Source organism: Polypterus senegalus, chromosome 11 (genome assembly GCF_016835505.1).
Source record: "Polypterus senegalus isolate Bchr_013 chromosome 11, ASM1683550v1, whole genome shotgun sequence".
In the NCBI taxonomy this organism is placed as follows: Eukaryota; Metazoa; Chordata; class Cladistia; order Polypteriformes; family Polypteridae; genus Polypterus; species Polypterus senegalus.
The window spans coordinates 20686715-20830893 of NC_053164.1; the positions used below are offsets into that span (position 1 = coordinate 20686715).

At 42.5% G+C, this 144179-nt stretch overlaps 2 long non-coding RNA genes across 2 annotated transcripts; both read left to right on the top strand.

Annotated features, from left to right (window-relative positions):
- Positions 1-5028: 5028 nt before the first annotated feature.
- On the top strand, positions 5029-34481 carry LOC120538722. The gene is made up of 3 exons (XR_005635504.1): positions 5029-5379; positions 15751-15838; positions 34271-34481. It is a non-coding gene; the product is annotated as an uncharacterized LOC120538722 (long non-coding RNA).
- A 13601-nt stretch (positions 34482-48082) lies between these two features.
- On the top strand, positions 48083-73081 carry LOC120538723. The gene is made up of 3 exons (XR_005635505.1): positions 48083-48189; positions 54852-55036; positions 72318-73081. It is a non-coding gene; the product is annotated as an uncharacterized LOC120538723 (long non-coding RNA).
- The last annotated feature ends 71098 nt before the right edge of the window (positions 73082-144179 follow it).

Consider the following 144179-nt stretch of genomic DNA (forward strand, 5'->3'; position numbering starts at 1 on the left):
AAAGAATTTGATTTGTTTGGATATAAATTCAGTACAATTCTCGTCAGCTAATAGAAGCGGGTTGAGGCCATCTGCGGGTGAGTGTATGGGGCTTAGTAATTTCAGCTCCAAGATCATAGGTGCATGGTCCGAAATAACAATAGCATCGTATTTACAAGATTTAATCTTAGGCAAGAAGTTATTATCTATAAAGAAGTAATCAATCCTTGAGTAGCAATGATGTACTGGTGAGTAGAAAGAATATGTTCTTGAATTTGGGTTTAAAACCTCCAGGGATCTGATAAGTTGTGATCAGTTATAAACTTTGTAATTATCTTTGCGGTGTTAGTTGCGTTCCCCTGTGGAGGAAGTCTATCTAAAAGTGGATTTAAAACACAATTAAAGTCCCCAGCCATTATAACTTTATGAGTGTTCAGATTGGGAATGGATGCAAATAAATTTTGTATAAATTCCTTATCATCAACATTAGGTGCATAAACATTTATCAAAATCATTTTACAGTTAGATAAGTCTCCCATGACCATTACATATCTCCCTTCAGGATCCAATACTACATCTGATGCTACAAATGGTACTGTTCTATGTATGAGAATTCCCACCCTCTAGTTTTCTTTGTAAAACTAGAATGGAACATTTGGCCAGTCCAGTCTTTTGCAGCGGAACTGATCCTTGCTTAGTAAGTGGGTTTCCTGTAAAAATACTATTTTAGCATTTAGACCTGTTAGGTGAGAAAGTACTTTCTTTCTCTTTAATTCGTGATTCAGGCCTTTAACATTCCAGCTTACGAAGTTAACTGTCCCATCATGGAGACACTGATTCTGAGTTTTTGATGTCATTTTATAGTCTTAACTGGAAGTGAGATAGTTTAGGTCTTAATTTCCTATTTCCCCAAGAGTTGTTGCCATGCAGCTTATTATTACGTTGATAGTTATAATTATAAAGATTGAGATGATAGATTAGGTATAGATCAAGCCTGCTCTCTTTCTCTTCCCCTTAACCCCCACCCCCTTTTTGCCTCCCCAAGTGAGGCTAAAACCCACTTCACGCAGTCCCAGTCCTCTGACATACCCAGAGACAGAGCACGTCCAAAGCACAACAAGCCCCATGCAGTGGGCTTTAGGTTAAAAGATAGAGATATCTGTTACCAATATAGTCTTTAAAAGAAAAAAAAAATTTTGCAAAAAATATATATATATATATATATAGTCTTCAGCAATTTTAGTGCATTAAGATGATACACCCAGATAATAAACCCAGGTGATGGTGTTAAAGATGTGTCCAAAATAAGCATAACAAGTCTTAATGCAGTAATAGCAATAACAGTAAACCAAGGGTATGATATTGAACAGTCTTGTTTAGGGTACACATGAAATAATTAGAAAAGAAAAAGAAAAAAAAAGGAGGAAAAGGTAATTAAGCACAATAAAACATAAACAGATAGCGCCTAGTAATACTAAGTAATAATAAGAATATATGAGAATATATGCTGATAAAAACCCCGTATTTTAAAACAAATAGATCAGACAGTAGATTATTAATCCTAGCTTTATCATTTACCGCCATGACTCACTATTATGTATCAGAATAGTCCCGGGATCAGCTTTCTTAATTCATTTTCTGCTTCTTCCTTGCTAGCGAAGACATAGAATTGACCCTGCCATTCCACTTTCAGTTTTGCCGGATACAGGAGGCTGTATTTGACACTGGCTTGCCGTGGCCGCTGTTTAATATTATAGAAGGCTGCGCGTTTAGTAGCTGTTGCTGGAGAGAAGTCAGGGAAGATACGAATGTGGTTATTTTCGATCACCTCTAGCTTAAATGATGATCGTTCAAAACGAACTATAAAAGATCTTGGTCGAGGTCTGATGGTGTTTGATCGCGTCGCGTAAGCGCTGCTATCTCAGATTCTGCTTTAAAGTCGTCCCCGATTTATTTTAGAAAAAAGTTCAGCTGCGAATTTCACAGGGTTTGAACTTTCTCGATTCTCCAGCAGACCTTCAATTCTGACATTATACCTTCTACTCCCATCTTCTAAAGCAGATCTTCTAAAGCAGCCAGTCTGTCTCCAAGTTTCTCTCCGAGTTTTTTGCATTCGGAACTGACATTTACTGCTCTTTCCTTGGCACTGGTAGCTAAATGTTCGGCCATTTCAATCCGATTCGTGAATGTCTCCTTGAAATCCTCGAATTGATCAGTAAGCTTGCTCAGTTTAATCGACTTTTCCTGAATGCGCTCTTCAATTTTACCCAGCACCTGTCGAAGCTCAAGTTGCACCTCTTGACGCAGACATTCACTGGCCTGTTTCAATTCTTGTTTCAGTCTCTCAAGTGCCTTTGCTGTTGCTTTCTCATTAGCCTTCTCGCTTTTCTTTATGTCTTGCGTGAGCTCAGCGAGCAGCACCTTCAGTTCAGATAGCTCAATTGTGCCTTCTTGTACCGTAGATGAAGCAGCAGACTTTGCTGTAGCCGGTGTCCCCGCTGCTCAATCCTCATGTAATTGAAGCCATTTCTCCTTCTAACATGGTGTGTAGTATGACCACCAAAAAGTTCAATTTTGGTCTCGTCTGCCCAGACCACCTTCTCTCAGTATTTCATAGGCTGTCCAAATGTGTAGCAAACTTTAAATGAGCTTCAGCATGCCTTTCCTGCAGTAATGGGAGTTTTCTGTGGTGGACACACATAGAGGCCATGCCATGCCTGTGAAGTACATTGTCTGTTGTTTTCTCTGTAACAGTTGCACCTGCTGCCTCCCAAGTCTTTCTTGGAGCCCTTTCCGAGTGGTCCTTGGCTCTTGGGCTACTCTTCTGACTGTCCTGACTCCCTAATCAGATCTCCTGTGCATGGCTGGTTTATGGTATAGTGATGTTCTTTCCACTAGCAGATAACGACCCCTGTGGTGCTTACTGAAAGATTCAGAAGTTTTGAAATATGTCTGTAACCAGTCCCATTGATCTGGTGTGCAACAATAAGGTTGTGAAGGTTATGGGAGAGATCTTTGCTTTTACCTATCATGAGATGTTTGTTGTGTGACACCTTGGTAGCAAAGCACCTTTTCATAGTCCAGTTTGTATAATTTGGAAGTGGAATTACTTTCTAACCACTTATGAAATTCAGCTGATCCCTTGCTTTTCCTTGCCTTGGTGAATTGTGTCATTCCACTTTTACACATACCTTTATTTATGGCCTTTAATGCCGTGAATTCTTTATATTTGTGGATTGCTTGAGTTAATACCAATGTCTGTTGAGAATTTCATTTGAATAGCCTCATTGGAAATATAAGTCCTGAAATTAATGTTGATGTGTTCAATATTTATTTCCCCCACTGTACGACCAATTTGTGCTGTCACCAAATATTATCTGTTTTAAACTATCTGGGAAGTTTACTTTTCAAGTGAATAGTTGGTTTAGTAATAGTTGTAGTATAATGGCACATACAGAATGCAGTGATGTTCTTACTTGCATATCCTATCAGCAGACATCCATCCATCCATTTTCTAACCCGCTGAATCCGAATACAGGGTCACGGGGGTCTGCTGGAGCCAATCCCAGCCAACACAGGGCACAAGGCAGGAACCAATCCTGGGCAGGGTGCCAACCCACCGCAGGACACACACAAACACACCCACCACACACTAGGGCCAATTTAGAATCGCCAATCCACCTAACCTGCATGTCTTTGGATTGTGGGAGGAAACCCACGCAGACACAGGGAGAACCCGGGAAGCGAACCCGGGTCTCCTAACTGCGAGGCAGCAGCGCTACCACTGCGCCACCGTGCCGCCTCTATATCTATATATAGTTATGTTATATATATATTATAATATATACAGATATATATATATATATATATATATATATATATATATATTGTTATGTTATATATATTATATTATATACAGGAATATATATATATATATATATATATATATATGCCTAGCAGTTAGGAGACCGGTTACTTCCGGGTCCTCCCTAGTAGAGTTTGCATGTTCTCCCCGTGTCTGTGTGGGTTTCCTCCCACAATCCAAAGACATGCAGGTTAGGTGGATTGGCGATTCTAAAATTGGCCCTAGTGTGTGCTTGGTGTGTGGGTGTGTGTCCTGTGGTGGGTTGGCACCCTGCCCAGGATTGGTTCCTGCCTTGTGCCCTGTGTTGGCTGGGATTGGCTCCAGCAGAGCCCCGTGACCCTGTATTCGGATTCAGCGGGTTAGAAAATGGATGGATGGATATATATATATATATATATATATTATATTATATACAGGTATATATAATATATACATATTATATTATATACAGGTATATATAATATATACATATTATATATATAGGGCGGCACAGTGGGCAGCGCTGCGCCCTCGCAGTTAGGAGACTTGGGTTCACTTCCCAGGTCCTCCCTGCGTGGAGTCTGCATGTTCTCACCGTGTCTGTGTGGGTTTCCTCCCACAGTCCAAAGACATGCAGGTCAGGTGGGTTGGTGATTCTAAATTGGCCCTGGTGTGTGTGTGGGTGTGTGTGTGGGTGTCCTGCGGTAGGTTGGCACCCTGCCCGGGATTGGATTCCTGCCTTGTGCCCTGTGTTGGATGGGATTGGCTCCAGCAGACCCCCGTGACCCTATGTTCGGATTCAGCGGGTTGCTCGATGGATATTATATATATATATATATATATATATATAGATTATATTTAAGTAGTACAGTGTTCATGTTGAAATGTATTCCTTAATGTTCAGCTGAATAGTTAGGTGCTTGTCTAATAAAACAAATGTAATTTATCTTTAATCGTATCACGACTTGTACATCATGCTTATCTGCTTTGTAACACAGAAAGAATTTATGCAAATCTTTCCCCTCTGAATGTTTACAAATGATATCTTTAAGCTTTACCTGATACAGAATTGAGACTGTAAAGAAGCATTCATACAAGGGCTACTCTTGAAAGTTATCAAAGTATTGGCTGGGAAAGCTCAGCCCAGTTTTCACTTTGGTGTTTTTTGCAAACACTTTTTTTTTTTTTTTTGTTCCGCCTGAAAGTGATACTTTTAGCGCTAGAGGCCTGATCTTTCTGTAAGTAGTGAGTGTGGGTTTTGTCTGTAGAGGTCTCTGATCGACACCATTTCTATCTGTAAATGGGTGTTGAATTCTTCATTTCATCCATCGTGAAACCTTATCCTGAGACAGCAAACGTCTTCTAAGTTCATCTGTCCTTTTCTCCCCCCTACAGCTGAAATTTTGAGTCATGTCTTTGTTTTCCAGTGCCAGAACTACAACGGTTCTTTACATCCCTAAAGCAGGTTGCAGCTTGTAAAGAATGCTTGAAAACCTGTGCTCAAGTTTACATTTTTTCCCAAAGCCATTTCAAGATGCCTGCCTTTTTAAAAACCAGTAAGTCTATTTTTTAATCCTATGTGACTTTGTGTGTGTTTGGTGGTGGGTTTCAGCTCTGTTGCAAAGTGTAGCAGTTCAGTTTAAATGTCAGACTGTGCTATTAATAAATTTATATTTATTTTGTGAGTGCCCCCCCCCACTACCACCTACATACATATTATAAATGCAAAAAAAAAACAAATACCGGGGCACTTTTGCTTATTTAAAGTACAAATACAACTGTTTAAGTAAACTACACTGTGTGCACAATTATTAGGCAAGTTGTATTTTTGAGGATTAATTTTAATATGGAACAAACACAGTGCTATCAGTCAATCCAAAATGTTAATAAACCTGAAACCTGAATGTTTCACAACGGAAATGTGAGTGTGAACATCATCAGGGGAATACATATGTAGCATTAAATTATTAGGCAACTATTAGTGTGCAGATTTATTATACAACTAAAGGAAAAATGAAAATTTTCCCATCTCACTTGTTTATTTTCATCTGTTATAGTGAGAATAATAAACAAACACCTCAAAATTTACAAATAAACATCTCTGACATTTCAAAAAAAATCAATCAATGACCAATATAGCCACCCTTCTTTCCAATAACAGTCATAAGCCTTTCCATTCATGGAGTCTGTCAGTTTCTTGATCTGTTGACGATCAGCTTTTTGTGGAGCAGTGACTACAGCCTCCCAGACACTCTTCAGAGAGGTGGATTGTTTTTCTCCCCCGTAAATCTAGCGTTTAAGAAGTGCCCACAAGTTCTCGATAGGGTTTAGGTCAGATGAGGAAGGGGGGCCATGTCATTATTCCTTCATCTTTAAGGCCTTTACTGGCTGGCCACGCAGTGGAGAACTTCGATGCAAGTGATGGAGCATTGGCCTGCATAAAAATCATGGTCTTTTTCCTGTATCACTGTTTGAAGAAAGTGTCTTGAAAAACTGGCAGTAGGTTTGGGAGTTGATTTTGAGTTCATCTTCAATGCAAAAAGGTCCATCTAGCTCATCTTTAAAAATACCAGCTCATACCAGTACCCCACCTCCACGTTGGAGTGGAGCTCTGTGCCCATTACTGATCCACAGGTCCATCCATCTGGTCCATCAAGAGTCACTCTCATCTCATCGGTCCATAAAACCTTTGAAAAAAATCTGTCTTCAGATATTTCTTGGGCCCAGTTTTGACGTTTCAACTTATGTTTCTTGTTCAGTGGTGGTTGGGTTTCAGCCCTCCTTACCTTGGCCATGTCTTTGAGCACTAAACACCTTGTACTTCTGGGCACTCCAGGTAGGTTGCAGCTCTGGAATATGAAAGTACTGGAGGATAATGGGTTCCTGGTAGCTTCACGTTTGATTCTTCTCAAATCTTTGGCAGCTAATTTGCATCTTTTGATCTCAACACGTTTCTTGCGACCCTGTTGACTATTTGCAACAAAATGTTTGATGGTTCTGTGATCACACACCGATATCTTAGCAATTCCAAAAGTGCTGCATCCCTCTGAAAGACTTTTTAAAATTTTTGACTTTTCAGAGTCAGTTAAATCTCTTTTTTGGCCCATTTTGCCTGATGAAAACTAGCTGCCTAATAATTGTGCACACCTTGATATAGGGTGTTGATCTCCTTAGGCCACACCCTCCCTCATTACACAAATACACATCACCTGACGTGCTTAAATCCAATAAGCATTCAAGTTAATACAGCTTGGAGTTGGAATATACGCATTAAAAAATGATGATATGGTCAAAATACTCACTTGCCTAATAATTGTGCACACAGTGTATAAAGCATATGTGACATCAGCTAAGCAGAATCACAAGCTGAGTATAATAGTTTCAAGCAAACTGTGTGTTAAATGTTCAGATTAGTTTAAAGTTTAATGATTGGATCAAAGTGATTACAAAGTGTTCTCAATAAAAAATAAAAAAACAAAAGCATCAGTAGACATTAATACCTGTAGTGAACAGAAATCGGCCCAGTCTCAGGTGGAGCAGATGAGCTGTCAAACAGACGAAACGATTCTTCTGCCCTTGTCTGGGTGCAAGTGGCCCCGTTTGATGCCTCAGCACAACTTCCTTTTGGTTCTTCATAGTCAGACTGTGTTCCTTGCCACAGACATTAAACTCATGGGAGCAGTTGATTGGGTTATGATGCCGTGATGCTTTCAGTTCCATTGAATAATAGTTTTGAAGAAACAGAAGTATGATGGGCACCAGCAGTTATTTGCCATTATACAGCCCATTGCAACATGGAAATGCAGGCACACAGACACTCACCTTTTCATTAAGGTGGATTTTAACTTGTTTAGAGGACTTGTTTAATGATGGTTTTTAGCTTCCTGGATGCTTCCGGTTTTGTTGGATTTATTTATTTAGTGGAGACTTGCACCGCATTTTTTTGGGGGGTTTGAGAGACATTACCCTGTTTTAAATAAACACCCTAAGAACTGCACCAAACTCGCCAGTCACTATTTTCTAACCTTCAATCCAAGCAATGCATAGCTCATTGGAAAATAGCAATTTGAGGATCAATGAGATTTCTCTCCATTTTTCTGAAGGTGCTGCCCATGTAGTGTTGTTTTGCCCCAAACCGGATTATAAAGATCAGCTGGAACAGAATACTTTTACTAATATCTAAAGATGTTAACAAATGACATGGTGTGAACCACCGGTGTGCGTACAGCCGCCGTGACCCAAGACAGATGGGCAGAGACACAAGTGCGGCGCACACAATACTTTTATTTGCAGTGGGGTGACACTTTTTTATTGCTCTCCAGAGCACAGCACAATACAACACACCAAGGTGCAATTCACAGTCCTTTTCCCTCTCTTGACCTCTCTCTCCGTCCTTCTGCTCCCACCTCCTCCCGACTCTGGCTTTCTGAACGGAGTGAGGTGGCTCCTGGGAGTGCTCCATGTGGCTCATCAATGTTACGTGGAATCACTCCCAGCTGTGTAGCTCCCCCTGGCAGCCCCCACAGAACCCAACAGAGTTGCACCAAGCTCCAACTCCCAGCATGCCCTGCGGGAATCTGTGGTGTCACAGCCACCCAGAAGGGCTGCCCTCTAGTGTTCCAGGGGTGGTAATGTCCTGAATAAACTCTCTCTCTCTCTCTCTCTCTCCTCTCTCTCATTGGTCCTTCCTCGATCGAGGCATCCTGGCCGGGTAAGGGCCTCAGCCGTCCGCCACACATGGGTACAACCGTTTGCCTTTTAATGACAGAATGTCCACTGTTTTGTTCCTCTACACCCTTATGCTTCTTTTTTTCACTATGTACTGCCATTTGTATTTGTTGATCTTCTACTTTTTAGTCGTTTTACTAAAAAAAAAAATATATATACACACTCACCTAAAGGATTATTAGGACCACCATACTAATACGGTGTTTGACCCCCTTTCGCCTTCAGAACTGCCTTAATTCTACGTGGCATTGATTCAACAAGGTGCTGAAAGCATTCTTTAGAAATGTTGGCCCATATTGATAGGATAGCATCTTGCAGTTGATGGAGATTTGTGGGATGCACATCCAGGGCACGAAGCTCCCGTTCCACCACATCCCAAAGATGCTCTATTGGGTTGAGATCTGGTGACTGTGGGGGCCATTTTAGTACAGTGAACTCATTATCATGTTCAAGAAACCAATTTGAAATGATTCAAGCTTTGTGACATGGTGCATTATCCTGCTGGAAGTAGCCATCAGAGGATGGGTACATGGTGGTCATGAAGGGATGGACATGGTCAGAAACAATGCTCAGGTAGCCCGTGGCATTTAAATGATGGCCAATTGGCACTAAGGGGCCTAAAGTGTGCCAAGAAAACATCCCCCACACCATTACACCACCACCACCAGCCTGCACAGTGGTAACAAGGCATGATGGATCCATGTTCTCATTCTGTTTACACCAAATTCTGACACTACCATTTGAATGTCTCAACAGAAATCGAGACTCATCAGACCAGGCGACATTTTTCCAGTCTTCAACTGTCCAATTTTGGTGAGCTCGTGCAAATTGTAGCCTCTTTTTCCTATTTGTAGTGGAGATGAGTGGTACCCGGTGGGGTCTTCTGCTGTTGTAGCCCATCCGCCTCAAGGTTGTGCGTGTTGTGGCTTCACAAATGCTTTGCTGCATACCTCGGTTGTAACGAGTGGTTATTTCAGTCAAAGTTGCTCTTCTATCAGCTTGAATCAGTCGGCCCATTCTCCTCTGACCTCTAGCATCAACAAGGCATGTTCGCCCACAGGACTGCCACATACTGGATGTTTTTCCCTTTTCACTCCATTCTTTGTAAACCCTAGAAATGGTTGTGCGTGAAAATCCCAGTAACTGAGCAGATTGTGAAATACTCAGACCGGCCCGTCTGGCACCAACAACCATGCCACACTCAGAATTGCTTAAATCACCTTTCTTTCCCAATTTGACATTCAGTTTGGAGTTCAGGAGATTGTCTTGACCAGGACCACACCCCTAAATGCATTGAAGCAACTGCCATGTGATTGGTTGATTAGATAATTGAATTAATGAGAAATTGAACAGGTCTTCCTAATAATCCTTTAGGTGAGTGTATATGTGAGTGTATATATATATAAAAGTTAGATATTCCAAGTTCTGTAGATGGTGATAGTCTAGTAGTGGTGTCAAGGTTCCACATTTTAATTGTCTAAGTAAGAGGTTTTGAACTCCGGGCCTGGAGGGCCTCGATGGCTGCAGGTTTTCATTCTCACCCTTTTCCTAATCAGTGACCAGTTTGCACTGCTATTTAACTCCTTTTCCCTTCATTTTAATAGCCTTGTTTTTTGGGATTGCATCCTCTGAATTTATTCCTTTCTTCATTAAATGACAGGCAAACAGAAATGAGACATTAAACAAGCTAACAGATTTTCCAACTGAACTGGGATTTCAAACTCCAACCAATTTCACTCCAATCAATCTCTTAATAAGAAGCCGATTCTTACTGTTAGTTAAACCCGTTATTTAATTCCATGGCTTGTTGCTGCTCTCATTCTGCTACAGCAGACATTTCCAAAATGGTTGATTTTTCTGCTTTTATTAAGAACACCATCAAGATGTTTTGGTGACCTGAGAGATCAGCCTGACCGAGACCATCACCTTTCTTTATTTTCAGATACTGTGTGATGGGCACAGGTGAGCTGGTCATGTGGCAACTCGTTTTGAGTCTCGTAATTTGGCTGCAAATTTAAGGATAAAGAGAGAATTAAGGAGCCAGAGTCAAGCTGATTAGCAGCAAAAACTGTTTTTCTCCCACATTATTTTAAAAATCGCCGTACTGGTGTGGAAGGCAGCTTCACTGCTGGATGTAAGGGCTTGAGAAGTGGCAGGCTATGGGTTTGCTGTCCTCTCCTTTCAGGGAGTCTTTATCCACCATGCCACTCTTAATGATATCACAGAGTTCTGATGGGTCACTGGGTCTCCTCTCCTGGCAGCCCAGTAAGCCAATCCCCAAGTTCTAAGTTTGATGCACCGTGTAGGTTCAAAATGGGAGGTGGTCAGTCAGTTCAAATTGACTGTAATGGAAGATGGTATAACTGGAAGGCTGCTCTTTTCTTCATTAACTGAAGTTAAAATTGCATTGTTTCAACTATTAAACTTTTATCTGGCTAAACAGGAGAAATACATTGTTTGGAGTTACATTTATTTCTTTTTCTAGACACCTTGTTTGTGAGTACATATGCAGTAGGGACAGAGACTGTGATCCATCTGTCCAGATACCCAGTTCAGATTTGCCAAAAGCTGGTGACTGTATGGAAAATTGTAATAATATATTTATTCCCAGTGTCTTCCCAGTATCTTAATTTTTTTTAGTTTACATTTTGAAAACTCACATTTACTCAAAGCAGACTTTTCAAGAAAAATTCTTTAAGATTTAATAACAACACATGCTGCTAGCGGCTCTGGGAGAGGAGCAGTGTGTTGTATGTTGGTCAGACATATAAAAGAGAGTTTTGCTGTACTCTGCTCTTATGACAGTGAATTTGAAACAGCCCAAGCGTGTTAAGTTCAGGGTGTATTCCTATATAAACGCACACACATGCAGTCAATTATATGAAGACAATTTAGATTTGCCAGTTTTTAAACATCCTTGTAGATCTGGATTGATGTGTATTGCTGTATCAGGTTAACGTAACAAACAGTAATCTTTATCCAGGTTCACATATATGGGCATATGTGATAATGACAAGATGGGCATTGTGGAAGAGTGACTAGGCCTCACAGCCTGTTGCAAGTTTGCTGGTTCACTTCTTAAATCTGAACAAGTCACGTTGCTTGCCAGTCCTTCAGACTGCTGCATGAAAGACTGAATTTTAATTAATAAAGAAAGCTCAGAGCAGACTATACTTTCTGAGAAGGTTGGCATCCTTCAACATCTGCAGTAAGATGCTGCAGATGTTCTACCAGACGGTTGTGGCGAGTGCCCTCTTTTACGCGGTGGTGTGCTTGGGTGGCAGCATAAAGAAGATGGACGTCTCACGCCTGGACAAACTGGTGAGGAAGGCAGGCTGTATTGTAGGAGTAAAGTTGGACAGTTTAACATCTGTGGCAGAGCGACGGGCATTAAGTAAACTCCTGTCAATCATGAAGAATCCACAGCATCCACTGAACAGTGTCATCTGCAGGCAGAGGAGTAGCTTCAGCGACAGACTTTTGTCACTGTCCTATCTATCTATCTATCTATCTATCTATCTATCTATCTATCTATCTATCTATCTATCTATCTATCTATCTATCTATCTATCTATCTATCTATCTATCTATCTATCTATCTATCTATCTATCTATCTATCTATCTATCTATCTAATACATTGAAATTCTTACTTGCATGTTCAGCCAATGTATGACATGTCCCCCTCTCTCTGACACAGTGAGAAAAAACTCAAATAGTGAATGAAAAGTACAAAGCACACTTGTGGGAAGAGCACTGAGAAAATTTCAAATAATAAAGCCGTGGCACTATTCATCCACGAGTATTCACACCATTCTGTACGCTTTATTAGTGTACACTTTTCTTTATTTAACTATAATAACAATGTAGTAAGGTGTGTTCAGTACACTGTATCAAAACTGACTCCTGTAAATGCAGTAATAATGTGCAGGACTCCTGTCATTTTAGGTTTTGTACATTTACTGTATACTACTGCATCATATGTGAACTATTCCATAGGAGAAGGGCAGAGTGAAAGAATTTCCCTCTAAGGGGAAAGGAGAATTTTCAGAGGCTCCAAATAAATAAATATCCATCCCGCTATATCCTAACTGCAGGGTCACGAGGGTCTGCCGGAGCCAATCCCAGCCAACACAGGGCGCAAGGCAGGAAACAGACCCCGGGCAGGGTGCCAGCCCACCGCAGATAGATAAATATAATAAACCCAAATAAAAAAATACACAAAAACTAGATTAGATAACGAAGATATGTTGCTGTAAATAACAGGCGTATAAGCTACTCTTATATACAGAGTTTAACTCCTTACTACATATTAAGCTAAAGATAGTAGAGTTAGTCCTGCGGCAGGTTGGCACCCTGCCCAGGATTGGTTCCTGCCTTGTGCCCTGTGTTGGCTGGGATTGGCTCCGGCTGACCCCCGTGACCCTATTCGGATTCAGTGGGTTAGAAAATGGATGGGTGGATGGATAGTAGAGTTATCTCTTGTGGTTTGTGGGGGTTAGGGGCACAGGAGCCATGCAAATGAAAAATCTGCAAATACTTTTCATAGAATCCCACCTCAACTCCTCATACTATATTGTTGACCACAAGCCTTACCAATTAAATGGAGGAGATTTTTATTTTGTAGACAATACAGATATAACACCAATAAAGTAAAACGATGTGTAGTTACGGTACCATACTGTATATCAATTCATAAGCTTCAACGTGTTCAGAACTCTGCTGCCCGTATTATCACCAGGACCCCTTCTATTCACCACATCACCCCTGTTCTCCAGCAGCTCCATTGGCTTCCGGTCAAATATCGCATTCATTTTAAAATACTTCTGTATACATTTAAGGCTATTCATGATCTCTCTCCTCCATATCTCTCTGATTTGGTACAGATCATCATCCCATCTCGGTGTCTCAGATCCTCTTCTTCTCTTTCTCTCTCTGTCCCTGTCCCCCGTCTTGCCACTATGGGGAGCAGGCCTTTCAGTTGCTCTGCTCCTCGACTTTGGAATTCCCTACCTCCTGAAATAAGAAACATCACCTCTTTCTCTCTTTTTAAGTCTAGACTAAAAACTCACCTATTCAAAATAGCTTATCCCACATAACTTTCTTCATTTTCCTATCTTGGAACTGTTTTATGTTTTATGTTTTTATGATCTTGTAAATGACCTGCTCTTTTGCCTGCTTTTTATTTTCTTACTTTAATTATTATTTTTTACTGTGTACAGTGTCCTTGAGTGTTCTGAAAGGCGCTTTCAAATAAAATGTATTATTATTATTATTATTATTATTATTATTATTATTATTATTATATATTGGAGTACAGCACAACAGTGATATACAGAGTTTTCATGCCTGAAGCAAACCGCTTCATGGAATTTTATTCTTTTTTTATTTTTGTTTTTTTAATATACCTTACTGTTGGCTTCTTAATGGAATGTGCCACCCAAAAATGTTTTTTTTTTAAATGTCACTAAATGCTTGTAGTGGTGGCCAACAAAATATCTTAATGTAATTTTTTTTTTTGTAGAAAAGTGTTTGAATATTCAAGATGTACCAAGAGCATATCTGATAGTAACTCTGGACAATGGCAAACAATATGAAAAACGCCCATGGGGGGAAGAATTCTCGTGTACCTTATATTGTATAACCTACATGTCTGATATCCATTCCTTTTTTCAAAATATCCAGTAGGTGTGCTTCCTAGGAAGAAAAAAATGTCATTCTCTCAGTGCTGTGCATTTAACTTGAAGATCTGCCTCTCCCACTCATTCATTGGTCAAGAGTCCTGTCTAGTGCATCTTTCCTGTTTACTACTCACAAAATAAGTATTTAATTATTGAGAACTAACCTGCAGACAGGCAGATCCACAAATTCTAAACTCACAAATAGGAAGGGCTGAATTCACTTTTTTCCTCAAGCAGAAGTTAAAGAAAACTTCTCACCTGGTTAAAGATCAGAGAGCGTCCAAGTGAGGCAGCATAGAAGCATGTTGCCTTTGGTTTGAAGGAGCCCCGATAGCGTTTCTTCACACACTTCTGTTAAATAATTGGTTGTCTGAAAGTCCTCAGTGCTAGTGCATCAGAGAGAGAGGATGTGCAGCGTTGTTCATAATGGCCCTCAGTGTTGTCTTCATTCTCTCCTCCATAACTGAGATTGCTTTCTTAATCAGCTTGTTGTTTCGGTGTTGTGTTCAATTGCATGTTATTCTTTCAGTTTATTTTACTTTGTATTGATGGAGAAAAACGGTTGCCATATTAGCAGTTATTAGAAGTTGTATGTGTTTGTAGCTGTTGTAAGAGATATGCAGTAATTTAAAATTTTATTTTACTCATGTCAATATTGAACACCTCCGAGTCATTTGCTGTATCCACCATGTTGTGTTGAATTACAAGGTGCAGTCAATGCTGGTAGCTCCTAGAAACTTGTATTTAAATTTTAAATACATATGAAAATATGTGTTTAGGTAAATGTGTGTCCCCCAGATGTTGGAGTTTCTCCCATTCTAACCATCTTGCATACAGGAAATCGACAGTACAGGGGTGTTGCTGTTGTGGCCTTGTGGAGTCAAAGTTCTCGCTTGCATTCTGGTTGCTGCATTTTTAATCCTGTCTGAGGAATGGCTTCTGCCAGTCTGGAAGCATAACAAACATGGGTTTCTGTGCTCCATAAGTCCAAATTATAAAAGGTTTGCAGCTTACATGCAAAGCATTTATTGACCTTGCAGAATACTGTAAGAAAGAAGCAAAGAATTGAGACACTACAGGTGCCGGTCATAAAATTAGAATATCATGACAGCGTTGATTTATTTCAGTAATTCCATTCAAAAAGCGATACTTGTATATTAGATTCATTCATTACACACAGACTGATGGATTTCAAATGTTTGTTTCTTTTAATTTTGATGATTATAACTGACAACTAATGAAAGTCCCAAATTCAGTATCTCAGAAATTAGAATATTGTGAAAAGGTTCAATATTGAAGACACCTGGTGCCACACTCTAATCAGCTAATTAACTCAAAAGCCTTTAAATGGTCTCTCAGTCGAGTTTTGTAGGCTACACAATCATGTGGAAGACTGCTGACTTGACAGTTGTCCAAAAGACGACCATGATGTTCTGATTTTATGACCAGCACCTGTAGATGTCCTGACAAATTCATCAGAATGCTGGTGTGGCTGAATAATGATAAATCTTGTCCCCAGGTTGCCCACAGCCTTGGCATTTTGTACCCAGACATAGTCCAGTCCTAATCAGAATGGCTAGGACAATGAGGAAACACAAGCTAGCAAGGTTGGTGAATCAAAAGTGTGTTGTGCATTTATTTAAAACAAGGCAGTGCCTGTGCCCGAAAACAGAGTGGTGCAAGTCTTCACTAAATAAACTAATGAAACAAAGAAGGTAGAAGCCATCATTAAATAATTTACAACCCACCTTGACAAATGTCTGTGTGTCTGTCATTCCTAAGGATGGCACGTCACAAACTTTTACTTATCAATGCATTTTTATTACTACATGCATTACAAAATACATTCCAGTAGATGATGTACTGCATGCGTTATTAATGCTGAGGTCTACATTAATTAGATTTCAACCCGTCTTGGACAGGTAGCACAGCTAGTGCAAGAGTTAAACCAGTCCGACATTGGGTTTCCTTTCATTCTATCTGTCTGAGCCCAGTGCTTCCCCTGCTCACCCTTCAGGTCTTCTCAACTGAGCTGAGATACTGGCAACCAGAGTCCCTGCTCTGAATCTAGTCAGCTGGTCACCGCTGGGACACTTGGAGCCAAACCTCCAACATCCTGCTAACCTGTCCTAGGCCTAGCGGGACCCTCTGTATTACTCAGCAGGAGCGACCCGACACTGGAGCACCATTCCTCTCCACCGACCGCTCTAACATAACTAGATTTCCTGATTCTTTCAATTCTTTCTCCATTCCTTGTGTTTTTTTCTTTGATCTTTCTTTCTTATTCTCTCCTTCCTACTCTGTTCAGACACAGGAGCTTTGCTTAACAACCCAAGAAAGTGTCATTGAGGAACGGCGGAGCTTACAGTGCCTGTAATGCTAACAAGCATTCGGCTCATTTCCCCCTTGATCACCCCATGGCCGCACATCTTCACAGCAGGACGCCCCTGGCTCTGAGCCTGAGTTGCACTGCACTGCCATGAACCCCAAACTCACTTTACCATAATCCTCAAATCACCAAGAATGGCTTCCAGTTATTAGGACTGGATCTTCGCATTCTGCAAGTTTGCCATTTCCGTTGTTTTCCACCACCTTACCAGCCTAAGATGCGTGACAATTGAGAAGAGACTTAACCCTCAGGCTTGATTAGTTATCGAGTACCATATTGTCCCAATAAACAGAAAGTGTTCAGACACCTTGGCTTTGTCACATTTTATGCTATGGCCTGGCGCTAAAACTGTGTAGATTCATTTTTTTCCCCTCTCATGAAACGACCCTCAATACCCCAGAATTACAAAGCAAAACATCATGTTAGAGGTTTTTGCAGATGTATTCAAAATAAAAAAATCCCATTGATATCCCATTTTGACAAATATTCAGACCCTTTACTCTACTGTTTTAAAGCCCCATTACCAGCAATTCCATCCAGGAGTCTTCATAGGTTTGATGTGACAAGCTTCACTCACCTCGGTCTGGGGATTCTCTGCAGATCCTGTCAAGTTCTGTTAGGTTGGTGGACAGCTATTTTCAGGATTTCCAGAGAAGTTCAGTTAGGTTCAAGTCCAGGCTCTGGCTGGACCACTGAATGACATTCACAGAGTTGTCCCTAAGCCACACCTGTGTCTGCTTTGTTTAGTGTTTGGAGTCATTGTCCTGTCAGAAGGGGAACCTTTGGCACAATCTGAGGTCCAGAGGGCTTTGGAGGAGGTTTTCGTTAAGGAGATTTAGGGGTGGGCAACATCTATCTTGGAGGGTTGCAGTGGCTGTAGGTTTTTGTCCCAACCCAGTTGCTTATTAGAAACCAATCCTTGCCAATCTGAGAGCTCATTTAATTTTATGGCTTGTCAGTCTTCTATGTTAGATTCTTATATCATGTCACATTTTTCTCTTAAGTGTTTTATTATACTAAATAGTGTTTGAAGAATCCACACAGGTGTAAATGGAAACAAGTTAGATGGAGAACTGCTGGCTTCTTTGTCACTTGCATCTCATTGCTAATAAGGAGCCATTAAAAACACTGAATGCAGCTGTTTGAGACTGAAATTAGCAACTGATGCTCTGTAAGAAAGGTCAGAGCTGACTATACTTTCTTAGAAGGTTGGTGTCCTTCAACATCTGCAATAAGATGCTGCAGATGTTCTACCAGACCAGGGGTCCTCAATCTCAGTCCTGGAGAGCCGCAGTGGCTGCAGGTTTTTGTTCTGACCTGGTTGCTTAATTAGAAAGCAATTCTTGCCAATAAAGCACTAACAAGCTATGAAATTAAATGAACTCTGCTATGTCAGGTCATTCTCTTATCCTAGATTTTCTTTCCCTTTCTATCATGCAAATGATTTGAAGGCTAAAATGGACGAGTAATTCTCAGTCCTTCACTTTTTTCTCTTCATTTTTCTTCCAAGTATTTAATTAAACCCAATAGTGCAGATAAATACACACAGGCGTAAATGTAAATAAGCTAAATGGAGAAATGCTGCTCTCTCTTGTCATTTGCATGTTATTGATAATAAGGAGCAATTCAAATAGCTGTTTAAGACAAAATTAAGCAATAAGGGCTCAAAATCACTAAAGTGAAGCAGAAGTGTTACTTTAGCAATAAGTGCTTTTTATTAAGCAACTGGGTTGGAGCAAAAACCTGCAGCCACTGCGGCTCTCCAGGACCGTGATTGAGGACCCCTGTACCAGACAGTTGTGGCGAGTGCCCTCTTCTACGCGGTGGTGTGCTGGGGAGGCAGCGTAAAGATGAAAGACGTCTCACGCCTGAACAAACTTGTTAAGAAGGCAGGCTCTATTGTAGAAGTAAAGTTGGACAGTTTAATATCTGTGGCAGAGCGACGGGCACTAAGCAAACTCCTGTCAATCATGAAGAATCCACAGCATCCACTGAACAGGATCATCTCCAGACAGAGGAGTAGCTTCAGTGACAGGAAGCAGTGACAGACTGAGCAGATTGTTATCTATCTAATCTATCTTATCTATCTATGATGGAGAACCTTAACAAGCAAGACCACTAAAATGAAGCAGGAAAACATCACTTGAGCATTGAATGCATTAATTGACTTCACATTAAGAAACTGGGTTGGAGCAAAGCCCTGCAGTGACTGCAGCCCTCCAGGACCAACACTGCCCAGCCCCGCACACTTTCTGCATTCAATTTTCCCTTAACCCCAACTAGTCTCCCAATCCCAGAGACATTGCATGATAGCATGAATATTCCACATCTCTCTGCAAAGCCCATGAGGTCAATATTCAAAACAGAAATATTCAGAAATGAAAGAGGAGACAGGGCATTAGTGGGGTCCAAATGCTGCAATCACATGTTCTTTTAAATATGAGAGATGGGAAACTCACACTTTAGGTGGTTGATGTTCTGGTCGGTACACTCAACAGCAGTGGTCTAGTTTTTATTACAACCTGGCACAAGACCCAAATGGTTATGTTTTCTTGACCGTTACAGTTACAGCCACCGTTGCAGAGCTGACCATCCGGCTCACCACTGGGCACGGCTTGCTGAATGCGACCCCCCAAATGCATGGATTGCCGTTACATAAACATAGGAAAGCCTCAGATATTTTCAGCAGTGAAGTGGTTAAGTATGAGAACTGAGTTGGAATTTGGAAGAGGTGGGATTTGGACGGGATGGCGCTTTTTCAATTGACTTGTGGGTAGTGCAGACCCGGAGCACTTGACTAAATTTAGAACTGTAACGCAATAACATTACATAGCTAAACGTTAACACCAGCAAGACCAAGGAGCTGGTGGTGGATTTTAGGAGGCCCAGGCCCCTCATGGACCCTGTGATCATCAGAGTGGCAGAGTGACGGGCACTAAGCAAACTCCTGTCAATCATGAAGAATCCACTGCATCCACTTAACAGTGTCATCTCCAGACAGAGGAGTAGCTTCAGTGACAGACTTTTGTCACCGTCCTGCTCCACTGACAGACTGAGGAGATCGTTCCTCCCCCACACTATGCGACTCTTCAATTCCACCCGGGGGAGTAAATGCGAACATTAATTTTATTTTAATTCTTTTCATTTTTATTACTATTTAATTTAATATTGTTTCTTTGTATCAGTATACTACTGCTGGATTATGTGAATTTCCCCTTGGGATTAATAAAGTATCTATCTATCTATCTATCTATCTATCTATCTATCTATCTATCTATCTATCTATCATATAGTGCCTTTCATATCTATCTATCTATCTATCTATCTATCTATCTATCTATCTATCTATCTATCTATCTATCTATCTATCTATCATATAGTGCCTTTCATATCTATCTATCTATCTATCTATCTATCTATCTGTCTAAACAATACATCATTTACATACAAAAAGACACACATCAGAGGAGAACACTGAGCAATTCTGAGTCACGCCAATCGGGGCATTACACTTTTATAACTGGAAATTGACAACAAGCTCCAGTCAGCAGCATTTCAGAAGAAATTACAGTAAAACTTTGGATGGACTTTTTGAATGGATTTAGGGTATTTTGAGGGGGCTGAATTCAAAAATCCCATTACTTTTGCTGAATTGGTTCGAGTTTTTGCGATAATAGACCCTCCATGAAAATCATGCATTCCCCCAATGTGACTTGTGTGTGATAACACAATAGCTCCAATAGCTTTTGGTCTGTCTTTTGACTCTTTAACAGTGTCTTAGGTAGTAATGAAATATCCCGTATAATTATTTTGTATTTCAATTTGTAGGCCTACAATGCTATAAAAGCGACTTTTTGAAGCCAGAAATCAACTGTGAATTTGCAGAAGAAAGAAGTTGGCTACAGTATAAGTTTGTCAACCCAGTCTTGGTTTATACCCAAAATGTTCTGTCTTAATAAGTATATAAATACATGTAAAAATTATGACTTCATCAAGAAGAGCCAGCATCAACAATCCTGATGTATTCTGCTACATCTGTGGAGAGTACACGGTCGAAAAACAAAGAAGAAATATCGCAGATTTTGTGCATCGAGTATACCTGTCTTGTTTTGGAGTACAGCTTGGAGATCAGGATAAGTCTTGGGCTCCACATATGGTTTGCAAAGCGTGTGGAGCACCTACGACAGCGGACGAAAGGTGAAAGAAAAAGTTTAAACTTCGTTGTGCCAATGGTATGGAGTGAACTGAAATAACCACCATGACAATTGTTATTTTTGTGTTGTAAAGATTAAAGGCTTTAATCGTTACAAGAAAGCTCGGTGGGATTATCCTGATTTGGAATCAGCGAGACGGCCTCTTCCACATGGCAATGACGTTCCCATACCAGTGTTTACCAGACTACCATACCAGCCACTGTGAGACTCTGAAGAGAGGCAGGGATTGGAGTGTATGGCAGGTAGTAGCAGTGGAAGTGAATCTGAGGGAAGCTCTTTGCCTCAACCATTAAGCCAAAAAGAACTCAATGACCTGATTCGAGACTTGCATCTGTCCAAGCAAGCATCTGAACTTTTAGCGTCCAGACTTAATGAGCGAAATCTTATAAAGGTGGAAGTTAAAATCACAGCCTATCGGACAAGAGAAGAGAGGCTTCTTCCATATTTCAACCAAGAGGAAGAACTTGTATACTGCGATGATATCCCAGGAATTCTACTTCAAATGGGACTAACAGAATATCGACCAGAAGACTGGCGGCTTTTTATAGACAGCCCCATTAGGAGCTTGAAATATGTTCGCTTGCACCATAGTAACTGTCATGCGTCTCTTCCCATTGCTCACTCAACAAAGCTTAAAGAAGAAATGAAAATGTAAAAATCGTATTACAGAAAATCCGTTATCATGAACATCAGTGGTCGATTTGTGTTGACCTGAAAGATGGTGAACTTCTTGCTTGGACAGCAATCTGGATGCACAAAATACCCATGCTTCATGTGTATCTGGGATAGCAGGGCAATGCGAGATCATTGGCCAAAAGTGTCATGGCCTACAAGGGAAGAAATGATTGTTGGCGCTATGAATATCATCAACACGCCGCTGGTGGACAAGAACAAAATCATTCTCCCACCGCTTCATATTAAGCTTGGATTGATGAAGCAATTTGTTAGGGCTTTGGACAAAACAGGTAATTTGCTTCAAGTACATTTGTAGATCATTCCCAGGACTGCGCATGGAAAAACTAAAAGCTGGAATCTTTGATGGTCCTCAGATTTGTAAACTCATGAACGATTCCAGTTTTACCAAATGCATGAATGACACTGAGGCTTTGGCCTGGAAGAGTTTTGTCTCTGTTGTGAAGAACTACTTGGGTAATCACAGAGCAGACAGTTATGAAGAACTGGTGCAAGATATGCTTGCTAACTTCAGAAATTTGGGAGTTAATATGAACATAAAGATGCACTCTCTCCATAGCCATTTAAACTGATCTCCTGATAAACTTGAAGACTTCTGCGAGGAACAAGGCGAGAGGTTCCACCAGGATATGAAGGTGATGGAGGAGAGATATCAAGGCAGATGGGACATACACACGATGGCAGACTACTGTTGGAGCCTCCAACGTGATTGTCCTGATGACGCACATCAAAGGAAATTGCATTTTGAAGCATTGACATTAATAACAATTAATAACTAATTCATATTATATTTATTAATCAAATCATACATAACTTTTTTCCTGTCACTGTTAGATATTTTTAATTTCTTTTTTGTATGATGTTAGACTGTTTAATTACTAGTTGTAACTAACATAAAAATATTCTTGCAATTCTTAATGCTTTTCAAACGTGATGCTTTAATTAATTCATTAACTACAACCCCGAAATCAGAAAAAGTTGAGACAGTGTGGAAAATGTGAATTAAAAAAGAAAAAAGCAAGTTATAAATTGTCCTCAAATTTTATTTCATTGCAGACGGTATGAACACAAAATAATTCATGGTTTTTTTTTTTGTCAACATCATTTGATTTGTAAATAAATATCCAATCCTGCCATTCAGGCTTGCAACACATTTCAAAAAAAGTTGGGACAGTACAGCATTTACCACTTTGTACAGATCCCCTGTCTTTTCACAACACTTAAAAGACATTTAGGCATTGAAGAAGTCAAGTGACTAAGTGTTGCAGGTGTTAGTTTGTCCCATTCTGCCTGCAAACAACGTTTTAGGTGCGCAACAGTACGGGGTCTTCGTTGACGCATTTTTCCTTTCAAAATGCGCCAAACATTCTCTATAGGAGACAAATCAGGGCTGCGGGCAGGCCAGTCAAGCATCCGCACCTTCTTCTTACGCAGCCATGCCTTTGTTACGCACGCAGTATGTGGTTTGGCATTGTCTTGCTGAAATAAGCATGGGCGTCCCTGGAAAAGACGTTGTCTTGAAGGCAGCATTTGTTCCTCCAAAACTGAGATATACTTCTCAGCATTGATGGTGCCATCGCAGAAGTGCAAGTTACCTTTGCCGAAGGCACTGACACAACCCCATACCATGACAGACCCTGGCTTTTGGACTTGTATCTGGCAACAAGTCTGGATGGTCCTTTTCCTCTTTGGTCCGCAGCACACGGCGTCCATTTCTTCCAAAAAAGATGTGAAAAACCGATTCGTCTGACCACAATACACGTTTCCACTGCACTATGGACCATCCCAGATGCCTCTGAGCCCAGAGAAGTCGACGGCGCTTCTGGACACTATTTATGTAGGGCTTCCTTTTGGCACAGTACAGTTTAAGCTGGCATTTCCTAATGTAACTACGTACTGTAGTGCTTGAGAGTGACTTCCTGAAGTAGTCCTGAGCCCATACTGTTATATCATTTATTGATGAAGGACGGTTTTTAATGCAGTGCCGTCTGAGGGCTCGGAGATCACGGCCATTCAGTCTAGGCTTGCCCTTGGCCTTTGCGCACGGTAATTTCTGCAGATTCCCTGATTCTTTTCACTATGTTATGCACTGTAGAGGGAGACATGCCCAAATCTCTTCCTATCTGTCTTTGAGAGACGTTTTTCTTCATCATTTCAAAGATTTTTGCCAGCACTTGGTGGCAAACTGGCGATCCTCTGCCCATCTTTGCTCCTAAAGGAGTAGGCCTTTCCTCGATGCTGCTTTTGTACCGAATCATGATTGCAATCACCTGTTAACATCACCAGTTTCAAATCACGCCATTATTTAGTTATCATACCTCATTACTTTAATATTGTTTCTTTGTATCAGTATACTGCTGCTGGATTATGTGAATTTCCCCTTGGGATTAATAAAGTTATCTATCTATCTATCTATCTATCTATCTATCTATCTATCTATCTATCTATCTATCTATCTATCTATCTATTATATAGTGCCTTTCATTTATATCTATCTATCTATCTATCTATCTATTATATAGTGCCTTTCATTTCTATCTATCTATCTATCTATCTATCTATCTATCTATCTATCTATCTATCTATTGTCATTATATAGTGCCTTATCTATCTATCTATCTATCTATCTATCTATCTATCTATCTATCTATCTATCTATCTATCTATTATATAGTGCCTTATCTATCTATCTATCTATCTATCTATCTATCTATCTATCTATCTATCTATCTATTATATAGTGCCTTATCTATCTATCTATCTATCTATCTATCTATCTATCTATCTATCTATTATATAGTGCCTTATCTATCTATCTATCTATCTATCTATCTATCTATCTATCTATCTATCTATCTTATTATATAGTGCCTTTCATTTATATCTATCTATCTATCTATCTATCTATCTATCTATCTATCTATCTATCTATCCTTTCTGTCTGTGGAATCTCTGTCTGTCAATTACTCTGGTCTGGGTGGGCGTGGTTGTTGGTCGCAGGTTCGCTCCGTTCGTTTGGGTATCTGTGAGTATTTCTCGTTTTCTTTTTCTAACTTTCTTTACTATTAGTTTTATGTATAAAGATTTTTTTACTGATTTGCCATTTATTTGAAAGTATATAGTTTATTGTCAGTGGTTGGTGTAATAGTCCGACGCTGCTGCTCGCCGCCATGGCGCGTCCCGAGCAAAGCCTCCAGGGCTTAACCCGCGAAATTTTGAAAATCTTTCAAGGAAAAATGGAATTAAAGTGGTTGTGGACCCGATGGTTTCTGTTGAGGCGTGTGTTATTGAGGTAGCGAAAAGAGTTGGCTGTAAGAATGTGAAGTCAGCATCCCGAATGAACAAAACTATTGTAGTTTTTCTAAGCGACGAAGCTATGGTGCATACTATAGTGCAGGAAGGCCTGGTGATAAACGGCTCGCTAGTCCCGGTTCTGCCTTTATCGACTCCTGCTAAACGAGTTATTATTTCAAATGTTCCACCATTTTTGAAAAATGAGGCTTTATTAAATGAACTTCGTAGATATGGTGAAGTCATATCTGATGTGGTTATGATACCGCTTGGCTGCCGCTCACCGGATTTAAAGCATGTCGTGTCTTTCCGGAGACAGGTGTACATGATACTAAATAACTCGCGTGAGGAGCTTGATGTGGCCTTGAAATTTAAAGTAGAGGGTTACGAATATATAGTTTTTATCACTACGGAACAAATGAAATGCTTTAAGTGTGGTCAGACAGGGCACAAAGCGAGTCAGTGTAAGCGGGTGAGATGACGGAGAGCTCGGATATGCCGGGACCGTCTGGTGTGCACAGAGAGCCCCGTGATAGAACTTCGGACAACGAAGAGAATGAGTCGGTGATCAGTGATTCGAAATGGAGGATCTGAGTTACGATTCAGATGAAGCGGCTGAAGATCAGAGTGAAATTACTGTAGTTCAAAGTATCACAGCTGGCCGGGACATGAAGCAGGGAGCTGGAAGTGTCCAGCGGAGAGCCTGCGTTAGGAAAAAACCTGAGGGCTGAAATGATCACAGGCGCAGCGGCTAATGCCGGGCAGATTAGTAAAAGTAATGGGAACAAGAAGGCTGAAGTCAGCCATGAAGAGGAGGAGATGGTGGCTAAGGTGATACCAGGGGTCGAATATTATAAAGATGACCCTGCAGCGCTTCTCCAAAAAACACCCACCGAGAGTATTGCCGCTCTAGAGACGTGCCCAAGAGATGCGCCTTCTCAAGGGGCGGAGAAGAGCGCGCTGGCTGTGCAGGCATTGACTGAAGAAACAACGCATGAGACGGGGGCCGATGGAGAAATGCTCGTTGAAGACAGTAACGATGAACACGGTTATGTTAAGCCGGTAACCAGAAAAAGAAAAGAACAAATAACCAGTGGTGGGCGCGCCAAGAAGAGCACTAAGACTGAAAGTGCAGAGGCCGCCGCTAGTGATCAGCAGCAGACAGACGGCACTGAAATCAAAGCGAGAGAGGAAGGAGGGGAGGACGGCAATGAATCTGACCCGTCGATAAGAGTTGATCTGTCATCTCACTCGAGCTTACACGAGGCTTACAGCACAGAAAGCATTTTGCGCTTTTAGAGTTTTAGAAGGGAAGCGGGGGTCAGTATAGTCGAACACTTTCCTGATCTCCATCAGTTTCTGAGCTCGGCGAAGCAAGTGCGCGGCGGGCTGCTGAATTAGGTATGACCTCCAAAGAGAGAGTCCGATTAAAGAATATCATAAGCAAAGTGAAACGTTCACTAGAAGCACAATCATGATGGCAGTTTTAATGCGATTACCCGTTTCTTTGGTTAATGTAGTGTTGTTGACCGCCACCTTATTTTCTTTTAAAATGCCTGTCTATTCCCTGTGCTCTTTCAATATAAACGGCTGCAGAGATCTAGTAAAAAGAACGGCGCTATTTGAGCACTTAGCGCAAAAAGAATTAACGTGGTTTTCCTTCAAGAGACCCATACTGACGAGGCTAATCAGTCTGACTGGCACAGAGAGTGGCCAGGGCTGGCACATCTTAGTCATGGCTCAAATCTCAGTGCAGGAGTCGCGATCTTATTTTCTAAGAGTTTTGTACCTGACAGTGTTGTTTGTACTGAGTTAATCCAGGGGAGGCTGCTGAAGGTAGAAGCGCAGCTGGGAGAGAAGAAGTGGGTGTTCATTAACGTGTACGCCCCAAATGTAGGGATTGAGAGAACTCACTGCTTCTCAGTTTTAAATGATGTCCTGGGGACATGTGACAATGATGAGCTGGTGTTTGTTGGGGGCGACTTTAACTGCACAGAAAATGCGCAGCTGGACAGGAATGGGCTAGAACCGCACCGGGTCCGTCCAATCACTGAGGTCTGTGGTCACCAATAATAATCTCCTTGATATTTGGAGGGATTTTTATCCGGGGGTCCGGCAGTATACGTGGGTGAAGAGCTCAGCTGGGCTGCTGTCTATGGCTCGACTTGACAGAATTTACATCCAGAAAAATCACAGGAACCTCATAGCTAACTGCTCCATTCTTCCAACTAGTTTATCTGATCACTGTCTTGTTTCCCTTCAAATCTCTTTTCTCTCTGCTCCTTCTGTTAAATCCTACTGGCACTTTAATAATAATCTACTGAAAGACCCCCACTTCATCAACTGTTTCAAATACTTCTGGACACAATGGAGATACAAAAAGAAGACCTTCTCTTCACTGAGGCAATGGTGGGATTGCTCAAAACTGAGATACGCGTATTGTGCCAACAATACACCGAGCACACCACCAGGGATGTGAATGCGCCATTTCTGAACTGGAGAAGGATATTGAGGAACTTCAGTCAGTTTTATGTAATAACTTTGACGACAGCACTTTGAGTCCCTCAAAACTAAGAAACAATTATTGATGGACCTTATAGACAAGAGAGTCAACGGCGCACTCGTCCGCTCGAGAATGCAGTCGCTCACCCAGATGGACGCTCCTACGCAATTTTTTAAACTGGAAAAACAATTGGCCAAAGTAAGACCATCAACTGTTTAAAAAATGACAAAGGTCAAAACCTGCTGGAGCCTGAAGCCCTTCGATCCTGGGCACACCAATTTTACCAGCGACTGTTTTCTGCAGACATTGAAGAGGTACATTTAGAGTCGTCAGTTTTTCTCCAGGACTTACCTCAGGTTCTAGATGGAGAGAAAGACTTCATGGAAACTACGATCTCTCTAGATGAGTTGACCACAGCGTTGAATGGGCTGAACATTGGGAAGTCCCAGGAATTGACGGTTTGCCTGTTGAGTTTTTAAAGCTTTTGGTGTCACCTTGCGCTGATCTGGCAGAGGTTTTCTGTGAAAGCCTGCGAGTGGGTGAACTGCCCCTTTCCTGTCGCAGGGCGGTTATCACACTACTCCCAAAGAAAGAAGACCTCACGGAGCTAAAGAACTGGCCCAGTAAGCCTGCTGTGTGCGGATTACAAAATCTTCTCCAAGGCCCTGGCTAACCGGTTAGGAAGAGTCATGGCGAGAATCGTGACACCCGAGCAGACATACTGTGTCCCCAGCAGGTGTATTCTGGACAACATCTTCCTGGTTCGGGATGTGATTGATGCTGCCAGGCTCTTTGGGTTTGATGCTGGTCTTTTATCACTGGATCAGGAGAAGGCGTTTGACAGGGTGGACCACAATTACCTTTTAGCAGTGCTGAAGGCCTTTGGCTTTGGACCTTCATTCATTAAACACATTGGACTTTTTATATCACAACGCTTTTAGTGTCGTGAAACTCAATGGAACACTAACCGCCCCGTTCAAGGTCACCAGAGGGATACGTCAGGGTTGCTCTCTGTCCGGTATGCTCTTCTCGCTCTCCATCGAGCCGCTACTACAACAAATTCGCATCCGCCTTCAAGGTCTGAACATCCCTCAGTGCCCGAATTTACAGCTCAAGGTGGTCGCGTATGCTGATGATTTAACCGTGTTCATCTGTCATCCTGGAGACATCACGGAGCTGAAACATTGCCTGGATGAATTTGAAAAACTGTCATCGGCAAAAATTAACTGGGACAAAAGTACCGCATTTTTAATTGGCAACTGGAGGGATGGAGACCCACCGGGCCTACCTGGTGGCCTTAAGTGGAACAGAAGAGTCTTCAGATACCTGGGGGTGTTTTTAGGACAAGGAGGAGTAGCTGAAGAAAACTGGGCAGACTGGGCGGAAAAAGTTCAAGCCAGACTGAAGAAATGGAAGTATCTTCAAAAGGAGATCTCCTGTCGAGGCAGGGTCCTCATTATTAATAACTTAATAGCCTCCATGTTCTGGCATAAGTTACAGTGTATAGACCCTCCAATATCGGTCATCAAGAACATCCAGGCAATACTTTTAGATTTCTTTTGGGATGGCCTGCATTGGGTAAAGCGCAGTGTCCTGTATCTGCCTGTAGAAGAGGGCGGTCAGGGACTCATTGACTTGGTGAGCAAGATGGAGGCCTTTAGGTTACAGGCATTACATCGGCTCTTATACGGCCCTGAGCACCTACCATGGAGACAGCTGGCCTTTACCTTATTTCGTGGGGTAAGGAATTTAAATTTTGCTGAACATTATTTTTATTACATTCTGCCAACGTTGTTGGGTCTGACCTGCCGAATTTTATAAATCTGCACTTCAGGTTTGGCACAGAAAGTTCAGGAGGACCAGGCTAAATCTGAAAGTATTTTTGGTTCTTGGAAGAACCTTTAGTCTGGAATCCTCTTTTAGATTGTTCGTTATTATTTTCTGACTCATTCGTATCAATTCTTTTAAACAAAAGAATTTTAAAAATAAGACATTTATTTAATACAAATATGAGGTGCTGGCACACCCCTGCCCACCTAGCGACAGTCCTGGGGATCAGATCAGTACGCTTGGTTGACATTTTTCTTAGTCAAGTACAAACAGCACTGCGGAGGTCAGGAGCGAGTTCACTGTGTGACGAGTACTTCACAGGTGAGGGACACCAGAAGCAGAGATGACATCACCCACCATCATTGTAAGACCACACGTCACTGACCACACTGACAGACCTGGACACCTTCTCAGATTTGGGACTCTGGTCGAGAAAGACTTTGAACTGTTTAACAAAAAAGAACTTTATAAACTGTGTGTCAAAGTGACATTTTATAACCAACTGAAAGGGTTGCCAGATACTTTGTGGAGGAAAGAACTGCAGGTCTCAGAGAACATAACACCTTCATGGAGAGCTTTTATAAACTCCCGTTACAGAAAAGACTTGGGGATCTGCAGTGGAGGATAATGCACTCGGCCTTGGCCACAAACTCATTTCTGAATATAATTAACGCTTCAGAGACTGACCAGTGCCCGTTCTGTGACACAAGGGAGACCATCTTTCATATGTTCATTCACTGTGAACGGCTGAGGCCTTTGTTTATTTTCTTGGATTTAATTCTTAGTGGTTTTGGTTTTGGTCTCTCAAAAATTAACTTTATCTTTGGTATTAACTATAATCAAAAAAATAGGAATAAGTCTGTTCTTGGGAATTTCCTCTTAGGACAGGCCAAGTTGGCAATCCTAAAACAAGGAGGAATAAAGAGAAAACCTCATGGGGACCGACGCTCTGCTGCTGTTCAAAGTTTTAATTAAAAGTCGACTAAAACTCGAATTCATGTACCATAAACTAACAAACAATTTAGAAATGTTCAGCGACATGTGGGGGACACGACAGGTACTGTGTGCTGTGGAGGGGGGCGAACTGGTGATCAACTGGGAATGAAAAGCATTGGTGGGCTTCAACAATATGCTTTAATTAATGTGCGGAGTAGGAGGAGTGTAAAGGGGGATCAGTGGTGGTCTTTGTATCATAGTGAACTGTCAATTTTTTATTAATGTGGAGTAGGAGGAGTGTAAAGGGGAGTAGTGGTGGTCTTTGTATTATAATGAATTGTTAATTTTTTATTTATGTGCGGAGTAGGAGGAGTGTAAAGGGGGAGTAGTGGTAGTATTTGTATCATAATGAACTGTCAATTGTTTTGATTTTCTTATTAATGTGCGGAGTAGGAGGAGTGTAAAGGGGGAGTAGTGGTAGTTGTCTGATATTTACTTTTTGTTAATCTTGAATATTGGGGCTGTTTATCTTATGACTGTGTATATTGTTAATGTTCATAATAAAGGTCATTTTAAAATGAATTATCTATCTATCTATCATATAGTGCCTTATCTATCTATCTATCTATCTATCTATCTATCTATTTATTATATAGTGCCTTATCTATCTATCTATCTATCTATCTATCTATATATCTATCTATCTATCTATCTATCTATTATATAGTGCCTTATCTATCTATCTATCTATCTATCTATCTATCTATCTATCTATCTATCTATCTATCTATCTATTATATAGTGCCTTATCTATCTATCTATCTATCTATCTATCTATCTATCTATCTATCTATCTATCTATCTATCTATCTATCTATTATATAGTGCCTTCTATCTATCTATCTATCTATCTATCTATCTATCTATCTATCTATCTATCTATTATATAGTGCCTTATCTATCTATCTATCTATCTATCTATCTATCTATCTATCTATCTATCTATCTATCTATCTATCTATCTATCTATCTATCTATCTATCATATAGTGCCTTATCTATCTATCTATCTATCTATCTAGCTATCTATCTATTATATAGTGCCTTATCTATCTATCTATCTATCTATCTATCTATCTATCTATCTATCTATCTATCTATCTATCTATCTATCTATCTATTATATAGTGCCTTTCATTTATATCTATCTATCTATCTATCTATCTATCTATCTATCTATCTATCTATCTATCTATCATATAGTGCCTTATCTATCTATCTATCTATCTATCTATCTATCTATCTATCTATCTATCTATCTATCTATCTATCTATCTATCTATCTACTACCCCTGAACTGCCCCCATCCCAACTTTTTTTGAAATGTGTTGCAAGCCTGAATGGCAAGAATGGATGTTAATTTACAAATCAAATGATGTTGACCAAAAAAAAACCCCATGAATTATCTTATGTTCATACTGTCTGCAATGAAATAAAAGTTAAGGGGAATTTGTAAATTACTGCTTTATTTTTGTATTCACATTTTCCACACTGTCCCAACTTTTTCTGATTTGGGGTTGTATTTAAGATCTCAGAAACTAGAGCCAATCTGGCAAAACCAAAGTCATATTCTTAATCAGCACCATAAACCGTTCAGACATCGTTGGCACCAAAATCACTGTATACCAGTGGTCAGTTACAGTGCCAATTAAAGGTGTTTACTTTTATACAACATTGAATGACAGTAGATTTAATTTAGCTTTTTTTTGGCACTGATCAATAGGAAAAGTGAAGAATTGTCTAAATGAATTGTAAATCATATGGGTTAGAGATGGTGGCACTGACCAATAAACAGGAGACAGGAGCTGGAGGTGGCAGAGTTAAAGATGTCAAGGTTTGCATTGGGTGTGATGAGAATGGACAGGATTAGAAATGAGGACATTAGAGGGTCAGCTCAGGTTAGACTATTTGGAGACAAAGTCAGAGGGACGAGATTACTTTGGTTGGGACATGTGCAGAGGAGAGATGCTGGGTATATTAGAAAAAGGATGCTAAGGATAGAGCTGCCAGGGAAAGGCCTAAGAGGAGGCTTATGGATGTGATCAATCAATCAATCAATCAACATTTATTTATATAGCACATATTCATACAAAAAAATGTAGTTCAAAGTGCTTTACAAAATGAATAGAAAAATAGAAGACACAATAAAAAATAAACATAAGTCAACATTAATTAACATAGAATAAGTAAGGTCAGATGGCCAGGGTGGACAGAAAAAACAAAAAAAAACTCCCAAGGCTGGAGAAAAAAAATAAAATCTGTAGGGGTTCCAGACCACGAGACCGCCCAGTCCCCTCTGGGCAATCTACCTAACATAAATCAAACAGTCCTCTTTGTATTTAGGGTTTTCATGGAAGGACCTGATGATGATGGTCACGTAGACTTCTGGCTTTCAGTCCATCAATGTTGGAGCATCAGGATGCTTTGAGTAGGTGGTGGTGGCGCAGGAAGAAAGAAACCGGCAGGTGATGGGGGTGACAGAGCAAGAAGCAAAGGACAGGAATATATGGAAAAAGATGGTGACCTCTAAGGGAAGCAGCCGAAAGAAGAAGATGATGATGATGCGCCTCTGCCAGCCATTACAGCCCTTAATGTTTGCGCTCAGGTCTCTCCCTCTTTCTCGCTGGGAGCTCTGCCATTTTTCGCCACTTGTTTGTAAAACTGTCAGTTGTCATGTTGATCACAAGTGATCAGCCAGCCTTGAAGTCCAGACGCAGATTTCCATTTTGGTTGAACTCTGCACTGTGACTCGGGCACTCATCTAATTCACCTTATCAGTAAGCCATCCTCGTGTAGCTTTAAATTGATGCTTAGGGTCATTGTCTTGCTGGAAAACAAATCCTCTCCCAAGTCGTGGGTTTCTTGCAGACTCCTCCAGGGTTTCCCCGTATTGTGTTCTATTAATTTTACCCTCGCAAGCACTCCAGGATTTGCTGCAGAGAGGTATCCATGCAGCCTGATGCCAGCACCACCATGCTTCAGAGTGGAGATGGCTTGTTTTTGGTAACATACACTGTTCACATGTGATTTTAAGCTCAATTTTGGTCTCAACAGACAGACCATAGACCCTTATTTCAAAGTGTCATCTGCTAAGATGTCTTGTGTGCTTTTTCTCTTTGCCACTTTCTCATAAAGCCCTTATTGTCTGCACAGCCTCTCCAACCTCAGCCACTGTAGCTTGCAATTCCTTCGGAGTTCTCACAGGTGTCTTTGTGGCCTGAGGCCCCCCTTATCATCTTGCATGATCTCATAGTTTTGTTTGTTTTGTGGATGGCCTGCTCATGGCACATGTCTAGCTCTGCCACACTCTTCCCATTTCTTCATAATTGATTTAACTGGATATTTGGTGACTTGTGCTTTCTAATCCCCTTTTCACAGAGTTCCTTGGAGTCTCCTTTTTGTTAGGTCACCATACTGACTCCTCACAAGTTGGCCCTTTCTTCATCGATTTCTGGAACTGCAATCAAGCTCTGGGCTCAGTGCCTACAAAGATCTCACATTGTTGAATTGAAGGTTTTATTTCTCTCAGGACGTTCACATATCGTATTCTTATGCTTTACCTTTGGTCAAAGGAATGCTTGACACTCTTAACACTTGCTCTTTTCTACTGGCACATTTGTCCAGAGACTATGGTGGAATGACATCTTGTATATAAGTTGCTAAATATTTTCTGTGTCTTTTATTTGTAAGTCAGATAAAGCAAATGTGAAATTTGTGTTTCCAGGAGGGATGTTTTATTTCGTTGATGAGAACAGCAGTGTCTAACTAACCAACTCCCTGAGTCTTTAAGACTGACTCACGATGTGAAATTTATTGCAGGGTTTGTCTCAAACCGGTTTGGCAAGGGGAAGTCTGTGCGGGACATTCTTATAAACCAACCCACGTAGGAAGGCCATAAAACTACATAGCTGGCAAGCTTCAGCTAAACAAATGGTATGCACTACTTGAGGGCAGGAGTGAAAAGGCAGTGTGTGTGCGCACCCTTTGGTCTGAAGTATGACTGTTTACGATTGGTTTTGAATCAGAGGCCATTTTGTACCACAATGCCCTATTGGCCTAAGGATTTGGACAGGAATGTATAATGTTGGTCACTTTAACCCTCCTTCTCTCTCTCTCTCTCACAGCATGGCCATGAAGAGAACACAATGAGGAGCCCAACTCGACAGCCATATTGAGAAGAAAGCTGACTAGAAATGATGACTTGACCAGAGACATTTGAGTAACTAAGTCTGTGTACCACCTGAAACTAGCATTTATCAGGTTGTAAGGTTGCTAATATTTACATGTACCTTGCTTCATTATTAGTATTATTTTATGAATATTATCAATAACTAGCAAAATACCCGCGCTTCACAGCGGCGAAGTACTGCCTTCAAATTTTTATTAAGAAGAAAATTAAACTTTTTTAAACTGTGTTTTAACTTTGTTAAGGATCTCTTTGTATACCACATTGTCAGTTCGGCCCTCTGGTTGTAATATGACCAAGCTGTGCGCTGAGCTTACTCTTGAGCATGTAACGTACAGTCGGCCATGTGAACAGTAATCTTGTCTCAAATCTCACAGCTTGGATTGCTGCTGTCATAATCGGTTTGAGTTTCATGGTTTGTTTCAATGACGACAGTATTTGTAGGACTTGTGTTGAAGTGACATTCGGCATCTGTCAAGCGCTGTAAGTATACAACCGGTTTCATCGATAAAATCACATCCAGCTTTTGAGAGTTTAAACATTCATAAACATCAAAGTGTCCACTACTGAAATCGTCACCTGTGAATCTAAGATGTTTAAGAGGCATTGGCGGTTGTCGAAAGGTGTCAGATATTTGGCCATTTCGGTACACTTGAAAGCGACAACCGAACAATTCACCGGCAGCCATCAACTCACATGCAGAACCATAGGTGAAGGGCTTAAGCATTTCACTCTTATAGTGCTCCTGTGTAATATAATTATCTCCTGTACCGTCATCAGTCCACACCTTGAACCTGTCCAGTCATTCAATACATAAGACGCAATGTTCCTCCGGATATCAAGAGTGAGCCTGATATGGCCGTGCAATATGTAACAAAGAGAATGGAAAAGGTAGGTGCCATCTCTGGGAATGGAAACCACTCGGTAAGTGATAGTTCTTTGATCGATGGTGATCACCTCGATAGACATGTTAATAGGGGTACGGTTGGAATTGATAAAGGAAATGGGTACCTGAACAATGTAAAGTAAGTCTAAAATAACAACACAATAACTATAATTGTAATAAATGAACAATAAAACAGCGGAGAAGCCGTGGATTAAATAAAAAGGCTGTAGTTATCAGCAGGGAGACGTGAATCCCGTGGCGAAGCAAGGAAGGGAATGTAGAGACTGGAGCTAATGGACGGCCTTATATAGGCAGGCAGCCAACAACGTGGGAGGTGTTGGGATGGGGGACCCAATGCCACCTCACACAGTGACCGAGGTGCAGGCTATGGACGTATATATGTATGTAAGTAGGATTCAGTTAGTGTTGGGAACCCGTGTACCAAATTTCTTGAAGATGGGCCCATAAGTAACAAAGTCCATTAGAAAGTTCAATATGGCGGCCGACAGTGGCATCATACCATCGAAATAAGTATGTACATCGGTTTCGGTTAGCACAGGGAAGCCGCCTACCAAATTTCGTGAAGATGGGGCCATAAATAAGAAAGTTCAACATGGTGAACTTTGTCAACCGTTATGACCGTTACATGTAGAATTTCGAAATGAAACCTACCCAACTTTTGTAAGTAAGCTGTAAGGAACGAGCCTGCCAAATTTCAGCCTTCTACCTACACGGGAAGTTGGAAAATTAGTGACATTGGAAACTTCAATATGGTGGCCAACAGTGGCGTCATACCACCGAAATAAGTACGTACATCAGTTTCGGTTAGCATAGGGAAGCCATCTACCAAATTTCGTGAAGATGGGGCCCTAAATAAGAAAGTTCAACATGGCGGACATTGTCGACCGTTATCGACCTTTATGATCGTTACGTTTAGAATTTCAAAATGAAACCTCCTTAACTTTTGTAAGTAAGCTGTAAGGAACGAGCCTGCCAAATTTCAGCCTTCTACCTACACGGGAAGTTGGAGAATTAGTGATGAGTCAGTGAGTGAGTGAGTGAGTCAGTGAGGGCTTTGCCTTTTATTAGTAGAGATTCATTATTAGAATATGTAACTTAACTCCTGCTTGTCCTTTTATTTTGTGTAATTGTCTGAGGTTATAGACTTAGAAGGGAAGGTTTAGGGAGATACTGTATGCTAAAATACAATACCTTAAAAACAGTTGTAAGTCTATGGGATTGGAGCCCTTCTGATAATGTCTGCACAATAAAGAGTAGAAAAAGGGGACAGCAGAGTCAAATAGGACTCAAGACGAAACACCACTGAAGACAAATAGTGCCTACGGCCTTTACTTGATATTGTGCCCTTCAGAAAGTACTCAGACCCCTTACCTTTCTTGATATTTTGTTATGTTGCAGTCTTGTGCTAAAATAATTTTAATTCACCCCACACCACACCACGACCCTAATGAAGCAAAACTCAATAGCGCAGGATATCAAAATGACATCAGTATATTAGAAATATTTACAAAATTATAAAAAGCAAAAAACAGACCTGCCATGTCTAGTCAGTGACAAACGCAGAGAGAGAGACTTTTTGTCCCTTGAGGGAAATTTAATTTTTTTTATAAATGCTCAAGAAATATTATAACAAACAGTATCCATGTATCCCCTCAAATTCACAATATAACAATAATAATACATGTAATTTCAAGGTGCCTTATTAAACACCCAAGGACACCGTACAAGCACTAAAATCATAAAACCAACAAAAAGCAAACACGCATGTAGACATACACAAATACTGCTTTATAGATATATGTATTTGTGAGAGTACAGCCTAAGGTCATGTAGTGTGAACTAATCTAAATAGATAAGTCTTAAAACGGGACTTGAAAATGGGTAGGGAATCTGTGTCCCGAATGCTTTGCGGTAGTGAGTCCTATAATTAATAATTATAATTAATTATAATTAATGATATTAGAAATAACATAGTATATCCCTCCAACACTAAGGATCCCCCTAAACCCCAACACCCTGTTATAAACAAATTAAACTCTTTCACTAGGATAGATTTACCTGATTTACAAAAATAATATCTCAATTAAAACCTCCACCCAAGGCCCTTGACCCGATACCAACAAGGTTTTTCAAAGAAGTATCAGGCGTGCTAATTGATAATGTTCTTGACATAGTAAATTCGTCACTAGATACGGGGGTCTTCCCAGACTGTCTTAAGACTGCTGTAGTTAAACCCCTACTTAAGAAACATAATCTTGACCCCTCAGCTCTTGAAAATTTTAGACCCATCTCTAACCTGCCTTCTTAAGTAAAGTTCTAGAGAAGGCAGTCATTATGCAGTTAAATGACCACCTCAATAAACCTGCTATTCTTGATAAATTTCAGTCAGGTTTTAGAACAAATCACAGCACAGAAACTGCACTCGTTATAAGTAGTAAATGACTTATGGGTAAATGCAGACAGAGGCCATTTATCTGTTCTCATCCTCTTAGATCTGAGTGCTGCATTTGACACCATTGATCACAACATTCTTAGAAATCGCCTTAGTCAATGGGTGGGCCTCTCTGGCAGTGTCTTAAATTGGTTTGAATCCTACCTGACAGGGAGAAAATTTTTGTTAGTTGTGGAATTACAACTCAAAGACACATGATATCCGATATGGTGGTCCACAAGGCTCTATCCTGGGTCCGCTGTTATTCTCAATCTACATGCTTCCGTTAGGTCAGATTATCTCAGGGCACAACGTGAGCTACCACAGCTATGCTGATGACACACAGCTGTACTTATCAATAGCACCTGATGACCCCGATTCTATTGATTCACTAACAGAATGTCTGACTAGTATCTCAGAATGGATGAATAGTAATTTTCTCAAGTTAAATAAAGAGAAAACTGAAATTTTAGTGATCAGCAATAATGGATACAATGAAGCTATTAGAAATAAACTGAATACATTAGGATTAAAAGTCAAGACGGAGGTAAAAAGCTTAGGGGTGATTGTTGACTGTAATCTGAATTTTAAATCACATATTAATCAGATCATTAGGACAGCATTTTTCACTTAAGAAACATAAGTAAAGTTAGACCTCTTTTATCACTGAAAGATGCTGAGAAATTAGTTCACGCGTTTGTTTTCAGTCGACTAGATTACTCTAACGCACTCCTCTCAGGACTACCCAAAAAAGATATAAATCGATTACAACGAGTGCAGAATGGAGCTGCTAGAATCCTAACTAGGAAAAGCAAATCCGAACACATTTCTCCAGTTTTGATGTCACTACACTGGTTACCTGTGTCATTCAGAATTGACTTTAAAATTCTGCTTATGGTTTATAAAGCCTTGAATAATCTCGCCCCATCTTATATATCGGAATGTCTGACACGTTATATTCCAAATCGTAACCTCAGATCCTCAAATGAGTGTCTCCTTAGAATTCCAAGAACAAAACTTAAAAGAAGTGGTGAGTGCCTTCTGCTGTTATGCACCTAAAATCTGGAATAGCCTGCCAATAGGAATTCGCCAGGCTGATACAGTAGAGCACTTTAAAACACTGCTGAAAACACATTACTTTAACATGGCCTTTTTATAACTTCATTTTAATCGTAATTTAACTTAATCCTGATACTCTGTATGTTCAATTCATCATAACAACTATTCATGGTGGCTCTAAAATCGGTACTGACCCCTACTCTCTTTTCTGTTTCTTTTCCGTTCTTTGTGGTGGTGGCCTGCGCCACCTCCACCTACTCAAAGCTTCATGATGCTCCAACAATGATGGACGGATTAAAAGGAAGAAGTCTACGTGATCATCATCATCATCAAGCCCTTCCGTGAGAACCCTAAATCCAAAGAGGACTGTTTCATTTATGTTAGGTAGAATGCCCAGAGGGGACTGGGCGGTCTCATGGTCTGGAATCCCTACAGATTTTATTTTTCTCCAGCCGTCTGGAGTTTTTTGTTTTTTCTGTCCCCCCTGGCCATTGAACCTTACTCTTATTCGATGTTAATGTTGATTTATTTTTTTATAATTATGTCTTTCATTTTTCTAACCTATTCCTCCTCCTTGAACCGTCACCTTATCGTGGTGGAGGGGTTTGCGTGTCCCAATGATCCTAGGAGCTATGTTGTCTGGGGCTTTATGCCCCTGGTAGGGCCACCCAAGGCAAACTGGTCCTGGGTGAGGGATGAGACAAAGAGCGGTTCAATAAACCTCCAATGAAAAATAAAAACTCTGGACAACGCTTTCCCTTGCCCGGACGCTGGGTCACGGGGCCCCTCTGGAGCCAGGCCTGGAGGTGGGGCTCGATGGCGGCGCCTGGTGGCCGGGCCTGCACCCATGGGGCTCGGCCGGGCACAGCCCGAAGAGGTAACGTGGGTCCTCCTCCCCATGGGCTCACCACCTATGGGAGGGGCCAAGGAGGTTGGGTGCAATGTGAGTTGGGTGGTGGCGGCGGGACCTTGGCGGTCTGATCCTCGGCTACAGAAACTGGCTCTTGGGACGTGGAATGTCACCTCTCTGAAGGGGAAGGAGCCTGAGCTAGTGCGCGAGGTCGAGAGGTTCGGCTAGATATAGTCGGACTCACCTCGACGCACAGCTTGGACTCTGGAACCAATCTCCTTGAGAGGGGCTGGACTCTCTAACACTCTGGAGTTGGCCCCAGTGAGAGCGCCGAGCAGGTGTGGGCATACTTATTGCCCCGACTGGAGCCTGTGCATTGGGGTTTACCCGGTGGGCGAGAGGGTGGCCTCCCTCCGCCGGGTGGGGAAGGGTCCTGACTGTTGTTTGTGCGTATGCCGAACAGCAGTTTGGAGTATCCACCCTTTTGGAGTCTCTGGAGGGTTGCTAGAGGGCATACCTTCTGGGATTCCCTCGTTTTGCTGGGAGACTTCAATGCTCACGTGGGCAATGACAGTGAGACCTGGAAGGGCGTGATTGGGAGGAATGGCCCCCCCCGATCTGAACCCGAGCGGTGTTTTGTTATTGGACTTCTGTGCTCGCCACGGATTGTCCATAACGAACACCATGTTCAAGCATAAGGGTGTTCATATGTGCACTTGGCACCAGGACACCCTAGGCCTCAGTTCGATGATCGACTTTGTGGTCGTGTCGTCGGACTTGCGGCCATATGTCTTGGACACTCGGGTGAAGAGAGGGCGAGCTGTCAACTGATCACCACCTGGTGGTGAGTTGGCCGATGGTGGGGAAGATGCCGGTCAGACCTGGTAGGCCCAAACGTGTTGTGAGGGTCTGCTGGGAACGGCTGGCAGAGGTCCCCTGTCAGAAGCAGCCTCAACCCCCAACTCCGCAGAACTTCAACCACGCCCCGAGGGAGGTGGGGACATTGAGTCGAATGGGCCATGTTCCGTGCCTCTATTGTTGAGGCGGCTGACGGAGCTGTGGCCGCAAGGTGGTCGGTGCCTGTCGTGGCGGCAATCCCGAACCCGTTGGTGGACACCGCGGTGAGGGATGCGTCAAGCTGAAGAAGGAGTCCTATAGGACTTTTTGTCCTGTGGGTCTCTGGAGGCAGCTGATAGGTACCGGCAGGCCAAGCGAACGGCTTCGGTTGTTGCTGAGGCAAAACTCGGGCATGGGAGGAGTTTGAGAGGCCATGGAGAGCGACTTTGGACGGCTTCGAGGAGATTCTGGTCCACCGTCCGGCGCCTCAGGAGGGGAAGCAGTGCAGTGTCAACACCGTATATAGTGGGGATGGTGCGCTGCTGACCTCGACTCGGAACGTTGTGGGTCGGTGGGAGGAGTACTTCGAAGACCTCCTCAATCCCACTAACATGCCTTCCAATGAGGAAGCAGAGCCTGGGGACTCTGAGGTGGGCTCTCCCATCTCTGGGACTGAAGTCACCGAGGTGGTCAAAAAACTCCTTGGTGGCAGGGCCCGGGGTGGATGAGATACGCCCGGAGTTCCTTAAGGCTCTGGATGTTGTAGGACTGTCTTGGTTGACACGTCTCTGCAACATCGCATGGACATCGGGACAGTGCCTCTGGATTGGCAGACCGGGGTGGTGGTCCCCCTCTTTAAAAAGGGGGACCGGAGGGTGTGTTCCAACTATAGAGGGATCACACTCCTCAGCCTCCCTGGAAAAGTCTATTCGGGGGTTCTGGAGAGGAGGGTCCGTCGGATAGTTGAACCTCGGATTCAGGAGGAACAGTGTGGTTTTCGGTCCTGGTCGCGGAACAGTGGACCAGCTCTTCACCCTTAGCAGAGTCCTGGAGGGTGCATGGGAGTTTGCCCGACCGGTCTACATGTGTTTTGTGGACTTGGAAAAGGCATTCGACCGTGTCCCTCGGGAATCCTGTGGGGGTGCTCGGGAGTATGGGGTACCGGACCCCTGATAAGAGCTGTTCGGTCTCTGTACAACGGTGTCAGAGCTTGGTCCGCATTGCGGCAGTAAGTCGAGCCCGCTTCCAGTGAGAGTTGGACTCCGCCAGGGCTGCCCTTTGTCACCGATTCTGTTCATAACTTTTATGGACAGAATTTCTAGGCGCAGCCAGGGTGTTGAAGGGGTCGGTTTGGTGGACTCAGGATTGGGTCACTGCTTTTGCAGATGATGTTGTCCTGTTTGCTTCATCAGGCCGTGATCTTCAGCTCTCTCTGGATCGGTTCGCAGCTGAGTGTGAAGCGGCTGGGATGAGAATCAGCACCTCCAAATCCGAGAGCATGGTCCTCAGCCGGAAAAGGGTGGAGTGCCCTCTCAGGGTTGGGGGAGAGATCCTGCCCCAAGTGGAGGAGTTCAAGTATCTCGGGGTCTTGTTCACGAGTGAGGGAAGAATGGGGCGTGAGATCGACAGGCGGATCGGTGCGGCATCCGCAGTGATGCGGGCTCTGCATCGGTCTGTCGTGGTGAAAAAGGAGCTGAGCCGTAAGGCAAAGCTCTCAATTTACCAGTCGATCTACCTTCCTACCCTCACCTATGGTCATGAGCTATGGGTAGTGACCGAAAGAATGAGATCGCGAATACAAGCGGCTGAAATGAGTTTCCTCCGCAGGGTGTCTGGGCTTTCCCTTAAAGATAGGGTGAGAAGCTCAGTCATCCGGGAGGGGCTCAGAGTAGAGCCGCTGCTCCTCCGCATCGAGAGGAGTCAGATGAGGTGGCTCGGGCATCTGATCAGGATGCCTCCTGGACGCCTCCCTGGTGAGGTGTTCCGGGCACGTCCAACCGGGAGGAGGCCCCGGGGAAGACCCAGGACACGCTGGAAGGACTATGTCTCCCGGCTGGCCTGGGAACGGCCTTTGGGATTCTCCGGAAGAGCTGGAAGAAGTGGCCGGGAGAGGGAAGTCTGGGTCTCTCTGCTTAAGCTGCTGCCCCCGCGACCCGACCTCGGATAAGCGGAAGAGAATGGATGGATGGAAATGGATGGATGGATTTTTCTATTCTTTAATATGTAAAGCACTTTGTGCTACTGTTTGTATGAAAATGTGCTATATAAATAAATGTTGTTGTTGCTATAACTAAATGTCCTGGTGCCCATGGTGACGAGGAGACCAGATATGGAGGATCAAAGAGTGCAGTTGGGGGTATAAACATGTAGGAGGTCGGAGAGGTACAATGGAGCAAGCATTAATCTTTCCTCATAACTCATCCCCTGTAGCCCTGGAATCAGCCTAGTTGCTCTTCTCTGGACCTTTTCTAGTGTCGCTGTGTCCTTTTTGTAGCCTGGAGACCAAAACTGCACCCAGTACTCCAGATGAGGCCTCACCAGTGTGTTATAAAGTCGAGCAGAACCTCCTGTGATTTGTACTCCACGCATCAAGGCGCTATATAGCCGGACATTCTGTTAGCCTTCTGAATTGCTTCTGAACACTGTCATGTGGTCGATATCATCGAGTCCACTATGACTCCTAAATCCCTCTCGTGAGGTTTACTCTCAATGTTCTGATCCACCAATTGTGTAATAAAACCTAACAAACCTAATGAAGCTGATTAAGCTACTTACCAAGTGTCACTCGGCCTGTAAAAACACTACTAAAAGTGTTAGTCACTAGGGTCACTCCGGCACGCGTCTCGTGTACGCATTAGACCCGAGTAATACTCGGACTGGAAAAAGTGCCAACAGCGTGTTAGAAGGTGTTACCCAGGCCACGGTGCAGACACGTGTTCTCTTAGCCTCATAATGACATCTCGTATGAAACGTTTTTCAGCAGCCCAGGTGTTGCACGTTTTTGACAGTGATACGAGCAGCGATGACGAAGTGAAACAGACAGTGAAATCCAAAATGATTCTGATAAATCTGAAAGTGGCACTCATGTCGGTCACACATGTGCAGTTTGCTGTTCAAACGCTAATCGGTCAGGAAACAAAATGTGCAAGGAATCACGCTACTAAAGTCTGAATGTGAATTTCGCTGTGCTTCAAGATATACCATACAAACACCACATTTTGACATTATATGCGGTATTAGCATTCTTTTTGTTATTATTTGTTATATCGTTATACTTTCTACACTTCTGACTTAGTACTTTTATTGTTTTACAGTAGAAAAATAAGTTTTAATTAAATATGTCATTTTTCAAGCCAAAAAAAATGCACCGCTTTATAGAAGTTTTTCAAGAAAAAATGTAACGCTTAGGAGGTTAATAGATGAAGTAATGCGTTGCATGCAAGAGGTCCATGTTATAATGTGGGCAGCTGAATTCTAGACAAGCTGGAGTTTATGGAGAAGCTTATGTGGAAGACCAAAGAGAAGAGAATTTCAATAATCGATGCGGGAAGTGACCAATGCGTGAGTAAGGATAGCCGTGCTGTGTAGTGTGAGAGACGGTCGCAGGCGTCCAGTGCTACAGAGATGGAGAAAACAAAAGATGACGGTGTAACATTATTGATCTGGGATTCAAAAGGCAGAGTTCTGTCAAAGAGAACACCCAAACCTGAGAGGAGGGATAGATGGAGGTACCATCGGTGTTAAGCAAAAACCTAATAGATTAGAATGTGGACACCTCTCCAAATTATTCAGTTTACTGTAAGTGTATTCATCAAATCGGGCACAGAAGTAGGCAATTTCCATTGACAAACGGAGAATGGCGTACTAAAGAGCTTGGTGACTTTAAATGTGCCACTGTCATAGGACACCACCTTTGCCTTAAGTCAGTCTGCTCTGCTCAATCTACCTCAGCCAACTGTAAGTCCTGTTATTGTGAGGTGGAAGCGTTAAGCAGCATCAGCTCAGCCATGAAGTGGTAGACCACGCAAACTCACCTCACAGAGCAGGGCCCACCGAGTGTTCTTTGTGCTCATGTCTAAAGCGTCACTATTGTAAAGATTCTTTATGGACATTTATGCTACTTTGACTTGAACCCTCATGAGTATGTTCTTTATCATCCCGTTTTTCATGTCCACATTCTGACTTTCCTACTAATTGTCTAATTATAAGATTATGTCATCTAGGTGCTTGTCAGTGTGTCAGCTGAGGTACAATAACCTAACATTTTCAAACCAGATCAGAGTAGTCCCAGATGGCAAAGCATATCCTAGCAGCATTGGGTGCCAGGCTATTGTACAAATAAACTAAACTATATGACTTTAGGGAAATGGGAGCTACTGGGCACACAGTTCAAAGTTGGGAACAAATGTGACTTCTGTATTCAGTCACTCTTCTTTAAATTATATAATGTCTTTCGCCTGGGTTAACACAAAAAAATACAGTTTAAGGGAAAACTCTGTGGTACTGCAGAAGAGCAAATAATCAAACTGATCCTGACTGCTAAGCATGGAGTGTGAGGTGCCATCTTCTAATATGCCAGGTGTGCTACCCGCCTAAGACAAGTTGATCTCTGAATAATCAATGGAGGCATCAGCATTAACATTTGCAGTGAACTATCTATTGGAAAGTCCATCCATCCATCCATTTTCTAACCCACTGAATCCGAATACAGGGTCACGGGGGTCTGCTGAAGCCAATCCCAGCCAACACAGGGCAGAAATCCAGTCCGGGCAGGGTGCCAACCCACTGCAGGACACACAAACTAGGGCCAATTTTTAGAATCGCCAGTCCACCTAACCTGCATGTCTTTGGATTGTGGGAGGAAACCGGAGCCGGTGGAAACCCATGCAGACACGGGGAGAACATGCAAACTCCACGCAGGGAAGACCCGGGAAGCGAACCCGGGTCTCCTAACTGCGAGGCAGCAGCGCTACCACTGCGCCACCGTGCCGCCCTTATTGGAAAGTCTTTTACTATAAATTTACTGAGAAAATGCATCAAATTTTTCATTCCAACAGATGGCGCACCACAAACATTTGTAGTAATGCAATACACCCTTTGTTAGAATGAAGAATGCAAAGCATTTTATTTCTACAAATGTTTGTGATGTGCCTTCTATTAGAATGAAAGAGATCTACCTCAGCCAACTGTAATTACCGTTATCGTGAGGTGGAAGCGTTAAGCAGCATCAGCTCAGCCATGAAGTGGTAGACCACGCAAACTCACCTCACAGAGCAGGGCCCACCGAGTGTTGAAGGGCATTGCAGTGGTCTCTGCTCTGTGACATCACTCACAATGATGTCCCAAGCTGCCTCTGGAAGCAAGATTAGCGCAAGAATTGTACATTGGGAGCTTCACAAAATGGATTTTCATTGCCAAGCAGCTGTGCACATGCCTAAGATCACCATGTGCAATGTCCAGTGTCGGCTGGAGTGGTGAAAAGCAACCCACCATTGGACTCAGAAGCAGTGGGAACATCTCTGCTGTGAGGAATCGCATTTCACTATCTGGCAGGCTGATGGGTTTGGTGGATACCAAAAAATATGCTGCCTTCAGGCCAAAGTGGAAGAGGTGCAAATGGCAAGGTGTGGGCTTAGGCCACTTGCTTCCAGTGAAGAGTCCCGTTAATCCTACAGCTTTCAAAACTTGCAGATAGCTTTGTGGCAGCAGTTTGGGGAAGACCCTTTTCTTTTCCAGCCCCTGTGCACAAAGCCAGGCCCATAAAGACATGGAGGAGGAACTTAAGTGGCCTGTTTTAGAGCCCTGACTTCAACCAGGCTGAACATCTTTGGGATGAATGGGAATTCCAATTGTGAGCTCAGGTCTTCTCGTCCAACATCAGTACCTGACCTCACAAATGCTCTTGTGGCTGGATGACCACAAATGTCCATGACACACTCCAGTGTCTTGAGGAAATAAGAGTGGAAGCTGTTATGGGGGTGCAACTCTATATTACTATTCATGGTTTTGGAATGGGATGTCCTGCAAGAGCTTATAGGTCCATAAATATCTTGTGTACACACAAAGAATTTTTTAAAATATTCTGACTGGCTAAGATTAAAAAGAGCAGTCCCTGTGAGCCATTATGCAGGCGTGTTGCTGTTGGTATAAAGGAGCCCCATTTGTACTTCTTGACACCCTTCTGCAGAATAATTCATCTGGTGAAAGTTCTTAATGGCCGTGTCTCATATAGAGGACTTGTGCAGCAATGTTCATAACAGCCATCAGTTTTGCTTTGACTCTCTTTCTCGAGTGTCCTGATAAAAATCAAAGAGCCAGGCCTTTAATGACCTCTTAGGCACGGCCATCAGCAGTGTGTCTGTCTGCAGAGAGAGTGTCGACCTCATTGAGAGGTTTACTTACCTTGGCAGTGACATTCATGTCTCTGGTGACTCTTTCTATGAAGTCAGTAAACGGATTGGGAGAGCATGGGGGGTCATGAGGTCACTGGAAAGGGGTGTGTGGTGCTCCCGATATCTCAGTAAAAGAATGAAGGTCCAAGTCTTGAGTCCTGATGTTTCCTGTCTTGTTATATGGTTGCAAGACATGGATGCTATCCAGTGACCTGAGATGAAGACTGGACTTCTTTGGTACTGTGTCTCTTCGGAGAATCCTTGGGTACTGCTAGTTTGACTTTGTGCCCAGTCCCGAATGAGGCACATTACCCGCATTGCAAAGGAAGCATCAGTTACAGCAGTACAGCCATATGGCACGATTCCCTGAGGGTGATCTGACTCACAGGATCCTCATTGTTGAGGACCCGTGTGGCTGGACCAGGCCAAGGGGATGCCCACGTAACACTTGGCTACAGAAGATAAATGGTTATTTCTGCAGGGTGGGACTGGACCACATGTCTGCCTGGGGTTTGCCAACCAAGCTGTTTTGTCATGTGGTGGTTGCAGCAGCGCACTGTACCAATGCATGCTCCCCAACCTGACCTGATCTTGCATCTCCTTCCCACTCTTAGGTCCAGAAGGCGTCCCATAACTACGATGGCTTTTTAAGTACCCTGTTGGTTTGGCAATCTCCTCTCTTGAAGTGGCGTTACCAGCCCAGCACAAGCACACCACATTGGCCATCATGGAGCTGTAGAACATGTAAAGGATGTCACTGCCCACCTAACGGAGCAGAGTCTCTGAAGAATAAAAGCATCTGCTCTGCCCTTTCTTCTGTAGTTCCTCTGTGTTATGAGACCAGTCCAGCCTGTCACTGATGTGGACCCCCAATACTGTCATGCCATCACTCATGTTGATTTTGCTGTTTATATAATTGGACTTTAAAATGCAGACAGATTAGAAAATGGAGAACATTGTGCAGTCTCATTTTTCAAATATAAAATATCCAAACTTGATTTTATTGTAGCCCATTGGGAGCTGCAGTGACGTCCCTGCTGCTTCTGACCTGTGAAGCATTTTACTAACGTGTTAAATGAATCCCCCAATGTCTGTGGAGTCGGATCACATTTTCCTAACAATCCCAGCTTCTGTCCCATCCCCTCCCCAAAGCCATTTCCAACTGTTTGCTCTTTTCGGTTTTCCAGGACGAGGAAAAAAAAAAAAAAAACAAAAAAACAAACCGGTCCCAGTCACTCCTCCTCCTCCTCTTTCTCCTGCTCCTCCATCGACATTTCAAGTCCAGTCTTGCACAACCATTTGACAGCTGGAAGTGAGGGCTGCGATCATCTTAGGCGGTTTGCAACGTGACCCAAGGACATTTTGAAGTATGCCATGGCAGGTATGTTGAAACGGCAGCTGCTTACTCCGCAGAGTGAAGGGTGTGGGCCTGTGAGGTGAGAAATGGCTCCCGGCAGCCGCTCTCTTAGCACACAGGGATCAGGTCCACTTGTTGATGGGACTTTTTCTTTCTCTTTCATAAGCTTTGTCCTCCACCACCCGACTCTTTCTTTTGGCTGAATTTCTTTGAGCTCATGTCTAAAGCGTCACTATTGTAAAGATTCTTTATGGACATTTATGCTACTTTGACTTGAACCCTCATGAGTATGTTCTTTATCATCCCGTTTTTCATGTCCACATTCTGTCTTTCCTACTAATTGTCTAATTATAAGATTATGTCATCTAGGTGCTTGTCAGTGTGTCAGCTGAGGTATAATAACCTAACATTTTCAAACCAGATCAGAGTAGTCCCAGATGGCAAAGCATATCCTAGCAGCATCGGGTGCCAGGCTATTGTACAAATAAACTAAACGATATGACTTTAGGGAAATGGGAGCTACTGGGCACACAGTTCAAAGTTGGGAACAAATGTGACTTCTGTATTCAGTCACTCTTCTTTAAATTATATAATGTCTTTCGCCTGGGTTAACACAAAAAAATGCAGTTTAAGGGAAAACTCTGTGGTACTTCAGAAGAGCAAATAATCAAACTGATCCTGACTGCTAAGTATGGAGTGTGAGGTGCCATCTTCTAATATGCCAGGTGTGCTACCCGCCTAAGATAAGTTGATCTCTGAATAATCAATGGAGGCATCCACATTAACATTTGCAGTGAACTATCTATTGGAAAGTCTTTTACTATAACTTTACTGAGAAAATGCATCACATTTTTCATTCCAACAGATGGCGCACCACAAACATTTGTAGTAATGCAATACACCCTTTGTTAGAATGAAGAATGCAAAGCATTTTATTTCTACAAATGTTTGTGATGTGCCTTCTATTAGAATGAAAGAGACATAGCAACTGGATGGGCACACATACTGTATACCGTACAACATTTCTTTTATTAAGTTAGATGAAGTTAACATTTTTGTCAGAGATTGGTCCAATGACTTTTAAACATCCTCCATCATTTGATCAGGAGGAAATCGTAGACTATGTCCTGACCCATAATTTTGCCTCCAGGTGAAACCCCAGAACAGACTAGCAGACAAATGGACCAGAGCTTAAAATGACTTACCCGTTGAGTGGCTGAGTGTTGCTTCTAGTATTTTAAGAATATAGAAGATTCAGAAAGTATTCAATGTCTTGCACTTTCTGCACACTTTATTGTGATGTTGATGTTTAGATGCTTAAATTTGCCATTTTTGCCCATCACTCTACACTCAGTAGTCCATGGTGACAAAGTGAAAACGGAAAGGTTTCCAAGTTTATGAAAAATCAGTGACTGAAATCTCTCATGCATTTAAGTATTCAGACCCTTAATTTGGTACTTTGTAGGAGCCTCTTTGGCAGCACTTCCAACTTTGAGTCTCTGTGGGTTGGTCTCTATAAGCTTTGCACATGTAGGCTTTTTTTTTTTACATTCTTCCTGGCCAGTCCTCTCAAGCTCAGATTTGATGGGAAGCTCCTTTAAAATGCCATCGTCAGGTCTGTCTACTCATGTTATATGGGGTTGGGCTCTCATGGACACTCTTGGACTTGTCTCAAAGTCACTTTCTTTGTTTTGTTGTGCTGAAAGATGACCTGTTTCCCCATTACAGTGCACTTCAGAGCTTTGAGGACCTCTCTGTATTTCTCTGCATTTGTCACTTCCTTAATTCAGACCAGTCTCCCTGTGTCTGGACCCCCATAGCATGATGCTGCCACCACCATGCCATACTATAGGGATGATATTAGTCAGATGATGAGCAGTGCCTGGTCTTCTACAGATGCAGTGGTTGGATATCTATTGTGATGGAAAACCGGGCATCGATGAGCCCCAAACATGATCACGGGTTCAAATAAAGATGTGTTTATTCAACACACTCCCACAACAGAGTTGTAAGCACAAGGACTCTTTCTCTCCACAACATCACTCCTCTTTTCTCACCACCGTGCTACCCTCCTCCAGTCAAGTGTTGCTTTACGTCAGTGATTCTTAACATTTTTTGAGTCACGGCCCCCTTTAAGAATCTTTCCCAGAAATAATCACATAAACACAACTATGCATGCCATGAATATAATGTACTTTATTTATCGAGATCTGATTGTCTCACGCATATATGACATACACAAAGTATTATTAAAGTTTAAAGTAAACAATCTAAAAAGAAATGCTCCTTTTTCATGCGGAAAGTAATGGCCAGTCATTACTCATCATAATGACTCATTATAATTATGAACTACAATCCTCTTGTGCAAATTTAAACAAACCTACTACTACTACCTTTTCTACTGTCATTATTACTACTACTTATCTACTCTAAATCAACAGTACTGGGCTGTATAGTGAATATAAATGTTAATTTTTAATCTGACCCTCACAGACCCCTGAAACCCATCCATGGACCCCCTAGGGGTCAAAGGTCCTCAGGTTAAGAACCCCTGCTCTACATCCTCCCAGCTTTAACTCGCCTGGATAAGGGAGTGCGGTCCCTTTTACTGAGAACCTGGGAGTACTTCCTGTGCCAAGGCTGCTGCCCAGTGGAAGTCCCATACATTGGGGAGTGCATCTCCCTACAGTGCCCCCTTGCCGCACCCATGATCCCTCAGCAGGGTTGTGTTGGCGGACTACATCTCCCAGCATTCCCTGCTGGTTTCCAAATGGGTGTCGATACGGAGGGCTGCTACCATCTCATGTATTCCCTGCAACATCTCTTATATCTGATCGGCTGCCCGTCCATTCCCTCAGGTCAGGCTCCTTCCCCTCTCCTGGCCGGGATACCTATCTGCCTCCTTGGAGCCTCCCAGCCTGGTAAGGAGTCTTCCCTTTATCTGGTCGGGATGTGACATTTATACTGTCCATAGAGTTCATCAGACCAGATAATCTTTCTTCTCATGTTCTCAGAGTCCTTTAAATGCCATTACTGTATATGCTTTTTACACAGGAGTGGCTTCCATCTGGCCACTCTGCTAATTAACACCTGATTGATGGAATACTTACAGTATGAGGTGTTCGTCCTTTCAACAAGTTATCCCATCTCAGCAGAGGACTTCTGAAGTCCTGTCTGAGTGACCATTGGGTTCTGTCTGACTACGACTCTTCTTGCTTGGTTTCTCAGTCTGGCTGGATGGCCAAAATTAGGAAGAGCCCTGGTGGTTCCAAACTTCTTCTTTCTTGTTGCTACTATTGTCATGGAGAAAAGTGTATTCTCACTTCAGAGAAAACATGCAGAGTCAGAATAAGACTTTTATTGCAAAGAGCAGAAAGCTGACTCAGTTCAATGAAGTGAGCCCATTAGTTGGGGTGAGCCTCATATTTATTACAATTCTTATCACTAAACAACCTTCCTTTGCACATTTTTCACTACTATCTGACTCCTGAGACACAACTCCTTCATCCTTTTGGTTTGCTTGCTCCATCAATATTTTCTTATGCTCATTAAGAATAATTAAATTTTTATCCTTCTCTTGCCACTATGATCTTGATTTGAAGGACACATTTGCCACCTGTCCAGGGAAGTGACTTTCATCTAATTGCTTCTTCATATTCACTTAATTATTTCTCACATTCCTAACCTTGAGCTGATAAACTTTGGTGGTTTTCTAGTTATTTAGGAGAATAAAAAATATAGGCACAAGCCTCTTGATATTCAACTCTTACATGACCTTAAGTTAGCTATTACAACATGTTTTACTTTAATTTGATTGACATTCCATGGATACATCGATTTCAGTTCTCAATTCTATTGAGCACTAAAAGCTGTTGACATGGTTTTATCCCCTTGCCCTGATTTGTGTCTCACCTCACTTCGATCACAGAGCTCTACAAACAGTTTTCCTTTCTTGTTCTTCAGGTTTTGATATTTGTCCTGACATGCAGTTATAGAGGATTTAAAACTTGCATTAATGTAATCTCAATTCTAGTTAAAAATGAAGCATGTTGTATTATTTAGCCTCCGGTTGTGAAGGAGTCAAACCATTAAAGGATCATGTCTTAATTTAATTTTTTTTCTTCTTCTTCTTAATACATGGAGAAGTTCCCCTTATCCTCCAGCCCTGGGTCAGGATTGTGAGAAGTGATTTAGTGGACAAAGAGGGAACTTTGTGTAACAAGGCTACATAATTTGTCAGGCGGGTGGTTGTTCTGGACTGGCCGTCATTATACAATATAATGTGGCTGGGAGGGTGTCTAAGGAATATCCCTTCAGTCACTTTTGTGGACGACCAAGTGCTAGGAGGACCCCGTCCGGTAAGTATTTCAGCTGCCAGTTGCCAGCATCATGTTGCTATAACAACTAAGCGGGGAAAGGATGGTTTAGGTGGGAAACTTTTCTTTTTTAAGGGGAATGGCGGATTGAGGAGTAGAGATAAAAAAGGAAAAGGCAGAAGGCAAGGACGTGACTATCTACGCTTAAAAGAATCTTCAGGATCAGACTTCACCCAGGAACGTCTGCTTTCTGTGGGTGGCCACTCTGAAGTTGAATCAGTGCGATGAATCCCCGAGAAGAGGCCAGGGGCTCGTGTTCTCTGGGTGGTCCTGTTTGGTGAGTCCAACTTGTGATTAAGTTTCTTCGGGATAGCCAGCCGGGAAGCCGTTTTCGCGGGAGGACTTTTTTTTTTCACTACATCCTACAGTAGGAACTTTCTTTTTTTGCTTTTCTGAGATCCTTTTTTTCTTTGTCTGTCTCAAACCGGGGATTAAGATTTGGCTGCTGTGGAAGGGCATCTGGGAAAAAGGGTTCACAAATGAGCACTCAGGCATTGGTCAAGTAAATATATTAAATGGATTACAATATACTTAACCAGTCCAACTTCCGTCTGATTTTTGCCAATTGTTTACGGGCACATAGAGGGGCAGAGGACCGAATCGGTTAATGCTATTTTATCCTTTTCTCTCAGGTGGTGAAGTGTATAGGGTGGTCCAGATCTAATTATGCAATTTTCATTACGCTATAACTTATTAAGTTTATTACATAGAAAATCACCCAAAAAATCCTGGACCATTGAGAAATGTGTGAACTAATGACATGAAGAATCGTCTTCGCGCCAAACTGGAATAGTCCCTGCATAAATCAAAGTCATCCAGACGATCTGAATCTGCATAATTAGATTTGGACCACCCTGTTGTAATTGCGTCCTGTATTGGGCGATTGATACAGTTGTTTGTTAACTATGTTTTGGTTTTTAAGAATAATGGTGGCAAAGAAAGGGGTCTGAGAAAATAGTGGTGGTATGGGTACATTTTAGGAATAAAGGATTTGGGTTTTTGGAGTCAGATAATGATATTCAAGTGCAAAAGAGATACTGATAAGAATTATAATAAATGTAAGATTCGCCCAACAAAGGACACTCACTTCATTGAAGTGAGACGGTTGTTGCGCATCTTTGCCATGAAGTCGATTCTGCTTGTCCATTTTGAGACTACTTCCAAACTCCTTCACAAAGTGAATGATCTCCTACTCCTGAGCCTCCTGTGCGCTGACTAAAATAGGAGTGGCGATGTCAGGGTGGCCCTCCCTCCTGGGGCTCCACCCACAAGTAGCCAGGGAAACAGGCAGACTTAAAGTGACATTACATCATTTAATAAATATAACCAAAATTGACAAAAATAACATAAAAATAATAAAAAAAAAAAGAATCTGGGCACAGCAAATAAAAGACGCATTTACTCTTAAACTGCTGCAACCAGCTATAGTTGGTTTCTAATGCAATATGCCAGCACGCCGAAAGCGAGTATATTCGTTTGATATACATTTGTTTAACGCTGCGACCGGCTATAGGTGGTTCCCAGTTCCTACTCTGAAGCTGGGTATAGTCGGTGCCATACATTCGTTGAGCAGCCAGCTCATGACCACTGGTGCCCACCCTAGCGAATCAGCATCACTGTCCCTGGGATTCACGTGCTGCACTAGACTCGCCTGCAGGCATCAGCGCTTACCTCTGTGTGCTTGTGTGCAGCCAATTCAAGCGCAGTTGTCTTGGTGATTTGCTGAATTTCATCAATGGTGTCAGTTTCACCTTGTACATATAATAATAATAGATTGTTGCAGTAGTTTTTATAGTTTTTACAGTTCATTGGCAGTGTGTAAAATGATCAGCATTGCAGTAATTGTGATGTTGTTTGCATAAAAAAAATTTCACTTTTTCTTTGTGAATGGTGACGTTTCCTACCAATGCATGGTACTGCTCAATACAGAGGAAAGGCCTAATGATTTAAAAACTTCAAAGAATAGGGAAGATACTGATTTCAAAAAAACAAAAATGGAGAGAGAATATACGAATTAAAATGTTAAGATAAATAGACAGCATATGGTAAGGCGCTATATTCAAATGTCAGGGATCTCTAACCACTTAGACCTTTAACCTTTCTTTGACATGGTCCACCAATGGTCCCAAGTTATCTTCCATACAAACTGAAGGCCTTAAGCAGGAGAATGATTGCAATTATTAATAAAACTAAGAAAATGAAGAGCAGTAGATAAGGTGTGTCACTCATGCACATCAGAGGGTCACCCTCCAGGATGACTCTCTGAGGGGGCACTGGTGCTAATCGTGTCCTCTTCTCTTCCTTCCACAGAGCCCAGAGAGACGCCCAGTGAGGGCAGCTGACTCCGCCCCTTCTGGTCCGCCACCTGTAAGTTCCGAGGCTACCAGAAGGAGGAGTCATTCTACGATCAGAGCACCAGCCTGCAGGATGGAGCTTCACACTTGTGACGTACATGTAAAGGAACCCTTCGCTTGAGCCCTGCAAGGAGATCTGCTGTGAGTTTGTTTGACATCTGCAGCATAGTGCGCCTGTTTATTTGAAGTTTAAAAGAAAAAGCCTACGGGAGTTAAACAGGGATGACCGGTTTGGCACCCTAACACTTATTCTCCACAGCTTGTCATTCTTCACGTGACCACAGGTGCTTATACACAAAAACAAGTGATTAGTAAGTCCAAGCTTGGCTTTGCCCCTTAAACGACCAGCTCCGTATTCTACATGTTGAAGCTCTTTCTTCATAAAAATGTTATATACTGATTTGCAACATAAAATGGTGTTCTAAAGTGTGGTGTTTTTTTGTTAAATTTAAAAACACTTTGTCTGTCCTTGCAGCTTACAATGGGACTATATGGAATCCCACATCCACATCCATCCCACATAGAAAAACCCTCAAAACATACCAAGAAGGTCAATTTTTCAAGCCAAAAATCATAGTGAGTACTGACCGGGGTCTTGAGAATATACACATTTTCAAAACAGTGTGTCCATGTCATTTTAAGAAGGAAGCATTAAAAACCATTGTGGTGAGATTCAGCCATTTTAAAAGCAGAGCAGCTGTGACCCTCATGCCAACTTCCCTGTTTGTCTTCCACCGTGGTGCCGTTACACTAGATAGCTACACAATAATAGCAGGAACCAAATCACAATTAGAGTATAAGGAAGATGCTGCCTGTGCCAGCTAGAAAGGTAAAGCACACGTGTGCCTCAGTGAGAGAATATGGAGTTCAGTGACAAGAACAGAACAGACATTAAAGGAATACATCTGGTGCTTGAACAGGATAAAGTCGGCATGGCGTATCAGTGTGCACTGCCCCACTTCAGGCCCTGCATGCATCCATCTTCCTAACCCCCTTATCCAGGGCAGGGTGGTGGTCCAGTGAGTGTTGCGCGCACACACACACACACACTTTTGCAGGACCAATCCCTGATTAGGGTGCCAGTTCATCGCAGGGCAAACACACACATGCACACACCCTAGGGCCAAATGAGCAATGCCTGTTATCTTCACTTTTATCAGGCTGAAGTTTGGTAAGTTCAGTCCAGATATTTTAAGACAAGGCAGGGTGGGCAGTCAGTGCCAGGGTCTGACTGTCCGCCTGCATTTACAGGTTAATTGGCATCAGGGTCAAAAACATTGTGGTGAGTTCTTTTATTCCTGTATTCTCACCAGGAGCGACTCATCATGTATTTAAAAAAAAAAAAACAATAATGGGTTTGTGGCATTTCAGTCTGGCATCGTACATCCTGTCTTCTTCTGAGATTGCAGGACACAACGCAGCAAAAGTGGCCTTAAAACACTGAAGGCTTTCAATAAATATTTCCATGCTGCCTGTTGAGAAAGGGTAATAGAATAATTTAAATGATTTGCTGTCTCCTGCACTACTTGCACCCGTGTGTGTGTCTGACCCTCTCGTGACCGGCACTGCTTCCATCGAGTGTGTCCCAGTAAAGTCTGCTCCTCAGGCCCTGATGTTCTTGTCACCTTCAGTTCGGTTTTGTACCTGTCGTCTTTGAAGGCGACTCTCAGCATGCCTCCCATGCCTTTTCTCCTCCTTGTGCGTCCCACACTCACCCTTCCTCTTACGATCGCGTCATCACAGCCAAACTGACCAATCACATTGCTCTAAGAGACAGGACACACCCACTAACCATAGCGTTTTCTAATACAGTAGATACAATGTTATCAGTTCAGTGTGCTCTGCCTCTCGGCGTGCATCCCGCTCTGTAGGTGATGTACAATAATCAGGTTGGGACAGGGGGATTAGGGGTTTGGCGTTACGTTGTCAAAACTCCACGGTGGCGGCAAGCACACAAACCAAGCAAGTAACTTATCCTTAGTCCAAGAAAATAGGACCAAGAATCTGTGATAAAATAATTATTTTCTAGTTTCCTGTCATTATCACAAGTCTGCCTGGTTTTCTTAAATCAAATCCTTTGCTGCTTCAGAGTGAATGTATTTGATAAACTTTAAGGCTTTTGCTATCACAGGGTTCCATAGATCTCTACTGTAAGTTGCTAGAACATTCAGAGTATTTTTGAGATTAAATAATACAAAAAAAAGCTTTACTTTAGAACACAATTTTTACGTGGCAAATTAATATATACCATTAGAACAATCTGGACGAGAACAGGCCGTTCAGCTGAACGAAGCTCATCAGTCCTGGCCACTTAATTCTTCTAAAATGATATCAAGTCGACTTTTGATAGTCCACCACACTACTTGGTAGCTTATTCCATGGGTGTGTGGTTTTCGGTGTAATGAAAACTTCCTAATATTTTTGCAAAATTTACCTTTAATAAGTTTCCAACTTGTGTCCCTGTGTTCTTGATGAGCTGATTTTAAAGTCACAGTCTTGATCCACTGGACTAATTCCCTTCATGATTTTAAACACTTCAGTCATGTCACCTCTTAATCTTCTTTCTCTTAAACTGTAAAGGCTCAGCTCTTTTAATCTTTCTTCATAATTCATCCCCTGTAGCCCTGAATCAGTCTAGTCGCTCTTCTCTGGACCTTCTCTAGTGCTGCTGTGTCCTTTTTGTACCCTGGAGACCCAAACTGCACACAGGACCCCAGATGAGGCCTCACCAGTGTGTTATAAAGCTTGAGCAGAACCTCCTGTGACTTGTACTCCACACATCAAGGCGCTATATAACTTGACATTCTGTTAGCCTTCTTAATGGCTTCTGAACACTGTCGGGAAGTCGATAGCTTAGAATCCACTGTGACTCCCAAATCCTTCTCATAAGGTGTACTCTCGATTTTCCGACCGCCCATTGTGCATTCAAATCTAACATTTTTTCTTCTTATGCGTAATACTTTACCTTTACTGACATTAAATTTCATCTGCCAAAGCCTTTATGCTGTCCAAGTCCTTCTGTAATGATACAACGGATTCCAAATTATCTGCCAATCCACCTATCTTGGTATCATCTGCAAACTTAACAAGCTTGTTACTTATTATTCCTATCTAAATAATTTATATACTGTATATTAAAAACAGCAGCGTCCCCAGCACTAACCTTCTCACTATCAGCCATTTCTGATGAGGTTCCTCACACCATCACCCTCTGCTTCCTGTGTCTGAGCCAATTCTGCACCCAACTAAAAACATCACCCTGAACTCCCACTTCTTTTAATTTGATGCCCAGCCTCTCATGTGGCACCTTATCAAATGCTTTCTGAAAGTCCAGATAAATAATCTCATCTGCTCCACTTTGATCGTATCCTTTTGTTGCTTCCTCACAGAATTCCAGCATGTTAGTAAAACACGACCTCCCTCTTCTGAACCCAAGCTGACTGTTCAGTAAAACTCCTGTTCATACCATGAGTTGCTCAGTCTTACCCTTAATAATTCCTTCCATTAATGTTCCTGTGATGTACGTTAAGCTTTCCGGCCTATTGTTGCTTGGATCTGCCCAATCATCCATTTTATATTTGTCATTTTCCAGTCCTTCTGAACTTCCCCAATGCACAGTGACTTCCTAAAAATATGCGTCAAGGTTTTAATTATGTACTTAGATAGATAGATAGATAGATAGATAGATAGATAGATAGATACTTTATTAATCCCAAGGGGAAATTCACATAATCCAGCAGCAGTAACAAGAAACAATATTAAATTAAACAATAATAAAAATGAAAAGAATTAAAATAAAATTAATGTTCGCATTTACTCCCCCGGGTGGAATTGAAGAGTCGCATAGTGTGGTGGAGGAACGATCTCCTCAGTCTGTCAGTGGAGCAGGACGGTGACAAAAGTCTGTCACTGAAGCTACTCCTCTGCCTGGAGATGATCCTGTTCAGTGGATGCAGTGGATTCTTCATGATTGACAGGAGTTTGCTTAATGCCCGTCGCTCTGCCACAGATGTTAAACTGTCCAGCTCTGTGCCTACAATAGAGCCTGCCTTCTTAACAAGTTTGTCCAGGCGTGAGGCGTCCCTCTTCTTTATGCTGCCACCCCAGCACACCACTGCGTAGAAGAGGGCACTCGCCACAACCGTCTGGTAGAACATCTGCAGCATCTTACTGCAGATGTTGAAGGATGCCAACCTTCTCAGAAAGTATAGTCTGCTCTGACCTTTCTTACATAGAGCATCAGTATTGGCAGTCCAGTCCAATTTGTCATCCAGCTGCACTCCCAGATATTTATAGGTCTGCACCCTCTTGCTAACCTCCTTAAGAACTTGCATGTAAATATTATCTCGTCCTGGTAATTTGTTTCATTTTAGCCTATTTAATTCAAGCAGCACTTCTCTCTCTACAATTTCCTAACCACTCCATGATTAAAAAATGCCAGACTTATCCTTTAAAACAATTCTCAATTGTCCTTCATATTCCTCACTGCCAAATAAAGGCACTTAATCTGGGCACACATCTGGATAATTTAAGGGATGTCCTCATTCAGGATTTAATAAGATGACTATCGGACATTTCAAATGGATGGGTCTAGTGAGTCTGTTTGGAGGTTGGAAACGAAATCTCACAGAGGAGAGGCATTATGGAGGTCACATCAAGTAATTTCAAATTGTTAGGAACGACGAGACAAGGCTAGATGTGTCCAGAGGAATTAACTCAGGTCTGGCTTATTCCGACATTTGGCAAAGCCTTGTGATCTTTTACCTTCCAGCAAAACATTCTGTGCAGGTAGAGCAGGGCAGCTTGATGGCAGCTGATGATTTGCCTCTGAATAGAACTGACTTCAAAACAAGGTGTTCTTGTGTGAGCGTCCACACCCTTTTTTCCTAGAATAAAACAGGCGCGGCAGCTCAGACACAGCTAAACAGAAAGGCTTTCTTGTCACATAAACAGAGAGGGGCTGGAGCGGCCATTGTCAGAGTGTGACCTTTACCACCTTAAATGAGGCGCCTGCTGTGACTTGTGTGTCTTCTCCTCCTCCTCCACGTACAAGCCAGACGGGAGCCAGCCTGTTCTGACATGCTCAATATATATGTGTGGGTGTGCGCATAGCAGTAGGTGTTAGGAATACGTATGGCGTGCACAGGTATATGTATTGTACCATCGACTCAGAAAGTATTTAGACCCTTCACTTTCTGTCCACTTAATTCTGTTGTAGATTTCATTTTAAATGGATAAACTTGACATTTTTTCCCCCATCAGTCTACACTTAAGTGGGAGACATGCTTTCAGAAAAGTTTGACAATTTATCAAAAGTACAAAACCTGAAATCATTTATTCCTATATTTAATCAGACCTTTGCTGTGCCCCTCCTAATTGTAGCCAGGTGCATCCTGATTGTTGCGATGTTTCTTGAACTTGATTGGAGGACACCTGCAGTGAACTTGATTGGAGGACGCCTGTAGTGAACTGAATTGATTGGACGTCGTTTAGAACAGGGTTCCCAAACTTTTGGACGTCAAGTACCACCCGAGGTTAAGTGACTTGCGTTGCGTACCACCCGCACCTTGTTGAAAGGGAGGGAGAGCTGTAAGGGGAGTTCAGGTCTAAACCGCCCCGAAATCTGAATAAAAGTTAAAGAATTGAAAGAAATTATGCATAAAATTAATGAAAAAATGTGTGCATGTACATAAATTGATAAATTCTGCCCCGAAACGAAATCCTGCCTTCGGCCTGTATGTGACGCAGTTACCGAAGACGAAATGGTATCGGCTTTGTGCTTAGATCTAGTGACTACAATGCGATACAGCGGCAGTGCATGTATAACAACAAACGCGAGCGGTTTCTGTGAGGCAGAGTTACCGAAAACGAAATAGTGTCACCGTTGTGCTTTCATCTAGTGACCAAAAACTCAAACAGTGAAGAAATAGAAGATGACTTCCGCGAAACGGAATTATGGTAGCGTTAAATGAACTAAATACTGATTTGAATAATAGGTTTTATTTATTCAGATGACGAAATTTCACCACACATTAAATTTGGGAGTCCACGTATTATTGTATTTAAACAGTTTCATTGTTTTTTGCTCACAACAGGCTTGTCATAAAGGGTTTTGCACAGATAAATTAAATTTCAGGGACCGCGATGTGTACCACCTCATACCACAGTTTGGGAACTGCTGATTTAGAAAGGCACATCCACCCACCCACCTGTGTACAGAAGGTCCTTCAATTCAGACTGCATGTCAGAAGAAAAACTAAGCTATGAAGTCCAAGGGACTCCCTGTAGACCTTAGTGATCAAACTGTGGTGAGACAAAGATAGGGGCAAGGGGATCAAACCATTTTTAAAGCTTTGAGTGTTCCCAGGAGCACAAGAATTCTGGAACCATCAGGACTCTTCCTCGAGTTGGCTGTCTTGCCAAACTGAGTAAAAAGGCAAATAGGGCTTTGGTCAGGGATGTGACTTTGAGAACCTAATAGCAACTCTAACAGAGCTTCAGAAGTCCACTGCTGAGATTGGAGAACCTGTCTGAAGGACAACCATCTCAGGAGCACTCCATCAATCAGACTCATATGACAGCATGCTTGGCGTTTGCCAGCTTGTTTTTTGTAAAGAACTCAGAGATCACTTGAAGAAAAAGGATTCTCTGGTCCTCTCTTTGGGTGGAACTCCAAGCACTATGTCTGGAGAAGACCAGGCACTGCTCATCTCCTGCCGAATACCATCTCTACAGTGTAGTATGGTGGTGGCAGACTCATACTATAGGGGATCATGGAACAGGGAGATGGGACAGAATTGAGGGAAGAATGAATGCAACCAAATACAGAGAGGTCTTTGAAGGAAACCTGCTCCAGAGTGCACATGACCTCAGTCTGGGGAGACGGCTCACCTTTCAGGATGGCAATGACCTGAAGCATACAGCCAAGACAACACTGGAGTGGGTTCAGTACATGTCTCTGAGTGTCCTTTAGTGGCCCACCCAAAGTTCAGACTTGAACCCCACAGGACATGTGTGGAGAGACCTGAAAGTGGCAGCTTACAGACGCTTCTCATTCTATGTAATGCAGAGTGAGAGGATCTGCCAGTCAGAATGGGATAAAACTGCCCAAGTCAAGATGGGCAAAGCTTGTAGAGATTTACAGTACCCAAGAAGACTCAAAGCTTGAATTATTGCCAAAGGGGTTTCTATAAAGATTACAGTTTTTGATTTTTAAAACATTTTGCAAACCTTTCTCAAAATTTGTTTTCACTTTATCATTTGGGGTTATTGAGTGTAGATTGACAGGCAAAAATGTCAACTGCATTAAATCTACACCACAATAAAGAGTGCAAAAGGTGAAGGGCTCTGCATATTTTCTCAATCCACTGCATTGACCATTCAAATTGAATCATCATTTGGCTCCATAAGCAAATCCTGATGTACAGAGGGATACCAGAATACCAGAACAGCTGACTTCAGAGAGGTGGAAAAAAGGTCACATGGTTTAGCAAAATCAATGAGCAGTCTGATCACTTAGAACTGCCATTGTGGTCTCCCCGAAGAGCTCACAAGTCGCTCATGTCACATTGGTTCCTCAATAAGATGTAGTGTTCAAAAGTAAGGCCTTCATGGCTTTGGAGGCCATTTCATAGATGAGATGAAAGCAGACCGGCATTTAAGATAGCTGACAGGACAATATGCCAAATGTTCCCACCAAGTCATTTACTTGGCGTGAGATTGTGGCCAGATCTGAAACACAGGCTGAAGTTTTCTTTATTTGTGTGTCCTCATCCAGTTATAAGTCTTACAAATCTGTGGATATAATGGAATCACCATGGGACTTTTCAAGTAGACATGCCTGAAGAGTGTGTTTGAAGGTTGGAAAAAAAACCTCCCTGGTGAAGGATGCAAAGTGGACAGGAATTTGGACGATCCCATTTGAACACACAAGGCTGCAGGTTTTGATTCAGTAACACGTCTCTTTGGTGGCGATGGTGTTTTCCTTGGTTCCTCCTTGCACTTGACACTGGGTGACACAATCTCAGCTCCTTGTTTGATTTACAAGGTGCATTTTACGTGACAGTCTCACTCTGACTAGATGCAGTAGTCCGATATCACCATCACATAATGACTAGAAAACTGTACTTGAATAATATTAATACACCCTACTCAAATCTGCTTAATCCAGTTCAGAGTTGTGGGGGTCCAAATCCAACTTGAGGCACTGGAAACAAGACAGGGAACAGCCCTAGATGGGGCATCATCTTTTGTCATTACATTTCATGTGTCATTTAGAAATGAGAATTAACCTACACTACATTTTTGGGGATGTGCAAGGAAAACTAACACAGACACAAACTCCGCATGGATAACAGCTGGGTTTGGATCTTGAACCTATGATAATGAATCCACAAAGGTGCAGCCTTTTATTCAATGTGTTATCCATATGTGTGTGCAAGAGTTTAACGGGGTCAGTAAATAAATATGTGCGGTACCTCTGTATCGATCGATGTCAAGAATTTTACTGAGTCAGTAAGTAAGTGTGCCTGGTATCTCTGTATAAATCAACGAAAGTTTTACTGAGTGGATAAGTAAATATTTCCGGTACCTTCATATCAATCAATGTGAGTGTTTTACTGGGTCAGTAATTAAATATGTCTGGTCTCTCTGTATCAATCAGTGCAAGAGTTTAACTGGGTCAGTAAGTAAATAAATATATCCTGTCCCTCTGTTTCAGTTAAAATGAGAGTTTTACTGTGATGATAAGTAAGAATGTCTGGTCCGTCAATATCAATTAACATGAGAGTTTTACTGGATCAGTAAGTAAATACAGTGTGTGTCCAGTACCTCCATATAAATCAATGTCAAGAGTTTTACTAAGTTGGTAAGTAAGGGTGTCCAGTAACTCCATATCAGTCAGTATGAGAGCTTTACTTGGTTGGTAGTTAGGGAAGTTTAATCACTTTGTGTCATTCAGTAAGTAAGTAGATCCGATCCTTCAGTATTAATTGATGACAAGAGCTTTACAGAGTTGATAAGTAAGTGTATCTGGTATCACCCTTTAGTCCATGTGAGAGTTTTACTGGGTTAGTAATTTAAACATGTCCGGCCTCTCCATATCAATCAACGTGATCGTTTAACTAAATCAGTAAGTATACATATCTGGGACCTCCTTATCAATCCATGTCAAGAGCTTTTCTAAGTCAGTAAGTAAGTGTGTCTGGTCCCTCCATATTAATCAACTTGAGAATTTTACTGAATCAATAAGTAAATATGTCCGGTACCTCCATATCAATCGATATCGCAGTTTTACTAGGTCAGTAAGTGTGGCCGCCATATCAGTCAATGTGAGAGTTTTACTAGTGTGGTAAGTAGGGATGTCCAATTGCTCTGTATCATTCAGCATGAGAGTAAGTAAGTAGGTCCAGTCCTTTGGTATCAATTGATGTCAAGAATTTTACTGAGTCGGTAAGTAAATACCGTAGGTCCAGTCCTTCTGTAATAATCAACCCGACAGAGTTTCCTGGTTGGTTATTATGTATGTCCAGTCCCTCTGTGTCAATGTTTGCCACTGATTTACTTGATCTTTTTCCTCATGTGCTCTCAGGGTCTTTTAAGTACAATTTGGCAAACTCTAAGTGGCCTGTCATATGCGTCTGATTGATGGAGTGCTGCTGTGATGATTGCTCTCCTGACAGGTTCTCCCATTTTAGTACAGGACCATGACTCTACTTGGTCAGATGGTCATCACCAAGAAGAGTCCCGGTGGTTCCAAACTCCTTCCATTTCACAATTATTGAGACCACTGTTCTCCTGAGGACAGTCAAAGTTATAGGAATGGTTTATCCCTTTGCTCTGCTCCATATCTCACTACACTTTAATCATGGAGGTCTACAGAGAGTCCTTTGGACTTCATGGTTTGGTTTTTGTCCTGACATGCGTTGTGAATTGTAGGACCTGCTATACAAGGGTACGCGAGAGCCTTCCTAAATGATGTCCAATCAATTCAGTTTGCCGCAGGTGGACTCCAGTCAAGTTCTAGATACATCTCAAGGAGAATTAAATCAAACAAGGATTCACCTAAGCACAATGTGAAGTGGCACAGCAAAGGGTCTGAATAGTCATTGAAATGAGAGAGTTCAGTCTTTGATTTTTGAAATTTTGCAAACTTTTCTAAAACGTGTTTTCACTTTTCCAGTCTGGGTTATTGAGTGTAGATGTACGAGTAAAAATGTCACATTTCTCCATTTAAAATTAAATCTCCAACACAATAAAGTGTACAGAAAGTGAAGGGGTCCTGAAGACTCTCTGAGTCCACTGTATAGTGTTTGTTATTATTGGCCCTCAATAGCATTGAGTTGGAAACTCCTACTTTAGTGGCTCGGTTGACATTAGAAGATCAGGTCAAGTGGATGGCTTGATTTGAATGCCATCATTTAAAATCTTTATTTCTAGAAGTCTGCCAATTTACTTTGAACTTGTAACATCTTATTAAAGAAAGAAACATCTTCTAAAAGGACAATTCAGTAATCATGCAGGAGAAAAACTGCTCATTGAATATTTTAATTCCTCCTCAGCAAAATGCCTTGGAGGGAGCATTCATCAAAAGCAGCCTGTTACAGCACGGTCAGAATAATCAGAATGGTCCAAGAAACAAAGAGCAGAGGTTCAATTTATAAGCTGTTGGATTTACATACAGTGTCATACATTTTACTCTGGCTGGTTCGTTAGTCAGTCAGTCAGTCAGTCATTGTCCAACCCGCTATATCCTAACACAGGGTCACAGGGGTCTGCCGGAGCCAATCCCAGTGAGCACAGGGCACAAGGCAGGAACAAACCCAGGGCAGGGCACACACACACACACCAAGCACACATACCACAGACAATTTAGGATCGCCAATGCACCTGACCTGCATGTGTGGGAGGAAACTCACAAAGACACGGGGACACATGCAAACTCCACGCAGGAAGGCCCTGGGAAGTGAACCTCAGGTCTCCTTACTCTGATCCAGGGCCGGATTAAGGTGGGTGTTATTGACGCTGCAGCTTTAGGCCCATTCCTGAAATAGGCCCAGATGAAAACAGATGAGAAGTTTCCGGAAACTGAACAGTTTTCCTTTGCTATGTTAACCTCAAAATAATTCTTAGAATGAAATTTGGAGTCCGACTTTCGGACGCCTAGACACAGCGTTACTTATTATACAGTTACTATTGTTCTTTGCATTGTGACGTAACCATAACGTCGTGTTTATTCTTAACCGAAGATTTCAAGTTAATGCTATCAATTTTACGTTAAACAATTTACTTAGTAATTTAGCTGTGATTTTTGCAATACCTTGAGGATTCTTGTTTGGTAAGTGCCACATAGTAAATTTTTCACCTTGAAAGTTAGTGGTACGGTAAAAATCGATGGCTATTTAAATGGTTATCTGTAAAGGTAAAACTAAAAGCCGGCCCATGGGCCCGGCATGGATGTTTAGAATTTTTAAAATCCTCGACAGGATTCTGGTCTATTATGAAATTGAAATCATGGACAAATTTTTACCCTCAAGAGCCTGAACTGAGTCACTTTGACCCAATGTCTCTGCAAATTCATTTTTTCTTACTCTGTTTCATAAGAGAATTGCGAAATTGTGCGTATTTCATTGTTAGGTTTTCTGCATTAAGTGCACTTTTCAGACAATTGCTATTGAATGTTGATGTTACATAGTTTGATGTTAATCTCGAGTTGTTACGATACTACGTCGTTATTATTATTCATGTTCAATAAAGGCTGGCTGGTTGCGTCGCAAGCATTCAAGGCTCCTTGGTCGGTCTGAGTGCGCGTGTACGGTGAGTGTCGAATGCACATGCACCAATGGCGAGAAAAAATAGACCTTGCTTGCGCTGCAGCATCAGGCCCAATTTCGTCTTAATCCGGCCCTAACTGCGAGGGAGCAGCGCTACCAACTGCGCTTGGTTCGTTGGTTTACACCCAAATTATTTATATAAAATAAAAGTATGTTATATTCTGGTTCTTCTTAAAACATTTGAGTTGAGCTACCACCCTTGAAATTTCTATGCATATAACAATTTTCCACCCTGCGTGGAGTTTGCATGTTCTCCCCGTGTCTGCTTGGGTTTCCTCCCACAGTCCAAAGCCATGCAGGTCAGGTGGATTGGCGATTCTAAATTGTCCCTAGTGTGTGCTTGGTGTGTAGATGTGTGTGTCCTGCGGTGGGTTGGCGCCCTGCCCGGGATTGGTTCCTGCCTTGCACCCTGTGTTGGTTGGGATTGGCTCCAGCACCCCCAGTGTCCCTGTGTTCGGATTCAATGGGTTGGAAAATGGATGGATATAACAATTCTCGCTTATTGGACATCTATTGATTTCTTAGTCATCCTTCAGGGCAGTTTGTATAACACATCAACCTTTCTTCTTGTACATTATTTACTTGACCATCTCAGTATTTTTCGTAAACCAATTCTTATATTTCAGTGTAAATTTTGTTGTTCACTTGACCTTCATCTGGTTTCTTGGTGTGTCTAAACAGGTTTCTGACATTCATTAAGCCTTTATGCTATTTCTTTAACATGAAGGCCAGGTTCTGTAAAAGGAAAAAATAGACATGGAAAAAAGACAAAGTTTTCATTTACCTCCTGTTGTGCTACTTCCCAGGCTAACATGGTAGCGGTGCAGCGTTTGACCACAGGGTTACTCAAAGGCTGTCTGGAGGTCTACAGATCCCCCGAGAGCAGGCCGTGAGACATGTGTTTGGATACATTTTACGAGCACACATACGGTTTCTGAAGGCGAGTGCTTAAGAGCGTTCCTGTAACCGCTGCAGGAGAGATGGAGAAAGTGCAGTGGCTCTCAATCTCAGTCCTGGGGACCCACTGTGGCTGCAGGTTTTTGTTCCAACCAACTTCTGTTTTTAAATGGAGTGCTGCCAGCCTAATGAAGTGATCTGTTATTACCCAGTTACTGCGTTTTGGAGTCAATGTAAAAATTATGAAACCTAAGTTTGATACATTTTTATTCAAATGTATTAAGCAGTTATATGGGAATTTATTTTTTACTTTTTAATATTTTCACATTTTTTTATTGTTCTTTTCCAGGAGGTCTGGTTATTTAATCCATAATTTACTAATTTTTGGGTCTGACGCTAAAGCCATTGCAGCCTTTCATCATTCAGTGTTGTTTTCCCAGGTGTCTGCTCTGCTTCTATTTAATTGTCATTATTAGGATACAACAGAAGAAGCAAACTACTCAGAAAAAGGTGAAAATAATAGAAAAAACCTAAGTTAAACATTTAAAGATATTGAAAATCTAAAAATACTATATGTAGCAGCCGGAGTAAGGCGAAATCAGGCACGGGTAAAACGCGTGTCTAAAGAAATCTCACAGTACAAAAGTTTGTTTTAAAAATATTTTGTGAAAGTTAAAAGCAAATAATCCACACAGGAATAAAAGAAAAAATAGTTACACACTTAGAATAAAAGGCAAAAAATGGGAAAAAATGTATCTTTCTTAAACTTAGCTTTTCTTGAGAAACTTTAGTTATTTCTGTACTTAAGTTCTTTACTACTTCTCTACTTAAAGATTCTTAAATTCTTATATACTTAAAGGTTCTTAGCTTCTTCTTCTGTATGCTTTAAGCATACGGCACAGCGCGTGCATTAAGTGCTGTTTTCTTACATATTTACTTCACACACTCAAAAGGCCCGTAGGCCGATTGGCACATAGGCATGTGCCCAGGCAAAGTTTAAAACCTTATGCCTTCCATACCTTACTCAAGGCAAGGCTGTCACTAACTGGAGAACATTGTTCACTCAAAGCTGTTAGAAAATGGCAGGAATATACCAATACAATTCTATTTACGGGGTTTATAGGAACCTCCCATAGATTATGCATTGTCATCTAGTAAAATATTCATGAATCTTAAAGAACGAGGAAAATGGCTCTTACACTATATTTTATAAGTGTAAAGATGATACTGTGCTGCTTTTCTGAATGTAGAATAAGAAAAGAGATAAAAAGACCAGCTAATTAAATGAGATCAGTTATTATCACTGATTGTGAATCTTGCTGGATCAAAAGCCTGCAGCCACGGGAGGGGTCCCCAGAATTGAGTTTGAGAACCCCTGGCTTAGGATGATACAGGGTTCAGTTTCTGAATTGCCGGCAGAAAAAAGTTCACACGTGGGGTAGAGGATAAAATAAAGGTGAGTGAAAGTTGACAGCACGCACTTACCAGAGTCTGAACGAGTAGCCATCACGTCACCAAGGCAGCTGGGTATGCATACACTGGGAGGTGGACTACACCTGAGCAGGGGCTGGCATCTCATATATGTCCTGGTGTAGCTAGGGGACCGCAGGCAAAATGAATGGGGACGGGACACAAAGGAAGGGCTCACGGCATAAAACCATGGTCCGAGCCACCGGTGGTTGTCAGTTGACGAGGTCTTTAGACTTACTTGCACATCTGTGCTACTCACTTTTTGATAATAATAGTAAAGATACGTTTTGAACTTCAAATATAGTAGTTGTAAAAATCTGATTCACTTCCTGCAATAGGTTGGGTAGGAGGAATCTGACTTTCAGGGTGCTTGTTTTGCTTCCCTCATTACTGTCCAATTTGATTATTTTTCACTCTCTCTTTTTGTTGGGAGAAGAGTCATTCCATTGTTTCTCAACACTCTTGTTTGGAGTCTCCATAAATATTGTGTATGGCACTTGTACATATTTTTCTCATTTGATCGGTGTTTTTGCCTTGGACTTGATGAATGCATTTCCACGACTTTTATTTAGTAAATTGATTTGGCATGATTGGAGCAAAGCATAATCCTGTTTTGTGTTGGTTTATTATTTATTTTTTTTTTGTTGTCTGCGTCCCACTTTGCTCATCCCTTGGTCGTTCAGTTATGTCTATTGGCACCAAAAGTCCGAGATTCTACAACAATGCCATTGTACGGCGTGCCACAGGGCCTTTATTCAAAATACTGATTTGATTTTATTTTATTTTGAATGGGTAGTATTTAAACATTAAATATGCTAAGCACTTAGTAAAATGATGAAGTAATGCGGCTGTCATGTGCTTAGAAGCCTGCAGGGCCTTTTGCAGTCTGGGCCTGTCCCGCTCAGATGGGCTTATGCTAAACAGAAGTGGAGACCAATCATTTTTCCAGCATTGGACCCCTGCTTTAGTGATTTAACTTTAAAAAGGATCAGAACTGAAGAAAGAGAGAGGGGGACAGGCTGATTGAAAGCGTTCTTGTGGCAGCCTTGACCAACGTTAAAGCGCCTAATCCACTCGCCTCTAGCTGCTTCTCCTTTGACGCTTAAATGGCGGCAGGTCTCTCTTTAAAAGCGATTGAGTGCCAGAGTGAAGTGAGTTGATAAAAGGGTCAGTGACCTTTAACTGCTTCAGGAGTGGAGGTCAGAGGTTCAAGGCAAATTCCCAGGGTCTCTCCCTAATTCCAGAGCATAGCCAGACTGCGCGTGGCATGTGAGTGAGGGAGTGAGGATCAAAAAGGAGGACAGGCAAGATTAAACAAATGCTGCTGGAGTCGACCCATTTAGTCAGAGAAAAAAGTAAAAATATGACCAAAACCTCAGTAAGTGTGATGGTGAGACAAAGGGCCTGGCTGGTGGTGGAGGTGAAACATTTTTTGTGGATTTAATAGTCAACTTTAGGGTATGGTATGTGAATGTGAAGCCTGGAACACACGATCAAGATAGTCAGTTTTCATTTTATATATACTATTCAGCAGTGCCTTTCATATTAATCCATCTGAGACACCACACGAGTAATCAAGTAATAAAGGCGACTTACTTTTTGAATTACATTGAGACAAATAAAATTGGGCTCCGGGCTTTGCAATGGAATATGCAGGATTCATACATTTTTATCCCAAATTTTCCCTTTGCCTTTCCAAACTCTTCTCGCATCATTCCACACACTTGCTAACATCTGTCTAAAAATGTTCTAATCGATCACAATTGTATATTGTCAGACGTGCGATCAAGACGGTTATTTTTCGGGGAATGAAGAACGTGATATACCTGATCCAATGCAGTTTCTGTTCCCTTTAGAATGGAAGACAAGGCAATGATGCCACTTCCGGCATGACTTCCTCTGGTCCCGACACTTCCAATCTCTAGGATATTAACCAGTGCCGGTCCCAGAGGTCCACGTTCATTCAACGATCTAACTTATTAATAGATGGAGCTCCTACCTACAGTAAAAAAAAAAACACTTCATCATCACCATTGACCATTACCACAAGAAACCTTTTCTTTTTATTTTCCTATTCATCAAGACGTTAAACAGGATGTCCTCATGGATCCCCAGCTCTTTTACATTGTCCCCTTGTGACTTTACCTTATACTGTATGTCACATATTGGCCTCTCTGGTCTTCATCAACTCCAATTGCATTGTCACTTATAAACCTTTCTGCCCATTCGTCCACTTTGTTTTGATTCATAAATATTTCTCTTTATTGTGCCAGCCAACTTCCATGGAGAGTATTTGGCCACTTCTTCACACAACAACCTAATTGCAGCATATTGCTTGCTAATCTTATCACTGCTATCCAATTAAACTGCAATTATAAAGCTAATATCTTTCTTGTCAGTGCAGCACAGAATGCCTAATGGCGTAGTAGGCATGATCCTTGTTGCAGCACACTGGGATGCTGGCTATTCGTATTATACACAAATTACATACATTTAGCATTCTCAAACCTGCTTATCCAGTTTGGGTTATGGGGGAACAAGACACCGGGTGTAGGGTGGGGAATATAAATGAGTGAACAGACAAATTTAGAACTGGTTACGGTTTCATGAAACTCTACAATTCATAGGTGATTTTTATAATTGTAACTCACTAAAAAGAGTTTGTTGGTGTTGTAAAGAGGTGGAAAACAGTGGATTCTGCTCCCTCAAGCCTCGCTCGTGCTTCTGTGTTTACTCTTATTCTGTTCTTCAGCTACATAATGCATGTAGTCTGTTGCACTGTTAAATCAAGTTTATCTCTCTCTCTTGTTTAGATCACCATAGAGGTTATAATAAACGTTTTTTTTTATTTCATTTTCCTTTATGATTAAAAAATAATCTTTAGAAATATTCTGTTTTATTTTTTTTCTGACCCAGAGAATCTTTTGTTTGTTTGTTTGTTTAGAGCCTTTTTGTAATTTAACAACATGACTTTCAAAAACATCTTGTTTTGGTAAAGGGCTTTGTGTCACCCGTTGCTTCGGTTATGTTCCCATCATGCACTGGGAGTATGTGTCAATGACTTAAGATGTAAAGGTCACTCCTCGTAATCCCTAAATTATATGAGATTGGATAAACTAACCGGCAATTATTTGTGACTCTCTCTCTCTCTCTCTCTCTCTCTGTCACTGTGGTATTCGATCCTTGCTTGAAATAAGACTTTCAATTTTGGTTTTGCTTTGCAGGTTTTGATCGATTTTTGACATCTGGGTTTTGTCCTCAGCTTTATTCTCTCAGTCCCTCCTTTCTGATCTCCTTGGAGGAGTGCAGTGCATTTTCTGAAAATTGGATATGGCGCTTATTTTCCACACAAAGATGAACTGAAACATCCTATCGTGTACATCATTGGTTTTTCTCCACTGGAAAAACTCACTACCATGAACTCCCTGTTACTCCTGGCTGTTACCTAACCCTATCCCTAACCTCCCACATTTACCACTTTTTTATCTGAACGACAGGGGGCGCTATTCATTTGAACCCTGTATTTTAATTGGATTTTGGGGTGGAAATCGATGGAAGGTTTTATATATGGCTGTTTCCTGCATTTTAGACAATTTAGCACCAATTTTATGGGGTTTGAAGGTATTTTATACACTTTTAAAGTATTTTTTACATCATTTTAGAAAGGATATATATTTTATATATAATTTATTTGTGAAATAAGTGTGCCAGGGCATGCCATCAGGCTGTTATCCCCTACCCTACCCCTAACCTCCCTTTCCTGTTTCTTGATTCTTGCAGAAGAGGTTGAGGATATCCACACCTAGGCTGACATTCACAGTCACACCTTGCCCGTTTACTGTTAATCATTAACTTAATGTCTCTGTGTGGGAGTTCACTCAGGTCCACGTCACCCACCTCTCAGTGACATGTTCTTCCTTAGAGATCAAGGGCCTCATGTATAATACTGTGCGTAGAACTCACACTATAGCATGGCGTAAGCACAAAAGCGGGAATGCAGATGCATAAATCTGTGCGTACGCAAACTTCCACGTTCTTCCGCTACATAAATCCCGGTCAGTGTGAAAAGTAACGCATGTGCACACGCCTGCTGTCCCGTCCCATTTCCTCCCGGAATTACGCCTCTTTGAATATGCAAATCAATATAAATAGCCCTTAAGCTCAGCCTTCTGTGAAAAGACATTGGCAAAAGCACGGGGGGAAAAGGAAGAATTTCAGTGAATACCAAGTGGAGGCAAAGAAAAACGTACTATTTGTTGGTTTAAACAGTGATATAATCAACAAAAGGAAGTTGATCAAGTGACAGAGTGTCAGAGAAACTCGAAAGCTCAAGTTTACAAAGTCACACAGTGCCCAAAATAAAAAAGAAGTCACATATCAAAGTCGCCGTGAAAAGGGGAGTTGTAGCCCAACGCCTGAGTGTCGTATGAAAGCATATTAGGGTGCAGAGAAAAAAAAATAATCACACAGTGGGGAAAAAAGCTCAAAATGTCAACTTTAATCTTGAAATTTCCACTTTAGTCACATAGTTTATTTTGTCATTAAAGTAGAACATCATAAACCTCATCTTTAATTTGTTTAATTTACTACAGTAGTTTCTCAAATCCCATCATAACTAAAGTAGCATGTTAAATGCTTTGTTTTGTATGTGCGCTGTGGGTGTGAATCACTACGTGCTTCTTAAACGGGCTTTCTCTTTCTCCGACAGGACACAGGATCCATTACATTCATAATATTACAGCTCTCTGAAAAATTCAAATACTGAGATGTATACGTGATATCATTTTCATGATCATAGGAATGAAAGCATGTTATTAAACATGGGAATACGGTGGCACAGTGATTGTTCATATCTCACGCAAGATGCTTGTTGCGCCGTGCGTCACCTTTGATGAAATAATTTATTGCAGCAGTACTGTCTCTTTCAGACGTACTAACCTCCAATTCCTGTCCTTACTTTTCGTTATCCAATACCCAATCGCCACACAATCAGCTCTGTAATAGACGTTAAGCCATCTGTAAGCTTAGAACGGCGATTCTTCAAAACCTTTAAGGAACATTGAAATATCTTCTTAGTAGATGTTTAAATATTCTATCCATCAATCCTTCCAGTGTTGCATCAGCACCAGCAAGAATACAGCGCGAGGCAGGAACAATCCGTGAACAGAACGCCAGCGACTTGTTACCGCAGTGACACCGTGTCCTCACATGTTTAATATTAACGATATAGATTATTTTAATGAAGTTAAAGTTTTATCTGTATAATATAATAAAAATATTTTGCTGCATTTCATTTAAAATGATATCGTCATCGTATGTAAATACGTGCTTTATAAAGTGGCTCAGGTTGTGCGATATTATAACTGTATCACACGTTTACTGAGGTGAGGTGATTGTACTAATAAGTACGAACAGTTCTACAAGGAGCACTTGATGGACTGATTGAGTACGTTTAGAGCTCTTGGGATGAAACTCTTTCTGAACTGTGAGGTCCGTACAGGAAAGGCTCTGAAGTGTTTGTCGTGTGCGAGCAGTTCAATAGACAACATGGCTGAGGCAGCGTGTGCTTGATGCTGTATACCGATAATTCACTTTCCGATCAGCTGCTGTAGAGCTGTGATTCCACATTCAGATACAGTGATATAAATACTATGAGTGGTGCAGTGAGAGTAACATGGAAAAAGATGATCAGCTGATAGAAGAAGAAGAAGAAGGTGCAGTGAGAGTAACAACGCTAAACCAGTTATGGTATTTAGAATAGTTTGGCCATTCTGTGGACCATTATATTGTTACAGGTTAATTACAATCAGATGCATTAAACTAATAAACAATATGCGGTTAATTTCAGTGTATTTATAAAGCCACGTCAGGGATGTGGATCTGAAAAAGAAAGGGTAACCAAACAGGAACAGTAGCACTGCTTTGACACTGGGTGCCACCAGTTTGCAAAATCGAGTGCAGAACTTGCGTACGCCAGGGTATGAGCTACTGTGAAAATGTGCGTGGCTTTGCGGCGAGTTTAGGTTTTATACATCGCGATTTGAGCGTGGAAACGTTCGTACGCAACATTTTTGTGCGTACGCACCGTTTATACATGAGGCCTCAGATGTGGTGGGGATTGAACTCATGATGCTGAATTACAAAGTTCTGAAACTTTTAAAAAACGGCTTCTCTGTAATGCAAAGGTGCTGAGTTTGAGACTCGCTGCTACTGTCGTTCTACTTGAGTGACCGAAAAGGGCTAAGAAGTCCCTTGCAGTTAGGAAGCCCCACTGGCTGTTGGGTGGGTTGAGTGAAGGCTGTGATGTACTGTAAATTGAGTAGGATAGGGTCTTAATGTTGAGTGGGCAGTGCCATCCTAACAGGGAACCTTTAATAATAATAATAATAATAAATTCTATTTATATAGTGCCTTTTCCATGCCATTCCCAGGGCTTCTTTTTTTATTGTGTATATTTAGTTCACCTTTGGAATGTGGATATCAGGTACTCCATGTAGGGCAAAACAAACATATACTCCACATATCCCTTGTGCCTACAATGGGCACACGATTGTTGGAGCTGGACCTTGGATAAAAGAAGGCCACGTGGTCCAATGAATGTCATTTTCTGTTTCATCATGCGGATGGCCAAGTATGTGTGCATTGTTTACCTGGGGAAGAGATGGCACCAGGATGAACTGTGGGAAGAAGACAAGCTGGTGGAGGGACTGGGATGTTCAGGGCAATGTTCTACTGGGAAGCCCAGGGTGTTGGCATTCAAATGGGCATTAATTTTATGTGTACAATCTACTTAAACATCATTGCAGACCTGGCACACCCCTCCATGGCATCGACATTCCCAGACTTGCTAAGACTATGTAAATGAAGTCTGAAACTGAAAATCACTCCAAAAACCGTGCCCATGCCTTAAGTAAGGAGCAACACAATCACGTCATATAAGGTCACAGATTTGCTTAATTCTCCTTTGACTAGAGCCGTTAACAGAAATTGGCTCTGATACACAAAACAAGTGGGCAGGATGTGGCACCTCGAGCAGACTGCGTGCGGACCCCAAACCACAACCTTAAAGGCGCTCAAGGACATCAGTGGAAATTAAGGGGAAGTGCATTTTGGACCAAAGCCAGGAAGAACTTCTTTACGCAAAGAGTTTTGGGAAACAAAACTACTGAATCGTGTAATTGAAGCAGAAGCCTTGACAACCTTTAGGGAGTATCTGGATGATGAGATGTTGGGACAGCTTAGTGTTAGCCAAACAAATGGGCCTGATGGACTCCATGGTCTCCTCTCGTATGTCAGATTTCTTAGGTTCTTATGCCCCACAAGGTTGACCTGCATCTGTCTATTGTGGCGAGCGGCTGGGAGTGGTACCCAGCCGGGACGCCCGGAAGGACCGTAAGAGGGATTACACCTCCTCCGGACCACGAGGGGGCAACCGCCCTGGTGGCTGTGGGGACCATAGGAAAGGAGCATGGAATCTCAACCCTATAGGGGCCCGTGGTAACCTCCAGGCGGTGCCCGAATGCCTGGAGAGCCCTGGTCCTCAGCCCTTCTGCCACACCCAGAATTGCTGGACGAAGACCAGGGACACCCGGAGTGCTTCCGGGTGCACAGCTGGCACTTCTGCCACACCAGGCACCTGGAGCACGTCTGGGTTAAGATAAAAGGGGCCGCCTCCCTCCATTCAATGGCTGGAGTCGGGTGGAAGAGGACGGAGCTCGGAGGAGAGGAGTGGAGGCGGTCAGGAGAAGAGAAAGGTATTCTGAAGGGCCTGGACTGAGGGTGATTGGTACGGGAGTACTGGGTTGTGTGTACACTGTACATATGAATAAACGCGTGTCTGGGGGCAAACCAGTGGTGTCTGCCTGTCTGTGTTTGGGCTGCTTATCTATCTATCTATCTATCTATCTATCTATCTATCTATCTATCTATCTATCTATCTATCTGTCTGTCTCTCTCTGGTATATAGTGCCTATCTATCTATCTATCTATCTATCTATCTATCTATCTATCTATCTATCTATCATTCTTTCTCTCTCTCTCTCTCTCTCTCTCTGGCCAAGGCCCCCCTGCACCCACTGGTGGAGATGTCTTCTCAGCCGGCTGACCCCCACGACACACACACCTGCACTGATGGCCTCTCCTGTCCATTAACCTCCAGACTCTCGGCCACCTGTGCAGGGTTGTTGATGTGGGCTACACAGTCCTGACCTCAACTCTCAAAGGACTGCAAAGAGAAACAAAGTGCCCAGACAGGAAGCCCTCGGCAGGACATAACAAAAGAGGCGAAAAGTCAATTTGTCACCGTCAATCTGCCAAACCTGCATTGTCTCAAGGTGGCCGTTTGACAGGGTGGTGGGGTCAACAGTAGCAGATATCAGTCCAACCAAGTTAGTGATTGACCAGGTAAATAGATGAAGTAGACATGGCACACAGTAGAGCATGCCATCAGATTGTGGAAGCTGGGCAAACATACACACTTCCCAACACTAGAGAGTTTGAAGGCTGGAGCCACCACTGTCAGTCAGTCATTATCCAAACAGCTATATTCTAACACGGGGTCATGGGGGTCTGCTGGAGCCAATCCCAGGCAGCACAGGGCACACACACACCAAGCACACACTAGGGCCAATTTAGAATCGCCAATGCACCTAACCTGCATGTCTTTGGACTGTGGGAGGAAACCCACGCAGACACTGGGAGAACATGCAAACTCCACGCAGGGAGGACCTGGGAAGCGAACCCGGGTCTCCTAACTGCGAGGCAGCAGCGCTATGCACTGCACCACCAGGACACACTTTACTGAAACCAGATGGTTTAAATCCTTGACAAAGCCAGTAGTCAGGTTTGGCATTTTATACAAAAACTCATCACTGCTCCACAACTCACTAACAAGGTAAGCTCTTTTTAAAGAGCACTTGAAATAAACACAGACAATGTTACAATTCCAAAATTCCATTTGTTTTCCTCCTCCCATTGTTTCAGAACTGAAGGACACACTAATGGCTATATTGTAAAAAGTGTTTTGTGAACCAAGTGGATTAACTAAACAGAGTCCATGATGTTGTAATAATGTTGAAGCCAAACAACTCATAAGCCAGTAATAGTAGTGAAGGTTTCAGCCCGTCACAATGACACTGTCACACAGCCAGCCATTCCTTCATTCAGGCTGCTTGGATTATTACAGAATCACAGGGGAGCGGAACTCATCCAGGCAGCATTAGACAACAGGCAGGAGCCGAATCTGGACAGAGTTAGGGTTAGATTGTTTGTGAAGGTCCAGACGTGACTCTGAGCCGTTAAAAAGTGTGTGGTGAATAGCAGTGAAACCCTGTGCTGCAAAGGCTCCGTCCACAGTTCCTCCAGTCCATGTGTCTTAAACCGTCGCTGGGGTTTCAGGGAGAGAGCAAAAGATACTGAACTTAAAGTCTTGCCACTGACAGGAAATAAAAAGCTAAACCTGCTGTTATCCAATCAGGAACTCGGCAGCACAAGGGAACAGAAGCTTAAGAATTAATTTGAATGTTTTAATGAGCGCCGCGAGAGGAGAGAGAGCTGCTTGGCTGCACGCGTTTGAGTCGTGCCTCTGTCTGCTATGATATCTTTCTGTCATTTGGATTATTGCATCACTATATCCTAACAGAGAACAGGGTCTAGATAAAAAATGGGCTCTGTAGATATTCTGGCATGGCATGTTATCAATGAGACCGTAATGTCAACTTCTTTTAGTCAGAAGGTGGAGGTTGTGCAGCCTCGTCTGTGCGCCTACTGGTGTCGTTAGGCAGATTTGTTGATTTGGGTGTTTTGAACCCTGAAATCCGCATCTCCTGTGGCTCTTCGTTATTAAAGGCAGTGAATCTGAATGAGGGTGACACACTGTTCACTTCAAATACAGATTTTGAAGTTCATATTTTCAGGAATAGAGCTGCCAATTCCTTCAAGCTCACATTGACTCCTACCCTGTCATCGTAACGCCAAACAGCAGAAAGCACACATGGCGCCCATGACAGCGTATCGTTCACGATTTATGCAAATGTACATTCTGAGGTGTTAGAAAGGGCGCCAACCCACTGCAGGGTACACACACACACACACACCAAGCGACAATTTAGAATCGCCAATGCACCTAACCTGCATGTCTTTGGACTGTGGGAGGAAACCCACGTAGACACGGGGAGAACATGCAAACTCCACGCAGGGAGGACCCGGGAAGCGAACCCAGGTCTCCTTACTGTGAGGCAGCAGCGCTACCCTCTGCACCACCGTGCCACCCACTTCAGTCAGGTCTCCTCTTAATCTCCTTTTTCTTAAACTGTAAAGGCTCAGCTCTTTTAATCTTTCCTCATAACTCAACCCCTGTAGCCCTGAATCAGCCTGTCGCTCTTCTCTGGACCTTTTCTTGTGCTGCTGTGTCCTTTTTGTAGCCTGGAGACCAAAACTGCACACAGTACTCAAGATGAGGCCTCACCGGTGTGTTATAAAGGTTGAGCAGAACCTCCTGTGACTTGTACTTCACACATCAAGGCGCTATATAACCTGACATTCTGTTAGCCTTCTTAATGGCTTCTGAACACTGTCTGGAAGTCGATAGCTTAGAGTCCACTACGACTCCTAAATCCTTCTCATAAGGTGTACTCTCGATTTTCCGACCGCCCATTGTGCATTCAAACTCATTCTAACTTATTCAAATTCTTTACATTTACTGACATTAAATTTCATCTGCCACAAATCTGCCCAAGCCTGTCTGCTGTCCAAGTCCTTCTGTAATGATATAACGGATTCCAAATTATCTGCTAATCCACCTATCTTGGTATCATCTGCAAACTTAACCAGCTTGTTACTTATATTCCTATCCAAATCATTTATATATATTAAAAATAGCAGCGGCCCTAGCACTGACCCCTGTGGAACACCACTCTTAACATCAGCCAGTTCTGATGAGGTTCCTCGCACCATCACCCTCTGCTTCCTGTGTCTGAGCCAATTCTGCACCCATCTAAAAACATCACCCTGAACTCCCACTTCTTTTAATTTGATGCCCAACCTCTCATGTGGCACCTTATCAGATGCTTTCTGAAAGTCCAGATAAATAATATCACAAGCTCCACTTTGATCATAATCTCGTAATCTCAGATTTGGCTGTTTGTCACACATGTGTGGCTGGGGATCACCTTCAGGGCTTAACTAAGATAAGAGATTTCACCCAAGGATGATGGAACTGCTATTGTACCATCCACCATTAACTCTGACATTTTCTGTTGTATTATGGTACACACAACCTCAGGCAGACGGGCTCTTCTTCTGCTTGTCAGGTCCATAAAAACACCTGCTTTCCTTATTCCTCACAGCTCCAGTGTATGCATTGCACTTCCAGATAAGCCGTCATTGATCATCAATCTGCTCCTTTGGGTTAAAACAAAATTAAATGCTGCAGTGAGACACGGACTGGTTGTACTGAATCTGTGGGCATGTCATAGTATACGACTAGTGGGCACTACTGCTGTCGCCGACTCGCTAAGACTATTTAAATGAAGTCTGTGAGTGAAAAATCACTGAACATGTCGTGCAAGGTGACAGAGCTTTAAGTATTCTATTTTTACTGGTATTTTTAAATATGACTCATTGTCACAAAAATATTCAATTAAGAAAACAGTGACATCTCATCTTTGGTGAATTAAATAAATAAAAATGAAAGGTGGGACGATTTTCAAAACATAACCAAGTCCTTTAGCATGGCTGAAACTCACGCTATGCATCTACTGTAGTTAGGTCCAAAAGGATTTCACGTGTTATGTGATGGAAGTGTAGACTTTCAGCTTTAATTTAATTTGGTTTACCATATGAGACGATTAGGAGTGACGGGGAGGATGGACAGCGTTGTGATTATACATTATAAGAGCCTCTGAAACTGAACTGATTTTAATAAAAGCACTTCGATGTGAACCTGGGGCTGAGTTGGTACGATTTTGTCTGAGGTTTAGTGCTCAATGGTATCCCCTACTAGATAGGAAAGGCACTATATGATAGATAGTTAGATGTGAAAGGCACTATATGATAGATAGATGTGAAAGGCACTACAGTATATGATAGATAGTTAGATGTGAAAGGCACTATATGATAGACAGATAGTTAGATGTGAAAGGCACTATATGATAGATGTGAAAGGCACTATATGATAGATGTGAAAGGCACTATATGATAGATAGTTAGATGTGAAAGGCACTATATGATAGATTGATTGATAGATAGATGTGAAAGGCACTATATGATAGATAGTTAGATGTGAAAAGCACTATATGATAGATTAGAATTAGAATTAGAATTAGAATTAGAACAATCTAGACAAGAACAGGCCATTCAGCCCAACAAAGCTCGCCAGTCCTATCCACTTATTTCCTCCAAGAAAACATCAAGTCGAGTTTTGAAAGTCCCTAACGTCTTACTGTCTACCACACTACTTGGTAGCTTATTCCAAGTGTCTATCGTTCTTTGTGTAAAGAAAAACTTCCTAATGTTTGTGCGAAATTTACCCTTAACAAGTTTCCAACTGTGTCCCCGTGTTCTTGATGAGCTCATTTTAAAATACCAGTCTCGATCCACTGTACTAATTCCCTTCATAATTTTAAACACTTCAATCATGTCACCTCTTAATCTTCTTTTGCTTAAACTGTAAAGGCTCAGCTCTTTTAATCTTTCCTCATAATTCAACCCCTGTAGACCTGGAATCAGCCTAGTCGCTCTTCTCTGGACCTTTTCTAGTGCTGCTATGTCCTTTTTGTAGCCTGGAGACCAAAACTGCACACAGTACTCAAGATGAGGCCTCACCAGTGCATTATAAAGGTTGAGCATAACCTCCTTGGACTTGTACTCACATCAGGCTATATAACCTAACATTCTGTTAGCCTTCTTAATGGCTTCTGAACACTGTTTGGAAGTTGATAGCTTGGAGTCCACTATGACTCCTAAATCCTTCTCATAAGGTGTACTCTCGATTTTCGACCGCCCATTGTGTATTCAAACCTAATATTTTTACTTCCTATGTGTAATACTTTACATTTACTGACATTAAATTTCATCTGCCACAAATCTGCCCAAGCCTGTATGCTATCCAAGTCCTTCTGTAATGATATAACGGATTCCAAATTATCTGCTAATCCACCTATCTTGGTATCATCTGCAAACTTAACCAGCTTGTTACTTATATTCCTATCTAAATCATTTATATATATTAAAAATAGCAGCGGCCCTAGCACTGACCCCTGTGGAACACCACTCTTAACATCGGCCAGTTCTGATGAGGTTCCTCGCACCATCACCCTCTGCTTCCTGTGTCTGAGCCAATTCTGCACCCATCTAAAAACATCACCCTGAACTCCCACTTCTTTTAACTTGATGCCCAACCTCTCATGTGGCACCTTATCAAATGCTTTCTGAAAGTCCAGATAAATAATATCATAAGCTCCACTTTGATCGTATCCTTTTGTTGCCTCCTCATAGAATTCCAACATGTTAGTAAAACACGACCTCCCCTTCTGAACCCATGCTGACTGTTCAGAATAACTCCTGTCCTTGTCATGTGTTGCTCAATCTTATCCTTAATAATTCCTTCCATTAATTTTCCTGTGATGCTTGTTAAGCTTACTGGCCTATAGTTGCTTGGATCTGCCCTGTCACCCTTTTTATATAATGGGATGATATTTGCCATTTTCCAGTCCTTTGGAATCTCTCCAGTGCACAGTGACTTCCTAAAAATATGTGTCAAGGGTTTATATATGTACTCACTAGCCTCCTTAAGAACACGAGGATAAATATTATCTGGGCCTGGTGATTTGTTTGATTTCATCTTATTTAATCTGAGCAGCACTTCTCCCTCTACAATTTCCAAATCCCTCAGTACCTCCTTAGTAGTTGTGTTTACCTCTGGCAGGTTATCCACTTGCTCACTTGTAAACACCTCAGAAAAATGTAAGTTTAGGGCATCTGCTATTTCATTGTCTGTATCTTTTAATTCCCTTTACTATTCCTGATGAACTTGACCTCCTCCTTAACTGTTCTTTTACTACTAAAATACTGAAAGAATCTCTTGGGGTCTTCTTTCGCCTTATCTGCTATATTCCTCTCCAACTGTCTTTTAGCCTCTCTGATATCCTTCTTAATGGTTGCCCTCATGTTCTCATACGCTACGGTTCTCTTTGCAGTCATTAGTCTTATATGCCTTATACAGCAGTTTTTCCTTTGCAACTTCTTTTTAAATCTTTATTAATCCATCGTGGAGTTTTTTTTAGTTTCCTATTACTTCCAAATTTAGGTATGTATCTGTCCTGCATTACATGTAAAACATTTTTAAACCTGTTCCACTGCTCCTCGACTGTCTCCACATTTAAAAGCTTATCCCAGTCTATCCTACTTAGACTTTGTCGCATCTGCTCAAAATTAGCCCTACTAAAGTTCAACTTAACAATTTTAGTCTTTGCATCTGTACTCTTACAAAATACTGAGAATTGTATTACATTATGGTCACTTGACCCTAGTGGTTCAATCACCTCTACACCCTCAATTCTATCCTGATTATTACAGAATACTAAATCCAGACAGGCTTCACACCTTGTTGGTGCTTTAACATGCTGTGTTAAAAACAGTCGCTGATTACTTCTAAAAACTCCTGCTCTTGTGCTCCTCCATCTGTAAGGTTATCCCAGTTAATATTTGGATAATTAAAGTCCCCCATGACTATAATATCTCCCTGTAAACTTGCCTTTTTCAAATTACTAAAATGATGTGTGTTGAATTTACTGTCTGAATTGGGTGGTCTATAACACACTCCTAAAATAAGACCTTTTTCCCTAATATTTTCTAAGCGAAGCCACATGTCCTCACTAAGATGGGGCTCATCATTCAACTGAAGAGGACTTACATTTAAATTCCTGTTTGGCATAAACAGCAACCCCACCTCCTTTTCTGTTCTGTCTATCCTTCCTAAAAAATGTGTATCCCTCTATGTTACACTCATCCCCATCTTTGTTATTTATAGATAGTTAGATAGATGTGAAAGGCACTATATGATAGATGTGAAAGGCACTATATGATAGATAGATAGATAGATAGATAGATAGATAGATAGATATGAAAGGCACTATATGATAGTTAGATAGATGTGAAAGGCACTATATGATAGTTAGATAGATGTGAAAGGCACTATATGATAGATAGTTAGATGTGAAAAGCACTATATGATAGATAGATAGATATGAAAGGCACTATATGATATATAGACTGATTTACTGATTTACAGATTCTGTGGACAAATCAGCACCTCAATACGTTGCTGTGTAAATCCAAGTCCTCTAAAATGTACTGAGATGGACACCTGTAGCAGGTCATGTCGTTCACTTCTCTGGAGCCTGAAGGTCACCGGTGTGATAGGACACATCTGCGATGAGCGCCAAGCTCTGTCTGAATTGCAGAGAGTGGCAAATGAAAGGAAGTTGTAGATGGAAATCAGCAATATAGGAAACGTGCAGGTCAAATACTGACAGGATGGGGGACGTTTTGCTAAACAAAAAGGAACATGGCTATAGGTCTGTCCTGTTATTTATTTCCCTTTTCTTTACTTCCCCGTGTCTCTTTTCATTTTCTATGATGGTATGCATTCATTATCTAAAGAGAATGGGGAAATACAATACAATACAATTTATTTTTTTGTCTAGCCCAAAATCACACGAGAAGTGCCGCAATGGGCTTTAACAAGCCCTGCCTCTCGACAGCCCTGCAGCCTTGACTCTCTAAGAAGGCAAGAAAAAACTCCAAAAAAAACCCTTGTAGGGAAAAAATGGAAGAAACCTCGGGAAAGACAGTTCAAAGAGAGACCCCTTTCCAGGTAGGTTGGGTGTGCAGTGGGTGTCAAAAACAAGGGGGTTAATACAATACAGTACAATACACAGAACAGAACAAATCTTCAATACAGCATAAAAATAAACATTTTAGTAGTGCAGAGTAGAATTTAACAGTAGATGATATCCCATAATATGATTTGGATTTGTTTAGAGTCCTCGAGACCTCATTCATCAGGCTGCCTCTCCCATTTGGCCATTCCACAGTTGAGACAGTGCTGGGCCAGCCAATCCGATGAAAGGACCCCTCTACCCCACGATTCCTGTGATCCTCCATCAGAGATGACTTTACCTTAGGCAGGCAAAACAACTTGGCAGGTGGGCTGTGGCACCAAGTGCCACATTTGAGTACTGAGACGAGAAACAGAATAGGTGAGGGTTAGTATCCAATTATAATTATTATGTTACTTATATTTTAGTGCTAATGACTAACAACAGAGATGTACAGTTAATCAGCAGCTCTAGTCAGGGTGTGCTAAACTGAAGTAGTGAGTCTTCAGCTGGGATTTAAAAGCTGAGACCGAAGGGGCAGACCAGTCCACAGTTTAGGGGTGTCCTGAAACTAAAAGCTCGACCTCCCACTGTTATTTTATTAATTGTTGGAATCCTAAGCAGACCGGCATCTTGAGATCTTAATGTGCATTCAGGTTTGTAAGTCATGATAAGTTCAGACAAGTAAGCCAGACCGCAGCCATTTAATGCTTTATATGTTAAAAGGAGGATTTTGAAATCCGCCCTAAACTTAACCGGGAGTCAGTGTAAGGATTTAAGAACTGGAGTTCTGTGTTCATATTTTCTTGTTCTTGTAATAATTCTTGCAGCAGCATTTTGGATTACACGGAGGTTGTGTAAAGAACAGTTTGAACAGCCAGTGAACACCGCATTGCAGTAGTCAATCCTACTAGAAATATTTCATACGAAATAAAACAAAATGTTGGTGCAGAGTAAAGCACTGCCAGTAATTCACTCCTGGTGTAAAACTAATCCCATCTGAGTAGAGTGTTAAATGGCAGCTCACCTCCTGGAGTTAAACTATTCTGGTCTGAATAGCACTTAAGAGTGTTTTCTGTGGGGTGGGTTGAAATCTGACAGGTTGTACTGGGGCTTCACGTTGGCTTTCTGAACTCGATATAAATACACAAATGAAATGAATAATAGCCCACCCAAGTGAGATGCTATGAGAATCTGAGGGCTCTCCTGGGATTATCGCCCGGTTTGTGTTTCATCATGCTAGGGTCCTAGTTTTGACCCCTTTGTCCCTGCTTGTTTTGTTTATTATGAAGACCTTAACAGAATCCTTTGATTCTCATACTCTTACCACACTGTCAGAGATGACAGTTCAGCACGGTTTACATCTGTAACCACAGGCAATCACAAAGACAGCCATAACAGGCCGGTGAGGAAGGGACACACGTAGTAATGTACAGTATTACAGATCATGTTTTACTCTTCAGTACCATAAACAAAAGCAAACAGAATGTGGCTCTGTAACCATACAACCTGATGGTGCGAATGCCTCATAAACCTTTAGTTACACTCGATTCTCTTCTTAGTCAGCTCATCATCTGCATAGGACCAGGCAGACATAAGACCACCACGAGAGACTCGGTCTTCTCCTCTGTGGATGGACACATGGCAGACAGAGATAGGGAGAGGAGACAGACGGAGTTTCTTTGTTACCTCTGTCGTTCTCTTCCTTGAGAGGATAAGCCGCAATCCCACTTTATATCAACCCTAATCACCTTCACCTTAATCCTCAAGTCCCACATCATAAATTCTAGCTGCCTATCCCTTCCATTCCAGGCTGTACCAGCCTATTAATGGCCCAGCTGTATACCCTCAAGGTAGCCAACCAGTTAGTTTTTGGGATTTTTATCATTTCTAGTTTTAACCTGTAGGAAATTTCAATTGCATATTTTTATCATTACTAGCGGGCTCTGCCCCCACTCCCTTCGCTCGCCAACCCCCTTGTGGGCCCTACGCACCAACAACGTCATTGGCTCTGCCGCTCACGTATGGGGAAGCGGATGTACAATTGAAACATTTTCATAGGAATTGTTACATATGCATAAAAGATCTAACTATTTTACATTACAGTGAGTAATTAACCATAGTAAAAAAGAATAAAACGTAATAGTTTGAAAGAAAATTATGTTTCATGTTTTGTTAAGAGTTATTCATTGATTTATACGTTTTTGTTTTGTTTGGCTTTGAAATTAACACGCAAATACTTTTGAAACCTTACACTTTACTGTAAAACTTCAGTAAAAACAATATTTGGAATGAACTTTTCATCAATATCGCTTTGAATTTTGACTCCGTGTTTGGATTAACATCGTGACAACGCAACGTACAACTGCCCGTGAGGGAATATCGTTTCTTTCTCTCTAATAAATAAACTGACTTTTTTGAATGTTCGTCTCTGTGATTTGTTAATTGTCATAGCAAAAGCTGTTCTAACAGGAAACTGTTAACGTTTTAATACAAATGGCATATCGAGATCTCCTTTGGTTCTCATGTTATCCGTGGAAGATGTACTACATTACCTTTCTTGTCGCCTGTTAAAATTTTACATGTCAGAATTGTTCAACCAATTCTGAATACAACTAATCTTATCCTATTGCATAGCCCATCACGCATACATAAATTACACAATAACATTACGATACATCCTTCTTTCTACAGTAATTCGTGCGGTGGAAGATCGGATGGTGTTAACGGTTGTAGATATTGTATTGTATTGCATATTGTAAGTTGATGTTTTCATCTTCTGCAACATGACCAATAACTGTTTTAGCATCGTCTATTGATATGCATTTGACCAATTTGCTGTGTAACCGATCGACATTTTTGGTGTTAATTCATTTGACTTGTTCATTTCTCTGTGCTAGGATTGCCCGTGTGCTCATTTCTTCTGTTGATAACCCTTCGTGATGAAATTCTTCAATAAGATTTGGACATAACATGTCATCTTTAAGTGGGAACTTAAAGTGAGGAAAACTTAAAAATGTATAAGAGCTGAGAGCGCAGGAACTGTGTCTGACAAATGCATTCACACGAATGAGAGCTGAGAGGACCGTAGGCGTGGGCCGTTAGCAAGAAATGGTTGAGAGGTGGACGGGACTTGGAAAAAAAATCTCTTGGCAAAAGTCTTGTCTCGTCTCAAGATGTTCTTTTGTAATTGAAAGATTTCATTTCACCGTCCTTATGACAGGGACGGTAGGTTAACTAACAGGAAGCGGAAAGGTCGATAAAATCGGAACTTAGCCTGTGTGATTGTGTGGAGTGAGAGTCCTTCAAAATTGTAGCAGACCTCAAAATCCTAGCAGTGCAGATGCAACCACAGGTTTGCGTTAGCAGTAAATCTCAACACTTAACTTTGAAGGCCCAATACTGTAAATGCTTTCCATTCAAATAATTCAACTATAGCACCCACAAAATACTTCAATCCTGATTAAACCATCACAGTCACATGAGATATTTACAATTGACCCCAAACCAGATATGGAAGAAACAAACAAGAACATCAAAACTACATTTACCAAGTTCCAAACAAGTCCGGTATAGCAGATGGTGATGGTCAGTGCATAACTGTGGATGATGCTGGTTTGCAATCATCAGACAAATACGATTGATTTCTTTCTGATATTCTTTGCCTCTTCTTGTTTTAAAACATTAGAACAATTGAGACGAGAACAGGCCATTCAGCCCACCAGAGCTTCCCAGTCCTCTCCCCTTAACCCTTCTAAAAGCATCAAGTCGAGTTTCGAAAATCCTTAAAGTCTCTAATGTCTACCACACTACTTGGTAGCTTATTCTAAGTGTCTATCTTCGTTTTTCCCAGCAACCCCCTTGCAAATCTGAGGCCACACAAAAGTGTTGTAGTCCTGGGGTTGCTGGGAATTGTAGTCCAATTAAGTAGCACTGTTACAAGTTTGTATTAGAAAAAGTAAGCCGATAGAGTGCCCTCTATAATGTTTGGGACAAAGATAAGCTTTCCCATGATTTGCCCCTCTGCTGCACAGTTAAAAATTATACAGTATATCACAGACAAGATTAAAGTGCACACTGAAGACTTTCATGGAAGTTCCCCCCCCTTTCGGGACTCCATAATGTTTGGGACTCCGCAATGGCAGGTCTATTGAAGCTGTCATATTTAGGACTTTCTCGCATAACCCTCACATGTAATGACTGCTTGAAGTCTACGATTCATAGACGTCACCAGGTGCCGAGGGTCTTCTCTGGTGATGCTCTGCCATCTTCAGCTCCTGCATGTTTTGGTGGGCTTGTCCCCTTCAGTTTTCTCTTCAGCATATGAAAGGTCTTGGCCATTCAAGAACGTCATCTTTGGGAGCTAATTGAGATCTTCACCTGGGGTTCTTCATCATAAAGAGTAAAAAGTGGAAAATAGGGTTGCCTAGGACCCTGTCAAAACAAAACAGTTGTGGTGGGTCCAAACCTCTTCCATTTAAGAATTTTAGAGGTCACTGTGCTCTCGGGACCTTCAATTCTGCCAACATTTGTTCTCGTAAACCTTCACCAGATTTGTGGATTGACACAATCTTCTGCAGACAACAACATCATTTATTTCTGTAGCACATTTTCATACAAATGATGTAGCTCAAAGTGCTTTACAAGATGAAGAAATAAAAAAATATAAAAAATAAAATTATGCAACACTAATTAACAAAGAGTAAAGTAAGGTCCGATGGCTGGGAGGACAGAAAAAACAAAACAAAAAAACTCCAGAGAGCTAAAGAAAAAAAAAACAAAATCTGTAGGGGTTCCAAGGCCACGAGGCCACCCAGCCCACAGATCACCACCACAGAAAACGGGAAGAGAACAGCAGAGAAACTTGGGGTTAGTATGGATTGCAGAGCCATGATACAAATGATAATAATAAAATAATGATAACAATAACAAAACAAGAGACCACCCAGACCCCACTAGGCATTCTACCTAACATCAGTGATCTCAATCAGTCCTCATGGCTTTCAGACTTCACGTGGAAGAATTAGATGATGATGGTCATTTGGACCTCTGGCCTTCAATCCATCAATGTAGGGACTGCACGGTGCTTTGATCGGGTGGTGTGGGCACAGATCGCCATCATAGGAAAACGGAAAGAGAACAGCAGAGAAAGTAGGGGTTAGTACGGATTTTGGAGCCACCATGAATGATAATGATAATTAAATGCATATACAGAACATCAGGGTCACACTAAAAAGAAGCTATGAGAAAGCCATGTTACAACAAGATGATTCCTTTGACCTCAAGGCTTGGTTTTTGCACAAGTGTTGGACCTTCTCTTCACAGGGGTCTGCTTTTCTTAATCAGTCCAATCAACTAAGTTGATCACCGGTGGACTCTAAATAAGATGTAGAAACATCTCAACGGTGATCAGTCGAATGGGATGTACCTGAGCCAAATTCCAAGTGAGATAGCAAAGGGTCTGAATACTTGTTGTAGTTTTTTACATTTTTTGTTAATTTATAAAAATTCCTAAAATCTTGGGTGGAGTGGTGGCTGTGAGCCTATGGATCTGCACCAGCAATCGGAAGGTTGCCAGTTTGATTCCTGTAAAATGCCAGAGGTGATTCCACTCTGTTGATGAGAAGACCCTTAACCTGCCATTGCTCCATTCCTGGGTATGACGTTGGCCTGCCAGCAAGTCCTTCAACTCGTAGGGAAAGCTTGGAGCATTGGTGGCAGGATTGGCACTCCAGGCACTATACAAAAGCCTCACACTATTCCAGTGTGGCGCTGAGGTGTCTCCCATTGCACGGCTGCACTCGGGTCCTAAGGATCCTGAGGTGGTTTGTCGTGTGGTGGGTGCAGCAACGCGCTCTATCAGTGCAGGCTCCCAGCCCCTCTCTCCTAAAATCTTGTTTTCGCTTTGTTATTCTGGGGTATTGAGTGTTGCTCGATGAGGGAAGAACGAGAAGGATCTAAATATGCTGACTGCGCTTGGTCTAAATGTCTGTCCTAAAATGAATATAGTAATGAAAGTCCATAGTGACGTTCCCGATCATGGAGAAGTAAGAACAATCAATCATCTTTCCGTCAGAGACTTTTATTTTCTGCGCGACTATTGAATTTCTTTATGGGTATCAAAATTAGATGCTTAGTTTATGAATCCTCCACGATAATAAATATGGCTGGTCTGGAATATTTATGTCCCTTTTGGATGTCATTACTTACAGATTCTGTGCAAATGAAATTTCTTCGTCTCAGAGAGTCCGACGCATTGGTAACGCGGCACTCATAAGGGTCTGCAATTCAACTGGGATGGCGGAGGTGACAGCGCAGGCTCCCCGCTCTCCTTAACATGCAGGGCCGGCAGGACGCCTCGCGGATCGGTGGCCTTGAGCGACAGAGCCTCGCCCATCTCACAGGACGGGCGCGACATTGACTTGGCATGTGTGACAGGAGTAATCTGATTGCTTTAGTCCACCTTGGAAGATCCAGACGTGGCTGAATACAAAGGACTGCATTGCAGCCCGGCCCCCGTTCTCTAATGCAGTTAGGTGCTTTAATCTCTGCTTTGAATAAATCACATTTTCTGATTCGCCCCTTGGACACTAGACCTAGATTTGGGGTTAATAATAAATACAGAAAGAAATAAAAATGAAAATGTCCAATAGAGCCTCGAGGAAAGCCAATAGAAAGGCCCTAACTGCGCAAGCCGTCACGGGTCGATGCGGCCGGCATCGCCCTCAGGTAGGCCCTGCAGCCCTCGGACATTTAATGTATGTGCATGCGTTAGGACACCCACTGACTTGATTTTCAGCAAATGTGCGCTTTTATTATTATGCTGAGGTGATAACTGAATAAAACTTTCAGAAAATTTCATAATCATATTCAGCAACTTTCAGATCTGCAATTCCAGTGTTAAGGTTGTGCAGCCACAGTGAAGAAGGCCAACAACTCCATACTGTGTCTGGCCCACCGTCTGTAGATGTATAGCTGAAGTAGGCATACGACCAGGACCCCAAGCCTGCTGAGCCCTCTCGACCACATTATTTATTTCGACAGCACAGTTCCATTCATGAGCATAGCTGGAAGTGACTTATAAATGACAAAAAAGACAAATTAAAATAGCAAAGAAAAAAATGTCTGAAATGACTGTCAGCGATGAGTACAGATTGGGGTACCAGCTTGAGAATCCCCTTTTAAAAATTCACTCAAATATTTCAAGAAAAACAAAAGTCTATAGTCACTTCCATTTCTCTATATGGGGGTCAGTCCTTTTCGCTCTGATTGGCTCCTTTAGAGTGCACGCCCTCTTCATCTACGGAGTGGTCAGTTCAGAGGAGGCGGAGCTCCTGGGGTGTGGTCAGGAGTCTTTAGGCTTTTGCCCCTTAGAGTTGCAGGCAGTAAAGGAGATGTGGTTAGCAACAGCACCCCCTCTTGTGCTGGAGTGTAGCCCTCTTAGCTTTACAGAGGCTTGAGGGTGTCCCCAAGTGCAAGTGTGTGACATGATTACGCTGGCACAAATATGTGCTTATAACAAGGCTGAGAGGATTTCATGTTTTATTATCATACAACAAAGTCTCGCAAAAAAATGGAATTTTATCGCTTTAAACACAAAAAAAATGCTCTTTAATGTCAAACTGAAGACATCTGCCTGTAACATAATGGAAGGATGGTGCTTCATGGCCAGAGCTTGACAGTACCTTTCACCAGCTGCTCTGCCCTGGGGTCCTCCTTGGTTGCATGGGTATTTTAGTTCTGATGGACAATTCCTGTCGTGGACTACCAGGGCTGCTTAGGAGGGGGTGGGCACAAGCTCTAGAAGTGCAGTATTCTTATTTGTCACGGAGTGTGGCCGACCAAGTCGTGCTTCCAGGTTATACTAGTTGGGGGTTTGGGGGGGGTGCCGGACTGAGCTATAAAAGAAGCCCACTTAAACTCAACCAGAGGAGTTTGGAGTCAGAAAGATGGAAAGAGTGAAAAGAGCTCACCTGTAAGAAGAAGGATGAGGAGAAGAAGAAGATACAAAGGAAGGTAATGTGTGAAAAAATGTTGCTTCTGTAGACATCAGTTAATAAACACTGGGCTTTGTGTGATTGTGTTTAATACTGGGGGTTGTTACGAGACCACCCAGTCTATGACTAACAATGGATAGATAGATAGATAGATAGATAGATAGATAGATAGATAGATAGATAGATAGATAGATAGATAGATAGATAGATAGATAGATAGATAGATAGATAGATAGATAGATAGATAGATAGATAGATAGATAGATAGATAGATAGATAGATAGATAGATAGATAGATAGATAGAACAGGTAGCAGTGCTCTCCTGGGCTGTCTCCAGTTTGGACACCTACAGGGCTAAATGGGACTTTCAGTTTGGAAATGCAGCCCTGTTGGCTTCTGTGGGTCCTGCCAATGGGCGCATACCAGAAGAGCACTTCACTCTGCTCCGAGGAGATTCAGCCTGGCCCAGAAGTGCTGCCTGGTTCTAATGTTATATAGCACTGGAAGTACTCTCAGGTCAGCTGTAAAAGAAGAGGACAACACTTGCTGGAGGAGTAAAGGAAAAGGGAAGGATGGGCAGTATTGTGCTTATTCATTGCAAGAGCCTTTGAAAAGGAATTTAATTTGAACCTGGGACTAAGTTGGTACAATTTTGTCTGAGGTTTGGTACTCAGTGATGTCCCCTACTGGCTGCGATAGACAGAAAGACAGACAGACAGACTGACTACTGCTCAAAACACCCTCATTTTCTAATTTTTATTGAAATGTAGGCAGTTCAAGTCTACTGAATAACCTGAAATGGTACAAAGCGGTAAACTGCCACTAGCAAAGTTTAGGGTAACAAAAACTGGAAAGTAATGCAATTTTCAGAGGTATACAAAAAGGATTTTTTCAAGGAACAAGTAAATGGGCCAACAACAGCTTAAAGCTTTTCTGCAGCAATAGACGTTCATTAAGCTTTAAAGTTGATACAAACAATTTCTGCAGGTGTCCTGGGTTTTGTGGATTACTTACAAACACCCTGCCTGTATAAAAGCAGTGTTGGAATAAATTGTGTTGCTGCACCCTCTAAATCTTTACTTGCACAGTATTGTGCTGAAATTTCTGGTCATATCGGTGAGAAAAAAATCAATTGACAAAGGAGGATGGGAAGACCATTATAACCCTTAAAAGTGTTGGAAGATGGATGGATGGGTGGCAACCTAAACTTTGTTTTTAAACCTTTGGCAGTTTATCACTTACCTTTGTACCCTTTTAGTTCACTAACTGGGCTTTAACTGCTTATATTTCATCAAAATTTGAAAACATTGGGCTGGATCTAAAACTTTTGACAGATAGATAGATAGATAGATAGATAGATAGATAGATAGATAGATAGATAGATAGATAGATAGATAGATAGATAGATAGATAGATTTTCACATTCTATTATGTTGCAGCCTTATGCTAAAATCATTTCAATTCATTTTTTCCTCGTAAAGCAACACTCCGTACTAAAAGAAGACAAAAGGAAAACATGAGTTACAATTTTTTTGCAAATTTATTACAAATAAAAGCTGAAATCTCACAGTTTTCAGCCCTTTGCTGTGACACTTATAATTTGACAAGGACCTTTGAGAGATCATTGAGATGTTTCTACACCTTACTCCATAGCTCTCTGGACCTCAGGCTGGGCTGAATGATCTCTTCTAGCATTTCAATGACAATAAACTAAAGCAAAGACAACACAGGAGTGTCTTAGGGACCGCTCTAGGAATGGCCAGAGCCTGGACTTGAACCCAATGAGCCTTCTCTGGAGAGACCTGCATATTAGCCATCCACTGGTGTCTCCATCCACCCTGACAGAACTTGAGAGGATCTGCTGAGGAGAACGTCAGAAAATCCCCAAATGCAGGTGTGTGAAGCTTGTCGCGTCAGGCCTACAGTAAGAAGACTCCCGGCTGTTATCTTTACCAGAGGGGCTTCACCTAAGCACTGAGCAAAGGGTCTCGATACTTGTGTCAATCAAACATTTCAGATTTTATTTTTAATACATTTAAAAAAATTCCAACAATTCTCTTTCTGCTTTGTCATTCTGGATGATTGAGTGTCGCTTGAGGAGAAATAAAAATGAATTTGAATGATTTTAGGACAGGCCTGTAAAATACTAAAATGTGGAAGACGTGAAGGGGTCTGCATGCCTTCTGAAGGGCCTGTTGATCTGCTTAGCGCGGCTGTGCTGCCACTTGTGCTCACTTGTAGCAAACCGAATACCCCTTCATTTGGTGCCCTCGTCTTTCTGATCTGCTCTCAGTCAGTTCTTATCCTCTGTTTCTCTCAGGCTCAGTTCCCTTCCTTTCCTAAATATCCACACTGCTTAATGTTTCTGACCTTCCATTTTGATGAGTCCAAAACTCTTTCTCCGTCAAGACGTCCCTTTAGCTGCTGAAGCCTCATCATTGCCACACTTCATTCTATGGCTTAACTCAATGGACTTAACTGGAGAGTGCATGAAGCAACCAACAACCTGCCGATCAAAGAAGGTGGGCTTCCCTGCCCACGTGTGTTAATGTGCCAGCGTGCAGGTGATGAATGTATTTGGGGGGCTTGGAGGTGGCTGCTGATCCTTCACGTCCTTCCCCTTCCCTGCTGTCTCCCTTGTATTCAGCACAATTCCTGGTTGCCATTCTCTGTTGTGGCAGGGATGACTTTGGGATGATGATGATGATGATGATTTGAAATTCTGATCTTTAATTTTCTCGCTGGTTCATATGTGAAGGGCTAAGAGATTCTGGTTTGCTTGATCCTCCAGTGTTTTTGCCTGCTCTATAGACACAAGAGCTCAGGGGGCTCCTTCAGGGCTCTGCTATGGTAAGCAGAGCCACTCCACACCAACAGGGGGCGTGGTTTCAAACTCCTCCTTTTTCCACCACAGCCTTTGTGATCCGCAGGAAGCTGACTGATGTCACTTCCTTTACATCCCACGACGCTCCACCCCTTCTTGGATGTCCATTGCTTTACATGTCTAAAGACAGAAAGTGGTCATTCACTTTTGGACCCTCAACTGAAGGAGATGGACCTCCTGTATCTGACTGTGGAGTTTTTGACTTGGATCTCATTTTAATTAAAGGGCTTCCACTGATGAGGCGCCTCAACTCTTCACCCTGGTGCTGTCTGCTGTTCTTCACAATGTTCACATGTCTCACCACTGATCTCAACTCCATTATCTTGCCTATCAAGTGAAGCCTGTGTGACTTTCAGAGTGGAACTGGAATTAGCTGCCTAGAGTGACTGCTGGTGAGGTGGCACTACAGAGGACCTTTGGTTTCTCCAGAAGCCATTTCCACCACACTGCTCCATCCTCCCTCTTCTAGATTTGGGAGCCCTTGAACCGAACACCGTCTGTAATGTAATCGGATAAGCTGGCAGATGAGGACAAATCACACTCTGAGCAAGGGGATGGTGGAAAAGTGAACAAGTGCTTTTATTAACAAAAACAAAACAAGTCACCAAAGTACAGCGCTTCAAAGATTAATAAATAAATACATAATCCATAAAAACAGAAAAATCCAAATGTTTAAAACCAGGCTAAAAACGAGCCAAGCACCACTTCTTCCAGGTCTCCCCAGCTCACTCATGGCTCCCTCAACTGGAGAGACTTCAGCAGCCGTGGTCTTCTCACGACCGTTCCCTCGTCTTGGTTGCCTCCATCAGCGTTTGCCAGACCGCTTGGGTTCGGGTGTCCTCTCACCCTCTTTCTCTTTCTCACACACAGCTATCCCTCAGATTTCAGGAGAAGACGCCACCTTGATTGTACCCACTCCTCAGCACAATCAGTGGGTATGATCCGTCCCTTGAACATCAAACACTCTCTCTGACATGGGACCCCTGACCGCGCTGACCTGTCTCTCTCTCTCCCCCTCTCTCTTCAGCCGTCTGGCTCATCCTTGTTCACTGCCCCTCATTTTTCTTTTTCGTTTCTTTCTTTACCGTCTCTGTGCCAGCCCATATGGCTCTGTGGACGCAGTGTCTCAGTCACCCACCGCAGGAAACCGATGAAGCAATTGGTAAAGATCGCATCTTCATGTGCAGGTGTGCCTCACCCCAATTACCTCATCAACTCCCCATGGTTGCGCTTGCACGTTCACAGAGACTGACATGGCTAAACACAGGGGTGTCAAACTCCAGGCCTGGTGGGCCGCAGAGGCTGCAGGTTTTCATTCTAGCCCTTTTCTTAATAAGTGACCAGTTTTCACTGCTAATTAACTTCTTTTCTTTAGCCCTGTTTTAAGGATTCAGTCCTCTGAATTGATTCTTGTCTTCATTAAATGACTGCCAAACAGAAATGAGGCATGAAATGAGCCCACAGATGACCAAATAACTGGGGATTCAAACTCCAACCAATTTCACTCCAACCAGTTCCTTAATGAGATGCTGATTCTTGCTGTTAATTAAACCCGTCATTTAATTCCATGGCTTGTTGCTGCTTTCATTCTGCCACAGCAGACATTTCCAAAACTGTTGATTTTCTGTTTTACTAAGACTTTGACCTTTCTTTATTTTCAGCTGCTGTGTGATGGGCGCAGGTTAGCTGGTCACGTGGCGGCTTGTTTCGTGTCTCATTATTGTTTGGCTGCTAATTAAGGAAAAAGAAACAACAAAGGGGTCTGAGTCACGTCAATTAAAACAAAGGCAAAAGAAGTTAATTAGCAGCAAAAACTGATCACTAATTAAGGAGATGATTAGAATGAAAGCCTGCACCCACTGCGGCCCTCCAGGACTGGAGTTCGACATCCCTGGCCATACAGATTATTAAAAACCCAGTCATTCTTTCAGAGGCGCAGACCCGCTATACCACACCATGCACTCCTAGCTGTTTTGCTCCTTCGTCCAGTTATACACACCACCCAACTACAGCTCAATCCCCTCATCGGGGGGCAGAGGAATCCACACTGTCCCCTGCTTCTATGACCTGACCTAAGGACAGGGTTTACTTCCGAAGCTTGCTGATGGCTCCATGCTGAGGCTGATGGTCTTCAGCAGCACAAAGGCGTTGAATAAAGTACTTACTCAAAGTGGCGTGTCTACACCTCCACACTCACTCTTCACTGGGACGATTATATGGCTGGCTTCTTGGGGTACACCCCTATCCTCTAACAATCTGTGGTCTATGGGTCTGTTGTCCCACTCAGCTCTGGATCTAGCGTTGCTATGCTACCCTCCTCTCAAACACCAAACCCCTGAAAGACACTATGGGTGGGAGGCAACCTGGTCTGTCCACTCTGAAGCAAGCCGTCATGAACATCGTCAAGGGGTTCACCAGTGTTAGTGCTTAACCAGCCCACCCTGCTCCACCTCAATCTGATCATCTGGGGTCAGATTACAACCTGTATGGCACTCATCTGGCTCTGTGAATTGGCTCAAGGCCAGGGTCCACATCCATAACTTGCCGGTGGCTACGCATCAGAGACGATGGTAGACACATCCAGAGTAGAGTGCTCTCTAAGTGCTATGTCTACAGCCCATCTAACACTGCGCTCGTCTGCTTTTATGCCAGCTAACTCCAGGTATCCCCTTGGACTCATCTCGGCCACCTAATGAGCATGTCCCACGCTGGTCTGGACCCAGGAGTCCTGCATTACCGTTTTTATGGAATCAGTCATCCTCAAAGGTACCAGGAGCTGCATCTGTGGGGACATTCGATGGGAGCCAGATGAACTGGTCCGACCTGTCTGAAGTGATCCATCCTGAATGTGATCTAGGGGTCCATCAGCATTAGTGCTAAACCTGTCCTCTATCTCTGGGTCGTCAGTTATTTTTCTTCAGTGACAACCTGGGGGAGCAAGAGGCAGAGGAATGGAATTAGCCACTTTAGTCTCACTGTGGCCCTTAAAAAGGACCTTTGACTTCTTCAGTGGCCTCTTCCACCACACGGTTCAGATGTTCTGGGGATCCTTGTTCTCCCAGCTGCTATGATCCACTCTTATATATCACCCAGGTATGTCTTGCTCAGTTCACTCAGAGTCAGAAGAAACCCACATTCATCTCCATGAGCTGATCCCAGGTCAGGGTCCACATCTGAGACTTGCTGGTGACTATGCATGTGGTCAAATGGACAACAGCAGCTGGAAAACGCATCCAAAATGCTCTGTACGTGCTGTGTCTGCGCCCCCTCTAACGCTGCTAGTAGAGCCACTTTGATTCCAGCTTCTTGTGCTATTCATGCCCCTTTTGACAAATCTCAGCCCCCTGAAGACTGGGTCCATCAGATCCACAATCTAAAACATTGGAATAGAAAAATCAACCAGAGAGTGGGGCTTCACAGACTTGAGCCCCTGATCTATAACATCTAGCCCTACTGATCAAATTTATACCAGTGTACAAATGCGCATGACACCCTTAGGGGGTCCAACCCCTGCTCTTCTATTATACACTCACTGGCCACTTTATTAGGTGCACCTGGTCAGCTGCTTGTTAATGCAAATATCTAATCAGCCAATCACATGGCAGAAACTTAATGCATTTCAGCCTGTAGACTTTGTGAAGACAACCTGCTGAAGTTCAAACCGAGCATCAGAATGGAGAAGAAAGGGGACTGAAGTGACTTTGAACGTGACATGGCTGTTGGTGCCAGACAGGCTGGCCTATTTCAGAAACTGCTGATCTGCTGGGATTTTCACACACAGCCATCTCGAGGGTCTACAGAGAATAGTCTGACAAAGGAAAAATATCCAGAGAGTGGCAGTTCTCTGGGTGAAAATGTCTTGTTGATGCCAGAGGTCAGAAGAGAATGGCCAAACTGGTTCAAGCTGATAGAAAGGCAACAGGAACTCAAATAAGCGCTTGTTATAACCGAGGTATGCAGAAGAGCATCTCTGAATGCACAACACATTGAACATTGAAGCAGGTGGGCTACAGCAGCAGGAGACCACACCGGGTGCCACTCCTGTCAGCTAAGAACAGGCAACAGAGGCAACAATTCACACAGGCTTACAAAAATTGGACAATAAAAGACTGGAAAAACATCACCTGGTCTGATGAGTCTCGTTTTCTGCTGTGATGTTTGGATGGTAGGCTCAGAATTTCATATCAACAGCATAAAAGCATGGATCCATCCTACCTTGTACCATCGGCTCAGGCTGGTAATGGTGTTATAATGGCATGGGGGATATTTTCTTAGCATACTTTGAGCCCCTTTGATACTAACTGAGCATCATTTAAATCCCACAGACTACTTGAGTATTTTTGCTGACCATGCCCATCCTTTTATGACCGCAGTGTGCCCATCTTCTGATGGCTCCTTCCAGCACGATAACACGCCATGACACAAAGCTCAAATCATCTCCAACTGCTTTCTTGAACATGACAATGAGTTCACTGGACTCAAACGGCCTCCACAGTCACCAGATCTCGGTCCTGTAGAGCACCTTTGGGATGTTGGTGGGATGGGAGATTTGCATCATGGAGGTGCAGTTGACAGATGATGTCAATATGAAGCAAAATCCTTGAGGAATGTTTCCAGCACCTCGTTGAATCGATGCCATGAAGAATTACAGCGGTTCTGAAGGCAGAAGTGGGTCCATCCTGGTACTAGCAAGTGTACCTAATAAAGTGGCCAGTGCGTGTATATGTGTATAAGAACTTGCCTGCCACCCCAAGAGGGGACTCTCCTGCTCTTTGTTTTTATATGCATGTAAAACTTAAAGAGGGGGCTATGACCCCAATACCTGCCAATCCTAGAAATGCTCCTGATGCCAAGGCAAATTCAAATTCATCATGTTACATGATGTTCCTGTGAGTGAGGTGGTGCTCACGTTGTATAAGATGTACATGGAAACACCTCTGCACTATGTAAAGGCGCTATATAAAAGGCACTTCAGTGATTGGATGTTAGCACTACTGCTTCATAGCTCCATGGATCCCGGTTTGACTGCTGACCACCTTTGTTTATTCTCATCCTATTTCCTCCCACATGTCCATGCCATGCATGTCACATTAAGTGACCACCCTAAACCTGCCAGGCCTAATTTAACACCCCTGGCTGTGCCCCCTCCAGGGCTGCTCGCGGCCTTAACCTGAAGCCCCAGCACGCCACGCCAGTCCATCAAAGCGCAGCAGGCTCTGCTGCTCCTGCGGCCTTAAAGACATTTTTAGCAGGAGGTGCCAATCTCGCGTTTGAACTGTCTGCCCACAGCTTAGCACGTCTCCCAGACCTGTTAATTGCTCACCTGCTCCGGTTCCTCACATCCTGCCACAATTAGCAAGGGTGCCTAATTATCGGGGGCACGCCGGTGTTGCTCGCGAGCACCACTGGAGTCGTGTCTCATTTGCCTGCACTTTACTTAACACAATTAAGTGGGATGCTGCGCGATAATTTAATACACGACGAGCTGAAACGCCGAAAATGTCAGCCGAGTGCGTTACATCCTGTCACCCAATCCGACATATGCGCCGCATGGTATATTCTTAGCAAATTAATTATTACCTGAAAATGTATTCAAGTTAGTAATCATAAAAAAAAAACCCTCATTATGCAGTTTTGTGTTCATTGCGCGATTAGTCCGATCCCGTCGGACTGACTCGGTCGTGCACTTTTGTAATTCTGAGTTTACTTAGTATGCAGGCTGGGAAAATAATCAACCGATGGGCCAAATGTTTTTGGTCCAGATGGCATTCCATTGCTGGGAAAACTCACCTGCACCCCAAAATTTAAAACCTCCAATCGATGTGGCGGCTTTGGGCGAAAGGAGGAACCGCGAACACGGAGAGAACGTGCAAAGTCTGCTGAGAGGGCGCACCTGATTGAGTTTGGGCAAAAGCATCTGCTCACGGGACACAATCAAATATAAAAGTGAGGTGCACATTGAGTGGCCAGATTCAGAATACGGGACACGGGGGGCTTATTAGGGGCTGGGGAGTGGGGGTATCGGGTTCTCACAGTGCTGTGTACAAACACGGTGACGGCGCTCATACACAACAACAACTCTACAGAGTAAAAGTAAAGCCACTCACTGTAAGATGCTAGGGGTCGCTGCCGCCCCGTTAGCCCAACAGACAGACACACTGAGCACAGGTTAAAATCACCAAGAAGACTTTTCATTCTTCTTCTTCTTCTTTTTATGGTGCTCTGAAGCACCTCTGCCACCATACACAGGCAAAACAACCAATCCACACAGTTCTCTCCTCCACTCCTCCCAGTAAGCTCTGGCCTACTACCTCCCGACTCAGGCTCTCTTGCTGGGTCTCCACCAGTCCTTATATAGTTCTTCAGTTCTTCACCCCCACGTGACTTGCTAGCACTTCCGGGTCAGTTAGAGAATTGGATTTTTCTTCAGCCCGGAAGTACTTCTGTGCTTCCGTCCCCGTGACTTTGAAGTAAACAGTAGGGAATTCCCTGCAGCGTCTCCGGGCGGCACCCACGGTACCCAACAGGGCTGTGTTGTCAAACTCCAAGTCCCATAGTGCCCTGCGGGCAGCTGGGGCACAGCTGAAGTCCAGGGCAACTGCCATCTATCGTCCTGGGGGAGGCAGTGTTCCTGATAAGCTGCCTTCGCCCATCCTTCTGTTTCTGGGGCTGGGATAAACTGCTGGCCATCCCTTATATCACGTGATGAGGCACTTTACACAACACCTTCTGCATTTTCTGGGGGTGCGCTGGTGTGTCGCATTGCACTCTACAGTCACGGCTGGCACATCCGATAAATGGACCCACGCAGCCTCCTCAGAAAACGTTTGGTGTGGGTGCCAGGTGGGTACCCAGAAATCTCACAGAAGAAGTAGGGAGTGCTCAAATGTCGCAGGTGATTCCTGATTTCTCAACCTCAATTGTGACGTGTGACAGATTATGGATTTGTCATTATGACCCACCGGTGTCCCAGCTGGTGTAGACCCCCCCCACTTCCTTACCTGGCCAGGAGGTCTTGAGGGAATGACAGCTTCTCATTTCAGTGTCTGTGGCGGGGCTGGCATTCTAACCACCACTGAGAAGCACCTGGGTTGAACTTGGGAACAGGGAGGGGGCATCACAGTCCGATGGGCAGAGTGTCCCCCTTTACACTGGCAGGCAGTATCCCATCTGGCAAGCCCCATTATGGATGTCTGCAGGGCAGCATGGGAGTTGTGCCCCCTGCCCTGTCAGGTTCTGTGGGACCCACCAGATTGTAACATTACAAGGACCATTCATTAAACGCCCGAGTCTGGAGTTACAGCTGAGGGTGTCTGGAGAGGAGCCGGTCCACACTCCAATGAGAGAAGTGGACGAAACCGGAAGGAGCAAAGAGAGGGACTATGGGTATTATCAGGCTGCATTATGTTGTGCAAGAACTGCAATGATAATGAAGAATGGAAACCTTCTAAAAGGTGTGTGTTAGTGGAAATAAAAGTACTAGATTTGAACCTGGGACTCTGGGCATGCAGTTGTGTCTGGGATTTAGGGTAGCAGGATGCCCCCTAGTGGCCACACCCAGCATCAAAACAACAGTCGGGAGTGTGGAAACATACGGATTTGACACCGCACAAAAAATTGTGTGTGTGTCCCTGGGCACATAATGTTGTGCTTCTGCTTGATGCACACGGCGTGATCCTACAGAGCTGGGTTCCCCGTGGACAGACAGTTAACGCCGACTGCTAGTCACACACCATGGAAACCCATGTGGCTTGAGCCATGAGGAAGAAAAGAGCAGATCTGCTCCAGAAACTGGAGTTCTTGCTCCATGACAGTGCCTGGCTTCATGTTGCTGCTGCTGCTGCATTGGCAGCACTGACTGAAACTGGTGGCACTGCACTGGGGCAGCCCGGGTTTAGCACCGTGCGATTTCTGAACATTACAAGGAGTTCTCTTCAGATGATGACGTGAAAATCACCACGGCCGCATCATGTCTTTGAATCGTTTATAAAATGTTGGAAAGAATGTAATTTTATTTTTGTTCTTTATTTCACCTTATACAATTTCTTGTATTAGGAATTTGTTAGTTTTTGTATATCCCTTGGGGTCAGAGCGCAGGGTCAGCCATTGTACAGAGTCCCTGGAGCAATTGAAGGTTAACGGCCTTGCTCAAGGGCACAGCAGAGTAGGATCTCTTTTGGCAGTGACAGGGATTCGAACCGGCAATCTTCAGGATACCAGCACAGGTACTTAGCCTCAGAGCCACCACTCTGCCCCTAAATATATTATTATTATTATTATTATTATTATTATTATTATTATTATTATTATTATTATTATTATTATTATTATTATACTATTCAATACAAAGGACGCTACTTTGAAAAACAAAAATATTCTGAGCCTGTGGAGTCACCTGATTCTGAAGAAAGGCCACTTACAGATGGCATCAGCCAGGGGATAAGTCACCATCACTTTGAGCTGGCATTCCATCATGTAAATTAGCAGCTTCAGCGCCAGCCGCAGGGGTCTATATAATGAACTAGGTGTCCCAAATGTACTTAAAAAAAAAAAAATACTAGAGGGGGAAATCCCATTGAAAACCCTGGCTAGACACACAAAGGGTCTTGCAGAATCTTTCTAAAATAAAAGAGTTATTCTTCACAAAAAAATGTTCATCAATAACAATGAAGCTCTGTGGAGGAAATAGAAGATGCCTGAAACAAGAAAGCAACCCTGTGCAACCAATAATCCTAATACAAAAACCTAAGAATAGTTGAAATACAAGGCGGCACGGTGGCACAGTGAGTAGAGCTGCTGCCTCACGTTAGGAGACTTGGGTTTGCTTCTCGGCTCCTCCCTGCATGGAGTTTGCATGTTCTCGCAATGTCTGCATGGGTTTCCTCCCACAGTCCAAACACATGCAGGTTAGGTGCATTGGCGATCCTAAATTGCCCCTAGTGTGTACGTGTGCCCTGTGGTGGGCTGGCACTCTGCCCGGGGTTTGTTCCTGCCTTGCACCCTGTATTGGCTGGGATTGGCTCCAGCAGACCACTGTGACACTGTGTTTGGATGGATGGTTGAAATACAAGGCGAATTGTCAAAAATCCAGTAACCACACAGCACATTAACTTAACGCAAGGTACAAGAACACACCACCCTTAAGCACATTCAAAAATGAACTGCCAGGAATTGTGGAAGACACTCCAGATTTATAGGGTGGAGGGCAGTTTCACGAGGTCATTGGCAGGTGGTCCTGCCAACTGGGGGCCCACCCATAAAAGATATAGAACATGACAAGGGTAGCAACAAAAATAAGAGAAAAAAGAATGAACAAAAGAGAACATAAGCCCAGCTATGGGAGGATACCTGCTGAGATATGACAGTCTTGAAAAAGCAGCAAGCCTGTAAAGTCACATATCAACTCCTACTAGTGTTGTGGTGGCTTGTTGTGTGGTGGGTGCAGCAATGCGCTGTAATCGGCGCTCCCAACCTCCTCCTCCTCCTAATGGGAACAATCCTTTTAAGGACCGTGTGCCGCCTGATAGAGCCACGTAAAGAGCAACAAATCCGTTTAACACTCAGGAGCCGTGCAACATTGGTGTTAGAAGTGGGATTTTACAAAGCACTGAGTCCCAAAATGGATTGGCTGGGCTCTTCTGATGAGATGCCCGGGGTGTCTCAAGACTGAGATCTGGGATTCTGGAGTGCCGTTTGCAGCATCAGTTCAGGGACGAAGACGGCTGAGAGGTGTTACCTCTGAAACTCTCCATCTGCTCTCCTCCATTTGCATTGGGTGAGCAGCCATCAGTGGAGCTTCAGGTTCATGGAGGTGGGTAAAAGCGTGAAAGATCGAGTGGCCACTGACCCCAGATGAGCTGTGTGGAGCAGAGACATTGTTAACGCTGTGCTGGAAAAGGGAGAAGCAGATTGGAGAGACACTACAGAGAAGTAAGTGTTGGACATGGAAGACGAGAAAGACGACAGCCAAGAGATACATCTGCAGCTCGGGATGTTTAAGTTCACCTGCTCACTTGTAATCGAAACATCACCGCACAAAAGTGCAACGTTTAATAAACCTGCTGAACCGCATAACAGCACGGCACTCAACATCCCTGCTGTGCCTCCTGACAAATAAAAGCGCTCAAGTCCCCTGCTAATGTGATTTTGTCAATGGCTGCACTTCTTCAGCAGAAATGAAGACCACCCCATCGTTTCATAGACTTGGAAGTTCTCACTGATGACAGCGACTTTAAAGGGAGGGCTGTGTAACGGCACCGGCAAGTCACCAGCAGAATGAGCTGCCATTCTGTCATTCAAGTGAGCAGCTTTCGCTGAATCCGAACACCGGGTCATGGGGGTCTGCTGGAACCAATCCCAGCCAACACAGGGCACAAGGCAGGAACCAATCCCAGGCAGGGTGCCAACCCACCGCAGGACAAACACACCCACACACCAAGCACACACTAGGGACAATTTAAAATCACCAATGCACCTAACCTGCATGTCTTTGGACTGTGGGAGGAAACCCACGCAGACACGGGGAGAACATGCAAACTCCACGCATTGAGAACCCAGGAAGTGAACTCGGGTCTCCTAACTGCGAGGCAGCAGCGCTACCACTGCGCCACTGTGCCGCCCACACACAAGCATGTTAGTACGAATGTTTCCATGTTCAAATTGTGATGTATAAAACCTAAACTTGGCGTAAAGCAGTGCTTCTCAATTATTTTCTGTCATGCCCCCCCTAGGAAGAAGAAAACATCTCGCGCCCCCCCGGGCGACTATAAATAGTATCATTTGTCTATAAAATTATTATAAGTACACCTCTGCATAACACTGTATCCTTATTAACGTATAAGAGAATAAAAAAAGAAAGAAATATGGACCAATTTACAACAAAGAATAGCTTTATTAAATGTAACAGAAAAGATTTAAAGTGCATTCTAAATTCAAAAAAAATTTAAAAGAAAAATAAAAAAGCATGTTCCCCGAGGTCAAACGCGCCCCCCTTGATGGAGCCCAGGGGGGGCGCGCCCACTATTTGAGAAACACTGGCGTAAAGCCACGCACATTTCCACAGTACCTCATACCCTGTTGTATGCAAGTTCTGCGCTCGGTTTTGCAGACTGGTGGCACCCAGTGTCAGAGCAGTGCTACTGTTCCTGTTTGGTTACCCTTTCTTTTTCAGATCCACATCCCTGACGTGGCTTTATAAATACACTGAAACTAACCGCATACTACTTATTAGTTTAATGCATCTGATTGTAATTAACCTGTAACAATATAATGGTCCACAGACTGGCCAAACTATTCCAAATACCATAACTGGTTTAGCGTTGTTACTCTCACTGCACCTTCTTCTTCTTCTTTCAGCGGATCATCTTTTTCCATGTTACTCTCACTGCACCACTCAGAGTATTTATATCACTGTATCTGAGTGTGAATCACAGCTCTACAGCAGCTGATTGGAAAGTGAATTATCGGTATACAGCATCAAGCACACGCTGCCTCAGCCATGCTGTCTATTGAACTGCTCTCACACGACAAACGCCTCAGAGCCTTTCCTGTACGGACATCGCGGTTCAGAAAGAGTTTCATCCCAAGAGCTCTAAACGTACTCAATCAGTCCATCAAGTGCTCCTTGTAGAACTGTCTGTACTTAGAAGTACAATCACCTCACTGTAAACTTGCACTACAGTTATAATATTACACAACCTGAGCCACTTTATAAATCGCGTATTTACATACGATGACAATATCATTTTTAGGATGAAATGCAGCAAAATATGTTTATTATATTATACAGATAAAACTTTAACTTCATTTTAATAATCTATTGTTAATAATTAAACATGTGAGGACTCGGTGTCACAGTTCTAGCTAGGAGCTGGCGTTCTGTTCACGGATTGTTCCTGCCTCGCGCTGTATTCTTGCTGGGACTGGCATGACACTGGAAGGATAGACGGATAGAATAATTAAACATCTACTAAGAAGATATTTTAATGTTCCTTAAAAGTTTTGAAGAATCGGCGTTCTCATCTTACAGACGGCTTAACGTCTATTACAGAGCTGATTGTGTGGCAATTGGTTACTTGGAGAACAAAAAGGAAGGACAGGAATTGGAAGTTAGTACGTTTGAAAGAGAGACAGTACTGCTGCAATAAAGTATTTCATTGAAGGTGACGCACGGCGCAGTAAGCATCTTGCGTGAGGCATGAACAATCACTGCGCCACCATGTTCCCAAGTTTAATAACATGCTTTAACGTATGCATCTCAGTATTTTAATTATTCAGAGAGCTGTAATATTATGAATGTAATGGATTCTGTGTCCTGTCGGAGAAAGAGAAAGCCCGTTTAAGAAGCACGTAGTGATTTACACACGGAGCACATAGAAGATCAAATACAAAACAAAGCATTTAACGTGCTACTTTAGTTACGATGGGATTGAGAAACTAGCAAATTAAACAATTTTAAGATGAAGCTTATGATGTTCAACTTTAATGACAAAATAAACTACGTGATTAAAGTGAAAATTTTGTGCTTTTTTCCCCACTATGTCTCTATTTTTTTTTTCTCTGTACCCTAATAAGCTTTCATATGAAACTCAGACGGTGGGCTACGACTCACCTTTTCACGGCGACTTTGATATCTGACAACTTCTTTTTTATTTCGGGTACTGTGCGACTTTGTGAACTTGAGCTTTTGAGTTTCTCCGACACGCTATGTCACTCGATCAACTTCATTTTCTTGTTTATATCACTGTTTAAACCAACAAATAGTACGTTCTTTCTTTGCCTCCACTTGGTTTTTGCTGAAATTCTTATATTTTCCCCCGTGCTTTTTCCATTGCCTTTTCACAGAACGCTGAGCTTAAGGGCTATTTATATTGATTTGCATATTCAAAGAGGCGTAATTCTGGGAGGAGTTGGGGCGGGACAGCAGACGCGTGCACATGTCTTACTTTTCACGCTGACCGGGATTTAAATAGCAGAAGAACGTGGAAGTTGGCGAACGCACAGGTTTATGATTCTGGATTTTTTTGTGCGTACAAACATTTCCGCTTTTGTGCTTACGCCGTGTTAGAGTTTGAGTTCTACGCACGCCGTTACGCATGAGGCCCCAGGTGAGCGAGCACGACTATATAAAGATGGCAACTTCAAGTGGAATTTAGAAATCAAAGAAAATTCGGGAATTTCTTTAATGAAACAGCCCTTCATATATTGTTCACTTGAAGAAAAAAAGAAAATAAAGGAGCTTGGACTGACCGACCTGAAGTAAGAATTCAGCAGTTGACAAGTGATCAAGGACGAGCTTACCCACGGACATTTTCCAACTCGTATTATGATAAGCGGAGCTGGCTAACTGGATGTGGTGTAACTAATGCTTTTTTGGTTTCCCTGTTTCAGAGTATCGAAGTGTTGTGAACAACGACAGGGGCATGATATCTAAAACATCTTTCAATAAAATTAGAGCCGCATGAAAGTAGCCGCAGTCATCTAGAGCAGAATGCCGCAGCACAGTGGCGTGACGTCAGAGCTGCTCAGGTGTGCCGTGTTAGCCCACCGGTGTCTGAAACTGAGTGGGATGAAACCCTCAGGTGGTCGAGACCTGTCTGAGGAGAACCGGGCATAAAGGCAGCTGTGGGATCACTGTGTTGCAGACCAGGGACGTGCGGTCAGGGGAGGCAGATGAGGCTGTCATCAAGAAAAGTAAAAAATTAATAATGATAACATAAAATAAGTGCATCCACTGGTCTGTGCTATAAATTTGTTTTCCGTATGATTCCAATAATTTTGATCATTTTTAGAGTCAAAATTTGCTGATTTGGCGAATTTCCTGTTCAAATGCAGAGGAGAAACATGAGGTGTGCCAGCGACGAGCCTCACCTCCCCGCAGACTGCGCTCTCCCTCACACACGGGGTTGATGCTTGCAGTGCCTGTCGCCGTCTCTCTGTATGTCGCCAATATAAGTTTTGGCGACACGTTTATTATACACCCTGACTGTTCACAGTCTGGCTGATATCTTTAATGAATGTGTGTGACATATTTAGTCTTGGTGATCGGACATAAAACCGCAGTGAAAAGGCACAAGGTGAGTGAGGCAGGCAGTACCGTGCCACACCGAAGGGGGCGCATGTGAGCTCAACAGGTGCTTGTTGCTGCTGTTCTTTTGAGCCACGGGTGTCCAACTCCTGTCCTGGAGGGCCGCAGAGGCTGCAGTTTTTCATTCTGACCATCTTCTTCATTAGTGACCAGTTTATGCTGGTAATTAACTTCTTTTGTCTTAGTTTTAATTGACGTGACTCTGGCCCCTTAGTTGTTTCTTTTTCCTTAATTAGCAGCAGACACAAAACAAGCCAACATCCGACCAGCTCACTTGTGCCCATCACACAATATCTGAAAATAAAGAAAGGTGAAGGTCTCAGTAAGGCTGATCTGCTCAGGTCACCAAAACATTTTGGCGGCATTCTTAGAAAAAACAGAAAATCAACAGTTTCGGAAAAGTCTGCTGTGGCAGAAGAAGAGCAACAACAAGCCATGGGATTAAATGGCGGGTTTAATTAACAGCATGAATTGGCTTCTCATTAAGAGAATTGGCTGGAGTTTGAAATCCCAGTTTTGCTGGTCATCTGTTGGCTCATTTCAAGTCTCATTTCTGTTTGGCTGCCATTTAATGAAGAAAAGAATCAATTTAGAGGACTGAATCCTTAAACACAGGGCTTTTAAATTGAAGGGAACAGAAGTTAATTAGCAGTGAAAACTGGTCACTGATTAAGAAAAGAGTTAGAATGAAAACCTGCAGCCCTCCAGGCCCGGAGTTCGACACCTCTACCTTAGACTGTCCATCTGGTCCAGCAGGCAGTAAATCATAGCCACGCCAGTAACCTAATACACCAATTAAAGAAACAGCAACACATCAGGAGTCCCACAAGACATCCTGCCTCCTTGTGGTGTGGTGAAAACTGGTCACTGATTAGGAAAAGAGTCAGAATGAAAACCTGCAGCCACTGCGGCCCTCCAGGATCAGAGTTGGACACCCCTGCTCTATGCTGTCCAGTTCAGCCGATTCTCCATGACCTGCCCTTCCACCTGGTTTGGTGTCGCCTGTGGCTCACTGATCCTATTCCGGTCCTGATTGTTTTACGCGGCCCCAGCATTGAACCCTGAGGGACTGTTTGCCTAATTCTGATAAAGTTCTCCTCACTGTGACCCTCTGCTTCCTGCGTCTGAGTCAATTTTGTGCCCACCTACACACTGTGCCCTGATCTCCCACCTCTTTGGGTTTGACCAGAGATTATGAGTGACATGGAGGGCGAGGGGCAGAGAGGAGAATGGCATAGCTTTGGGTTAAAGCTGACAGCCACCAGAGCACAGTCTGCTGTGTCAGATATTAAAAACAAGGAGGGTCTCATCTCTTCTAAAGAGGAGAGGAAACATCCATCCATCCATCCATTATCCAACCCACTAGATAGATAGATAGATAGATAGATAGATAGATAGATAGATAGATAGATAGATAGATAGATAGATAGATAGATAGATAGATAGATAGATAGATAGATAGATAGATAGATAGATAGATACTTTATTAATCCCAAGGGGAAATTCACATAATCCAGCAGCAGTATACTGATACAAAGAAACAATATTAAATTAAATAGTAATAAAAATGAAAAGAATTAAAATAAAATTAATGTTCGCATTTACTCCCCCGGGTGGAATTGAAGAGTCGCATAGTGTGGTGGAGGAATGATCTCCTCAGTCTGTCAGTGGAGCAGGACGGTGACAAAAGTCTGTCACTGAAGCTACTCCTCTGCCTGGAGATGACACTGTTCAGTGGATGCAATGGATTCTTCATGATTGACAGGAGTTTACTTAATGCCCGTCGCTCTGCCACAGATGTTAAACTGTCCAACTTTACTCCTACAATAGAGCCTGCCTTCTTAACAAGTTTGTCCAGGCGTGAGGCGTCTTTCATCTTTATGCTGCCACCCCAGCACACCACCGCGTGAAGAGGCGCTCGCCACAACCGTCTGGTAGAACATCTGCAGCATCTTACTGCAGATGTTGAAGGATGCCAACCTTCTCAGAAAGTATATTCTGCTCTGAGCTTTCTTACATAGAGCATCAGTATTGGCAGTCCAGTCCAATTTGTCATCCAGCTGCACTCCCAGATATTTATAGGTCTGCACCCTCTGCACAGTCACCTCTGATGATCACAGGGTCCATGAGGGGCCTGGGCCTCCTAAAATCCACCACCAGCTCCTTGGTCTTGCTGGTGTTAAGGTGTAAGTGGTTTGAGTCGCACCATTTAACAAAGTCTTTGATTAACTTTCTGTACTCCTCCTCCTGCCCACTCCTGATGCAGCCCACAATAGCAATGTCATCTATATCCTAACTACAGGGTCACGAGGGTCTGCTGGAGCCAATCCCAGCCAACACAGGACACAAGGCAGGAAACAAACCCCGGGCAGGGTGCCAGCCCACCGCAGGGAGAGGAAACAGATCTATTAAAAGCTATTCTAGTACGGACGTATATTCACAATATCATGTCTTTCAGCTGTCGTAGTAAAACTATTATGGATAAAAGATATAAAGATAAATGTAAAAAATAAAATAAAAGTACAAAAGCAGTTTGAAGACCCTGATGAACTTTATGTGTTGTTCAGAAGAAATAGGGCCAGGGGTCTTCTGTATAATGCAGTGCGTAGAATTCACACTAACACATGGCGTACGGACAAAAGTGGAGATGTGCGTGGCTTTACGTCAAGTTTCATTTTTATAAATCTCGAAGTGAGCGTGGAAATGGGCGTACGTAACATTGTTGTGCATATGCACCGTTTCTACACGAGGCCCCAGGTCACTACCTGCAGGAGGTCACTTCATGGCACAATGACTCTTCTGAATCGTGTCATCTGTCAGCAGTGACATTCTGCTCAGGTGTGTCAAGTGAAGAGAGGGACTTCATTTTCTCAAAGGATTTCCCACAGCCGTGCAAAGTGACAGGTGACGAAATTCGGACACCTGACAAGTAAGCTGACATGTTTTCCTCTCGTGATGCATAAGGCATTGCAAATCAAAGTTTTCTTGGTCAGCACATTTCAACACCAGACTTTTGAATTCTGACATAGAAGTGCAAAGAGAGCCAGCGGCTCTATATATCTATCATATAAAAAATCCTGCGACGAGACGAGACTTTTTTTGAAGAGATTTGCTCAAGTCCCGCTCTCCTCTCAACCATATTCAACCCCACACACGGCCCTCTCACCTCTCATTCGTGTGAATGCTTCTGTCAGGCACAGTTCCTGCGCTCCCAGCTCTTCGAAGCTGTAACGTTTTCCTCACTTTAAGTTCCCAAATAACGATGACGTATTATGTCCAAATCTTATTGAAGAATTTCATCACAAAGGGTTATCAACAGAAGAAATGAGTACACGGGCAAATCCTAGCACCGAAAAACGATGAAGTCAAACGAATTAACAAGAAAAATGTGTTGATCATGCAGAAGATGAAAACATCAACTTACAACATCACGAAGAATATCTACGACCGTTAACACCGTCCAGTCCTCCACCGCACGAATTACTGTAGAAAGAGGGATGGGATCCAATAAAGGTAATGTAGTAAATCTTCAGGGGGTAACATCAGACAACAAAGGAGACCTTGATATGCCACTCGTATTAAAATATTAATAATATTAAATAAAATAAATAACAGTTTCCCGTTAGGACAACTTTTATAAAGACAATTAACAAATCACAGGGACAAACATTCAAAAAAGTTGGTTTATTTAATAGACAGAAAGAAACGAAATTCAATCACAGGCAGTTATACGTTGCATTGTCACAAAGTAAGTCAAAATTTAGTGCGATACGAAAACTGAATTCAAAAAATTGTTTTTACTGAAGTTTCACAGTTTAAAAGGTATTTGCGTGCTCATTTTAAAGCCAAACAGAATGAAATCGTATTACGCAATGAATAACTCTAACATAACATGAAACATGATTTACTTTCAAATTATGACGTTTTACTCTTTTTTACTATGATTAATTACTCACTGTAATGTAAAATAGTTAGTTCTGTTATGCATATGTCACAATTCCCATGAAAATAACAATCTGCTTAAATTGCACATCCGCATCCTCATACGCGAGCGGCAGAGCTGCCAAGTGGCTAGCGTGTAGTGCCGGCCTGGGGGTTGGCAAGCAAAGCCCCCTAGTATGTATATATACTGTATATATAGTGGGTAGCGCTGCTGCCTCGCAGTTAGGAGACCCGGGTTCACTTCCCGGGTCCTCCCTGCGTGGAGTTTGCATGTTCTCCCCGTGTCTGCATGGGTTTCCTCCCACAGTCCAAAGACATGCAGGTTAGGTGGATTGGCGATCCTAATCTGTCCCTAGTGTGGGTGTGTGTGTGTGCTGCCCTGTGGTGGGCTGGCACCCTGCCCGGGGTTTGTTTCCTGCCTTTCTCCCTGTGTTGGCTGGGATTGGCTCCAGCAGACCCTTGTGACCCTGTAGTTAGGATATAGCGGGTTGGATGATGGATGGATGGATGGATGTTTCCTCTCCTCTTTAGAAGAGACTGTTGAAATGGATGAGATATATAATACACACGTACAATAGCTATGCTATTCATCTAAGGCGAGTTGAAATCTAAAAATAAAATGCATTTTTCATTCCAACAGATGGTGCATCACAAATATTTGTAGTACTAAAACACATGACAAGAAACATAGCTAAAGTTAGACCTCTTATATCATTGAAAGATGCTGAGAAATTAATTCACGCTTTTGTTTTCAGTCGACTAGATTACTGTAACGCACTCCTCTCAGGACCACCCAAAAAAGTCATCAATCATTTGCAACTCGTGCAGAATGGAGCTGCTAGAATCCTAACTAGGAAAAGAAAATCCGAGCACATCTCTCCAGTTTTGATGTCACTACACTGGTTGCCTGTGTCATTCAGGATTGACTTTAAAATTCTGCTTATGGTTTATAAAGCCTTAAATAATCTCGCTCCATCTTATATATCGGAATGCCTGACATGTTATATTCCAAATCGTAACCTCTGATCTTCAAATGAGAGTCTCCTTAGAATTCCAAAAGCTAAACTTAAAAGAAGTGGTGAGGCGGGCGGCCTTCTGCTGCTATGCACCTAAAATCTGGAATAGCCTGCCAATAGGAATTCACCAGGCTGATACAGTGGAGAACTTTAAAACACTGCTGAAAACACATTACTTTAACATGGCCTTCTCATAACTTCACTTTAACTTAATTCTGATACTCTGTATGTTCAATTCTTCATAATAACTATTCATGGTGGCTCTAAAATCCATACTGACCCCTACTCTCTCTTCTGTTTCTTTTTCCGGTTTCTTTGTGGTGGCGGCCTGCGCCACCACCACCTACTCAAAGCATCCTGATGCACCAACATCGATGAACTGAAAGCCAGAAGTCAACGTGACCATCATCATCAGGTCCTTCCATGAAAACCCTAAATCCAAAGAGGACTGTTTGACTTATGTTAGGTAGATTGCCCAGAGGGGACTGGGCGGTCTCGTGGTCTGGAACCCCTACAGATTTTATTTTTTCTCCAGCCTTTGGAGTTTTTTTTTGTTTTTTCTGTCCACCCTGGCCATCGGACCTTACTCTTATTCTATGGTAATTAATGTTGACTTATGTTTATTTTTTATTGTGTCTTCTATTTTTCTATTCATTTTATAAAGCACTTTGAGCTACATTTTTTTTGTATGAATATGTGCTATATAAATAAATGTTGATTGATTGATCGATGACTGTAAATGTCTGACATCTGTTGGAATGACAAATGTACGCCATTCATTTTATTGCCACTAATGTTTGTGATGTGTCACCTGCTGGAATGACAGAGACGTAGCCACCAAACAGGGACACTGATACACAGACACTTTTCCTTTAATTTTATTTTCTCTGCTTACCTTTCCAGTTTTTCTGCGGTGGCATTTAGTGCCGCTGTCACCACCCAATCAAGGCACTGTGATGATCGAGCTGTCCATGAGACCCACTTCATTGAATCCTCTGGGATGAAGTCTTGAAGCATCGATGAAGGGTTTCAGAACATTTATGTTAGGTAGAGTGCCCAGTGGGGGGCCGGGTGGTCTTTTGGCCTTGAACCCGTGTTTTTTTTTTCTTCAGCTTAATTGATGTTTTTTCTTTCCTGTCCTCCCAGCCACTTGACCTTAGCATGGACACTCTGCCTCTCTACTAATTATATACTGTATCTACTAGTCCCATTACCTGTTGATACATTACATAATATTTGCTATCTCTTGCCCTACCTTGCCCTGCCTGTACCTTTAATGCCTTTCCTTGGGTTTTGCGTGTGTCTGAACCCCCCTTGACTAGCACTCCCCCTCTCGGGCGCCTGTTTCTCAGACTCGGTCATTTCACGGCTCTCTGCCCACCTCCTGTCTTCTTTTGTACTTAGTGCCTTTGAAGGCGACTCTCAGCGTGCCTCCTATCCCTTTACTCCTCCTCGTGGGTCTCACACACACAAACTTCCTCTTTCCATTGCATCACCAAAGACAACGTGACCAATCAGATTAGTCTGAGGGTCCGGACACACACAGACTTTAGCATTTTATTATAAAGTAGATGTTATGTAAGCAAATATTGATTTATGCTTTGTTCTTCTTACCTAATCTGAATTAGTTTCACTTTTCTTGTAACTGTTGCTTTCATATTTTGTAAAACACTTTGAGTTACTCAAGTGTTACAGAAATAACTGTTGTTACGATTTGCGCCTATGGCTAAAGACAAAGTCAGACCTGCTTGGATTTGTTGATGGAAGGACTGAATCATTGGGGACATCACACTACATGAGTGTGGGTCACAGGAGTTCACTGTGACTTCCTCCCACAGTGGCGTTGTGGTTGGGGGGCTTCCAGGGGCTTTAGTCCCTGTAACCACAAGGGGGCACCGCTGAGCCCCAAACCTCAGACAGTATCACATAACATGATTCCGGGTTCAAATAAAATGCTTTTATTTGCCAACAACATCTTTCCAATAGTTATTAGACAAAAGGTCAGCCTTAAAATACGACCCATAATCAATTTCCTCCTACCAGTGAGTGTTGCCCTCGGCGTCCTGACTCTGCCCCCCAAATATTAAGGGTTCTTTTGAATTAGACCCAGGAACTGTTTCAAGTATTAAGCACAAATTGTCTGTTGCACGTCCGGGTCTTGTGAAAAGCAAGGCAGTCCTCCCTCAATCAGCGCCCTCTGGTGGCACCCAAGGACCTGACAGGACTGCGTTTCCAAACTCCAATTCCCAGCATGCCCCATGGGTGTCCTGGACTAGGTTCAGAACTGAGGAACTCTGCCACCTGCCATGTGGGGGAATCTAAACTTCTCTCAGCACTCACGTCCATTCCTCATGGCCTCCTGACCAGGCAAGAAATCATCCTCCATCCCGGCCAGGATGCCTGTCTTTCCTCCACGGCACTTAAACTGCTTAACTCAGGCGTCCGGCCCCAGATCCCCCCCCCCACTCAACCCATCCAAGGGACTTAGGTTTCCAGACCCTGACCTCCAGGTGCCCAGCTCTTCTTCCACCCGTGCTGAGTTCTAACAACGACTGCACAAGAACTTTAAGGATCGGTTTTTCTTCCAACACATACGTTGACGTAACGGCATTATTAAGAACCAAATGATTGCTTATTATTGCTTATTCACTAAGATTATGTAAATGTTAGCAACGACTAAAGGTGCTATATAAATACCATGTATTATATGATTAGCCATGGCCATTACAGTATATCGTATGCTGTAACAGTCCTTTTAAAATCAGGTCCCCTATTGTTATTTTCCATCTATTGATTATTATAATGATTATTTATGGAGCCGGTTACGGATCTCAATTTTTTTTTTTTTTGAACGCTATGGTATCACTCTGAAGAGCCGCTTTACCACCTTTATTTTTAAGAGTGTATATAAACACGCGCACATACCGTGCATATGTAGAGTTAATGTTCCCTGTAATCCTTTAATTAACTGATCGTTTTTCCTGCGTTTCAAGTCAGCAGACGTGATGAAAGGCGCTTTAAACCGAGTCCCTCAGCGTCTGTTTTCTTTTCTTATTAAAGGTCGATTCAGGAGAAGAACAAAGGTGCCCGCGGGTTCAAAGCCCTGCCAGCATCTCGCAGTGCGCTAATCATCTGCCGAAGTTATTTTTAATTGCAGTGTTAATTTTTTTATTTTTTTGTGTTGCTATTCCAATCTCATCATTTGTCATTGTAGTCGGGAAGGCGCTACGTCTACGAAATGCCGTCATCCATGTTCGTATGCCATAAAGAGCCCCAGCCGTCTGTCTACGTTTCTAGATGGATTTCGCAAGCTTTCACGCTAAAGAAGAGGCTTATGATTTCTTTTTCTTTTAATAAAAATCCAATTATTAGCCTCTCGTCTTCCCGTTATCACACACACAAGCGCCATGTCAAACGCGGCTGAACTCTGAGCTGCTCGGCTTCACTTCGTGATCATCACCTGCAAGTCTTCATCTTATCTGGTTGGGTGGCACTGATTCCGAAAATTACGGCGTTTCAAAAACTGCCCCTGGAGAAGATTCGGCGTTTCTCCGGTAATCCGACTTTCAGTGTGATAGTTGACGTATTAAGCAGCGGCGAAGTTCGGTGGCGCAGTGGTCAGTGCGACTGCCGGACTTTAATCACCGCCCTGCGCGGAGTCCGCTTGAGTTTCTCATCCTGTTTTCGTCCACATCTATAAAGAAACTTAAGTTAAATTATAAATTTAATTTGTAGATTAGCCTGCTTTATGTTCGATGTTTAACTGACCTTTGGGAAGGGGAAAACCCCCAAAGTGGACACATTCTCTTGATGTTTTTGCATTTTTTCCCCTCACATTTTTAAATGGAAGGTTAATTGGGGTCTCCAAATTGGTCCGATGTGAGATGCTTGCCATTATCCGTGTCCAGTAATGAACTGGTGCCAGGGACGTTCTTAGGCATAAGCCCGGCCCTGACTTACAATTTTTTTTTTGCTTTGTTTTGTTTTTTGTCATGCCCCTGGCACTGCAGCCATCTGTGCCAGCCCCTCACGTCGCGTGTCACGATACCCTCCTCATCCTAAATTTTATCATCCTTTTCCGGATGTTTTATTAGAACACCTTCCTGAGCTAAGGGGGGGTTCTGCCCGAACAGAACCCCCCATCCGGGGCCTGCACATTTCTGAACCGTGTAGGGCCCCCCAAACTGCTGAGAACGGCCCTGCTGGTGCCCCCGCCAGTAAATGGATTGTCCTGAGCAGATTGTGGAGCCCCTTAGTGGCTTAAGTGTTTGGCTGTAAACCCCATAGTTTAACTTCACCTGCCTACACTCCGGGTTTGCAAAAAATATCAACAGTAAGCTACAATAGTTCAGGTTATTGAAAAGTCACAGTGGGAAGGCGCTATATAAAATACTGTTTTATTTGTTGGCTTTTCTCTCACTTGGTTAGTAGAATAAAAATATTGCTAGCTGCTGCCCAAAGATCCGCAGGCTGGTGAGAAAGTGCCTTAATAAAGTGACTTGATGCCCAGGTGGACTGACCAACACGTGGACTGACCAACATGCTAAAGCAGCCAGAAGTTCACACAATTCATCCTCCTGTTTTCCCAGCTGAGCTACAAACCTGATCCTGTAATTAAAGGATGAGGGCGCGATTAAGGGGGTGGCAGGTCTTTTATGGCACCATTTATTTTATTCATACTTTGACTCTAATTAGGAAGGCGTGTGGCACAGCTGTCACACACGATTTCAAGACCTCCTGGGGGTCAAAGGGCACAGGTGTCCCCCCAGGTGGAGGCAGCGACCAGGGGCATCCTGAGGGACCTGGACAGGCCGATCTCGAGAATGACTGAAGCTTGGGGCAGGACGCCTTAAGGAGACTGACAACGGCCACATACACAGGCTCATCTGATTTTTATGAAATATTTGGCAGCGGCCTCTGCTGCAGGGGGCTTTCAACGTCAGCCCAGCCCTCCGCTCTGAAAGACGGACTGTGTGGAGTGTGCAAGTTCTGCCCACATCCCAGTAGCTCCCATCCAGTACTCAATCCAAATACGGCACATTTGGGTTGAATAATTAGTCGCTTTATGATCCATTTTCAAGAAGCTCTGTTTTTTTACCAAAAAAAAAATCAAGAGAAACAAAACTCAGCATCCACACCTGAGCATTCAGATCCAAGTTGAGACAAGAATGAATCAGGCAGCATCAAACACGAGAGAGAAAGCAAAGCTGTGAAAAGTACAAAATAAAGAAAGGTAGATAAGTGGAAAGGAAAGGCACTAAATTAAACAAGTGCAGATACGGAAGGTAAAAAGTAAAGACACTACATAGTCGTATTAAAATCACTAAATGATAGAAACATAACAATGAAACAGATTACAACAATAGGGAAGACACCGGATGATTAACGCTCACCACATAATAGTGCTTTGGAGATACGGCATAGGAACGAAACAATCCAATCAACAGCTGGCTTTTAAACTCCCATATAATAGACAAATGAAGAGGAAAGGCACTATATAAAACAAGTGCAGATAACTAGAAAAGATGCTTTATTATTATCCATCCATCTGTTAATAGATAAGAATATAAGGAGGAAAGGTGCTCTATAAAAAATGAGTACAGACACAGTGCATATGCAGGAAAGACACAATATAATGACTAGTCAGACAGAAAAGTCACTATATACTAAATAGATAAGGATGAAAGGCACTATATGAAATGGGAACAAATAGACATACTGTACATCAAATACAGTAATTCATAGAATTAAAAGAATTAATAGAATATGCAAGTTACCATTGATAGATAAGGAGGAAAAGAGCTATAGGAAACAAATACAGATACTCCTCACTCTCTCTCTCTCTATATATATATATACTGTGGCAGACAGCTAGGGACCCCACCCAGCCGGGATGCCTGAGCGGTCCATGAGAGGGCAGCCGCCCAGGTCTGCTTGGGGGCCACTGGAACGGAGCTGGGAAGCTCATCCCTATGGGAGGACATGGCCACCGCCAGGGGGCGCCCGGACAGTTATAGAACCCTGGATGGCTGCACCTCCGCCACACCAGGAAGTGATGCCGGAAGAAATCCCAGGGGCACCCGGAGTGCTTCCAGATGTTCTTCTGACATTTCCTCCACACCAGGAAATGTCATCAGATGGAGTACCTGGAGCCCATCCGGGTCATTATAAAAGGGGCCGAGTTGGGAGGAAGGAGACGGAGCTTGTGAGGAGGAGAGAGGAGTTCAGAGAAAGAGACAAGACAGCTGGTGATAAGACATCGTGGTGCTGTGTATCAATAAACGTGTGTGTTCTGGACATTCTGGGGGCTTTCTGTCTGTGTCTGGGGGCTGTCTTTCCACTATATATATATATATATATATATATACATACATACATACACACACACACAGAAAAGACAATATAATTAATAAAAAAAGCCCCCACATGTTACATAGATAAGGAGGAAAGGCACTATATAAAACAATTTCAGATTAGGAAGGATGCTTTATAATTAATAGACTTTAAAGTCACCATGTAATAGAAAGATACATATGCAGGAAAGGCACTATTTAAAACAAGTACAGACACTGTAGATATATAGAAAAGACATTATATACTGTAATTAATAGTCAGATATAAAAGTCACTTTAAATTAGAAAGATAAGGCCAAAAGACACTATATGAAACAAGTACAGATAATATAGACTCTAAATCTATACTAATAAAAGGCAAAGCCCTCACTCACTCACTCACTCACTGACTCATCACTAATTCTCCAACTTCCCGTGTAGATAGAAGGCTGAAATTTGGCAGGCTCATTCCTTACAGCTTACTTACAAAAGTTAAGCAGGTTTCATTTCGAAATTCTACGTGTAACGGTCATAACTGGAACTTATTTTTACGTCCATATACTATAATAGACTTCTGCTCGATGCCCGTGGGAGGCGGAGTTACGCCTCCCACATAATTTAGTGCCTGCCCATATAAGGCCGTCCATCAGCAGCAATCCAATAGAAACACTGCCGCTAAATATTCACGGGTGAAGGACTGTGCTTATGCAGACGAAAATGAGATGGTCAGGGTGGTGTTTGGCACAAACTCAGCGAAACTGCGAGAGAAACTTTTAAGTGCCAAGTCTTAGCTAACATTAAATACAGCCATGGACATCGCACGAGATAGCACAAGCACAGCTGGGAACCTTTGATGCATGTACTCCGAGCGGCTCATGTGAACTGACTGTGAACGCAGTACGCAGAGAACAAGCAAAACCTCCAAAGAGAGCGGAGACTTTTGATCACATGAACGTGTCTGCAAAAAGTGGCGTCTCCTGCCTGGCAAAAATACTATAAAGGTCGAGCAGCCAGCGTGCATGCATAGCTGTGCCGGCCTTTGAGACGCTGACTGCGCTTCTGCCTTAAGTCAAAGTGAACACTTTTAATTTTTTTCATCCGCCCCCTGCGCTATAGCCCAGACAAGTGCAAACACGGGACCCCTTTTCTACACCACGGCAAAATAATATTAAGGCGATTCACACTTTCTTTTGCACGTATACGATTATGAGGTCCTCACCTCGGATTATGAAGACACGCACACGAGTGGAGGACTGACAGTGCCATCACAGCCGATTAATGGCGGGGCGTCTCACCAGTCTACACAAGACCCACGCGACTGTCGTCAAAAGGCGATCATAACGTCAGCGAACACATCTCTCTATACTATATAAAAGAAAAAGGCAACTTTCCTTTCTTTACACCTTTTTTCCTTTTATGCCAAACCAAAGCCTTTCTCTCTTAACACTGCAGAGGACACAAAACTAATTTTCTTTAATTGCTGGTAATGCAGGTAAGGCACATTACCAGAGGCAGAAATTTGGACGTTCACATAGAAAATGTAATTTCTATACCATAGCCGTCGTGTAGCGCCTTTCAAAAGGGATCTACTACCGAGAGATGATCCATATATATTTTAGCTGCTGTTAGTACTACTTACCTGTTGTGTTACACAGTCTTTAAAATGTAGTTTACCTGCAACCACTCCAGTAGTGCTCAATGTACCTGTACTTCTTAAAACGTTAATGTTTTACTGTTTAATAACTTATAGACTACATTTTATTTTATTCCCTTGCACTCAGTGAGCAAAGCTATACACACACTTATAGACACATACATATACACACACACATATACATATATATATACACATATCTACATATATATATATATACACATATATACATACATATCTATATATATATACACACACACACATATAGACACATATATATGTATGTATGTATGTATGTATGTATGTGTGTGTGTGTGTATATATATAGATATGTATGTATATATGTGTATATATATATATGTAGATATGTGTATATATATATATATGTATATGTGTGTGTGTATATGTATGTGTCTATAAGTGTGTGTGTGTATATATATATATATATATATATATATATATATATACAGTATATATGACAGCAACACTGACAACAGTGACAAAACAATTACATTGACAATCATGTTACGTTATTTTTAAAATGTTTCCTTTTCTTTTTCATAACTTCTTTAACACACTACTTCTCCACTGCAAATCGCAGGGTATTTTGCTAGTAATTAATAGATACAAAAGTAATATAACAGATAGTTATAGAAAGGCACTATATAATAGATAGATTGATAGATATAGAAAGGCATTATATTGAAGAGCAATAGTTTTGCAAGGCACTATATAGTAGAGAGGTACAGTAGCTAGATAGATTTGAGAGACAATATGTAGCAGATAAATAAACAGGCACCATAGAGCTGACAGATATAAGAGAGACTTCATAGCAGATAGATAGATAGATAGATAGATAGATAGATAGATAGATAGATAGATAGATAGATAGATAGATAGATAGATAAGGCACTATATGATAGATAGATAGATAGATAGATAGATAGATAGATAGATAGATAGATAGATAGATAGATAGATAGATAGATAGATAGATAGATAGATAGATAGATAGATAGATGTGAAAGGCATCAGATAAATAGACAGGCGCTTTATAACAGACAAAAATTTAGAGCTCTGTCTCTTTGTATATCTGGTCACAAAACAAGAATTTAGGCAGACATGTCTGACAATGCACCAGACGGCATCTTCTGGCCTTTCGTTAAGGGTCACTACCTTCCCTGGTGGTCCCTGTGATCTTCTCCACCTGTGTCTTTTGTTCTTCTTAGCTTTAGTCTGCTGGCTCTTTTAGATCAGTGATGTCAGGTGTGTATCCTGTATGCTGGTGAAATGCCAGGCGTGGCCGCGTCAGGTCACTGTGTGACATTCCAGAAGGCACAGGGTCTTAGGCCAGGCCACCCCAAAAACAACTGAGAGTGTCTCTCCTTGGACACACAGACCAATAAAACTGAGATTATCAGTGGTCCACCATGTGTCATATATACCACGTTTGTCCACCCATTTTCTTACTTGCTTATCCAGTTTGGGGTCTCTTGTTCTGGATAATTAGCTAATTTTGTCTGATAGAATCAGGTGAAAAGCAGGAGCCCACCCTGTAGGTGATGCCAGTTAGCTTTAGGGTGCAATGCTTAGAGTCATACCTGACTTAAATATGTTTAACATAACCTGTGACGATTAGTGAAAAAAATTTGGGAGGAGGTGCAGTATTTGGGGGGACAAACAAAAGCAACATGTAGTTATTATATAGTGCCTTTCACGTCTATCTATCAGGTCATTCTTCATCAGAGTGCCTATGCAATTCTTAGCCTGTCCAGTACCAGACCCATAGGACTAATTCAGGCTAAAAAGTATCAGACCCTTTCTACCATTCTGCCCAATCTGATTCCAGCTTTCTCATTTCTAATGTGCTCCCGAGCTTCAGTCCGTGACACCCACAGATCTCTCATTCTTCCGATAACTTGCCCAATGGATGTGGGAAAGAAGAGGTGTAGCTGCCACCCAAATTTTTTACTACACGTCTCTAAATTGCCCTGTCCTCTGCCAACTTGTCCAGTTCCCCATTCTTTCAAACCTCACACCAGAGTGTCAGCTCCGTAATCTTCCAGTAACATGGGTTTGCTTCTGTCTGTCCTATAACACAGCCATGACATACGTCCAATCCAAATCGTATTCTGCCTCTGCTGATAGAGTGCCCAGTCCCTGGCCATTCCACTGTATTCCATAAATCCTCATCATACAATCACTAGTTCTGTGATTTGATTTTTCTCAAGTCTTGCATCCCAGGTTATCATCCACCAGCCCCACAGAGTCATCCCACCCTAATTTTATTCTACTCTTGATGCCAGCCTGCCCAGACCTGTGCACATTTGCCAGACTTACCTCACCTGGGCACAAATCCATAGACCCCATATTAAAACATAACTCCCCCAATCTGCCTTGTATTACACCCACAGGACAAGTCCAACTTGAATCTTACTCTGCCTTTACAATCAGGATGCCAATATTTACTTGAAGATAAATGCTGCCATCTTTTCCTACAGGTCTGAAAATTTCTCAGTTACTTTGTTAAGTCTGCTGAAAGGTTCGCCTCATGCTATTGTCTAGAGCGGTGTTTCCCAGCCTTCTTTCTGTAGTGGCACACTTTTTGTAACCAAAATCATCCCAAGGCACACCGCGGTTATTAATTATTAACACATAAACATTAATATCTCATCCATGTGCTCAGCAGTCTGAAGGGGCGAGACCACCGGAGCCACCGGTATAAAAAGGGGCTCTGAGATCAGCGTTCACAGACACGAGCACTTAGTGAGCACTTTGGTGCCCACCCCTGTCTGCCTCATATGCCCACAATCCACTGGAGCGGAGAGACTTGCTGGTGAGCTCACACTCAGGCAGATGGACTGTAGCAGGAGACGCATCTGAAGTGCTGTGTCTGCAACACTGACGTGCAGCGAGGTTCATGGCTGGGGAGGCACCGACTCCTCCAGAGTCACATTTACAAATATCCATCCATCCATCCATCCATCTATCCATCCTCTTCCGCTTATCCGAGATCGGGTTGTGAGGGCAGCAGCTTGAGCAGAGATGCTCAGACTTCCCTTTCCCACATAGACATAGAATTCCTAGACGCCGCATGACCAGCAGCATCGTACATCCACGTCGCCGCCATATTGCGAGTGGCACTGCTGTGGAGTGAAGTAATGGATAAAGATGCCTCACGCATGTGCTGTTTGGGATTGTGCAAACCGCTGTACGCTCCAAAGCAGATCTGGGGGGATTACATTTCAAAGGTAAGCCTGAACAATTGTTTTGGTTATACTTTGTATTTGGCCATTAGAAAATCCCATTTTATAATCTTTACTTTAGCTACGCCAGGCTAAGATAGCAAAGCTATGCATTTACGTATGTGCTCAAGTTAGCCTCCAAATAACGTTTTGTTTAAATGTATTTAGTCACTAACTATGTAGATTGTTGTTAGCTGGTAAACAAAAAGTTTCCCAAAGAAATCCACCTCAGGAAGCAGTGGCCCTTAGACGGGATTTTGAGAAAGCTGTCCTGTGATGTGTGCCGTGCTAGTTTGGTAACAGATGCTGTACCGGCGTCATATGATCAAAGCTACCACTCGCTCACATTAAGAAACAAAGGAGGTTTGATGATTCCTTCTGAGGGTCCAGTCAAGGTGGTCAAAGTAGCTGAGCGTGTTATCCGACAGTCGACATTAGGGCAAGCTGTCAGTGGGTCTTTGATCAATCAGTTTGATCGGGCTGAGATTGGTTCAGATGATGTGTTTTTTCTCAAGGAGCTCATCAAGGAAACACAGTTTAAAATTGACAGCCATCATTTCATGCTCATGTCTTTAGTTGTGTCTGTCTTCCACAAACTAAGGCTGCACCATATTGCCAGACTGAATACTCTCAAATTACAGAGTGGCAACACACGGAAACAGATCTGTTTCAAGGATTTTAGATCCTATTCTGTATATGTGTTCAGAAGCCATTAAGAAGGCTAACAGAATGTTATGTTATATAGCGCCTTGATGTGTGGACTACAAGTCACAGGAGGTTCTGCTCTACTTTATAACACACTGGTGAGGCCTTATCTGGAGTACTGGGTGCAGTTTGGGTCTCGGGGCTACAAAAAGGACATAACAGCGCTAGAGAAGGTCCAGAGAAGAGCGACTGGGCTGATTCCAGGTCTACAGGGGTTGAATTATGAGAAAAGATTAAAAGAGCTGAGCCTTTACAGTTTAAACAAAAGAAGATTAAGAGAAGACCTGACTGAAGTGTTTAAAATTATGAAGGGAATTAAAACTGTGACTTTAAAATCAGTTCATCAAGAACACGGGGACACAGTTGGAAACTTGTGAAGGGCAAATTTCACACAAACATTAAGAAGTTTTTCTTTACACAAAGAGCGATAGACACTTGGAGTAAGTGACCAAGTAGTGTGGTAGACAATAAGACGTTAGGGACTTTCAAAACTCGACTTGGTATTTTCTTGGAAGAAACAAGTGGATAAGACTGGCGAGCTTTGTTGGTCTGAATGGCCTGTTCTCGTGTAGAGTGTTCGAATGTATTTAAGTAACCATATTGTGTGTGTGTGTGTGTGTGAGAGAGAGACAGAGATTGAGAGAGGAATGAGTGAAATGTTTTCAGAAATTATTATGCCAATTTGTATACAATAAAATTGTTTCTTTTTGTCATTGAGTGCATCATAAGAAAGACCAGACTGCCAGTTGCAGTCTTACTATTTTGACTTTCAGACATTGGTCAAGTTTTCATTTCAATAATAATAATAATAATAATACATTTTATTTAATAGGCGCCTTTCTTAGCACTCAAGGTCACCTTACAATAAAATTAAAGAACATTAGTAAAATTAAAACAAGACAATGATAAATCAAAAGCCAGTTTGAAAAGATAAGTTTTGATGATAGTTTTAAAATGTGTTATTGAATCGAGCTGACGTTTATGAGAGGGAAGAGAATTCCCGAGTTGAGGAGCACCAGGAGAGACGCTCGAGCTCCCATAGCACTGAGTCTGACGTGTGGTACAGAAAGTCGAGCTGCAGATGAGAATCTGAGTGAGCGAGACGAGTGTCAGTCTGTAGGAGATCAGTGAGGTGTGGAGAGCTTTAAATGTTCAGAGCGGGATTTTGTATTGTATTCTGTAGTTAACAGGGAGCCAGTGAAGTTGAGAGAGAATCGGTGTGATGTGTTCAGTGGATTTAGAACAGCAGGTTATTATCCTGGCAGCAGAATTTGGAAGAAGTTGTCAGCGATGGATACGTTTTTGTGGGATGCCAGATAGAATAGCATTACAGTAATCTATACGTGAGGTGACTCGGGCATTAACCGATACTTCAGTACTGAGCTGAGTAAGAACAGGACGAGGTCTAGAAATGTTTCAGAGATGGAAGAAGGCAGTCCAAGAAATGTAACTTATATGGGAGGAATTATTTAATAATACTAATACTACTACTACTACTACTACTATATTATTATTATTATTATTATTATTATTATTATTATTATTATTATTATTACTGCCATTATTAGTGTATGGATATAAATAATTGCATTTAAACGATTTGCCAAAATATGTTGTATGTAAACGATACTGTTTTAAACGTTATTGTTTTTTTATCAGAAAATCTGGTTTCCATGTCTACCTGTATTAGTTTAAATGGCACTTTTGCCACACGCAATATGGTGGATGCGCTGACATATCGTGTCGACTGAGCAACACTGTGAATGCAGCGTCTACCTATATATGTCTATGCTTTCCCAGGCCATTTCTTCTAGCCCTTCCGTGGGAATCCCGAGGCGTTCCCAGGCCAGTCGAGTGACATAGTCCGTCCAGCGTGTCCTGAGCCTTCCCCAGGGCCTCCTCCCAGTTAGACGTGCCCGGAACACCTCACCAGGGAGGTATCCAGGAGGTATTCTGACTCTCGATGCGGAGGAGCAGCGGCTCTACTCTGAGCCCCTCCCGGATGACTGAGCTTCTCACCTTATCTTTAAGGGAAAGCCCAGACACCCTGCGGAGGAAACCCATTTCAGCCGCTTGTATTCGCGATCTCGTTCTTTCGGTCACTACCCATAGCTCATGACCATAGGTGAGGGTAGGAACGTAGACTGACCGGTAAATTGAGAGCTTGACCTTACGGCTCAGCTCCATTTTCACCACGACAGACTGATGCAGAGCCCGCTTCACTGCAGATGCCGCACCGATCCGCCTGTCGATCTCACGCTCCATTTTTCCCTCACTTGTGAACAAGACCTCGAGATATTTGAACTCCTCCACTTGGGGCAGGGTCTCGCTCCCAACCCTTTTCCGGCTGAGGACCATGGTCTCGGATTTGGAGGTTTACATTTACAACTATATGAACCCCAAAGACTATTCACTATTCAACTGGCAGCATGCACGTTAACTATTGGTTATGTTTCATATCTTATCAGCATTCTTTACACACAAATAGGTGAGGTAACTATTTGGATAAGAAAGAACGTTACATATAAAGCGGCGAGAGAGAGCGGAGAGAGCGCAATTGCTCCTCATGTGTTCTAAATTTACCGTCACAATTCCACAATCCATACTCACACAATAGGCGGCACGGTGGCGCAGTGGGTAGCCCTGCTGCCTCGCAGTTACGAGACCCGGGTTCACTTAATGGGCCCTCCCTGCGTGGAGTTTGAATTTTCTCCCCATGTCTGCGTGGGTTTCCTTCCACAGTCCAAAGACATGCAGGCTAGGTGGATTGTCGATCCTAAATTGTCCCTAGTGTGTGCTGTGTGTGTGTCCTAAGGTGGACTGGCGCACTGCCTGAGGATTTGTTCCTGCCTTGCGCCCTTTGTTGGCTGGGATCGGCTCCAGCAGACCCCCGTGACCCTGTATTTAGGATATAGCAGGTTGGATACGGGATGGATGGATAGTCATACAATACAAATGAAAGTATAGAGTGGTGTACATGGATTTCAATTTTGATCTTAATTGAGATATTTATCAATTTAATCAATTTTAATACAGACTGTTCAACAAAAGGATAACAAGAAAAAAAAAATTATTTACGGTCAAAATTTAGGTTTTAAATATTGGATTGTTTTTTTCTTAGTCTGATCCCATTTTTTATATATAAAATTGAAAACCATTTACGGTCTTACCTTTATTTGTAAATGAAGTCCATGAGCCTGTCCGTCTTCACGAAAATCTCCGTAACTTTCTTGTAAAAGTCCTCCTTATTTTCCTTTAGTTTTAAAAATTTGAATCTTTCATTTTGGCAGTCATTTGGAACAAAAAATAAAAATAAACAGACCGCTGCAGTGCACTTGACTTTCTGATGTTGCTAACTTATTGGCGCCTCAGCATAGACCACGAGTGTCCAACTCCGGTGCTGGAGGGCCGCACTGGCTGCAGGTTTTCATTCTAACCATCTTCTTCATTAGTGACCAGTTTGTGTTGCTAATTAACTTTTTTGCCTTCGTTTTAATTCATTTGACTCAGACCCCTTAGTTGTTTCTTTTTTCCTTAATTAGCAGCCAAACAATAACGGGACACAAAACAAGCCGCCACATGACCAGCTCACCTGTGCCCATCACACAGTATCTGAAAATAAAGAAAGGTGATGGCCTCGGTCAGGCCGATCTCTCAGGTCACCAAAACATCTTGATGGCGTTCTTAGAAAAAATAGAAAACCAACCATTTTGGAAATGTCTGCTGTGGCAGAACGAGAGCAGCAACAAGCCATAGGATTAAATAACGGGTTTAATTAACAGTAGGAATCGGCTTCTCATTAAGGAATTGGTTGGAGTTTGAAGCCCTGATTTAGCTGATCATCTGTTGGCTCATTTCGAGTCTCATTTCTGTTTGGCTGCCATTTAATGAAGAAAAGAATCAATTCAGAGGACTGAATCCTTAAACACGGGGCTTTTAAAATAAAGGGAACAGAAGTTCATTAGCAGTGAAAACTGGTCACTGATTAGGAAAAGAATCAGAATGAAAACCTGCAGCCACTGCAGCCCCCCAAAATCAGAGTTGGATACCCCTGATCTCCATTCAGATGGTGGTCAGAAGCGGTCAAGGAAGCTAATATGGTGTTAGGTGGGACAGCATGATGTGTGGAGGTCCCAGGAGGTTATGCTCAGCCTTTATAACACACTGGTGAGGCCTCCTCTGGAGTCCTGGGTGCAGTTTGGGTCTCCAGGCTACAAAAAGGACACAACAGCAGCACTAGAGAAGGTCCATAGAAGAGGATGATGGAGTTGACCTTTTTCAGTATTAGCAAACTGACATAATTGAAGTGTTAAAAAATGACAACAAGATTTAGTTCAGTTGATCACAGTTGGAAACTCCTTAGGGCAGATTCTGCACAAACGTTAGACAGGCATGTGGAATAAATTAACAAGTAATGTGGCGGACAGTAGGAGTTTAGGGACCTTCACGTCTCGACTTGATGTTATCTTAGAGAGTCTTGGTAAATAAGATGGATGGACCTGTTTGGCTGAATGGCCTGCTCTCATCACCGTTGTTCTGATGTGCCGTCTGTGGGTTTCTCTGCTATCCACACTGCTGTTGCGTATCCTCTCTGAAGTCCTCACTGCTCTTATGTGAGGCCTGTTCACGGTATTTGTGACCACCAAAGCTTTATTATGACGTACTTGTTTTTCCTTGAGGCTCAAACAACGGTTCAAGCCCAGGGCTGAATAAGTCCACCACACTGGTAAGCCATTCTAAACTGGCCCATGAGAGAGGCTGTGTGGGTGATGACCCTGGAAAGGATGTGCCACTCTGCCCAGGGCTGGTTGGCGGAATAAGCTGTGACCCTGAATTATTTAAAATAGATCGGGGGTTCAACTTCGATCCTGGAGGTCTACACTGGCTGCTGTTTTTCTTTCCTACCACTTTCTGTTCCCTTCAGTTTAATGTTCATGTTTTTAAAGACTCTGCCCTTTGAATTGATTCTTTTTTTTCCTTAAAAGGCAGCCAAACAAAAATGAGCTGTGAAGCAAGTCAGCAGATGACCAGCTAAGTCGGCACCTCATTCACCAACCAACTTCACTCCTACCAGCTTCTTCATCAGAAGTCAGCTCTTGTTGTTAATTAAATCCGTTCTTTAATTCCATGGCTTGTTGCTGCTCGCGTCCTGCCACAGCAGACATTTCCAAAACTGTCAATTTTCTTTTTCTTACAGTGGCATCATAATGGAGTAAGAACCTGAGCAGGTCAACCTTACTGAGACCTTCACCTTTCCTCATGTTCAGATGGACACAGGTGACACTGGTCATGGGGCTGGGGCAACGTCACTCATGGCTGAAGAGGCCAATGTGAGAGCGGCAGACTCTTCAGCAAAAGTCGTACCTGGACACAGTCTCTGGTCTGTCAGAGTTCTTACTGTATGCTCCTTTCTGTGTGCCCGCTTGTCTGCTGCTGCGTTCATCAGCTTCTCTTCTCCAATTCGGAGGTGTTGCTTTCGGGTGTTTCTCATGTGGTCAACTGCAAGTCCCTCCCGGTACTCAGCATTCGTGTCATGTGCCTTCATGTCTCTCTTGCAGACTATATGATTGATGTATGGATATGAAAGGCACTATACAAAGATAGATAGATGTGAAATGCACTATATTACAGACAGACAGACAGACAGACAGACAGACAGATAGATAGATAGATAGATAGATAGATAGATAGATAGATAGATAGATAGATAGATAGATAGATAGATAGATAGATAGATAGATAGATAGATAGATAGATAGATAGATAGATAGATAGATAGATAGATAATCCTGCCTGATTGACTCTGGCTCATTGGATCCCTGCATTGATATTGGAGTTCTTACAAAATGGCTGGACGTTTCAATGGGAGGACCATGACAGTTGCACCCTTAAAACTAAAGGTGCCAGAGTGGTCCTTCAGAGTGACGTCATAGGGGAATCATTTTTCAGATCCCTAAAGAACAATCAGTAGGAAGATTCCCGAAAGATCCTTCATTTGATTAATTTATTCCACAGGTGATAACAGATTTCTGCCATACCAGTGGGTTTGTGGTTTTAGAGAGACGCTGCATACAACCCCACAGGCTCAAATCAGGTTCTCTCAGTGTCCTGCTAGGTCGCCTATAATACATTAAGGGGTTCTGTTTTGTCCACATATTAGGAATCGTTTCAAAGCTTGAAGAAACATTTTACATGCAAAGTGCCCCGGTCAGAATTAAAATATTCTTTGTGAGATAATGGGTCAACAAGGAACAACACAACCCAGTGAAGTGCCATTACAAAACCGTTATTTTTAAGAGTGTGCCTCTTTTTTTAAAAAAGTACACTATACCTAAAACTATTATCAATCCATCCATCCATCCAACCATCAGTGTTCCTAATCTGCATGGGTCTTGGGCTGGAAGCTGCTGGGCAAAATTCCAGCAGGCATCGGGCACAAGGCAGGAGCTACACCTGGACAGGGCGCCAGTTCATCACAGGATGAACAAACACACACACCAGGGCCAGTTTAACAACGCCAATCCACCTACGCAAACGCGTAGGTCTTTGGACTATTATTATATTATATTATAGTGGTTGTGGAAATGCGCACGCTCCCCAACCTATATTATATTATATTATATTATATTATATTATATTATATTATATTATATTATATTATATTATATACGACTGTAGTTATTTCCTCTCTTTCTGTACCGGTTTGCTTGCCAAGACATAAACTAAACAGTAATAAAAGAAAACGAGCCTCCTGCATTTAAAATTCGCCACCCTAACGACCGCCTCGGCGCTCGAATGGCTCAAACGCACAGAAGTGCCAGCGGTTCTCAAGGAAAGAATTACTGGCGACTCCGTTTAGATTCCCATCAGACAGTTTGCCTGGGTGAATAGGCCCGTGAAATAAATACGACCGCCAACAGATGGACTGGGATCTGTAGATGCGAGTGTGACACGCGCGGGGGTTGGGATGGTGGGCTCTAATATTCTGCATATGGTCGAATTTCTCTTTTATTAAAATGTCTGCCTTTAATGAGCTATCAAGATCAGAGACATCGTAACGATCCAATTAAGACGAGCAGGGCAGAGCAGACTGGCACGGGCGTCGAGCTGCACTCCCGCACTACAAAGCAGCCGCGGCGTTTCATTGTCTCGGCGGCTCTCCGTTTTTTTATTGTTCGTCCGCCCAGCCCCGCGCGGTCTTCGTCTCCGCTCGGGACATCTGCCAGCTTGTCCGCACATGGCTGGCCTCTTAACTCTGAAAAGACTACAAAGAGAAAGAGGGGCCCATGTCGGTTTGGGGGGTGATGGCCAGGCAGATGCCACCTTGAGTGGGCCGAGGAACGCAACAAAGACCGGCATGACGAGGGTACCACATTGTTGAAGTGTCGCATATGAGGACGAACTTATCTACAAACTCCTTATGGGCAGAGTGACCTGCTGGACGTAAGGGGTCGACACAGAAGTAAGCCAATGCGTAATCAATGGACTAATCCAGGGGTCCCCAGTTACAGTCCTGGAGATGCGCAGTGGCTGCAGGTTTTCGCTTTAACCAGTTTCTTAATTTGAACCCATTTTTATTACTAAGCCAATATTTTAAGGCTTAATTTTAGTTAACTCTTTTGTTACGAGTCAGAACACTTAATTGTCTATTTGAGGTTCAAGCAGCTACATTGAGGTTTTAATCGTTGCCTGTTTTCTGGAACAGCCATCATTTAATAATGAAATGCAAATGACAAAGGCCTGGCTTCTAATTATGAAACTGGTTGGAACGAAAACCTGCTAGCACTATAGACCACCAGGACCGTAATTGTGGACCCCAGAAGTAACCCGTCATCATGAGACTATAGTTAAGGTTGCAAAAGGTTCACAGTACACAGCACGCTGGTCGTTCACAAGGCTGACTGTTTAGTCGCTGACCCGTACCACACTAGGGGGCTTACAAGGGGGTGTAGCAGGTGCCAGTGCAATTGAAAGAGACTAACCCTGGCATTCTTAATGGTTTAAGCAGCTTGGGTGACACAGGAACAGTTAACTCTGCTGGAGCTGCCACACTGAAGAAATGGGCATCTGACCAAAAACACTGAGCCCGGGACTGGATGGGAGCCAACCATTGGGGTGCCAGTCAATCACAGGGCACGCTGGCACACCCCCTTCATTCAGTTCAATTCAGATTGTTATTGTATGGCACACTTCAGGCGGCTCGCAGCACTTTAGCAGGTTCACAGGCGAAACAGAATTACGAGCTTTACACATTTAATAAGTGAAGGGAACATGCGTCCATGACGACAGCACTCCTGTAGAATAATTAATTATATTTATATAGTCGAAACACTTTACACAGAGAGTGGAGAGCCACTTCAGCCACCACCACCACCACCAATGTGCAGCACCCACCTGGATGATGTGACAGCAGCCATTACTGCGCCAGTACCTGAGCTGTTAGGTGGTGAAGGGGTGAGAGAGACAGCCAATCAGAGACACAGGATGATTAGGGGGTGAACATGGACGAGACTGTGATGGGCGATTTAGACAGGGCATCGGGAAAAGCCCTACACTCTTGAAAATACTGGTTCTCTAATGGTACACCACTTAATTCTGGTAAGGGTTATTTGTCTATGAAGTTGGTTCTTTTTGCTTTGAACAACTTTCTAATATGTGCAAAAATAATCTTTAATGTTTGGTGGGCAGGACACAAACACGTTAAGAAAACCCACACTTAGCCTGTGCCACTGTATGCAGCGAAAATTCATTCGACATCATGAGCCATTGGTATTTCACAAATCTGCTACCATCTGCTCATGGTTATGTACTGTATGGAGCCTGTTAACGGGTCTAAATAAATAAAGGGTCTTTCTGAAACCTCCATGCGGATGGGCATCGCTCTGAGGAATCTCTCTAGCGCTTTTACTTTTAAGAGTGTGTGGTCTATGGCCGGCGTGTCATCATGGCCAGTACCCCCAGGCCACCTGCAGCATGGAGGTGCCCCAGATGCCAGCAGGGAATCATGGACTATGGAGTTTTCCCTTACAAACCTGCTGGATACCCCAGGGACCAACAGAGGACACTGCAGGGAGGAACAGAGAGTCATATGTGCCCTTTAACCCGGAAGTGCGTCATAGGCAGAGTGACAGCAGAAGTGATGTACTTCCGGGATGAAGAAAAGGACTTTTTATCTGCCCAGAAAGTGATAAGGATCACATGAACTGTGGATTGGAACACTTCCGGGTCAGGGACTATAAAAAGACTGTGACAGCTCCCAGAGGGCGAGCTGAGCTGGGTGGAAGGGTGGCAACGCGTCTGGGAGTGGTGGAGAGTTAATTGATTGTGTATTGTCATTGATTAATGGGTATTGTGGAGAGAAGGGTGCTTTGTGCACTGTTGTTAATAAATATAGTCTACTTTTGGACTTTTACCTGGTGTCTGGAGTCTTGGACAGGGGTTCAAGGGAGCGATAGCGCCCCCTATCTGTCACAAGTGAAACTCTTTTTGAAAGATGCAAAGGGGATCTTTTATAGGACCAAGAGAGTCAGGACCTCGATTTTACATCTCATCTGAAGAGCGCTGCCAATTGTACAGTACAGAGGCCACGTCACTGCACTGGGGCATTGGGATCCACATTCAGACAATGGGATAAGCATTCGCTGCTGGCCTTACCAACACCTCTCCCAGTCAGTGATGTGCGGTGAGGCTAATGGCTGGTGAGGCACTGACTCCTTCAGAGTGAGATTTACAAATGTATGAGCCCAAAAGAGTAGCTCATTCACTATTCAACTGGCAGCATGCACATCGACTACTGGTCATGTTTCATTTCTTATCAGCATTCTTTACACACACACAGGTAAGGTACATATCTCTCTATTATAAAAAAAAAAATCACTGAGGCGACGAGACATGATCTTCACGCTAAGATCACGGAAGACACTTAAAAGACCCGCGAGACTAAAGAGATTGGCCACAGAGCGTCTCGCGGGGACCTTAAACGTGAGACTTTTTGCCAAGAGATTGACCCAGGACCGTCTTATGATGACGTAGAACATGAGATTCTTGCAAGAAACACCCTACTTACAACCAAATAAGAGCACGGGCAGCAACACACTCCATCGTATAAGGCTTTGAGCACACAAAGATCCAGGGCTCTCAGCGCATATAAAGCGTATAAGGACCATACACTCACCTAAAGGATTATTAGGAACACCTGTTCAATTTCTCATTAATGCAATTATCTAATCAACCAATCACATGGCAGTTGCTTCAATGCATTTAGGGGTGTGGTCCTGGTCAAGACAATCTCCTGAACTCCAGACTGAATGTCAGAATGGGAAAGAAAGGGGATTTAAGCAAGTTTGAGCGTGGCATGGTTGTTGGTGCCAGACGGGCCTGTCTGAGTACTTCACAATCTGCTCAGTTACTGGGATTTTCACGCACAACCATTTCTAGGGTTTATAACGAATGGTGTGAATAGGGAAAAACATCCAGTATGCGGCAGTCCTGTGGGCGAAAAATACCTTGTTGATGCTAGAGGTCAGAGGAGAATGAATGGGCCGACTGATTCAAGCTGATAGAAGAGCAACTTTGACTGAAATAACCACTCGTTACAACCGAGGTATGCAGCAAAGCATTTGTGAAGCCACAACACGCACAACCTTGAGGCGGATGGGCTACAACAGCAGAAGACCCCACCGGGTACCACTCATCTCCACTACAAATAGGAAAAAGAGGCTACAATTTGCACGAGCTCACCAAAATTGGACAGTTGAAGACTGGAAAAATGTTGCCTGGTCTGATGAGTCTCGATTTCTGTTGAGACATTCAAATAGTAGAGTCAGAATTTGGTGTAAACAGAATGAGAACATGGATCCATCATGCCTTGTTACCACTGTGCAGGCTGGTGGTGGTGGTGCAATGGTGTGGGGGATGTTTTCTTGGCACACTTTAGGCCCCTTAGTGCCAATTGGGCATCGTTTAAATGCCACGGGCTACATGAGCATTGTTTCTGACCATGTCCATCCCTTCATGACTACCATGTACCCATCCTCTGATGGCTACTTCCAGCAGGATAATGCACCATGTCACAAAGCTCAAATCATTTCAAATTGGTTTCTTGAACATGACAATGAGTTCACTGTACTAAAATGGCCCCCACAGTCACCAGATCTCAACCCAATAGAGCATCTTTGGGATGTGGTGGAACGGGAGCTTCGTGCCCTGGATGTGCATCCCACAAATCTCCATCAACTGCAAGATGCTATCCTAACAATATGGGCCAACATTTCTAAAGAATGCTTTCAGCACCTTGTTGAATCAATGCCATGTAGAATTAAGGCAGTTCTGAAGGCGAGAGGGGGTCAAGCACCGTATTAGTATGGTGTTCCTAATAATTCTTTAGGTGAGTGTACGTTATAGATGAAACATAGTCGATTAAGCGAAGGAGAAAGCAGCGTGGAGAAAAGAGACTCAAAAGCATTGGAGAGGAAAAAAAAAAGAAAAAGAATAATCGAGGTGCAAATTCAGAAAATAAGGAAAGTAATTATCAGCTCGGAACAAGTGGAATTGAAAAAAAAAAGAGCACGTCCAATCAGGCTCAGAATTAAAAGACAAACATTAAAAGACAAAGTTGAACTTCATAAAGACGTTCACAAACGTTGGCGCTATACACATGCAGAGCAGATTAGAGATTATGATAGCAGTGGAATTCGAAAGGCTCAAAAAAAAAAAAAAGATGCGATACACATGTGGAGAAAGTTAAAGAAAATGAAAGTAGGAAAATTAGAAAGTATAAAAAAGAAAGTAAAGATCGCAGGAGCACAAACAAACAGAAATTATTACTCGAAAAAGGGAAAATAATCACCACGGACGAGATGTCATTAAAAAAAAAGCAGGACAAAGCGAGGTCAGAAATAAAAGACAAAGAGTAGAAAACAAAGTAAAACGTCATAATGAGGTTAAAAAACAAGGGGGCCAGACACATGCAGAGCAGGTTAGAGAAAATGAAAACTGGAATTCAAAAGACTCAAAAAAAAATGTAGGCGTGAAACACATGCAGAGCAAGATACAGAATATGAAAGCAGAAAAAAACGACAAGGTCAAAAAAAAAAGAAAGTAAACATTGCATTAGCGCCAAAAATTATTACTCGGAGAAATAACGAAAAGGCGAATAGAGATTGAATATTGGACATAGATGATATGTCAGAAGTAAATGAAAATTGTAAGGCTTTGAAGTTTAAATCAAGAGAATTTCAAAAACGGAGTTTGCCTCACATGCATTCATTGGTTACTTTGCAAAAAAATGATTAACTGCTGATGATGAAGATCGTTTTGTCTGTGCTGAAATTCCAAACTGAGAAACCCATCCTGAATTATGGTACAAAGTCATTAAACACACGTCTCACTGACCTCATTCAAAAGATTCAGCACGTTGGGACTCGAAAGATTACAAATATTGTTTTCACAGGAGTTCTGAAATAAAAGTGAAACTAATGAAATAGCAAGAATTCAAAGAAAACAAAAATCCTAAAAGTGTGTATCCCGAAAAACAAAAACGGGGGTTGGTGAGCAAAGCGAGCAGGGGGTGAAGCCCCCTAGTATGACTGAAAAAGAACGCTACATGTATAACGGCAAGAGACAGTGGAGAGAGCGCATTTGCTCTGCAGTCTTCTTATGTATTACTTGTAAATGAAGTCCACGTGCCTATCCTTCTCCACGAAAGTCTCTGTCAATTTCTTGTAAAAAATCATCCTTAATTTTCTTTAGTATTAAAAATCTTAATCTCCCATTTTGGCAGTGAGTCGGAACAAAAAATAAAAATAAACGGACCACTGCAGTGCACTTGACTTTCTGATATCGCTAACTTATTGACGCCTCTGCGTAGAAGAACAGCAGCAACAAAACAAGCACCTGTTGGGCTCACATTCGCCCCCTTCAGGGCGGCACAGTACTGTCTGCCTCACCTTGTGCCTTTTTCACTGCGGTTTTAAAGGCTAAATATGTCACACACCTTCATTAAAGATATTAGCCAGACTGTGGAAAGTCAGGATGTATAATAAACGTGTCTGGAAACATTAGATTGGCGACATACAGAAAGTCAGTGACAGGCATCAACCCCGTGTGTGAGGGAAAGCGCAGTCCGAGGGGAGGTGAGGCTCGTCTGTGCCGCACCTTGTGTTTCTGCCATGTATTTGAACAGGAAATATGCCAATTCAGCGATTTTGACCATAAAAATGATGAAAATTATTGTAATCATACAGAAAACAAATTTATAGCACAGACCAGTGAATACATTTATTTTATGTTATCATTATTAGTTTTTTTACTTTTCATGATGACAGGTAAGGCTCTGCCTCACATCCCTGCTTCCAGTAGCAACCCAAGCTTTTCCTAGGTGGTCTCCTATCCAAGTACGGGGTGGGCCCAAACATTCTTAGCTTCAGGTGGTATGACTGCTGACAATTTAAAATAAAGAAGTGTATTATTATTATTAATATTATTATTTTATTTCAAGAAAATATTATTCCATACAATCAAGTCAAACTTTTACAACAAATGACTTCATACTCAAACTAGAAAAAAAAAAAGAAAGCGGGAACAAAAAGTGACAGAAAGGAGCAAAACAGAATTCAGGTGAGAAGTGGATTGAGTCTTACCTGAGATCTGCCACGTGCCAGAATCGCCTTTCATTTTAAGCTCTAACTTCAATAGTGAGCTGTATTTGAAGATCTTTGGACCTCAATGGACATGATGGCTGCATCTGCTGTAGACAAAGCCGTAAACAGCGATTTTGACAGTTACAATAATATGCTACATGCTTTTTAATAATTTCCATTATGTACAGCTTTTATTTATTTATTTTTTAAATATTACAATGAGCAATTTATATTTATGTTTTATTACCACTAGTGGGCTTCGCCCCCTGCTCACTTTGCTCGCCAACCCGACCTGTGTCTCCCGCGTATGTGGATTTCACTTTCACCAAACAACAAATCTTTTAATTCTCGTGGATACGCCTCTTCATTGGGAAGAAACACTAATTTTCCCTGATGGCAACACGAAAAGTTTAAAGTTTAAATACGAACAATATATTCGATCTCTTTTTGCCATTCCGTTATTTCACCGAATATTCATTTCTGTTTATTTGCGCTAATGTGGTCTTTACTATCATTTTTTGGGGACTTTCGAATTTTAGCATTTTCATTACCTCTAACCTGCTGCATGTGTATCACGCCAATATTTTTGAACCTCATTACAACGTTCTACTTTGTCATCTACTCTTTGTCTTTTATTTCTGGCCTCAGGTCTCGTTAAATCTCTTGGCACAAAGTCTCATCTTGCGGGACATGAAAGTATCTCCCTGGAAAAGTCTCATCTCGTCCCAGGTGTTGTTTAAATAATAGAGACATGTGCACCTTACATTTATTTTGCTTTTTAAAATTGAAATTATTCTGTTATTGGTTTTCTATTGTATTTATTGTAGTATTTTATTTAATCTGTGCCAATGAATCCAAGGACATCACTGATGGAGAGGCCCGGAGCATCCCTCATATTTGGGATTGTAACCTGAACCCCCAGCTATATCTATGTACCTACATAATAAAATAATACAAAAGGCAATACAGGTATTTATTTTCATATGTGCAAATATCTAATAAAATATATAGCAATAAATTAATAAAAGTAAAGATCTCTAGGATTTGTCCCAAATACAGTTAGGTCCATAAGTATTTGGACAGTGACCCAATTATCATAAATTTGGCTCTACACATTTAAGAATAAGGGGGACGTACAGGACTGCAGTAACTACAGGGGAATAAAATTGATGAGCCACAGCATGAAGTTATGGGAAAGAGTAGTGGAAGCTCGGTTAAGAAGTGAGGTGATGATTAATGAGCAGCAGTATGGTTTCATGCCAAGAAAGAGCACCACAAATGTGATGTTTAGAGTTTAGAGAAGGTCAGAAGGAGTTGCATTGCATCTTAGTGGACCTGGAGAAAGCATATGACAGGGTGCCTCGAGAGGAGTTGTGGTATTGTATGAGGAAGTCGGGAGTGGCAGAGAAGTATGTAAGAGTTATACAGGATATGTACGAGGGAAGTGTGACAGTGGTGAGGTCTGTGGTAGGAGTGATAGATGTATTGAACATCGTGGAGGTGGGATGACATCAACTATCGGCTCTGAGACCTTTCTTCTTTGCAGTGGTGATGCACAGGTTGACAGTCGAGATTAGACAGGAGTCCCCGTGGACTGTGATGTTTGCTGATGACATTGTGATCTGTAACGATAGTAGGGAGTAGGGATGTTAAGATTTGCATTGGGTGTGACAAGGATGGATTGGATTAGAAATGAGGACATTAGAGGGTCAACTCAGGTTGTGAGACAAAGTCAAAGAGGTGAGATTGTGTTGGTTTGGACGTGTGCAGAGGAGAGAGTATATTGGGAGAAGGATGCTAAGGATAGTGATGCCAGGCAAGAGGAAAAGAGGAAGGCCTAAGTGAAGGTTTATGGATGTGGTGGGAGAGGACATGCAGGTGATGGGTGTGACAGAACAAGATGACGAGGACAGGAAGATATGGAAGAGATGATCTGCTGTGGCAACCCCTAACGGGAGCAGCAGAAAGAAAAAGAAGAAGACACCACCACCACAATAGATTTGAAATGAATAAATAATGACATGATTGAAGTGTTGGCTTTCAGAATTAATTCAAAGAGTTTAACAGAAACAACGTATGAGTCATTTAGGAATGACAGCCATGGTTACCCCATTTTCAGGAGCTCAAAAATATTTGAACATTTGACTGAGAAGCTGTTCCATAATCAGGTGTGAGCAGGTCCCTCATTATTTCAGTAACTATTCAGCAGGTAGAAGGTCTGGAATTGATTCCAAGTGCGTAATTTGCATTTGGAAGCTGTCAATATGAGGTCCAAAGAGCTGCCCATGCAAGAAAAAAAGACATAATTAGAGAGATAAAATGAATCAAACCCTTCAGAGAGATAGTAGAAACACAAAGAGTGGTCAAATCAAACATCTGGTACATTAGGAAAGAGAAGGACCACACTGGTGAACTCAACCTGGACCTGGACAACCATGGAAGACAACTGTGCTGGATGATTGTTGAATTCTATCCTTAGTGAAGGTAAAAACAATTCACAACATGCAGCCAAACCAAGACCACTCTCCAGGAGGTCGGCCTATCATTGCCAATGTCTACAATTAAGAGAAGACTTCAAAAAAGTAAAGGCAGAGGGTTTACCACAAGGTGCAAACCACTGGCAATCCTCAAGCATTAGAAGGACAGATTAGACTTTACCAGAAAATATTTTTAAAAATCCAGTGCAGTAAGATCAGTATACACCAGAATGACGGATAGAGAAGAGTATGGAGAAGAGAAGGAATGGCTCATGATCTGTAGCACACGACAGCATCTGTTAAACATTGTGGAGGCCATGTTATGGCATGGGCACGCATGACTGCCAATGGAAGTTAGTCACTGGTGTTTATTGATGATATAACTGCTGACAGAAGTTTCAGGATGATTTCTGAAGTGTCCAGGGTGGCTATGCTGTCTGCTCAGATTCAGACATATACTGCAAAATGGATAGGATGACGCTTCACAGTAGAGATGGAAAATGAGCCAAAACATACACACCTAAATAAAAGTCTCATTCCACTACATTCTTGTCATTCTTAATATTACTTAAGTACAACTCTTATCCTTTTATGGAATTTCTGTGTATGTGACAACTATTAAGTTATACTGTATAGTCGACCGGCCTGACATGCGAACAACTTGATTTATGACCAGAATTTTTTTTTTGATTTACGACCAACATCTTGCGTTACGACCCACTTGTGCGATTGTAAACAAACAGCCGAGAGCATTCGTAAGCGTAAGTCAGAACCAAGATGCTTGTGTTTGTGGTCCTAATTTTGGTCAGTGCAGTGATTTATCTGTATATATAATTCACTAAGACCATGGCAAGCAAGACGCATAATTGCTAAGGAAGGAAGAGAAGGTCATGAAGGTAAAGAAAGTGATTGTTAAGGGATGTTAGCTAGCGGGCTGGCGTGGCACATGATGGTGTCATCAGGCTGAGTCAGCACCGGCTTGCTTTGGAGTGTATTATTACAGCAGTGAACTGAGTGCTCGACTACTGTCATTATTACCTTGAGAAACAGCGATCACAATCGAAACGAAGAAGGAAATTGTGCAGAAATATGAGAGTGTCATTCGTGTGACCGATCTCGCTAATATGTACAGCATGTCGAAATCCACCATCTCCACAATTTTACAAAGAAAAGATTTGCATAAGGAGGCTCCTTCTAAGCAATAACCACCTTCTGTTTCATTCTCCTCC